General features: G+C 38.1%; 1 protein-coding gene across 2 annotated transcripts; it reads right to left on the reverse strand.

Annotated features, from left to right (window-relative positions):
* Positions 1 to 4,872: 4,872 nt before the first annotated feature.
* nr3c2 (nuclear receptor subfamily 3, group C, member 2) lies at positions 4,873 to 96,702 on the reverse strand. 2 transcript variants are annotated; one of them, XM_067405376.1, is made up of 9 exons: positions 96,376 to 96,702; positions 91,829 to 93,611; positions 38,792 to 38,919; positions 25,574 to 25,690; positions 23,397 to 23,714; positions 19,759 to 19,903; positions 16,464 to 16,594; positions 10,665 to 10,822; positions 4,873 to 8,692 (listed from the first exon to the last, which is right to left on the reverse strand). In XM_067405376.1, exons 2-9 carry the CDS (start codon positions 93,589 to 93,591, stop codon positions 8,537 to 8,539), a joined length of 2,916 nt encoding a protein of 971 aa, XP_067261477.1. In that variant the 5' UTR covers positions 93,592 to 93,611; positions 96,376 to 96,702; the 3' UTR covers positions 4,873 to 8,536. The 2 variants fall into 2 exon arrangements, with proteins under 2 accessions (XP_067261477.1, XP_067261478.1); XM_067405377.1 differs by lacking the exon at positions 96,376 to 96,702 and adding an exon at positions 94,247 to 94,358.
* Positions 96,703 to 144,179: the final 47,477 nt, after the last annotated feature.

A 144,179-nucleotide genomic window follows, 5' to 3' on the forward strand; every position in this document is an offset into this window, starting at 1 on the left:
AAATACAGCACCAAGCCCATTTATATTGGCATCCATGTGCAAGATGTAGAGTTTGTTGGGGTCTGCAAAAGCTGGAGCTTTAGTAAGACACTGAATGACCTGCTGAAGGCCATCTGTGCATGACTGGTTCCATCCTTCTCTGAAGGGCTCAGTCTCTTTCAGGTAGGTCTTGGATTTATCTTTGTCCAACTTTTTACCTCACTGGGTAGGTGCATAACTCTTTCTGAGCTCAGTAAGAGGTCGGACGATTGCAGCATAGTTGGCTATGAACCTATGGTAATACCCGCCAAGCCAAGAAAAATCTCAAGGTCTTAAGGTCTGTAGGCTGTGGCCAGGCATTGACCGCCTTGAACTTGTCAAGGTCTGTTGCAATGCCTTCGGCAGATACTGTTACATACTTCACTTTGGTCTGGCAGAATTGGCGCTTGTCCAATTACACTTTTAGCCCCACTTCCTCTAATCTTTAAAGGACCTTTAGAAGTCATGCTCATGCTCTTCCAATGTTTTTCCAAAGACAATCAGGTCATCCAGGTAGACAAGGACCTGATGCAGGTTCATATCACCAACAGCTATTACCATCAAGCTTCCATCTTTTTCCATCCAATCTTTTCCCCTGTGGCATACGCTCAAACTGATAGAATCCTAAGGGGAATATAGGCATTCGGACATAGCTATTTGGTAATAGCCACTTTTGAGGTCAATTACAGAAAACATTCTACACCCTGACAAACAATCGAATACATTGTCAATGTTGGGCATAGTATGCTGGTCTAGCACTGTTCGAGCATTAAGTGTGCAATAGTCTTTGAACATTCTTACGCTTGCATTTTTCTTTCAGGCTATTACAATAGGGGAAACATAGGGGCTTCATGATTCCTTGATGATGGCGACTTTCATAAGCTCCTGAATGTGTCTTCAAACATCATCATTGGGTATCTGTGGGTGCCAAAGAACTGGAGCACTCACGAAAGGGTCTAGAAGCCCTTGGTTGGAACCAAGCCCACGTCCCACCCGTGTAGTGAGAACACAGAAGCTCTTTCTGACAATACCTGCTTAAGTCTCTGGGCCCTATCTTGCACCCAGCGCAATTGACTTTGTACACCGACGCATGTGTCATTCCTATTTTGCACCTGTGCAAAGCGCGCTTTTCCCTCCACAGAAGCACGTCGCTAAACTAGTGAATGAACTTGCGCTCCCTGGGTGGTTCAGCGCAAAAAAGGAGGCGTGTTCCGGCGCAAACAATCCCTGGTGCTATTTTGCTGTTCCATTAAACAATTGCGCCACTAACCAGGAAAAAATAGTTTAAAGTCAGTGGCGCGTTGCGCATGTTATTCATATGCTATTTTAAGGGCGCATGCTTGGCCATAATCAATGTAGCGTGTGCACAACGCGCATACACTTTGCTCATGTAATCTACACAGATGCAACAGTTATTTTTGCAAATCATAAATTGTTACACTAAAAAAATATTAATACATGAGATGACAGAAATCATTGTGGTGTGCCACGAAGATGTGAAAAAACCTGTTTAACCGACGCTATTTTGGGTGGGTTTCTCCCATCCCCATACAACACAACTTCTCTGTCTTTCACTGCTCTTACAAGAACATCAGTCTCCTCGGCTGTGAACCGCTCCTGGCGTGCGCCTGGTAAATACGCCATAATAGCAATCCATAATGGAACTTGCGCACCTGCTTTTAAAGGGATTGTTGGATGACGCTCTGATTGGTTTATTTCACGTTACGCCCAAACCACACCTATGAATAATGAAGCTACTTCAGACCAACCCATTTTAGATTTGCGCCGGGCGCAAGAGCCATTTATCCCGCCGGGAAAATAGCAACAGCGCCGAGACCCGCCCACAAAGTTACTTGCGCTTCGCGCTTCGCGCTTTGACACTTGCGTTTCAGATCGTTAAAATAGGGGCCCATTGTTTCCTTGTTTCAGGAATGGGAGAGTCTCCAAAGTTAATGAAGTTTGTATCAATCTCTCCTGTCTTTGGGGCTAGGGATACCGGATGTGTTGGATGTAAGTAAACCACCCCTGTTCCTGCCGAAATCACTGTGTTCTTCAGAGGTTTATTATGTATTAGTACCGGGAAATGGTAGACATCCATTTCAGAATGTGGCACTACCATGGGCTATAGTAACACTCCAACCGGAAGCGTGGCATCTAGAGAAGCCTCTAGCAACAGAACCTCTTTCTCAATGGTTTGTTTAACTCTACCTTACAGATTGCCACACAATCCCCTCCTGGGGACAAGAAGCCAGGAACAAACCTCCTTACATTACCCACTCATTCATCTTCACTGGGGACCAGCTAAGCCAAACACTTGAAGAGGTTAGCATCGTTTTTTAAAATAACCTGTGTTTGGTCTGGACTACATGTTCCCAGACAGATCAAGGCTAAGACTGAAAGGATTTCCTGAGCCCCTGTGATTTCAGAAAGGGAACTTAATGTCTACCATCACATAACCCAAGCAGGGATAGCTGGACTCACTTAAGAAAGCTCCAAATGGCCAATCTTGTGATGGGGTTAATGGGAACGTCTGACAGATGCTGTTTATACCAGGCTTCGAAGATGATGGTTACTTGCGAGCCACTGTCTACTAAGGCATCACATGCCTGTCCATTGACTTTCAGCTGGACAACAGACATTGGGCCAACCAACCTTCTGGAAGTTGCCTTTGTTTTTGTATGTCTACTGCACTCCTCTTGACTGGACTGTCAGTTCTGTCTTTGGCTCAGGTAAAAGCAAGTCTCTACCTTTCGCTTTTTTCGGTGACTGGATTAATCTTTGAATGAGTTTGGCTTGATTTTTTTATTAGAATTTTTGCATTTTGCAGCAAAGTGTCCACTTTCTCCACAGCGGTAGCAGTAATATTCATCTGCACCATTGGACGTAGTTAGGCTTACCTGTTATTCTCCACAGGTAAGGAGCCATAAGGGGAAACAGGCTTTTTACTTTTAATTTTCTGTTGTAATATTTTAACCCATTTTTTTTCCCTCTAGGAAACGTATAAAAAGATCCCGGAATGACAAGAAATTGAATGACTTCCCTCCAAGGAAAAAGAGGACACTAATTTCTTCATGAGCAATGGGACTGGATTTGAAAAGTTTGTCCACAAGAGTAAGTTTGAAACTCTGCTGTCTGTTTCAGAAGGGGGAAATCTGGGGTATGTTGTGGTAAAATAAATAAATAAATAAAATACCTCTTCACTCAACACAGAGCAAACATGGAAAAATACCTTAAAGTCTCCAGTAAGAAAAGTGTGTCTCACCTCCTTGCTTTAAATGTCCATCGATTGTGGTGATTTCCTCAGGGCCAAAGGCATTCTGAGCACTCCCATTAACTCAGAAGTCTTTCTGGAATCACCCTCCTCTGAAACTACCACAGATCTTTGCGCTGACGACTCGTCAACAATCTGAGCAAGACAGATATTGCTCAGAGTTATTTCGCTGTATTAGTAAATGGTGGCTGGGATAAACACAACCAGGATTATTTTGTGAAGCAATCATTCTCTGTAGTATAAGTTTCAGTTCTCATTTTGACAACATGCTACAGAAACAATTTTAACACAGCATTTTTAATGCTAAATTTTTGTAAAATTACACCAGATAATCACACATTATTCTCCCTCGTGCTTCCTAGTTAAAGTTTGCTCTTCATTCTTCCCACCCCCTTCACCTTAACCTAGGTCTCTGTTTGGACACCAAACATGGACAAGTGAACACGATTGGTTGAACAATAGCAATGTCAAAACACAAAAATGAAAAATAAATAAATACCCCATTAACTTAATAACAAACATAGTTACTTATTCACCAACATATACATTATAATGTGCACATAAAATAAATGTATGCAAAAAATTAAATCGATCACAGCAATAGCAAAGTCCTGTCCTACAATTTCTATTCTTCAAGAAGCTTTTTGACTCTGATATATGTCACAATAGTGAAGAAAGACTACTGCAATTAATGCATTATCTCATTAACAATCTTCCCTGGTGACGTATGCTAAAAAAATAGGCTGCAAGCTCGCATTCATAAAGTCTCAGTCCAACCAGCAACCGATGGATAGATCCAATTTCAATAATCCGTTGTCACAATATGAAAGAAAAAAATGTCACGTCTGTTTCATTATGACTTTAATGTTGAAAATGTGATTTAAAAAAATCATGTTATTTCAGAATACAATAATATTAATTAATAGAACAGCTAAAAATCTGTCAGCATTTGTAGAAATTAACACTAAATTAATGAATGCTGTAAAAGTATTCTCTGTTCATATTATTAAATTGAATAATAATTCAAATTCAATAAGTTGGTGCCCCACTAGCCAATTCTTTTGGCAGATTTTTAGCCATTTACAAAGTTGTTTGGGAATCAGAGGAAGTTGGTGAGTGGATAGTGGAAAAATACTTTCTGCTGAGTTAATGGTCCTGCAGACTTTATGACAAGATCCACCTTGTCTGAAATTTTCACTTGCAGGTAATAAAAAATCACAAAAGCATGAATTTTGTAAGCTGCCCCAAGTTTATTGCATATTTCTAGGATATTGGCTGTTGCACTACTGCCTTATTCTGTATGATCATATTCTACACCCATCCCTTAATCCTACCCAAGACCTAAACTTAACAACTAACTTACTAACTATTAATAAGCAGTAATTAGACATTTATTTAGGCAAAAGTGGTAGTAAATAGTTAGTTAATAGTGTGAATTGGAGTCTGTATCTAAAGTGTGACCGCAGATGTTCTCCAACTGAAACCAAATACACATACACTGAAATCTACAGCAGAATTAACACCAATTCCTGAAAGAAAGAGGGCACAGTAATTAATTGTTAACTGGTTTATTGGAATCCCTTGATGTTTCTGCAAACACAGTTATGGCAAGATTTGCAACAAGATATACAGTTTAGAGGAACTAGTTGCATCTGTCTTTTGCTCATGTTGAATATTTCTGTACTGAGGAGATTTGCTAACAAGTATTGTACAAAGCACTGATTTAAAAAAGGGAAAAATCAAAATATGAACAGGAAATGCTCTTTTGTCACAAAAGAGATATGGCTTTGTCACTTCAAACAATGTATAACACACAGATTCAGGTTTATCCCCAAAAAAGAAATATCAATATCCATTAACACATATGTGTTAATGTTCACACAAGATGTGATCTGTGGGTTTTCACTAGTAAGCTGCATTTTATTCTGTTTCAACATATTGGTTTACCTTGACCATGCTTTGCCCTTATTTTGCACAAAGGTGCTGCTTGGTGGTAATGTGATTTGTACAAATGCATAGTTTTACATGTTAGACTCCCCAAAAACACATCTAAAAAGTCTTATGTAGACTGTCAAAGCTGAAGTTACAAGCAACCCAAAAGCATCCCGTGGATCCACACCAACTTTTAGTATTTCAAGCTTCATCATTTGGTGATGGAATAACGCAAATTGCTAACATGCTGCAACAAGCATGGCAATTTATATTCTCTTAAGCTGCTGATAGACATCTGAATTCATATCAGGTTGTTCAGGTTCATTTGTGATCCCTGTCCTATAGTTCTGTCTTTAGATTTTTCTTACATAAATGTTGATTTATACTCTTTTAAAAAATTCCATATATTTTTCATATACTCTATAAATAATAATATAGAGCCTTGCTAGTTCTCAAGACATCAATTACTTGTGAAACACTGATTAAAAAAAAAAAAAAAAAATTAAAAATCTTTTCTAACAGTGCAAAATGAAAGAGTTCAGTTTCAATGTTTTTTTTTGTTTTTTTTTTTTTTTTTTTTGTTTTTTTTTTTTGCTTGGTTTGATTTGTTATGTATATATTTACTTTAAAAAATCTGGGATAAAAAAATGTTGGCAACCAAGTATTTTTCATTTCAGCATAATATAGCTAACCTCTGAAGTGAGCACTGTGTTGTGTTTTTTGTTAGGCGAAGCAATGGGGAAAAACACAAACATACAATTAGTTCACATTACTACAGACCAAAATGACAAGTTTAAAGTTAGTGACATTCAGGGAGTAAACAAGTCTCTCTTGCTGTGAAAAGTAAATATAAAATAAACGTATATTCATCATGCTCTCTGGGCCTTACTCTGGATTCTGACCGACTGTGGGCAGTCAGTAACTGTTAAGGGGAAAATGTGTGAACTTCATCCCAAATTCCGACAAATATTTAATATAGAAATGTTCCATACAACTCAACATAATAATTCACTGATTTATTTACAATAGATACTGTTAAATGGTAACTTTTGTGAGAAAAAAAGGCACAAGTTTCCCTTCTTAAATACACTGTAAACATCTTTTCAAAAAGCATGCATAAACAGTTCACTTTACAAAAGATCTCATATACTCTTTTTAGACAAATTACTAATATATTGTGTCCAGCAAAATAGAATCTCTCAAAAATACTTCACATCCTATGAACCTTTTAACATGTATTCTTTTATATGTATATATCTGTGTATTTAAAAAAGGGAAAGGTTGGGAAAAAGAGACTACTGTAAATACCTTTGCAACATCTAGTTTTAGGTCCATCAAAAACTTTCAACATACAGTGTATTGACAGGTCGGTGAAATGGGATTTGCCTGGGTACCACAGATTGATTGATTTGTTCTTTTTGAACTATTATAATTATGATTTTTGACCTCCAACAGTCATTTACCACCAACCAGCTACATCACAAAGGCAAACATCAAAAGTTCTTGGACCTTTCCAGTTCACAAACATCCCAAACTGACCCCCACCCACCCCCAAAAGCACATTACGTAACCAACACAATAGCAGAACATCTAATATCCCAATTGTCACATTATCGTGTCTGTGCAAATCAAAATCAGCCAATAGGATCATACTAATCCTATCACAGAGAAAACCAACAATGCCCTCTCAAAACTGAAGCTTTTTTTGTGCCTTTAAGAAATTTGAGAGAAACCGAAAAACAAATACACGCACACAAACGCACAAAACGCACACAAACCTTCATTGTCCTCAGACTCACAGCATTTTAGAACAAGCAGTACCTCTTTTGATTCCATCAGTAGCACAGTGGGGTTATGAAACAGTGGTCCAAATTCCTTTTTTAGATACAATTCACTCAAGTACTCTCAAGTCGACTGGTATTTTCCCAAAATAGCTATGTTTTAATTGCAAGGTGGTTTAAATCAAAAACTTTCTATGTACAATGTTTGAAAAATATGCCTACAAGCAACAATTATAATCATAAGATACACATATATTGTGTGTTTTTATGAGCAGGTTACTGTTATTGTTGTTTACTAATATGAAAGCTGTATGCTTCAAAAAAGCTGATTAATCCCATACTGTATCTAACTGTACATGTGCTGCTACTGAAAATGTTCTACTTTTTACGTTAAGAAAACAGAAGCACCTTGTTAGAAAATGGCTTCTAGCTGGATTGATTCTTGGAAACAAAACAAAATCTTTACAATCGTATAAAATGCTTTTCTCCTCTGGAACTGTAAATTAGTACTGTATTTTCCTTATCGTCAAAAGGGAGCTGGTTTAGTGACAGCTTAGGTACAATTTCCTAAATTTGCTACAGTTCTAGCTTGCACACAAAATGTGGCATGTGTGTTTGCGTGAGCTTCATTTTTTACAAGACGAGCCATAATATTTGCTGTATTGCAAATGTAAAAAAAAGAAAAAAAAAAAAATATATATATATATATATATTTCTTCATCAAATAGCATTTTTGTCGAGCTGCCATTTTCAGCTTATCGATCATCGGGACACCATAACACTCCATCAGTGTGGCCAGTACTCTCTATGTAAACACTTCAAGTCATCAAAATATACATTGATGCCATTTTTGCAGATAAATTTAGATTTGATTCTTTCTTCAATAACTTTCACGCACAAATTAGTCACAATTCGTCTTAATTTAATGTATTGTAGCCCTTGGAATATGTCCTGTCCCATTTCTTCTTTGTAAACACCCCAATTTAATCTTCTTTACATGCAACTGATACGGTCGTGGACATATTTTTTAATCAGTTATAAAGAGCAGTTTTCATTACTGAATCTCTAATTTTACGAGCGCCAAATTTTGGGCAAGTTACATAAGAATGCAATGGTATTTACTGGCAGACTGACAGGTCTCGGAGTCAAGGATATGTCTAGTACGTGGGCCCATTTTACTGCGTGTTTGTGTGTGTGTGTGTGTGTGTGTGATGTATTCACATGTGACTGTGCACTATAGCTTTACCAAAGAATATGGCTTCATATCCATATAGAACATTGTCAGCATTGTCTTTGGGGGTAAGAAACGCACTGTCACATGAAATATGAGTTCTTCTTCTCTGTTGGCCGGGTACAGAGATCACTCTTTGCCTTCCCTCACTACGCAAGCCTTATATGGCTTTAAACCAAGCCTCTTGTTACGCCTTGCTTTGTGCATAGCGGGCTTGCTCTTGTTTGCTCTCTGAGGGCTGGCTGTCCTCTGTTTTTCCTCTCATTTGAACCTTCATTTTTCCCTCCTTTTGCAAGCTTTCAGTCATTTCTTATGAAAGTAGAGGGTGTTTGTTAGGCCTGATTCCACCTTTGGTATCTGGTCACTGATAATTTCCACAAGCATCTCGGGGAATTCGACCTTCAGAGCCTGGGATTCACGGAAAGTGTAGAAACAAAAGTCCAACAGGCTCCCCACAAGCTGTAAAGAGAGAGAGAGAGAACACTTCTGTCAAAGGATCTGTCATATTTAATTCAAAATGACAGTGCTTTTCATTAATGTTCTAGTGAAACATGAGTCTGGGTAAACATGTATTGATGTATTAGAAAAGAAAAGACAGTAGAGCAGCTGAGCTCATTAATGGATGCTCAGTCTAACTGACCAAAGCGCTTTTAGGCAGAACTTGTTTCTCTTCATCTTACAAATTAATAAATCAACACTGCTGTCAAGTGTTCTTTGCCCTCAAGTGCAATTCAAAATGTCTTTTCCAGTACTTTTGTGTGCTATTACAAAATATTGAGCTGGCAGCAATGCAAAAAGTGATTAGAAATGAACAGCTCTCAGAAGTGAACTGCGGCTCTCATCTCTCAGTGGCAACATGAAGGACGGCAGTTTTTCATTTGAATGCACACTTGACATAACTCTTTAATAATCTACAGCTACCTTTTAAACATTAATGTTTTTCAGCTTCTAATCACATAAACATTTGTGAGTCACTTCTTGTGGATACATCAAATGCTGGGTTAAAAACAACCCAAGTTGGGTTGAAAATGGACAAATCCAGCAATTGGGTTGTTTTAACCCAGCGTTAGGGTTAAATGTTTGCCCAACCAGCTGGGTAGTTTTATTTAACTCAACTATTTTTTAAAAATTACTGTATTGCTTAATTAAAATTAACCCAAAGTATGTTGGAAATGAACATTTTATTAATGTTCAATGAATAATCATTAAACAATAAACATTTATTAAATTGCTTATTGATACATTTATATTAATAAACTATTAAATTTATATTAATAAAATATTAAAGCTTATTAATAAACATTCACCTTTTGTCTATTATTGTTGTCTGTGCATCTGGTTTTTAATTTCCCAACAATTTTGGGTTCATTTTAAGCTAGCCATATAGCATTTTTTAAATAATAGTTGGTTTAAATAAAACTACCCAGCGGGTTGGGCAAACATTTAACCCAACCGCTGGGTTAAAACAACCCAATTGCTGGGTTTGTCCATTTTCAACCCAACTTGGGTTGTTTTTAACCCAGCATTTTTTAGAGTGATAAATATCAGCTCATTCAGAATATTAAGCTGATATTTTTGAGCTGTTTGATTTAGGTATGTATTTATGTATATATATATATATATATATATATATATATATATATATATATATATATATATATATATATATATATATATTTGTCAGAATGGGGTCTCCGCTTACTACAGATACTATCAATAAAGCTGATGATTTCTGCTTCTTGAAAGAAACCCTATAAACTCTGTCCCATTTATTTACATCAGGGTTTTTGGGGTCCAGGAACCCCCATGGATGTTTACAAGATATTAAATATGTTTAGCGCAAAAATGTATCCTGTCATAAATCATGAGATTAATCACAACCTATTAATAATTTTTAACAATAAGAAAAAACAAAGCTTAATTATCTTGCATTAATAGTGGGTAAAGAAACAGTGAACATAATAGAAAATGTTTTCAGGATAATGATTTAATAATTTCTTGTGGCTTTAATGCAAAAGCCAATTATTTAATTTTGTCAACAACATGTTTTGTATATATATATATATATATTGTATATGTATTTCTCACACAGTATAAATAGATCTTCATTCAAGAACATAAACTAACTATGCTTTAGAAAGTTGGAAAATCCCCATTTCAAAATCCCTATTTAAATCAGTAATCTTAAAACTGCTTTGCTTGAACGTTATTTAAAATTAAATTTAGCATATTATGACATCTTATGGAAATCATATGAGGTATTTCTTACATGACAGGGATTAGTTTGGGGAGGTACAGTTAGGATTTCTAGATATGTATGAGTGCCTTCTTGACAAAGCAATAAGCTTAATAGACTTACTCTGGATAATTTGATCAGATTTGCATCTGACTTTGATCTATTAGCCGATAACAGGGGAGTGTTTCGACTTACTTCATGCATGGCGTCCAATAGCTTGGTGAGCTGGAAGAAGCGCTGCCATGTCTGGCCGGAATTGTTAGTGGCTTTTCCAACTGAGCGGCGGAGCTCCTTGATGTAATTCACCCGCATCTCCTCAAATGCCCCTTGGTTCTTCAGACCATCTTTGGGCACTGTCAGTAAAAAGGGATGTCATTTTGAAAACAGTGGCCAGTAGTAGTGAGTAAAACAACACTTATAAGTTGCATCTGTCTGTCTGTCTCTTTATTCATCCTTCCATCTAACCTGTCTGTGTCGCAGTCTACCTTCTCAGGTGATTAATGTTCCCTTGTGTGAAGTTTTTCAGGATTAACTTGATCAAAGTACTGAAAAGTACTTTCACTTTTGGCAGATGAGATATAGAATCTCATTCAGGCTGAAGGGAGTAATTCTCTCCTATCCTGTAGAGAGCAAGTGCACTTATGGCCTACAGCCAACCATGTGAAATGACATTCAGCTTCTGGACAGCTGAAAAAGAAACAGTTCATCCTCACCCTCGTTCTACCCATTTTATAACAACATGCAAATGATGTCTGTTCTGATGAAATTAGTAATTTTGTTGTGTCTTACTGACTGGCTAATTGAATTGCTTAATTTCTGTTTGTCTCAATGTGATTTTGATAATAACAATCAACTTTTGCAGACAAAGCATTATGTTTTAAAAATCAATTACCTAGTGGCACCTTAAGGTTGTAGTGATAATTATGGAAAACTTTTAATTAAAAAAAAGTTTTTATTAAGATGCAAGAACCAACATCATTTTATAATACTCTGCATTGCCTTAAGACGCAAGCATGTTCCCAATTCTTAGCACGGAACTAACTAAAATGATTACACAATTTGTTAACATTAGCAAAATTACAACAAGAAGTCCTTCATGATGCTCTCAACTCTATGTGTTGAATGAAGAGCACCTCTGTTCATTGGGGTGTGTTAACCCGCAGTCACCTCCCCCTGTTTTCTTCTCTCCCACTGACCCACATCCAGCCTCATTAGCCACAGGCTGCCATTTAGAGCACCAGTGAATAAAAGTGGGATGATTACCCCATGCTAATTGGTGTCTTGTCAAAAGAAATAAATTATTCTGCCAGTAGGATCTGTCATTTTGTTGACATAGGAAGAGTCAGTCAAAGAGCTTTGCCGTATGCACGGCTACGATGAGTCAGATACACTGGTTAATGCAGTATTCTGTAGATTAACATAAAACTGATGCTATTGATAGTTGCAACTTGAGATGTGGAGATACAGAGAGTTCAATAAAATTAAAGGCATAGTTCACCCAAAAATGAAAATTTGATGTTTATCTGCTTACCCCCAGGGCATCCAAGATGTAGATGACTTTTTTTCTTCAGTCGAACGCAAATTATGATTTTTAACTGCAACCGCTGCCGTCTGTCAGTCAAATAATAGCAGTGATTGGGAACTTGAACAATAAGAGTCGAAAAAACTTCCATAGACAAATCCAAATGAAACCCTGTGGCTCGTGACGGCACATTAATGTCCTAAGACACGAAACGATCGGTTTGTGCGAGAAACCCAACAGTATTTATATAATTTTTTACCTCTAATACACCACTATGTCCAACTTCGTTCAGCTTCCGGCTAGTGAGGTCTGATCGCGCTCTGACGACGGAAGTGATGTCTCGCGCTCATTGAAGTATATGGGCGAGACATCACTTCCGTCACCAGAACGCGTTTTTTGACCTCACTAACAGGAAGCTGAACGAAGTTGGACATAGTGGTGTATTAGAGGTAAAAATTATATAAATAATGTTCGGTTTCTCGCACAAACCGATCGTTTCGTGTCTTAGGACATTAATGTGTCGTCACGAGCCGCAGGTTTTAATTTTGATTTGTCTAAGCAAGTTTTATTTACTGTTATAGTTGAAGTTCCCATCCACTGCTATTATTTGACTGACAGATGGCAGCGGTTGCAGTTAAAAATCATAATTTGCGTTCGACTGAAGAAACAAAGTCACCTACATCTTGGATGCACTGGGGGTAAGCAGATAAACATCAAATTTTCATTTTTGGGTGAACTATCCCTTTAAGGTCAATCAACAACTTGTGACAGTGTTACCACACACACAAAAAAATCAAGGTAACGGTGATGCACATAAAATGGAAATAAATGGGGCAATTTTGGGGAGGTTTTAAAAACAAATGTAAAGCTTACAATATTATAAATGTACTAATTCTCCAGTTAAAACATTGTCATGGCAACACCTTAAAATTGCATATATGTCTTTACACAAAGATTACTAAGCTTTTTTTTTTCATACTAAAACTGCACATATTGACTTGCATATTGTTTACATCTTGATATACTATTAAAATGTGTATTTTAATGTTTACTGATTGGCCACATTAACTGTAAAAGGGTTTTTTTTTTTTTTTGAGAAAGGGACAAAGTCTAAATTTATTTTTCTTGGTAATTACATTAAGTGCTGTTGATTAAGCTTAATTTAGATTATTCATTAGGGCTTTTCACAGTGCACTTAACCCCGGGTAAATGAACTTTTCACACTTGTAATTCAGAAGTAGGGTTAGCACCACAAAATATAAAACTAAGTAGCATTATTTTTAAAGAAATAGGAAAGGCAAACTGTTGAAGCTTTTAAATGATAAAAATACCATTTTTAAGAAAGCTTAAATAGAACTTTCCACACTGAGCTTAATTTTCTTTCGAATCACCGTTTTTAACCCTGGGTAAAGGAATGTTTCACACTTGTAATTTAGAAGCGGGATTAGCACTGCTTTTTACCCAGGATTATAAAACCCTGCTCCGGAGCAGGGTTAGCACCGCCTTTGTGGTGTTAATCTCGTATTGAAGTGCCAAACTTGTACAGTGTGAAACGATGCAGTGTTTGAATGTTACAGCTAGACGCTTAGCAACAAACAACCAATCACGTGCCTCATATTTGCCTGCTTTGGACAGTCACGGAAACACTGCGCATTTTATATAAACAGTAAATAGAGTGTTTAAGAGGAAAATTGTCAAATGCTGACAGAAAACACGACAATTTGAGTGAAGAAGAGACTGTTTCATTATTACCTTTATAGTCTGAAATGTCCATTCAGTATAAACTCGACAGTACAGCTGGCAATACAAGGATGCGCAATGCAAACAGTAAATGTAAAAACAGCTATGTAAACCAGTCACGTACTGCGTTTATCCAGTCAATGACATTGACACGGCAAATATGCAAATATGAACGTTAACCCAGGTTTTAGGAATGTACAATGTGAAACGTCAGCTTAGGAATACACAGGATTAATTGTTAACCCTGGGTAAATTCTGAGCAGTGTGAAAAGTGAAGCAAGATAACTCAGGATTCCTTTTACCCAGGGTTTAGAGTGACACACGTGTGAAAAGCTCTTTTAAATAGTTCACCCTGGTTATTCTAAACTCCTGGTAAACGGAATCCTGAGTTATCTTGCTTCACATTTCACACTGCTCAGAATTTATCTATGGTTAACAATTCATCTAAGGGAATCGTAAAATGTCATTTCACACTCTACATTCCAACAATTCTTATTTGCATATTTGCGCTGCCAGTGTCATTGATTGGATGAACGCAGCACGTGACCTGTTACATCCGACTGTACTATTGAGTTTATACTGAATGTACATTTCAGACTATAAAAGGTAAGAATGAAACGGTATCTTCTTACTTAAATTGTGGTGTTTTCTCTCATCACTTGACATTTTTCCTCTCAAATGCTGAATTTACTGTTTATATACAATGCAAGTTATTTCTGTGACTGTCCAAAGCGCGTGAATATGAGGCATGCGATTGGTTGTTTGTTGCTAAGCGTCTAGCTGTAACATTCAAACACTGCATCATTTCACACTGTACAAGTTTGGCACTTCAATACGAGATTAACACCACAAAGGCGGTGCTAACCCTGCTCCGGAGCAGGGTTTTATAATTCTGGGTAAAAAGCGGTGCTAATCCCGCTTCTAAATTACAAGTGTGAAACATTCCTTTACCCAGGGTTAAAAGCGGTGATTCGAAAGAAAATTAAGCTCAGTGTGGAAAGCTCTATTTAAGCCTTCTTAAAAATTGTATTTTTATCATTTAAAAGCTTGAACAGTTTACCTTTCCTATCTCTTTGAAATTAATGCTAGTTAGTTTTATATTTTGTTATATAATGCAAAGGCATTACATAAAAAAAAAAAAAAAAAATCGATATACGTTGATGAAAATGGATGTAAGATTCACTCAACAAAAGACATATAAGACTTATAGACACCTTATATTTTATAGACATACTGCTTTTTGCACAATAGCAGCATCTGTGAGAATATTTATTTCCTAGTGTCTGGGTCTACCACAAACCAAAAAAAAGGTTAAATAATGGACTTTATTAAAAAAAATAAAATAAATGGGGGGCAAAAAACAAGAGGGGATTTAGTTTAGTGACTCACTCTTTAGCAGGTCAACGCTACCATTGCAAATAAGGTCATGTGAGAGCCTGCAGGGCTTCTGAAACCTTAGCCAAGGTCAAAGAGGAATAACAGCCTCTCTGTCTCTCTCTCTCTCTCTCTCTCTCTCTCTCTCTCTCTCCACACTACAGCTGCCCTGGAGCCTCACAGTAGAAGGCATGACACAACAACTTTATAGCAAAGCAAAAAACACTGATAACACATCAAAATGAACCAAAATAAAACATCTCTGAAAATGTTGCATTATTAAAATTAAAACATTAAGCTGTAATCATACCATAAGATAACATGCCAACAAAACAGCATTAATAGAAACAAAGCATTTGCATATAAAGTAGATCATAACGAAGCGCTCTAATCCACAATTATTTGTATAATGGGTTGATTTTCCAGTGAAATACAGAAACCAGTTTATTTATAAAACAAAGCAGCTCTTCCCAGCGTATCTCATATATTGAACAGTATGGCAATTTTTTTTGCCCCTAAAACGGCAATGACATACATAAGCTCCATCCATCATCAAATTTTATGTTTAAGTTGATTTTATATCAGGAAAGGGTTTTTTTTTTTTTTTTTTTTTAGAATCGCTCCATCAAAATCTTCAGCTCTTCAATTATGTACCATTCCTGACTACACTTCTCCGGTTCTCCCTCCTTCCATGAAGCTCTCTTTTTGGAGAGAAAAACACCAGCTCCTGGAGCAGTGCCCATCTCCTGACTGAATTTTATTAAGTACAGCAGGGCTCTCTGGAAAGGCTCCAGAGGATCAGCAAGTGGTTGTGCATCCCAAAATCTATCCTGTATGAGAATTCAGAACTCAAACTTTACCTCGGTCTCATATGCTGTAAGCCCGGGGGTGCATTGGCTGTTGTGCCTGTCTACCTGATCTGAGTGTGTGTGCTGATCTGAGTATCTTGTACTGTATATGAGAGATGAACTGATCTAGCATCCAAAAGGCTTATTATATTATATTATATTATATTATATTATATTATATTATATTATATTATATTATATTATATTATATTATATTATATTATATTATATTATATTATATTAAAATTATGACTATACCTAAATATGATTTCAACCACCCACGTTGTAAGGAAAGGAAAGTGTTTACAATTTGTTGTCTCAATTAATGTGATCCATTAAAGCTCATGATAATCTCACACACCCACATACTCAATTCAGGTACTAAAGGTAAATGTGGTGATAGAAGACATTCTTTCTTTCATACATTTGCTTATTTTCCTCTGTTGGCTGACTCTTGTTATGTTGTGGCTCTGTTTGAAACACGTGTAAAAGATGTGCACACAATCTCACCTGTGCTGAGCAGCAACAGGACCTTCATGGCAAGGAATTCCTCGTAAGTTAGCTGTAGACGGACAAACTCCTGGCTCACCTGCCGCATGCCCACACACAGATCATACATGGCTGATTGCCGCATACGTTCCCTGGTAAAGAAATTGAGAGGATTTGTAGTAAACAACGTGATTGTCGCATTGTTAAAAATTGCTATGGAAATATAGTTAAAAGAATACTTAAACAATTAAAAGGTACTTGAGGCACAATTTGGGGTTTATTAGATTACCACACTGGCAGAGCCCTTTGGAGAACCTCTACAGTCCCAAATTAACCACCATCTACTGCCAAATGCAAGTAAAAATAGGCTAGGGCAAATAAAAAAATAAAAAAAATACAACTGGCTGGTGACTTTATTAGGAATTGGAACATTATTTGTAACTGCAACATAAGCGATCCAACCATCTACTAATTAAAACAGAAATAACCAAAAGGATACATACCAAATATATAAAATTTATTATTTTCAACATAGACAATAATAAAAAATGTTTCTTGAACACCAAATCAGCATATTAGAATGATTTCTGAAGTGAGGAGCAAAGAGCAAGTAATGCCAAGGTCATGGGTTTGATTCCCAGGCAACACATGACAAAGTGTATACTTTAAAGGGTTAGTTCACCCAAAAATGATAATTCTGTCATTTATCTCACCCTCATGTCGTTCCACACCTGCAAGACCTTCGATCATCTTCAGAACACAAGTTAAGATATTTTTGATGAAATCTGAGAGTTATATGACTCGTCTGTAGACAGCAATATAATATAACACTTTCAAGTTCCAGAAAGGAACTAAAGACATCTTTAAAACAGTTGACGTGACTGCAGTGGTTCAACCTTAATTTTATGAAGCGACATTTTTGTGTGCAAAAACAAAACTAAAATAATTACTTTACTCAACAATATCTTCTCATCTGTGTCATTCTCTTACGCTGTTTATGTCCAGCGCCTCCAGGTTCTGTCAAAACAGAACACGCATTTGTCGTGCTGCTCACGTGAACCGCTTTGGCCAATACTGAACCGGCATTCGGACTTAAACACAAAAGCCTTCACTGTGCTTACTGCGTCAACTGTGTAAGGATAATGACAGGGAAGAGAAGAGATTGTTGAATAAAGTCGTTATTTTTGTTTTGTTTTTGCGCACAAAAAGAATTCTCGTCGCTTCATAAAATTAAGGTTGAACCACTGCAGTGACAGTTGACTGTTTTAACGATGCCTTTAGTACCTTTCTGGACCTTGAAAGTGTTGATTATATTGCTGTCTACGGACGAGTCATATACCTCTCAGATTTCATCAAAAATATCTTAATTTGTGTTCCGAAGATGAATGAAGGTCTTACGGGTGTGGAACAACATGAGGGTGAGAGAAATGACAGAATTTTCATTTTTGGGTGATTTAACCCTTTAAATACAGTGTAAGTCACTTTGGATTAAAGCCTCCTCCAAATGCACTAATGTAAATCTAATGAATTCTACCTTTATGGCCTAAAATAAAGAAAGCAATGTTCACAAAAGCTCCAAAAGATCACAGAATGGCTCAATTACAATGTCTTTTTATTCACAACTTTTGGTTTCATCTTGACACTTTCTTGGCTGGTTACTAATTTACAAGATAGCTTTGCTGATCTTCCAGTTTGTTTGTCTCTACATACGTGTCTGTCTTTCTGCATACCTGACTAGGTGAATACATGTACAGTATCTGTCTTCCAAAGCCGTCTAACCTGCTGTCATTCTGAGCACAGGTGTGTCTGCCAGAACTGATTCTGTCTTCCCATTCTTCCAGTCTGACAGATCTTTATTTAATATCCTAACCTTCCATCTGTTTTCAGATTAAATGAGAAGAGAGATCAATTCCTTGTTTCATTAGCTGTAAGAATGCCAGTTCATGGTGTCGTTACAGCAGCTTTTCTTATTATCCTTTTGATTTACACCATTCACAATCTCGCATAAATGATAGCTTTTGTTGAGAAAGACAGAAGGAAATGGCATTTATTGTGTCTCTTCTTTCAGTTGCTATGGAGAGCATTCCTTTAAGTGATTTTAATGAATATTATGAGAGGTGTGAAAGTTGGGAGAACTATACATACACTGTGGCCTGTCAGAGATCACCATACACATGTGTATTTCTGGCTCCTTTTGACATACTCTTAGAGGACACTGAAAAGTGTCTCACTCAAAACCTGGAAACTTTTGTTTCAAGGTAGACTGAAATGTTTTCGATCAATATCTTTTAAGGGCACTGTTGCACTAGTCCTGCAGTGCTTCTCAACTGGTTTTGCTATAGGACCTAGATTTTACCTTGCACATTCACAAACCAAAATGTCCTTAAAACCAAACATTAATATGTAATAATATAACAATGAACTGCCTCGATCCCAGTATATATAAAATTATTAATGCCTTAGGATGAATGGGAAATAGTAGTTTCTATATGTCTGCTTAATTGTTAATAATAATAATTAGGTCAGTACAAACCATTATTTAATGTAGTCTGGAAACCATTATTTAATGTAGTATTTGACCTTGTGTAGTTCATGGCTTTCAATAAGTCTTTGGGACTGTGCTAAAGGACTGCTAATTGTTCAGGCAACAAAGAAACGGAGCTCGTTCAGAACTGTCAGCATGCCAGAAAATATGCATGACCGTTTGTCATCAGGATGTGTGGAATTCGTGCATAAGGTGCTAAGCATATATTAATATGTAATCATACCTGTTAATTCAGTAAAGACAACTTTTGCCCAAGTTCTTTGGCACATACAATGAAGTACTCCAGTTTTCCTGCAGGGGTCACTATGCTCTATTTTTACGCTTCTCCCACTACACTCAATAAATGGACATTTAGCTTTAAAAAGAACACAATCACTCTCTTTCCACTCAACACTTCTCGTCGATTGTGCTGATTATGTGCCCCATTGACCCAACTCTCTGCCCTGATCAAACATTATCAAGAAGCGTTTATAGGGAAAGTGTATTTCCTAGCGGAGTAATTGAAGGGACAGGTTTGAGGTCACATTCGTACACCTGCTGGGAACATGTTTTGTGAGATTATCATTTTGTATGATTATCTTAACTTCTGTAACTTGAAGCACCAAATTCCTTTTCACCAGTTAGGGTTAACCTCAGGCTAATGCTTGTTGTGGTTTACTGAAAAGTTTTTTTTTTTTTTAATTACTTAAAATGTTTGGATGGATTTTGAATATTATGGAAATCAACATCTCTAAATGAAGTAAGCATGCAGTGTTGTGTGAGTTAGCTTACTCGTTGAAGACGAGGTCAGGGGCGAAGTAGAGCATTTGGGCGTTGGTGTGTTTGTAGGATCTCCAGCTGAGGGAGAAGGAGGAGAGACACATCCAGGAATACTGGATCAGCGTGATTTGGTCCTCAATGGGTAGACTGCGGAAACCTGGGGGGAAAAAAATAAAGGGCAAGTTAACACAGAGCGAAGAGACATATGGGATACTCGGGGGCATGACTTGCCCTAAAGCAGAGCTAATATTAAGCCATAACTGTGGGCTGTAAGAAACAAAACACAATCTACTATTCTCTGCTTTTGTTCACCCCCCAAAAAATTACTATGGTGCTTTTTTTTTTCTCCTTTTTTTTATTATTGGAGATTGACAGCCCTTTGTCACTATGAACATTTGTTATATGACAAAAAAATTCTAATTTTGTGTTCTACCGAACACATTGCAGCGTAAGGGTTCAGAATGATATGAAGGTGAATAAATGATGTTAGAATCTCCATACTATTCTTTTAAAAGAGACACTGTTTTCGAGTAAGACACATACAAGAAATGGATGTGGATAGTAACATATTGTTAGGAAAGAGAAAGTAAAGTCTTATTTACTTCTTTAGTTTAAGTAATGCGTATGGCTGTTGCCAACCTAACAGTGTAAGGTCGCTTCCTAGAGCTGCTGAAATTTGCTCACAAATGAAAAAGTCTTGCAATGCAGTTGCCACAATCAGGTTTACATGAATCGCTGAAGGTTTCCACTCATTGTCCTGTTGTCAAAGAGAATTATCAATACAGCCGACTGGTTTCTTGCCAAAACTCAGATTGAGAGCTGAGAAGTCACCCACAAGCTATAATTTCAGCCACATGAAGACACACTACAGTATAATCTTATCGGTGAAGCATAGACTATTTTTGGCTTGTCTGCAATAAGCAAATTCAGTATTAACTATAATGTCATGCTTATGAATGTTAACATAATATTTCTTTTGAGCAGTAACTTTCCAGGCAATCTCTGAGCATCCCTTGTGTTCTCTTTTCTTATAAATAATAATTTTCTCACATTATCCTTTTTTTTAAACTGAAATTATTGACAATGAAACTTGCACAAACTTACAAAACATCCTATTTTTCCCATCAAATTCTCATCCTTATAAGCTCTTTTTGATGCCTAAAGTGGCATAAAATCACATGTGAATCGCAGAACAATGCGGACATAGAACAAAATAACTAATAATGAACATCTGCAAGTCATCACTTGTAGAATGGCTGAGCGTGTAATGCATTGACTGCCCAAAGCCAGCCTGGAAAGTCTTTGAAAGTCGGTGAGCCAGTTTGCCCTGGTGTGTTTTCAGCCTTCTATTTATATATCCGGATATAGCAAGCAGACACCCTGGTATCAAATAATTGCAATACAGCAAATGACCGTCTTGTAGCAAGGTACCTTGAAAACTTAATTTGGAAAGGCAAAAACAGATTTTTATAAAATCACAATTAGATATTTAATATGAATCGTATGGGATGCTTTATTGTATAATACAGTATAGTGTGATTTATTCAACATATGCTAGTGATTCTCAATTAATCAATAAACTGTTACTACAGAAAAAAAATAACCTTTGATTCTTCTATATGATAAGCCAAACTACTTTTGACATGCTTTTGAAACTCACTTGGAGGCTTGTGGACACACATTACCATTCAAAAGTTTGGAATCGGTAAGATTTTTTTTTTTTTTTTTAAGAAATTAATACGTAATATTATTCAGAAATGATGCATTTAATTGATCAAGTTAGGAAAAGATTTCAAATAAATGTGGTTCTTTCTAACTTTCTGTTCATCAGAGAATCCTGAAATAAATGTTTTCAACATTGATAATAATAAGAAATGTTTCTTGAGCACCATATAAGCATTTTTGTAGACATGGCTGCTGAGAATTTAGCTTTGCCAACACTGAAACAGATTACATTTTAAAATATATTCAAATATAAAAGATATGTTAAATGAGCAATATCACACAAGTAGACGTGCGATATGGCTGTATATCAGCACGGCTGTGATTCGGCCATATGGTAGGTAATCACAGCGTGCTGATATACAGCCATATCGCACGGCTACGAGTGTGATTATTGCATTTATACAACAGTTCGACGGCACAAGTGTGTAAATAAATAAGAAATAACAACAGAGTGTCTTTAAAACCCTCTTTTGTGCAGAACTACTTTCTTCTGCCACGGATTCAAATCTCAAGTTTGACCAAGGCTCCGTTTCTAATTCTAAAACTAGTAATGAAGGAATGTTGAGTCCCTCCAATGAAACTCATTGTATTTTGTGCTGTATTATTGAGAGAGAGAGAGATTGCCTGAGCGAGCATTACCACAATATTATATCCATTATAAAATTCAGTTTGAATGTCCTCTGAGGAAAGCGATCTTTGTATTTGTCCTTTTTACAGTTAATGGAATTTTGCTAACAGTGCTAAAACAACGTCCATTGTTTACAAAAGTCCCTTTCAATTTAAGTCTCTTGCGACTGAGTTTGTCGCCATCTAATAGCGTATTAACTTTCCCTCAAGCCATATTACGCATTAAAGGATTTTTTCTCAATACCAAATACAACATATTATTTATATAAAATAATATTTATTGAACAACAATATTAAAATTAACAATCATAGCCATTATAATTGGCAATAGGAAATAAACACAATTGTACAATTCAGTCAAACATACAAAAGCAGTGCTCTACAGGATGTAAATTAAATATAGCCTAAATTCGATTTGCTCAAGAACAAGTAATAGATTAATAAGACCAAAGATTGCCCATGTAACGTACCCAAAATAAATGATATTTTATGCTTAAGCACTATAAGAGCCAGTGACAAAGCCCCGAAGCACTGGCCGAGATGAAGCTGTTCTCAGCTGGAGCACGAGCACTGAACGGCCGCTGACAGCCTGGAGCTACAGTAGCAACTCTAAATATGTCGAAACAAATTGTAAAATAGTTGCTATGATTAAATATGAGTCACATATTTCAGGTCTAAACAGCTACATTCTTGCCTAAAGAACTCTTAAAACTACAACAAGTGTAGTATTTGTAAAAAAATAAATAAATAAAAATATACAGTGGATTTGCTCATCCGCCATGACAGTCGCTTCAAGTGGAGTGATACAAACGGTGAAAAGGGAGGAGTGCTGTTATCACTAGAATATCGCACGGCTCTCAGCCAATCAGATTCGAGATCCAGAAAGAACTGTTGTATAAATGGTAATATTATTTCAGAATATCATTTTTACTGTATTCTATTCAAATAATTGTAACAGCTTTGGTGAGCAGAAGACACTTTCAAAAGCATGAGGTCAAGGTCAAGTGACAGTGCTTGTTAAAAGCATGAAGAATTAAGTGTGGGCTCAAGACATAGACCTTCTGAACTTGATTTATGTAAATTGTGTTTTGAAGATGATGACCCTACTATACCAAAACACCTGACAGGTCAAGGATTGTATGAATGACTGCATGGTCTCTAAGCACATTTCAGAGACCAACAGCTCAACTAATACTTCACATTGAACTACAGATGTTCAAATAAAGAGAAAAAAAAACAGAAGTGCAGAAGACCAAGATACAATCTGAGAAACAACCAAATTTGCCTTGGAATCATACCTGGAAGTACTTTGGCCCACTTGACCACTCGGATCATCTGTTTGCCGGCGAGCTGGTTGAGGCTGGTGAGCAGGTGGTCGGTTGTGTCGGGCTGTGTGTTATCATATCCAGCGAACACAACTTCAGGCTCTATGAGCTCCAGAACGCTACACACGGACGGTGACAGAAACGGTGCTACCGTGGGGACGTGGGGGACGAGAGCGGTGGACGAGCTCAACTCTTTCTCAGAAGTCAGAAACGGAGGTCCATCCTTTGAGTTCTGCAGGGAAGAATCCTCGCTAACGCTCTTCATCTTTCCCAACTTTTTGGACTTTCGTGCTGAGAAATAACAAACATGTATTATTAAAGCTGTTCGCTTCAGCAGCCTGATCCATTTTATGAATAATTACAAATTTATGTAAAACATTGAAGGTTCTTAAAATGATTTATAAGAAAGATAAATAATTTGGAATGAACAAGATACTAATGAAAAGACCCACAGTGTAGTCTTTAAGCAGTGTTCTGAGACTGTTTCCATATCTGCAAGGAACTGGATATGATAGAAGTAATTATTGAAGTAAAGATGGATCTTATAGCAGGGATCACAGTTTAAATCCCTGCTGTATAGATGTGACCTCTTATGTAGTTCAGCAGGATGCTGTTAATTGACTGTGTGTGTGTTCCAATTTGATATTAATTGCAAGATTCCTGTGCCAACAGATTTCATATCACATCAGTAAGTGAGACTGAAGGTGGCATATGTGCTAGTCCCAATAAATGCTCAGATTTTGTTCTCTTGAAAACTTTGTGAAATATTCAGAGACTTTCTGATCTTTCAGATGCATAGTCATTTATTATTTTTAATCAAATACATCTATATCTTTCTTGATGAAAAACTGCAAAAAAAAAGTATATAATGATAAAAAATGTCTATCATCAGAACCTAAAATACACCTTCCTTTCCTTTACAGATCCAGGGATCCACAATATTAATTAACTCTATTACAATTAACAATATTAACTAACATTATCAGATCATATGCTATTCCCATTAAACTCCATAGGTTATATTTATTTATATATATATATATATATATATATATATATATATATATATATATATATATATATATATATATATATATATATATATATATATATATCCCAGCTTATGTTCTACAGTACCTTCATCGACTCCCGTTTGAATACCCTGGATTTAAAGTTCATGTCCATGTTATTTTATCAACTATCCAAATAGAAAAAAAGCAGAATGATAGATCCGTCTCAAGTGATGACGTCAAAGAAGCACCATATTTTTCATTCTATATTGGAACTTAATCAAAATGCAATTTAAGGTGAATATTAGGTTGTATTGCTTTCAAGATGCTCTCAAAGGACAAAATAGACAGAACATAGACATTACCGTGGGAAATCTTGTTTACTGAACTAAAGCTATATCCTGTAATTCAGTGATAGTAGAGGCTTTGAGATATATGACACAAAAATGTGTTAAACTTTATTTTTATTAACAAACTTTTTCCATAACAAACTGAAATTTAGCAAACCCACCATGTAAAAATGAGGCTTTGATCAGAGTTGGCCACATAAATCATGTGTTGTGATTCTACCAACATTACAGATGAACATAATGAAACTCCTCTTGTATTTGTGCTTGTGTTTTTGTCTGTTTCTAAATTTGGAATTACTAGTTACTAATCTTTGCCTAATGTGTCGTTTACATGGATGTTTGTTGAGGCTATACTGATTTCTAAATCAATATTTTTTTGTATTTTCAATATAATAATAAGGTTGTCCCAATCGGTTTGACCCTTGGCTAGCATTTGTTACACCAACAACCAAAATCTTTTTGAAATCAACCACTCTCTCAAAGTTTTAAACAGCTTGGTCATTTTTCCAGCTCACCGAGCACTGATCGTATTGTGTTGCAATTATATTGAAAACACAGATGTAGGTGAAGTACTTTTCAACATGTTCTTTTAAGTCACTTACCTTTCATTAAAAAATAATAATTTCTGTGGAACATTGTAAAGCTTCACTAAAAAGGCAGTCCCTCACATTCACAACAACACTTTTTTTTCTTTCTTATATTTTAAGATTAATGATCTCAGGTGTGCCGTATAATTGTTTCATAACATTTCACAACAGATTTTAGTCCCATAGTAAGTAAATTCAGTTACCTCCAAGATTCATCCCAGCTTGTAGGCACTTCCGTACTCTGCAGGCTGGGCAGTTTTTCCGCCGAATCTTGTCAATGATACAGTCATTCCTCCCAGCACAAAGGTAGTTGTGCTGACCTGCATAAAGAAAGACAAAGTGTTCAAAATCTCTATGTCTGTATCCATTTTTTCTGTTGCAATTGTAACAGAAATCAGGAATTAGTTCTCTCATGGTTCACATGGATAATGGGCTGTCAATTTAACATATTTTGTACATCTAATTATTAAAATAACATTATATATGCTTTTCTCTAGGGGCTTTTCTAAGAAATATTGATATTTAGGTTAATTTGAATAATTCATCGATATAATATTTATTCAACTAAATTTATTACGTAATACAAAAAAGACAGTCAGTCAATTACATGCATTAGTCAAATTGTGACCTTCGCAAGGACACTGATGCATTCTGGTCCTGGTGCACAGTCATCTCTTTGTGAGCATCTGACGAAAAGGAGACAGCTGTCTTACACTTTACGCCCCTGCACCATTATCATAGAGGACAAATGAGCCATCCCAAATAGTGTTTTTGAGTGTGTCATAGGTTGGCTGATGTCTTGGCGCGGGGCGCTATGACAGAGACCGTAACAGCCTGAGAATCCCTCATGCGCTGCCTTCCTTGGCTAAGGCCAGAGCTCGTGGAACGAGCTCTCGTTTCAGAGCACCATTCCGCTCCACTGACTCGCCGCACGCCCACGCGCTCCACAGGCCAGAGCACCGCGCCGCAGGGCCGCATCCAGGCACTGTGGCCATGTACATCTCTCTCTTTCATTCTCTTACCCATATTCCACCCCCTCTTTCACTCATGCATCATGGGAAGGACTTCTCTGCTAAACTGCACGGCACTGGACGTGCTACCTACATGAGGGCACTTTCCTTTAGCGCTTATGGACCGTGTGGCTGCAGATAGGCACAATGAGTGTTTTCGGTAGAGGGGAAAATGCGCAGCAAGTCTGTCTAAAAGCTGCCAAAAAAGCCCAGGATCTGCAAACGGAGCAACAGCAGCTGTAGCCTTGCCACTATTTCTGGCTAAATCACATGACCCCTTACATAAGCCCATTTTTCTTGCTCTAAAAAACAGTAAACTGCGACACAGGAAACACAACGAAGCCCTCCTCCGCCTCACCACCCAAACACAGACGCAAATCAGACCTGAAATCTGTTCGGCTGACTCTCGGGCCCCTTCTGACCACTCTCAGCAGCTGCCCCACAAATCCTGTTAATCATTATTCCAACAGAAGCATGTACACTGACTGCATCGTGTTTTGCATGTCTGTATCAGCACACGTGTGTGCATAAAGGTGTTTATGGACAAAAGTAGCAGAGAGACTGTTTGTGTGCATAAGGTCAAAGGGGAACATCAAGTATTGTAGTGTTTCAGCAGACTGTAGTTTGTGGATCTATATCTGTGTGATGTTTATGTGCATTGGCAAGTGCATATTATGGACTATCATAGTAGTATGTTTCCTCATTGTTTAGCTATTGTTTTCTCAATGTTTAGTTTAGAATATGAATGTTTTTGTGTCTTTAGTGTTAACAATTTTGAGTTCCGATTTCTGGGTGAGAAATTATGTTTAAAGGAATAGTTAACTCAAAAATATCATTTCTGGCATCATTTACTCAGTCTCATATAATTCCAAACCCAACTTTTTTTTTTCTTCTGCAGAACATATAAAGAAATATTTTAATTGTATCTCTTTGGGTGAATTTAAAGTATTAGCTCTCTTTAAAATGAAAATTTAAAGCCCCGGGTATACTTCAAACGAAATCGAGCGAATTGATGTGACGTCATTTCGAACAAAATCAGGCCGAAACTATTTTCGTTTTGGAAGTTTGAAACAGCTTGCCAAAGCGAACTTTCTGGAAAAGTTTGCTTCAGCTGGTAAACACCTTCGTTCTACCATTGGTCCATGGCCATTACTTAAGGTAGGTGTGCACTGAGGCTCCACCTTCTTTCACTCTGAAAATCTTTTCCAGTTCATGTCTCCTCTCGAGTTTGTAGAAATCAGACGTCCACGAGTGAAAACATGAACACTGGAGAGCTGCTTTATAGTATAAAACGAAGTTGTACTCCTGATGAAATGATAGACTGGTACTGTTTTTTGTGTTTAATACAATAAAGCTGCTTGATTTTAAGCAATCTGTTTTATAAAGTGTTATAATATAAACGCAACGTTACTTTACTGGAGTGCCGAATTACAGCTTGTACAAACAAACATATCCAAGTTGCCATGATCAGATGCTTTTCTTATGATATATTAAAAAATCCTTGCCAGTTTCTCAATTTTGTTGTGTTTATTTTGTTACTGAGAGGAAAGCACGCAACATTTTTACATATTCATCTAACCGTCACTCTCAGCAGTGTGGGCGGCGTCAGATGTTTGATTACAGTATATCGCTGCTCACATATTTCCAACTTTGTTTTACCCCTGAACAAAGAATGAAAAAGAACTTTGTTTAAAGTATATCGGGGCCTTTACACTTTCTTTGTAAGATGAATACGGAATATGGTCTGGCGGAAGCTAGATATTTTACTTCATAACTTGTTAAATATGGATTTTTTCTTACACAAACGTTTCACACTTCAGTCCAGTAAGTGGCGGAAATATTCACCTGCTTCTTCTGGTGTTTCTGTGCACCAGCATAAAAGATGCTTTTTACCACCATTTTTTACTGTTAAAATTTCTTACATATTGGGCTGTTTTTCACCAAAACCAATCGGAGCAATTGGAAAATGTTCAGCAAGCCACACAGACTTTTTCTGAAATTCTTGGGTGGTTTATTAAGGGTTAAAGTGAGTCACAATGTACTATATTTGTACTGAATTCACCCAAACGGATATTCATTTTGTGTGTGTGTTCCCTAGAAGTCATGCAGGTTTGAAATGACAAGAGGTTGAGTAAAGTTTTTCTGCTGATCTCTTTAGCCCCTTTTAGCCTGAAATTTTGTGGATCCTTTAATCCAACAAATTCATCTCCTCATACAAATTTTACCAAATGCCATTAGTTCCCACAAAAGTGTGTTTAATACTAAGGCTGAATTTGAGATACTATTTCAACCATCATATCAGCCTAAGTGTGTGCATAGTGAAATGCTAACATGGGGGTTCCTGTACAAGCTTGTCTACTTTTAGCCAACTACGTCATTTATGATAGAGGGATGCACGGAAAACCGAGCCTGTCAGCTTATGCCAAGTTTATACTACAGGACTTTAAACGTCGGCAGATCGCTGTGCTATTCAGACTACAAGACTTGCTGTGGAGTCTTGAAGTCATTGTGGTGTTCACACTACGTAAATGATCCGCAACAGGGGGTTACGCGCTACTCAAGCTGACAACATCTCTGTCACCCAACGACTGTATTTGAAAATGGACATTGGGAAGAAATTAGATTAAATTTTGAATTAAATTTAATTAAAATTAAATGAACCCTTTCACACATAAGTTTAAAATATTCTGGCTGACCTCCCACACTGTAAACTCGAATAAATTGGGCTAATTAACATGTTAACAATAGCATAGTATAGCACTTACTGAATGAGTACAGCAACTTAAAACATGAAACTTTCCTGCTCTCTAACCAAGCCGCATGTGCCACTTGTCACCATGATGGTAACTCTCAAAAAACCCACATTAACAGAAACGATTCTAAATTAGCATAACAAAACATGAATTACTACTAAATCTCCCTTACCATTAATTTTGCACAAAAAAACATTATCTAACACTTAATTTGAACATTTACTCTCCCTTTCAAGTGCCATGGAGAAAGCATGCTGGAAAATAGAAATCCCAGCCCAGTTTCAGTTAAACTTTCAATTAGTCTAAATGAAAAGAAATAAGTTCATACAACTCAAAACAATTAAATAGTTCAGTTTACTTGAACTATGTCAGTGCTGTGAACTCAAAAGTAAAAGAAAGTTCTAAATACTCATAACAGTTAATTTAACTGAACTAATTTGTTCAATATAAGATTGTCCTACTCAAACCAATTACGTTTCCTTTACGGTTTCCATGATTGTCACGTGACACACCGCGGCCACACTGTATGACAGATGTATCGTTTTTCTCACCATGTTATCAACTATCTGATATTCCGATACTCATATATTTGCAAGTGAGTGTTTTGTCATTTAAAAACCTACATCATGAACTTAATCTTAATCTATAACACGAGATGGGCGCCGCCTTGTTTGGGCTTTAGTTCAGAGTCCTGTCAGTCGGATTTATAGGCTACAGTATGTGAATTCATCTATTTGTATCAAAATACATGTGGCCAGTGAACTGGGAGAAGAATAGAGGGACCTTTATAGTTACTTACACAATGTGTATCTGATATAAATAAACGTCAGCAAATTATTGGCTATTTGAATGGAATGTTATTGCTGCTTCCATAGTCCATTGGCTGTTGCGTCACGACAAGTGACACCACAGGATATCGAGTCGGCCGACAGCTCCAGATATTTAGCATGCTATTTGTCTGGCGTCGGCGACGCGTCAGAGAACCTCTTTGATGCGTTGTTGAGTAGTTCACACATAAAGATTGGCGAGTGCCGATCACCCGCTGACTTTGCCCCGATCACAGCCTGACCTGTCGGCAAGCTTGTTAACTTGCAAATTGGGCTTAAATTGGGCTTAAAATCCTGTAGTGTAAACTTGGCTCTAGAAATGAAGCATACGTTTAAAAAGGAAAACCCATGTGAGACATACATAGTACAGTATTCACAACTTTTTTCCTGAAGTTTTGTGTCCTTTCTGGTTTTAACTTGAGCTTCTCCTTTAAAGCAGTTCTCTTTCAGATCTGTTTTCATGATAACACAGTGTCATATATCTTACCTACATTTAGACCGAGATGAATAAGCCACCCCTTTTCACATTAGCAGTTAGCTACAACATGTAGCATAAACAACAACATAGAAAAACACAGGCCAGCATCCATCTAGTTCTTTCACAACGTACTTCAAATCTCTTCCACACACGTGACTTACTGCATCATTTGATGTTGTAGCAGGCACTTTCTGCAACTTTAGGGTATTAATGGGTGTTCAGACTGTGGTAACAAAGTGAGTGCCATTTTCAGTGAGAGTCAGTGACCTCTGACCTCTAACAAGCACTGGTGATGCAACAAAGTTGGGCTGAGCTTGGCTACCAATGGAAGTTCAGAAAATGATCTGCCACCGAATGCAGCACTTGATATAGTAGCATATAGCAACCAACCGCTCCATGACCTCCAGTGATTAAATAACAGTGCGAATGCCCCTTCAGTCAATGACATTATCAATTTCAATTTCTAAAGTTAGATATTGTTTTATTTCTGCTAAGCTATTTACTCTTATTTTCTGTGTTCATCCAACTCAACCAGATTCAGTCTTCAGAGGGATTATTGTATGAACAGACACATGAGAGTTAAATTACAAACCAAAATGCAGCTGTAATCATTTATGAAAATAATTTTTTTTTCCAGTTTCCTCTCATCATTTGTTATTTCCACACATGCACTTCCTGCACTTTGCAGTACTCTGCCTTCCTGTTAGAAATTGTGTCTGGTCCAAGGTTGAAAAGCTACTCCTTTATCTGTATAGAATGTCAAACAGTGCTTTAATTTCCAGTGGAAAAACACGTTATATATTTGCACTGTACATGGAAATGAATCTTTGAAGGGTTTGTTGTACATTAGGCTTAGAGCTGCCTTGAGGGCCACATTCAGATTGATAAACTAAGAAAGCCAGTTGTTGTGGTTACAATGCTAAATTGATACATTAAGAAACATCTGTCATCAACTGACCAGAAAAAAAGCCTTTCATAACCTCAGGCACATCAGAAATACACGGTCATGACCTATGTCCCAAAATATATTGATGTTGGAAACACAGATGCCAAAATGTGATAGCCGTCATCCGATTTGCTTAAACACAAAGGCTGTCTCATTTTGCATTGATGTCAAAGAACAAAGGTATCACCCAGAAGGCGGAAGAGATGGCAGATACTGAAAGCAGCGGTGCCGTAGGCAAACACAGCGGGTTATTTGAGGTGAGGAAAAAATGACACGTATGACCCGTTTAGTGGACTGTAGAGGTGTTCGACTCATTAACACTACTGTGCGTGTCACTGACCAATAAAAGCACTCTGAATTCTGTCATATTTCAGTATGGGTGTCTGTCAAACTCAAGCATGACAAAGTTTGTGGAGTTTCACTTTTTGTCATTAAAAGCTTATTTCAAATTCATCCTTAGGGCTATACATTACCAAAGTCATTTCTGCTTCAAAAAAACAAAACTTTGTGACTATTTCTTAGAATTGTGACTTTATATGTGACAACAATACATGTAATGTATATACACTAATGTTTTACTTTTATACTTTTATTTAGTACAAATGCATTAAATTGATCAAAAGTGACAGTAAAGAGTTACACAAGATTTATATTTCAAATAAATGCAGTTCTTTTGGACTTTCTATTCATCAAAGAAATCTGTATCACATTTTCTCCAAAAATATCAAGCAGCATAACTTTTTTTAAATATTGATGATAATAATAAAAAAAAAAAAGTTATTTGAGCACCAAATCAGCTTATTAGGATGATTTCTGAAGAATCATGTGAGACAGAACACTGGATGACTGATGAAAATTTGGCTTTGCCATTACAGGAGTAAATTACATTTTTAAAAATATTAAAATAGAAAACAGTCATTTTAAATTGTAATAATATTTCACAATATTTCTGTTTTTACAGTTTTATTTTAGTTTATTTTTTTTATTATTCAAAATAAATGCAGTCTTGGTGATATATATATATATTTTTTTTTTTTTTTTTTTTACTCTAAGATGGAAATGATTAATGTTTTTCCCTCTCAATGAAATCATTAAGTGTTCTGGGCAGTTGTACGTATTGGCATCATGTGCGGAAATTACAAAAAAAAAAAAAATCTGAAATGCATTACTTGGACACAGTCACCTCTGATAACCACTTTGAACTGCAATGTAGAGACATGCATTTTCTGTAAAGCTGCTTTGAAATAATATGTATGGTAAAAATGCTATACAATTAAATGTGAATTGAATTGATTTTTTTATTTTTTTTATTCACATGTTTGTATTTCCATGAGTTTCTCTCTCACATACTGATGCTTGTTTCTGTTACAAATACACAATACACAAATAACTGTCATATAGACGCATACGTCATGTGAAAACCTCTGCATTAGATCAGTGCAGTTTCCATCACTATTATGATTACCATGTCACAGAAAAGTTATAAGAACAACTAATTGTTTCATTATGGTGTAGCACAGTGTTTCTCAGACCTGTCCACCCAACACTAAAGGGACCCCCCTTTAATAGTCTAGTACGTTCAATATAAGCCTGTAAATGATGAGTTGTCCAGGACTGACACTGAGTATCATTAAACATGATGACATGCCAAGACACTGATGGCTTTTGAATAATAAGCATCTGCTGAGCTGTCTGAAAAAGAATCACAGCACAAACCATATGGAAATCACAGCCAAGCTACAGACTGTGGTTTGCATGGGAGTTTGAAAATGTGATGAGGAAATGTGTTGATGGGAAAACCGTAGATAGACAAGCTATCTTAAACATCTCACATATTTTACTGAGCTCTTGTAGGTTTGCTGAGAAAGGAAATCTCAAACATTAAAAAACTCTTGATGGTGTGTACCTACTGTATGTTTACAATATATGCATGCCAATAATATGATTTTTGGCAATAATCAGAAGAATAAGAAATTACTCGCATTAAGATTTTACATGACGTGAGCAAACCTAAATCCTGTTTACATGCCATTATTTTGATTATTCACTAAGAAATGTGATTTTTTTTATTGACATTTTACTGCTACTGTAATACATTTCACTAAATCCCACAACACAAAATGTTAAACTGAAAAGCAACAGACCTATTAGTTACTGTTGCCCTTCTTTCACTGTTTCAAATGCAAACTGTTTGACAAAATTAGGGAGGCCCGATATCCTAGAACTGGAACTTAAAAATGCTTAAAAAGGTCTCCATTCAAGAGTTTTTGATCGTCAATATGATGTCCATGGCCAGTAAAACTGTAAGTATAAACTCTATTTCCTGAGCTCCCCAGCTTTTAAAGCTGTGCATGAATGTAACTCATTTTCTCTCTGCAGCACTAGCATGTGCACTTCAGGCAATGGAAGAGTGGAGGAAATGTAGTTAAGGTGTATATATGCCTACATACTACAATTATGGTTACTATTATGAGTATAATCACATTAACATAATTTCAGGACTGCCTTAATCACATTATAAGTGTGAATGTAAACAAAGCCAATGTCGAAATGAACCCTTTTCCACCAAAACTGTGCTGTGCCAGAACTCAGCAGGGGGTTCTGCAAACATTTACACTGAGAACATTTTTAACATCCAAAATTAATGAAATGGTGTAACAGTAAAAAGCTATTAAAATATATAACAAATTTTTATATATATATATATATATATATATATATATATATATATATATATATATATATATATATATATATATATATATACACTACTGTTCAAAAGTTTGGGGTCAGTAAGATTTTTTAATGTTTTAAAAGAAGTATCTTCTGCTCACCAAGCCTGCATTTATTTGATTAAAAATACAAACAAAAACAGTAATATTGTGAAATATTATTCCAATTTAAAACATCTGTTTTCTATGTCAATCTACAGTAAAGTGTAATTTATTCCTGTGATCAAAACTGAATTTTCAGCATTTATTTAAAATATAATATTTTCTAACATTATAATTGTCTTTACTGTAACTTTTGATCAGTTTAACTCATCCTTGATGAATAAAATTATTGATTAATTTTATTTCTATCCCCCAAAAATAAAATTAAAATTCTTACTGACCCCAAACTTTTGAACGGTGTTTAATGTTACAAAAGATTTAGATTTCAGACAAATACTGTTCTTCTGAACTTTCTATTCATCATAGCATCATGAAATAAAAATGTAAATAACTGTTTTCAACATTGATAATAATCATACATGTTTCTTGAGCATCAAATCATCATATTAGATTGATTTCTGAAGGATCATGTGACACTGAAGACTGAAGTAATGATGCTGAAAATTCAGCTTTGATCACAGGAATAAATTACACTTTACTGTATATTGACATTGAAAACAGCTGTTTTAAATTGGAATAATATTTCACAATTTTACTGTTTTTGTTTGTATTTTTAATCAAATAAATGCAGGCTTGGTGAGCAGAAGATACTTCTTTTAAAACATTAAAAAATCTTACTGACCCCAAACTTTGAATGGTAGTGTGTGTGTGTGTGTGTGTGTGTGTGTGTGTGTGTGTGTGTGTGTGTGTGTGTGTGTGTGTGTGTGTGTGCTTTTGTTTATATTACATTGTGGGGACCAAATGTCCCCATGATGTAATATAAACCTGAGTTCACCTACATCGTGGGGACCAGCCAGCGGTCCCCACAATGTAAATGGGTTTATAAATCATATAGAATGAGTTTTTGTGAAAAAGTAAAAGTTTGCACAGTTTCCTGTGAGGGTTAGGTTTAGGGGTAGGGGCAGGGTAGGGGGATAGAATGTACAGTTTGTTCAGTGTAAAATGCATTGAAGTCTATGGAAAGTCCCCACAATTCACAAAAACAAACATGTGTGTGTGTGTGTGTGTGTGTGTGTGTGTGTCTGTCTGTCTGTCTGTCTGTCTGTCTGTCTGTCTGAGGTCCCAAACCCTACAACTAAAACAACACAGTGAAACCGGTCTATCCCAGGTGCCAAATGTAATTACAAATTCTCATAATGAAGGAACAAATATTTTAGTGCTCAGACTGAACAGCTGTAGAGCTCCTAATAAAAGTCTGTTGAGTATTAGCTAGTACCATATGGCCACTTCACACTATTCCCACAGAAACAAGTGTTTATGCCGCTATTAGTTATTATTTGAAGTTGAACATCCCAGGAACTACACAACAGAGCTTGTTGACTGCAATATTTTACCTTTTGCAAAATGTACCGTTTTCTTTTGTACCAGAGAGAGTGCTCCAGAACTTTCCACAATTTAAAAAAGTGGGAAGGGAGGGGGGAAAAAAAGGCTCTCTACTTCCACTTTCACTCGTTCATATTTAAGTATCTGTCTGCTGGCTGTCTTTTGCTCTCTTTCAAAACCATCTGAAATGCCTACAGAGGCTGAATTTTAAGTCATCATAAAAAAGCACACCAAACAGGATGGCTATTCCAAAAGGAAGTTAACTTAATTATGCTGCCTCCTAAAATACCTTGTTTTGGCCAACTTCTAAAGGTGTGGTCACATTTACCGTTGTTCTGTGAATTTTCACAGGTGAAATCCAGTCAGTTCAACAGAAATCCATGTGATCTGGAATTTCATGTGAAGATGAAAGATTTCCCCACGCAGATTTCGGAATAGGCTGACATCTCCGTGTCGATCAACAGAAAACTGCTTGGTTTGAAAGTGACCTTATACATCACTACCACTACTGATGACAATCAGTATGACAATGAACTTTTTTCAGTCACAAAATTTCAGAGACTTTTTTTTTGTTGTTGTTTTTTACAGAATTTTGGCTAATGTAATCAGACTTTTAGCAAGCATCACATTTATACTTTGTGCAGAACATGAATAGTGAATGAGGCAAAAAAAAAAAATGTGTTCAATACTAAAATGAATTGTTAAAATACTTCAGTGTAAGAGTATTTGGATGCTTATTAGAGTAGTGTTCCCCAACCCTGTCTGTGGAGGCACATCAATAGTACACATTTGCAAACACTTCCTAAAAAAAAAAAAAAAAATAAACAGATTGAACTCATCAGCTCAGTAGTAGAGACTCCCAAGACGTGAGGGTCAGATAGCTGAGACATCCATAATGTGTAGCGTTCATCTGCCTCCAGGAACAGGGCTAGGAAAACTCGTGCTGTTAGCTTAGCAACATGCTAACGACAAATTACACTGAAATCAACTGCCTGTCGAGTCTCCCTTGTGTGAAGTGCTGTTTGTGTTAAAGTACTGCATATGTAAAGCGGCCAAAATCAATCTCTTATGAGCTTCCATAACAGTTAGGATACTGCCTTAGAAGGCAGCTGCCTATTTAGGCAGTAGACAACGAGGCTAGGTTTTAAAACAGACCTGTCTCTGTCTATTCCCTCACTGCGTCTATCGTTTTATCTGTTTCCAATCTTACTGCTCACCCTCCTTCTTCCCCTAGCTCACTCTTCACAATCTCTCTCTGTCTCCTCCCTCCTCCCCCCTCTCTCTCTCTCTCTCTCAGTCTCAGATGGTAACTAGGCTGAGGTCAGGTAAGGTAATGGAGCGCACACTCTTACACAGCACTACCTCTGCTGTGGTGTTGGGAAAGCGGCTGCACTTCTGAATGCCCTTGAGGTGTGACCTCATTCAGGGCTCTAAAAAACAATCATGACATGAGAAAATGCTTGATATAAACACACACACGTTTTTCAAATGCTTAATAACATCTATTGTTATTATTAACTAATAAATTACTAAATTAGTTTAATAGTGAATGTTACAGCCTAACGTACATTCAGCCTGTCATTATCTCCGAATAAACCCTGACAGGGTGATCAAGACACAACATGAAGAGTAGGGCTCTTGTATCACCCTGAAAGGTTTATTTTGCAGTAATGACTGTACATGTTCATGCTGATTAACAAATAATAAATAAATGGACAAGAAATGTGTCTTACAAGAAACATTATACAAAACTACTCTCATTTATTCATCCTCATGTCTTTCCAAAACCATAAATCAAGATATTTTTAATGAAACGTGAGAGATTTCTGGCCCTCCATTAAAAGTCCAAGATTTGACACGTAGTTCAGAAAGAAAGTAGAAAGTAATCCATATGAATCATGAGGGTTAATCTAAGTCTTCTGAAGAGACATGACTGCTTTATGTGATGAACAGATTGAATTTTTAGTCAAATATAAATATTAGTCAACACACATACATAGAGCACATCAAATATGGTAAACGGATGAAAAACTGTATTTGCTTGATGTGCGAGAACAAACCTCACTGGTTACAGTTTAATTTAACCGATTGATTCATATGGATTACTTTTGCAATGTCTTTATGAACTTTTTGAAGCGTCTCAGTTTTGGTTTGCATAACCATTCAGTGGATGGACTGAAATCACTCAGGTTTTTTTTTATTCTTTTTTTGTTTTGAAGATGAACGTGGGTTTGGAACAACATGATGGTGAGTAACTCACAGAATTTTCCACTAGATAAAGCATACTGTCTAGTATATGAGAAACATGGAATATCCTGAATATTCCATGTTTCTCATATACTAGACAGTATGCTTTATACTGTCTTTATGCTTTATGCTCTAAGTTGTTGTCAGTGTAATCGGAAGCATTCCACAAATGCTGTCCACAGACATTTAGTTGGCAAAAAATTTAAAATCTTCAGAAGTTTTGAGAAGGCTTTGACAAGTTTTCTTCAGCAGCAATATCTAGAGTACATATAGGTGTTTATTTGAATATACTCTAAAGATCTTCCCCCCCATCTCTCGCGTTTTCTGTTTGACTGTTATAATAGATGATCTGTGGAGTTTGGAGGTGTCTGTTGGCTTAATCAGCAATTTGCACCTTTCTGAAGAGGCTGTGATAGCGACGTGTTTGCTTTGGAGCTAATACACTGAAAACTCCACTGAAAGTCACTGAAAGTTTCTTGAAAGCATTAGCAATACTTCACTCCTCTAATCAGATGTGAATTATCCCATAGGTCACTGTTACCCAAATTTAGAGGGGTAAAAATGCAGGCCTGGGTCTACTTTACCAAGTATATGTAGCAGTGCATGGTTAATATTAGTTTATCTCTATATGGGATTTTTTTACATTTATTTTTTATTCTCAGATATCCTTATTTTCATTTAATGACCTAAAGAATTGTATAGTACACTTGTACAGTATGAGCTGTAATTACACGCATCTCTCGTAGATCTTATACGTTTGAATCAAAACACATATCTCACCACCCAGAATGATTGCGATCTCTAGAGCTCTGTGAAATATTATGCATAAACCAGTCAGGAATTCATACTGCTTTAAACCGGCCTTTTCAACAAGGATTCATCCTGTTAATATGACATAAAGACATTTCTCAACAGCAAGTGAGAAAACAGATGCGAGTCTTACCTTCTACTGCTCTTTTGAAGAAAACTTTGCAGCTTCCACATGTAACAACCCCATAGTGACATCCTGACGCCTCGTCTCCGCACACCAGACACACTTTGGCTGTCGAAGACGTGTGTCTCAAAGACGCACTGAAACAAGAGCAAATAAAATTGTACCTGTAAATTGTACTTGAGACATCAAGTGACAAACCACACTAATGATAAAAATACAGTAGTTCTGTTGGATGTGTTGCAATGGCAGTTCATAACTAACTGTAGAAATTACCAAAAAAACTTAAAGCATTTGAAATTAGCTGGAAAATCCGATACAAGGTAAATGGAAGTAAATCAACACACCTTTAATCAATGAACTGCCTATTTTATTTTAGGCAAAGTGTCCTAATATTTTTGAAAACTTTTATACCATTTTCAAGTAAAGTTTCAATTTAATAACTCTAAAAAAGTATTGTGATAAATATGTGATAAACTTTTTTCTTTGACATTGAATACATGTGAGGGAACACATCTTAATAATTATTTATAATATTTAAAAATATTGCATGTTTCAAAGGTATTTTTTCTGCATTTTTGTTGCACATGTTCTGATTTGGAAGACAGAAGTTGTTCAATTATTATTATTATTATTATTATTAGCAGCAGTAGTAGTAGAAATAGTAATAAACAATTATTGCATAATTATAATTAAAACATTAAATTAATAAATTAATAGATCCAGGAAAAAATTATTACCGGCATATCATGGACCTGCCTACAATTTCAACAAAATAACCCATAAATAACATTCTAGGTCTGAGCTAAGTTTGTCCTGCTCTGCAGGGCCGTTTGAGCCCAACAATTTTAGCACTGCAGAAATCACGTAATTCCCACATTGTTACTGGGCACCCAAAGGGCACGGCATATGTCACTGACTCATAACGTATGCCTCACAATTTAGCTCCAGATCATAAGAATGGTCTGACTGACTGTAAAACGGCTACACAAATACGCCCATATATAATATGCCACTTTCAAAGTAATCAAATTACACCTATTATCTATTGGAGACTTAAAGGGTTAGTTCACCCAAAAATGAAGCTTTGAAGCCTTACGATTTTTGTTGTTTCGAATCAGTGGTTCGGAGCATGTATCAACTGCCAAAGTCACGTGATTTCAGTAAACAAGGCTTCGTTATGTCATAAACGTTTTGAAATTTCAATGGTTCACTGTAGTCACGTGAACTGTTTTAAATATGTTTGAAAGTTAATTATCTTGCTGTCAATGCAGGCCTCACTGAGCCATTGAATTTTATGAAAAATGTCTTGAATTGTGTTCCGAAGATGAACGAAGGTCTTAGGGGTTTGGAACAACAGGTACTTAATGACAGAAATTTCATTTTTGGGTGAACTAACCCTTTAAAATACACAGCGCACACAGAAATAAATACTGAACAACATTAAGTGGCAAAAAATGTTGGAAACTAAAAAAGAGAGAGAGATTTTTATATCCTGTGCCCTCCAAAATGAAATTGAAACATTGAAAATGAAGCACATACTCCAAATAGTCTGGCTGACTTGGCAGAAATCTGATTAAATTGCCCAGTGAAACCTGACATAACCTGAGTGGGCAGAGCCTCTTATAAGGATGCCCTGCGGACCGGGTGAAAGTCACCCTTTGACAGACGCCAATGGCGTGCATGAAAAGCTCCACATAGCAGAGCTCATTTAAATGAACAGTGAGACTCTAACAATACTTTAAGAACAAGATAGGCTTAGCACGTACCTCCCCCGCCCTAACTTTGATAATGAGCGTGCTCTCGTTTTAATCAGTAGTGCACGGTAATTGTCTGGTTAGCATTCTGACAACATCCTTGAGTCTTAACAAGCCTCTGGGTCTCAGAGGCACGTTCCCTCTCAAGGCCTGGTGCGGGTAGTAACTTCACAGCATCTTTCTGACACAGCCGAGAGAGCTGATCTAATTCTCCCTCGTCCGTCTAAACACACATTCAATTTGTTAGCCGGTTAGCAGGGGTCTCTTGCGAGGGAGTCGATTGGCAGGCCCTGGTGAGCTAATCGCCCCGACAGCGCCGCAACGCTCGCTGTGCATGATGTGGAGAGGTCTGGCTGTATTAAACTGTTCAGCGAGCCCCTCTGTTTCTCTTGTTCTGCACCAAGCGTTCCTTGCCATGGAGTAAAAAAGAAAAAGACAAAGCAAAGGACTGACAAGGTGACTGCTTTCGCTGGAAGTAGGTCAGTGTTCATTGTTATGAAACAGATCACCCTTATGACCGGCACACTGCGAGAGTGCTGCTGTTGTGTTTTGTGCATAAAAGAAAACACCAATTAACGATGACAAGTACTTTAGCTGGTGGATATTCCATTGGTATAAATAATGAAGTGAATGCCTAACCTGCCTCACCTCTCTTAGAAGAAGTTGGAACTTCGAAGTTCGATTTCAAACTTCACTTCCGTTTTCGCCATCTACTCAAGTGTGACTGTGTGTTATTGAAGTAACACTTGTCTATGTGGTCAGTAAGTGAGTTTACATGAACAACAAACACTGATAACTATCAAAAACCAGCGTATTATAAAAACCTGACAGCGCAAGAAATACGTGTTTATGCTAATTGAATTCTTTGACGTTTTCTGTTCTATTGACATCAAAACATAAACATATTGTCCTTTCCTTGATAAAAGAATACAATGTCTTATATGTTGTGGAAAATGGTACATGTAAACATGCTCAGCAATGCTTGATGTGAAACAGACAGGTCATGAGGAAGGTAATAAGAAAAAGGTGTGGGGTGAAGTGAGGACAGTTGTAACTACCTACAGGTGTTCACATTTCTCATCTATTTTGCAGACTCACCATGTATTGAGATCAAATGGCAATTTTTTCTAGGTTAAGGTTTGGTGTTTTTTGTTTGTTTGTAAGAAAAAACAAGCTCAAAGCAGTGGATATGCCTTTTCATCTTCAGATTTCATAAAAAAAACATTCAAAGATACGGCTGTAGCAAGTGGTTTACTCAAAATACTCCAGAATGCAGAAGCCCTGTCTTGATCATTAATATGACAATTGGGTCATTCCTGTTATGCGTTGCCTTTTTAACACCATAACTTGAATATACACTATATTGCCAAAAGTTTTGGGACGCCTGCCTTTACGTGCACATTAACTTTAATGACATCCCATTCTTAATCCGTAGGGTTTAATATGGAGTTGGCCCACCCTTTGCAGCTATTACAGCTTCAACTCTTCTGGGAAGGCTTTCCACGAGGTTTAGGAGTGTGTTTATGGGAATTTTTGACCATTCTTCTAGAAGCGCATTTGTGATGTCAGGCACTGATGTCTCCGCTCTAATTCATCCCAAAGGTGTTCTATTGGGTTGAAGTCAGGACTCTGTGCAGGCCAGTCAAGTTCCTCCACACCAAACTCACTCATCCATGTCTTTATGGACCTTGCTTTGTGCACTGGTGCACAGGAACAGGAAGGGGCCATCCCCAAACTGTTCCCACAAAGTTGGGAGCATGAAATTGTCCAAAATGTCTTGGTATGCTGACACATTAAGAGTTCCTTTCACTGGATCTAAGGGGCCAAGCCCAACCCCTGAAAAACAACCCCACACCATAATCTTCCCTCCACCAAACTGTACACTTGGCACAATGCAGTCAGGCAAGTACCGTTCTCCTGGCAATCACCAAACCCAAACTCATCCATCGGATTGCTAGACAGAGAAGTGTGATTCAGAGAACACGTCTCCACTGCTCTAGAGTCCAGTGGCGGCATGCTTTACACCACTGCATACGACGCTTTGCATTGCACTTAGTAATGTCAGGCTTGGATACAGCTGCTCGGCCATGGAAACCCATTCCATGAAGCTCTCTACACACTGTTCTTGAGCTAATCTGAAGGCCACATGAAGTTTGGAGGTCTGTAGCTACTGACTCTGAAGAAAGTTGGTGACTTCTGTGCACTGTGCGCCTCAGCATGCGCTGACCTCGCTCTGTGATTTTACGAGGCCTACCACTTTGCGGCTGAGTTGCTGTTGTTCCCAACTGCTTTCACTTTGTTTTGATACCACTAACAGTTGACCGTGGAATATTTAGTAGTGAGGAAATTTCATGAATGGACTTCACGGTACCTCGCTTGAATTCACTGAGCTCCTGAGTGCAACCCATTCTCTCACAAATCAGTCTGCATGCCTAGGTGCTTGATTTTATACACCTGTGGCCATGGAAGTGATTGGAATACCTGAATTCAATGATTTGGAGGGGTGTCCCAATACTTTTACCAATATAGTATATATAATATATATATTTTTATATATATTATATATATATATATATATATATATATATATATATATATATATATATATATATATATATATATATATAATAAAAAAAAAATAATAATATGCCCATGTTTTGTAATTTAGGAAAGAATTTATATAAAAGGACATATTAGACTTTGCTTTGATCAAGATGAGGCACTTTATTAAATACCATTATTTACACAAATGGGAAATTAACAGGACAAAACAGCTAAAGTTAGGCATTGCACAATTAGGCCTTTTTACACTGCGCTTAACCCCGGGTTATCGTCGTTCTAAACACCGCTTTTAACCCCTGGGTAAATATGCGTTTCACACTTGTAATTTAGAAGCGGGGTTAGCACCGCTTTTTACCCGGGTTAGCAACCAACCACCAATCGCGTGCCTTATATTCACGCACTTTGGTCAGTCATGGAAATAACGCGCAATGTATATAAACAGTCTGTGTATGATAGGACAAATGTCAAACAGTGATGGTTACCTTTAGTTTGAAAAGTTCATTCAGAAAAAAAAATACATTTAGCAATGAGGACGCGCCATGCTAGAGCCTTTATGTAAACAGGTCACGTGCTGCTTTTGTCCAGTCAGTAACACTGACACCACAAATATGCAAATACGGACTTTAACCCAGGGTTTAGGAATGTGCCAGTTTATGAATACCCAAGATTAACTTTTAACCCCGGGTATGTGAGCAGTGTGAAATGAAAATAAAGATAATCCAGGATTCCATTTACCCGGGGTATAGAATGACCCAGGGTTAACTATTTCAAGTGTGAAAAGCCCTTAAAGAGCATTTGGAATGAGACAGAAACCAAAAAAACAAACTAATACCACAAAACATCACAGACTTGATCAAATTCCTTGCTAATAATGTATTTACTGATGTTTGTGTTCCTATCAAAAATATCAAGGTTGATAGTATCATTCAGTGAGTGAGTGTACAACAAACACTGATGACTATCAAAAACCAGCTCATTATGAAAACCTGACAATGCAAGAAAAACATGTTTACGTTAGATGTTGAATTCTTTGACGTTTTCTCTGGCTTCGACATCAAAACATGAACATATTGGCCTTTCCTTGATAAAAGAATACAATGTCTTATATGATGTTATGTAAGATGGTGCATGTAAACATGCTCGGCAATGTTTGATGTGATTCTCTAGAAACAGACAGGTCATGAGGAAGGTAATAATAAAAAGGTGTGGGGTGAAGTGAGGACAGTTTTAACAATCTACAGGTGAAGTGAGGGCAGTTTTAACAATCTACAGGTGTTTGTGTTTTTCTAATCCATTTTATGTACAATTTCAGTCTAATTAGAATGGACTCACCATGCATTGAGATCAAATTGCAATTTCTCTATCTTGAGGTTTGATGTTTGTTTTTTCGATAAAATGAGCACAAAGCAGTAGAAATGCCATTTCATCTTCAGATTTCATAAAAATCACTCAAAGATACCTCTAAGCAAGTGGTTTTCTCAAAATACTCAAGGATCAAGAAGCCATGTTTTGAACACTGATATGACAATTAGGTAATTCCTGTTATGCAATACCTTTTGAATATTAAGAAAAAAATTGAATATGACTATGTTTTGTAATATAAGAAATAATTTATATATAAGCTCATATTTGTCACAGCTGGGTATCAAAAATGAGGAGAAATGGATCTAAATGCAGCAGTTTTATTTAACAGAGCAAACCTGGAAATGAACAACCAAGCACAACATAACAATAACGGACAACACAACACAACACACAGAGCTTACCCTAGTGAAAAATAAATATACTAAAATGTATTTGAAATACATTTATTGCATGCTAAGTATACTACTAATATATTTACATATATATGTAAAATCCTGCAATTGTACTTTAGGTATACTAAACTGATGTACTTAAATTGGAACAACAATTTTGTACTTTAATTGTGCGGAAGTGGTGCTGAGGTCCAACTAAATATACTTCTAGTATATTTGATTATGCTAAAGTGGAAATATATTGCATTAAAGTTCATACAATCCTTATCAATATTGACATTAAAACACTTTTTAGGCTTAAAAAGTAATACTCCAAAAGTTTCATTATATTTTTTTATATCAGTAAGTCTCAAGTGATATGTCAGTAAATATGTTAATATATTTGAACTACTGTATACTTAGTATGAAATAAATTTATTTTAAATATTTTATTTTTCATAGGGTAAATAGACCAAACTAATCAAATAATGAAATTAACATCAGGTGTGACACATAATGAAGCAATGAAAAATCTTGGAAACACAGAAAACTAAAATAAATGCGTCCCAAACCCGCCCACAAACAGAAACAAAACCAGAAAATCCCTAACAATATGAGACTTTGCTTTGGTCAAGATGAGGCACTTTAAATACCATTATTTACATAAATGGGAAATGAACAGGACAGAAGAGCTCAAGTTAGCCATTGCTCAAAGAGGGTTTGAGAGTTAGCCTATACATGAGGATTTAACCATATTTTTAAATTATTAACTTGAAGAAATATACTTGGAATACTTCTTCAAGTTAATGCGAAGCCCCAGGGGACATGACAAAAACAGCAAAATTCACTCAAAACAAAGTTTTATGTTATGTTCATTTAATTGTGATATAATGATAAGAGATTAATCTAACACTTTCTATCTTTTAAATTTGTAAAAAGTCATATTCAATCCAATACATGAGATATATGGTGGATAAAAATTAAACTGCACAGTAGGAATGACCCAACTGCATTTGTTCAGCAGAAACTGTAATCTATGTAAATGTCAGTGCAAGAGACATACTGCAGTATGCTTAATAATCAAGTTTCATGGACATAAACAGGAAGCAATTTTTTTTACTACGTTACACCCTTTATAGGTAATTACCTATTGTTCCCTGTGCAATTATACAATCTAAATTATTTCAAAGGAAGTAATTTTCAATTTAAACGGTACTGATGACTTACCAGTGTACGGAAATAAGCATATAATAATTGAACGTGTTCAGGCCCAACGTGAAAACTACAGGAGTGAAATGGAGTGCAGACAGAGTTTGGGCATTCGCTATATTATTTGGATTCGGAATATTTATTGCTGCTTACGTGCTGCTGCAACAGCTGAGATCTGCAGAAAGATACTGGCAGGGTTGAGAAAGAAGACTGACAGATGGATCAGGAATGCAAAAATAACAAACCATATAACTGCTCGAATGCACTGCGCTGGAACTGTCACATATCAATCTCAACAGAGCGCTAAAGCAGCAGTCTTTCTCCTGGCTCTATGCAGAGCAACGGGCAGAAATAGAACATGCAGCGATAGTTACGCCGAATTTAAACCATTAGAGATGTTCTCTATCAGTTAAGGTGGGTGTAAAGTTATCAGACTTCACAGCACACAGATATACAGATGCTAACCAAAGCCAGGAAGTGAAAGCCTCTTTGCAAGCCAGAGAGCTCAGCTTCAAGAGGATCACCATTCATTGTGCAAACAGTGACCGCTCTTACAGACAGCCACCTCCTCTCCGGTCTAGAGTATTTATGTAACAAAACTTGGAATGCGGCAAAAGCTAAAGGTAGATTAGGTAAAACAAACAGGAGAAAGGACAAATGGCTTGCATAACCAAAGTGAGACAGTCTAAACATTATCACTGCACCCACTTCACGCACCACGCAGAGCAGCCCGCAGAGAATTATGGGTCCCCAGAGTGCTATTAAGACCTGGATCTACCGAAGGGTCAACTGCAACGTCAGTGAGTGCATGTAAAATGCATTTATGTTCTCTTAATATACCAGAACCTGAATTAATATCCTCTTGATCTGAAGTGAGTTGCCCAATATGGCTGCCTCACTAATGCTGTTGAATCTGTGAAACAATTACGAAATAGATTTCAAAGCTATTTTGCTAGGGGGGAAAAAAATCCAAAAGAGCAAATTTTTTATTTTAGGATTTTTTAAATGCAAATTAATAGAATTGTGAAAATACTAAAATAAATAAAATACATTGTGATATATAGTATACTTTACTAGTTTGTGCACATAAAATTATGAATTACCATATATAATATGAATTACGCAAATCATTATTTACAGCAGGCAAATAACATTGTTTCGTGAATCATAACCTTCATCCTTTAGAATAAAATCCTTCGTAATTGCTATTTTTCTTCTTCTCTTCTCCCTTAAGAATAAAGTTAAGAATATTTTATATTCCCAAAAAAATAAAATAAAATAATAAAATAAATAAATTATCGGTAACACTTTAGAATACTGATCCATCATTAATGAATAACTGCAGGAACAAATGAGTAACGCATTACTAACACTCCAGTAACTACTATTAACTAACAAGAAACTCTGATTAGTGAATTAATAAGTAATATTGCTCAGTTGAAGGTAGCAGTTCACTATTAGATCATCAGTAACTACTGTTTTTCATACCTCCCAGAGAACTACTAAGAACTACTATATACAGGTTCATAATTAACATGAATAATGCATAATGTATAATTAATTCTAAAATAAAGGTCATGGTAACCCACTAGTAATGACTGAAGTATTACCAAATACTTCAGAAGGAATTACTAATTATTTGGATCAGTATTCTAAAGTGAAAAGTATGATAATGCTCTAGTAACTACTGAAGTCATTTTAAATTTTTAAGGTTTTTATAAGGTTTTGGATAGTAATTACACTTCATCCTTTTAAAAGAACTACTAATTATTTGGATCAGTATTCTAAAGTGAAGATCATGGTAACCCACTAGTAATTACCAAATCCATTTGGCACTTAAGTCATTACACTCAAAAAAAAAAAAAAAAGATTCTCGCTGCTTGCTCAATTTATTTAAATAAAATAAGCTAAACCAACACAAATCTTTAGTTTTTTACTTAATTGGTATTTGCAATCAATTGTATTATGTTAAATTAAATTAAATTTGCAAAATGTTAGGTGAACCTAAACCATTTGTGTTGGGACTACACAAATCATTTAAGTTGCATTGATTGAAACTGGGCAGTGGATTTCTATTTCCCAGCATGCTTTGCGTAGGGATAGATCGGGACAGTAAATGTTGAAATTAAGTGCTGTTTAATGTGTTTTTTAGGAAAGGGAAATACCTCTTAAAGTTTGATGTTCAGTTATATTTGACATTTAAAAGAGTTTAAGAGGTTACCATTATGCTGAAGTGTAGATCTTGTGGTTAGGCTATGGGTGGCTACATGAAATTAATCTATGTTGTTCTCAACAAGCTTTAACTGTGTTAAAGCCAGTGATGAGAAGTTCTTTACCTGATCATTATTTGCATGCTACAAATGTTTTCCCAGAAAACTTAAGCAACTCTGCACAAGGGTACCACTGGTTGGATCAACAAGAGTGAATTATGTTCAGGAAACATTCACAGAATATGTCAAATGAAACTGCTGTAATCACATTCAATTAGGATGAATTTTACTCATCAGTACAATTAACCTAGCTTAAGTTCAAATAAATAATTTCGACTGTGTGGAAATAGGTGTCATAATTGAATTAAGTTAGACCAACAAGTTATTTTTTTGAGTGTACTAGTATGTTACCATGTCCTTCACTTTAGAATTAATTATACATTATGCATCATTCATGTTAATTATGAACCTGTATATAGTAGTTCTCAGTAGTTCTCTGGGGGGGTATGAAAAAACAGTGATCTAATAGTGAACTACTACCTTCAACTGAGCACTATTACTTACTAATTCACTAATCAGAGTTTCTTGATAGTTAAAAGTAGTTACTAGAGTGTTAATAATGTGTTACTCATTTGTTCACTTATTAATGATGGAACAGAATTTTAATTGATAAAGTTTTTTTTATTTATTTATTTTTTTAAAAGGTGAAAAAGGTGATATTTACCTTTTAGGTTTTGAAAAGAAAAAAGAAAAAACTTTTTAAAGTTAGGCTTAAATCCCCAAGGGCCAGATTTACCAAATGGGGCAAATTAGCACGAGAGCGCAATTTCGTAATTGTGCCGATGGGAGTGGCAAGCTTTGCGTGTGATCTACTGACGATGCGCAAATTAAAGAACAAATCTACCAAGATTCTCTGCGGTGTCTCCTCCTAGCAGCAACAATTGCAGCCATGTCACAAAATGAGTTAACACCTGCTTTTTTGGGCATTAAATAATGGCGCAAATACCAGTAAATTGACTAGCGAAAACATTTAAATACTCTCCTCCCACAAATTTTGCATCTGAAAGGGAAACCAAATGCATATTCAATAAGGTCAGCTGCAAAAACAACTCAGTCCACGCCTTTTCAGCGCTAATTTTGCACTGCGTGTCTTTAGTAAATCCCGACAGTAGTTTTTCAATGCCAAAAGAGGGTTAAACTGACGCACGCTGTTAGTAAATCTGGCCCCAAATGTTAAGATATTTTTTTAATTGATTGGGTTATTTCATATATTAAGCATTAACTACACACAATACATAACTATTACTAGAGATATGCACGCAAGACGCATTCACTCTAGAGGGAGCACAAATGAATGCAACAGACCATTTCATCTTCAGACAGGCTCTTAAAAAATAACTATGTAAAATACATGGCACAATAAAAAAAAAACACAATAAAGAGTGCTGATCTCCTGTCAAGCCAGTTGCGACGAAAATAGTGTGCACGCTCATTATGATTATTACGTAATCTGCAGGCACCACAGAAAAAAAAAAAAGGACTTTGACATGTTTTTCTTTGGGTTGATCAGCAGGACTTCAGCAAGAACCACCAGATAACATCAAAAACAGTCATTTTCTTCTTAAGGAAAACAAAAAGATGTTTCTAAGAAAATATTTGAGAATGAACTGCACTTAGAATTCCTCTCATGTACTACAATACGCCTCATTAGAATAGAAAAGGGTGTAGAAGCTGGTACCCAAACAGGCCTATAGACTAAAACAGTGTTATTTTAGTTATTATTTTTGCAAACATAGCATCTTTCATGAGGTGTTAAATGCACAGTGCAAGTGATTTTTGAGGCATTAATATATTCACTGCAGTTTGTATATAATTAAGCACACTGGATCTGACATTGGGTGGAGAAACATTTGGAAACATGCCGATTCCTTGTTGTATTACAGTGTTGAACATGTAAACAGTGAGTGAAGACAGATACTTCAGTATATCAACCCTGTAGGTATGGCAAGACTAACAAATAAGTAAACCAGAAATCTGACATCCTCATTTTTAACTCAGTTGCACTTGGATGACAATTATTCAAGCACTCATGTACTTTTTACTCATGTGAAAAAAAACCTTGAAAAAAATATAGAAGTACTGGATAGACAAGGATTGTTGACTGTTGACAGTGCCACAGGTTATATCTTCCCTTTGGCAGACAGCCTCAGTTTTATAACTTTGCTGATATTCAGTCTTCTTTTTATTCCCTTCAGGCACAATAGTGTCATGGATTTGTTTTGCAACCTTAAGTGAGTGGTCTATATAATTAAACTATATAAGGGATTTTTTGAATAGAAAAAAGGGATTGCTTTAAGCTAATCTTGTACTTGTGATGCAGATGCTGTACACTTAGATTGCTGGTTAAATGCTCTTTATAGCAAGAAAGGTTTGAGAAGTCCTAAACAAGGACTTAGGGCGAGCTCATCTCGTGTTACTCACCTAACTAGTTCTTCTAAATCAATTGATGTTCATTAGCATGAATATTATTTCCCTGGTTGTGACCAAGCCTGACAGAGAATGAACAGCCATCTATTAGCAGAGCCACGGAGAGAGAATCTCATATAATACCCCAGTGGTCAACACCAGATGTGACAGTCTGAAAACATCAACAATGATGCAATGATGTTTCCTGCTGCCAGCTTTGTCTGTCATTATATCTATTATCACTATGGGCAAAGTTTGTATCAGTACATTAAATAAGACATCCACACAAATCTTATAATCTTATCTCAACCTTTTTGACCCCCCAGCCCACTGCTCTAAAGTGTTGACAAAAATAATCTTTAGCAGATTAATACAATAAAAATGTATACACATTATAAATCTTTTTCTCTTTCTGATTTTGATGACTCATCTTGTAATACACAGAGTTTTATCCAATCAGATGCTCTCTAGAATCACAATGCTCCTCCTACTAAGGCTACCTGTAGCCAACAGCACAAAGTAAATCATTTTCATTTTATTTCTTTTTTTTTTTTTTAAATGGACTAGCTTTTCCATATGTATCTCCCAAACTTCCTGTTTCAAAAGTACATCAACACCAAACAGATGGGATCTTTATGGGATCTTCACCTTTGGATGCCCATTTCCCCACATAAGGGAGAAAAAAAAATCATGCTTGGGAATAAAAAGTAGAAATTATGAGATGTAAAAAAAAAAAAAAGTTAAAATGATAACATACCAAGTCATAATTTTGAGCTAGAAAGTTAAAGGTGCCCAAGAACGTTCTTTCACAAGATGTAATATAAGTCTAAGGTGTCTCCTGAATGTGTCTGTGAAGTTTCAGCTCAAAATACCCCATAGATTTGTTTTTAATTAATTTTTTTAACTGCCTATTTTGGGGCATTATTAACTATGCACTGATTTACACTCGGCGCCGCCCCCTTAAATCGCATTCTCCCTGCCACACCAGCTGTCGAGTATATTACAGCGCATTTACAAAGTTCACACAGCTAATATAACCCTCAAATGGATCTTTACAAGATGTTCGTCATGCATGCTGCATGCATGCTTCGAATTATGTGAGTAAAGTATTTATTTGGATGTTTAATGTTGGATGTTTTATTCTGAGTGAATTTGAGGCTGTGCTCCGTGGCTAACAGCTATTGCTACACTGTTGGAGAGATTTATAAAGAATGAAGTTGTGTTTATGAATTATACAGACTGCAAGTGTTTAAAAAAAATGAAAATAGCGACCGCTCTTTGTACTTTTGTGAGTGCAGTAAGAAACGATGGTAACTTTAACCTCATTTAACAGTACTCACTGTATGTCTTTTCCATGTACTCTTGTTATTTAACTATGCCAAGGTAAATTAAATTTTTGAATCAAGGGCACCTTTAAGAGATAAAGTCATACTGACATAAAACTAAAAAATGTCATAATTATTACTTTTTATCTCACCGTGTCAACTTTGTCAATTTTGACTTTTTACCTTTTTAATTGTGACTTAGTATCTCATAAGTATCTTTTGTCATGATTATGATTTAACTAAGAATGTTTTTTTATGAGGCAGAAATGGGCTTTCATACTTCACTAGAAAGATTAAAAAACATAATCAGTGTTATAAAACTAGCGTTACACAAAGCAATGATTGCGTTTAAATTAATCTGATTTCTGTGTGATCCAGATTTACAAAAATGTGAGGGTCTTTCTCAGCAATTGGCAACAACCACCTGTAGCACCTAATTCAAACATTAAAACCCATATGAGGTTCTGTTTTCAGCACCTTTGGAATGATATGCCACACAATTTACACTAATCTGGCTTATGACAAGTCTGGAGAAATAAACAGACCTTCGTGAAAGCCTGTACACATACAACTGTGCAAAAATGCCACAAATCCCTTGTCACCAACACATGGGTGAACTTGTGAACTCACCCTGAGCTGCTTCCACTAAACCCAGTGTGACCATCTTCTTTGCCTTTGGTGGCCTAGTTTATGCACAGACTCAGAAACATGGCCCTGATTCACTTATGACCTCCAGACTGGGTTTATGTCGACTAGGACAAACAGGAAGCTAAATCCCTGAAGTGTGCTAGCTTACCTGAAGAAGACAATACTGATGGTCCTCTCTAGTCAACCACAACTCACAATAAAAAAAATGGTCTCTGTTTAATTAAATCCAGACAGATACAGATTTCATTCTATTGTATGCCATCAAATTGCCCTATATAAACTGTAATAGATATAATAAACTTTGCTACAAATAAGCAGAATTACTTGAACATTGTAAATTTTAGGTTACACTCTCCATAGGTTTAATTTAATTCAATTTCAATGTCAACTTGACATTTTAAATTAACTTAATGTACACTCCTAGGCAAATAAATAAATAAATAAATAAAAATAGGGGGGCAGGCCAAAAATGGCAAAATATTGGTCTTAACTATCATAAGTCACTGGTCAGGAAAATAGCAAGAATTTTACAAATACTGTAGATAAAGCCTTCCCCTTTGTTTTCATTAAATGTTTAAGTCCTGTGGGTGAACTTGCAGACAGATTTTTACAGGAAAAAGTGTCAGTATAGTTTAAAACAGTTTCATGGAGTAGTCGAAAAATGTCTACCAGTTAGATTGAGTTTAATGTGAAACCAAATATTCACTATAGGGGTCAAATCTAGACTCAGGCCAAAACATGAGCCTGGTGGATTATTGCATGTCTTTGCAGTTTGGGCAAGAGCATTGTCTTGTTGAAAAATAACATCTTATCATTCAACTTTTCAATTGTGTGAAGCAAGCCATTCTGCGATATTCTCCTGTACTCCGAAGCATTAAATGATGTTTCACAGTGAAATTGCTCACTAATACCAGAAGCTTCACTGTGGTAGAGATGAATTTATTATTATATTTATGAGCAAATTTTCAAAGACACTGCTTTGGAGCATCACCATGCAACTCGTGTTTCATTGTGATTCATCGTGGAATGATTCACAACTTCCCATACCCTGCCAAAAACTTCATTCTGTCTTTGATGTTTTTCTGAGACAGCAATGGCTTTTGAAGTACTGCTTTTGCTTAAATTTAGCTAATTTCCTGACCAATACTTTGTGGTTAAGAAAATTAAAAGCTTAGGCCCGGTTTCACAAACAAGGCTTTGATTAAACTAGGAGTAAGCTTTAGTTCAATTAAGACATTTAAGTGTAGCATTTTATACATATTTGGGGGCCTGTGATGGCAAAGCTGAATTATTGGCATCATTACTTCAGTCTTCAGTGTCACATGATCCTTCAGAAATCATTCTAATATGCTGATTTGATGCTTAAGAAACATTTCTTATTATTATCAACGTTAAAAAAAAAAAAAAAGTTGTGCTGTACAATATGATATAAAATAGAAAGTTTGCAATTTATTTTTGGAAATATAACTTTGAATTAAAAATCTTTTGTAACATTATAAATATATCTCCTTTGATCAATTTTATAGCACCCATCTCAATGTCCAGACCCCCACCCTCTTTAAAGACTGCATTCTGGCTGCGTGTTTACGTTATGAAACAATAAACAATGGAGTTCAGGCGGGGCCGTGCCTCTGCTGGAGTCGTCTGACAGCCGACCTGGCGATTCAGAGCTACATTTGGACAGCGTGGCGTGCAACATTCTGTGCATGCTCACCGTAAACCGTCCGGCCTGAGGCCAAAGTCACACAGCTGTAATGACACACTCATTGAACAAGGCTTGCTCAAGGGCAGCAAGTGGACATTTCGACTGAGTTATGAAGTTGAGTTTGCAGTCCTGCTAAGAAGAAGAATCAAAATATCATACCAGCTCTTATCAGCAACAGATGTGCCTTAGAATGCTTGAGTTATGAGTCATCTGACATGCTGTATATTTCTTTGCAGACATGACAGGTCAAGCTGTTCAATGAGATACTAATTAACACCTGCTTTTGGTGTTCACTCCTCAAAGAGTTTAATTTTGCCTGTACAAAAGAATGAATAGTTACCTGATATTGCTATATGAATCCGAGGTTCAGTACAAACTAAGCTCAATCTACAGCATTTGCTAAAATGTTGATTTTAAAAATAAAATCTGGGTTACAGTGAGGCACTTCTCAAAATATGAAAAATGAAAAAAAGGAAGTCATAAAGGTTTGAAACGCTTAGGGTGTGAGTAAATGAGTGAACAATTCCTTTAAAGAGCCCCTATTATGGATTTTTGAAAGTTACCTTTCATGTAGTGTGTAACATTTCATAGTGAATGAAAACAACTTGCAAAGTTTTAAATCTGAAAGTGCACCGTATATAAAGTTGTCGTCTCTCAAAAGTAAGAGTCGACTCTGAGTCAATCAAACGAGTCGTTTGTAAAACGAATCCCAAGCCGTTTCATTGTGACGTCACAACGAAACATTAGCATATTGCCCGTCCACTCATTACACGTGCAGACGCCAGGGAAAATTAATTTTTTCAACAATACCTCAGCAATGGAATCTTTTGTCGTGTTCCCGTCATTTTACTGACGACTGTGTAACACAGTTCGTATATACGGGAAGAAGGAGGCGGAAACCGGCGTACATTCAACAAAACTTTAATATAAAATAAACAAAGAAGAAAACAAAAGTAATGCCGGCAGACGTCCGCGAGGGTCCACACAAACATAATAAAACATAAAATAAAGTCCAGGCCTGGTCCTCTCTCGTCCTCCACTATCGTCGCTCCTCCTTTTATGCTCCCGGAGCTCCTCCGTGAGAGACTCAAGGCCGGTGCGCCGTTCCCTCACGGCTCTCGCCCGCCCTGGTCGCCACAGACTGCTTCTCAAACCTCGGGGAGTTTATGCAGGATTCACAAAATGCTTGGTCTTAAAATATGGATACATGCCCAGTTTATTTGGACCAGCTTGCTCCTCTGAATCTCAGCCTGTAAGTATGATTAATAATTGATGTTTATATTTTCTAGCGATAGTTCAAAATTCAAAGTTTTTTATGTCATGCTGAGTAATGTACACCCTAGTCTGTATTTCTCCTGCTAACCGGCTAACTCAGGTTTCTGTAGTTCTGCTATGCAGATGTGGGTCCAACATTGTCTAAAAACGCAGCTTGTCTGTCTTATTACTTGGAGTAGTGATCAAGGATGGAAGTGTAATGCATTATCAGCTATTCAAGTTTGTGCTCGGCTAACGTGGGAGTTTACGCCATAACTGTGCGCTCGGTTCCCTTACATGACTGTACAAAAATTTTTTTTTTCCTCTGCATTTTTATTATTATAATAGAGTGGAGCTCTGTCTGTATTGTAATAGGATGTTAAAGGTGCCCTACAACTTTTTTTAAAAAGATGTAATATAAGTCTAAGGTGTCCCCTGATTGTGTCTGTGAAGTTTCAGCTCAAAATACCCCATAGATTTTTTTTTTTAATTCATTTTTTTAACTGCCTATTTTGGGGCATCATTAGAAATGAGCCGATTCAGGGTGTGTGGCCCTTTAATTCTCATGCTCCATGCCCCAAGAGCTCGTGCTGGTCTTGAACAAGATTAAAAAAAAGTTCACACAGCTAATATAACCCTCAAAATGGATCTTTACGAAGTGTTCGTCATGCAGCATGTCTAATCGCATAAATACAGTGTTTATTTGGATGTTTACATTGATTCTGAATGAGTTTGGTAGTGCTCCGTGGCTAAAGCTAATGCTACACTGTTGGAGAGATTTATAGAGAATGAAGTTGTGTTTATGAATTATACAGACTGCAAGTGTTTAAAAATGAAAATAGCGATGGTTCTTGTCTCTGTGAATACAGTAATAAATGATGGTAACTTTAACCACATTTAACAGTACATTAGCAACATGCTAACGAAACATTTAGAAAGACAGTTAACAAACGCCACTAAAAATATCATGATATCATGGATCATGTCAGTTATTATTGCTCCATCTGCCATTTTTCGCTGTTGTTCTTGCTTGCTTACCTAGACTGATGATTCAGCTGTGCACATCCAGACGTTCTGCCCTTGTCTAATGCGTTTTATAATGTTGGGAACATGTGCTGGCATATGCAAATATTGGGGCGTACACCCTGACTGTTACGTAACAGTCGGTGTTATGTTGAGATTCGCCTGTTCTTCGGAGGTCTTATAAACAAATGAGATTTATACAAGGAGGAGGAAACAATGGAGTTTGAGACTCACTGTATGTCATTTCCATGTACTGAACTCTTGTTATTCAACTATGCCGAGGTAAATTCAATTTTTGAATCTAGGGCACCTTTAAGATGTTAGTCCGTGCTAACTAGTTGAAGTATTCTCTCTGTAACCAGCAAACACCCATTGTAATGTCAAACAATGATATAGCTATTTTTTACTTTGTTAATAGTTATGACGAAAAAGTCTTTGTACACATCTGGCCTAAATGTTTATCTTATGTTATAGGTTTTCAGCTTCGCTTGGCATTCTGATAAAGCTCCCACAGGTGCACCTACATAAAGTATAACAGTGACGCTGCTATCACATCTTATACATAACACAAGCCAAAGCGACACTTAGCATATAGAAACATCCTACTCCAGTCGTAATTGCGAATCAGTTTCTGGTTGATCGACTACTTCAGACGCTTTATCGTCGGACTCGGGCTTGAATTGATATGGTAAATTCGATGCTATCTTTTCTGTCCATACATTGTATACAATGTCTTGCAAATTGATAGCTGTCATTCAGTTATGGCAATGGGAGTGCGGTGCCCACAGAAGACAAATCACAAAAGATTTGGCCATCTGACCAATCAGAGCAGTGTAGGCTCACGGAAAGGGGAGGTTTAGAGAGACTGAATCTTCAAACTGCTTATAACGAATCGTTTATGAACTGAGGTGAAAATAAATATATATTATGAGGAAACTAAAGTGTTTTTTGACCTTGCATGCATGTAAACCTGTTGTAGGAGACTCCCAAAACAATATTAGGAACCTTAAAAAGGGCATAATAGGGGCACTTTAAATCCTCAAGCAACAGATTTTTGCTTCTTTCTTTTTTTTAAAGCGAAAGGATGAGACAAAATAATAGTTTGTATTTTTGAAATGCATTATGCCACAATTGCTGTCAATTAAGTTTGTATTATTAAACCCAGAAATGAGCTCTATCTATATCTCATCCCTCTGCCAAGCGTGTTTAAAGGCATACATCATTGATGACCAGTGCCTTGCGAAGAGTTACTGCATATGAAACCATGACCACAAGAATCCCCCCTCCCCCTCCACACATACACAAACATAGCCTTGAGAAGGAGCACAACTGGACTTAAGCCATCTAATTCACAGCATGTGAGCCAACTGGCTGTGTACGGTCTCAAGTTCAACTGTACTTGACTTAGGAATATTGCCACTGGGTCAAAACAGAAATAAAAATGTCCCTGATAACTAGGTTTATTTTTAAAAATTGGAAATAGGATTTTAGCCTCACTAGTTAATAAAGGCGTTTGTGAATATCAGTCTTGCAGAGATGAATATCAGCTCTACAGATGTAAAACTATAATTTATTTCGCCCTTTGTGTATATACTGGTCGCATGAGTTGTGATTTTTCTCATTGCCGTCTATATTTAACACAATTTTAGTCTGTAGCAAGATGCATAAATTCTAATGGGGTATTGTTTGAGTTGTAGCACAAAGGGTTCTGAGATTACGGTACAAAACGTAAAAGAACATTATCAGAACATCACACACACATGTCACTTCAGACTACCAGTTTCCTTGTTTCATGACCTTTTTCAGATGTAGTATGTGCATGATGGAGGATTACTGCACCATATGGAGGTTTAATGAACAATGCTACACCTGTCCAAGAAATCTCATGAAGCTTGTCGTACAGACCTCTAGAAAAGCTCAAAATAGCTCTTGTTGCTTACTAACAACAATAAATCATTTTTTGATTTCATAAAAATCATTATTTTGAGGACAACATAATTTGAAAACGTGTCTGCTGATGTTAAGGAAATCTTAGGATGAAAATCAACTCTCATTTGAACACTTTTTACAAAACAATCAATAGATAACATCTAAGACAGGTGGTCTGGGGTCAGTGAAAAATTTGATAAGGGATGTAGAATATGATCATACAGAATAAGGCATTAATATGTACCTTATAAGTACTAATAAACAGCCAGTTCTTGTAATATTTATGCTAATAAGCAACTAGTTAATAGTGAGAATTGGAGCCTAAACTAAAGTATTACCAAAAATGTTTACAACAAAAAGATTTTTTAGGGCTGCCATAGTTAATGTATGCACTAAAAATATTAATTATATATGTTTACCAATGATTTTATTCACCAAACTGAAAAAAAAAAAAAAATCATCTGAATATAGTTTTGTAAAAATAAGTCTCAGATATGCTCACTTAAAAAGTAAACATTTTCCAGGTTTTAACAGTTTGCTTTAGTACAATATCAAAGCTAATTATTTTATTTATTTAGTTGTCTTTACCCTACCCTGCATAAAAATATAGATACCTATTTATAAAGAGTCCCTTACAATGACATTTGACCAGTGCTAGCAAAAATGAGTCACAATGAGCAAATTTTCAACATTCTCTATTTACAAAACCTGCAAAATGATGTATGATTTGTTGGAATTCAACAAAAAATGACTGAGCTACACCTATTTGAAGTCGATAGAGTCAGCAAAGCTAATTTTGAGAAAAATCAAGTTACTAGGTGCATCCCAATTCGACGTTTTTAAGTATAAATAGTGCAAGTAGTGCATTCACACTGAAAAAAGAAAAAGTACACTTTAAATACCCGGATGATGCACTAAATTAAGTGTGGAATGTTGGACACTTTATGCACTCAACCGTCGCAGCTTTAATTACATAGTGGAGGGGGAGGTGGTATCAAACTCCGATGTTAAATGACAAAATAACCTTATACAATTCACGCACTACATGGATGAGTGCATAGTGCACAAGTACATAGTGTATAAGTGCATAGTGTATAGTGCGTCATTTGGGACGCAACTCAAGTTTTCTGAAGTTTCCAAAACAAAATCACCTAGCAACCATACCTTAAAATCTGTGGTAATAACACCAAATTTGCTATCTATAAGAAAATATATCTATTCAATTTTTTTTTTTCCTATGATACCACAATTGTTTGATTAACATGAATGAAACAGACAGCCTGATATATTAAGACCTACTGTACCGCTCAGATCTAATAATAATGTTACACATCAGATGTTTTTCCCCAACAGTTAACCAAACGTTCACTTAAGACATAACAAATAATGTTCGTGTGAATACTCGCCAAGAAATATATCCTAAAAATACTGTAATTCTGTGTATATCAGGATCGCAGTATCTTTGTGCGCAGGCATCGGATATGTCAGTCAGTGTGAGTAAAATCGTTTTGTTTACATCAGCAAGAGTTTGAAAGCTACATTTCATTGGTTCAGACTCATGCCTTTAAGAATACGCTATGAATATTCACAAAGTTGGAAAGTTGCGCTTCAAATGTTACCAAACTTGTGCTGTGGGGAAGTACAGTCACAGAGAAGCGAGTGGAAATTTTTTTTTCATGGACAAAAGGAAAGGCCTACTACTCTCAGAAAACGTTCAAATAAATGTTTAATTGCTATTTGGAGCATCAGGATCACTAGACAAGGGTTTAATGAACATTTTTGTTGACCAAAACTTTTTTTTTTTTTTTTTTTTTACTTGTAGCTAGACTTGTGCCAATATTCGGTAATGTGATAAATCGCGATAATGAACATGCACGATATTGTAATCGTCGGCACTTCAGAATACCGTAAATAATAATTTATTACCAATTATTATTTTTTATAAGGTAAATAAGAATACTTTACCCATCAATCGTATAAAATGCACAACACCGCTGTATTCTGCGTCAAAAGGACACGTGCTCAGATGTAAACAATCCCAACGTGCACGAGAAGCACATGGCGGAACCAGTGAAGGAGATGAGCTGAATGAAAGTGCGCGTTCACTCTCTGACAGCAGAGGGCGCTGATGGAACAGCAGCGTGCAGCGGTTACCACGGAAACCGTGCAAACAAAGTAACTGCGTTAGTGAAGTTTTTAAAATGCTTCAAACAGCCATTCATTTTTTTCAAATCTCAGATTAGAAATAAATACTGAAACCAAATACTGAATACTTAAAAAGATAGGAGGATATTTATTTTCAAACCTAAACATTTTTATATTTTAATCTGGACTACAACATGCCCTAATGATTAGAAATGTTCTGATTATTTGTTATTGTTCAGTAAAACTTTGAAAACATACAGCTTCATTAGTTAACATGTTAATTCATTATCACTAAACTGACAATAAAAATACTTATAAAGTATTAATTATTATTAATTAATGTTAATTTCTTAGTTACTATTTAATAAGATTACTAAAATCAAAATAACTTATTTAATGGACCTGAGATAAAACAATGATCAGTTGTGTTTCTAAACTAACATTAACAAAAAGTAACACTTTCTGTATCAAATGTAGCTATTGCTCAATCTTAGTTAATGCATTAAATAGAGTAAAGTGTTATCTGTTGTTCTTTATAGCCTAATTCTTTTGCATTTTAATCTGTTTGAAAATTTCAGTCAGAGTTGTTTTGTTTTATTACAAAAAGAGTTCTTAAACCTGTTTAACTATGACAAAAATGGTTTTGCAACTTATTTTAATATCGTGATAATACCGCATACCGTGATAAAAAATTTTTGATACCGTCACATGCCTACCTGTAGCTCAGAATTAGCCAGTGCGTATTCCGACTCATTTTTGCCAGCACAGGTCACATATGGGATCCTTGGTATCTAAAAGTGTTTTTTTGTATTCAGAAAATTCTAAAGTCTACTTGCTGCCTTCATTTTTTATTTAAAAAATGAGTTGAAGCCAGTGTGCAAATTATACCATGACTTTTAAGAGGGTGAACTAAATTAAAAGAATTTTGGAATTTTTAATGCCATTTTAAATGACTTGTAATCTATTTTTAACCATTATTGAACAGCTGTTAAAATCTATATATACACTACTTCTTTGAAAAAAGAGAAAGAAAAGTTTTTTACCAAAGACCTATTGTTTATATATTACCACATACATTTTAAGGTTTACATTTTTTCAGTGAGGAGAAAATAAATTATTGTGGCAAGTTTAACATTAGTATAACAATGATAAAACATATTTACAGTGTATAAATGTCACAGAAAAAAACTATGGCAGTGGGAGATCTGTCCTCTTGCAGCAATGCCACCCAGTCTGACAGGCACTAGGGTCAATGCCACATCCAGTGCCCGCAGCAAACCGACTCCACCTGATGTGTCACGCTCTGCGTCACACACTAAGACACGTGTAAGCCATGTGCCTAAGACAGATTCTGGACGCTTTCTAGGAACATACTTGCTGCTCTTTCTCATTTCCCCTCTGATTTTATGAATCTGTTTTCTTTTTCTGCACATGATTTTCTCTCCTTCTCTATCTGTTTTTCTCTCTCTGTTTGAAGTATAACTCTCATTCAATCTAGAAATGTTGAAAATCAAAATCTGCCAGCGCAACCTTGAACCACCTTAAAAACTCGAGCCTATCAATGTATATTTAATAAGGTGAAATATTTGCGGCGATGCACTATCTGCCCTTTGCTGGGTAGACATGTCACCTTGGATAAGCAATTTCTAGGTGATGTCAGCACCAGAGCGCCACTAAATCTGAGCATGCTCACTGAGCCCCACTCCATATAATGCCTCTGTAGCTCAGACTGCATCCAAACCTACATGGACACATTTACATTGATTTTGCTGTGAATGCATGGTTAGTCTAAAGAACTTTCCAGAACATTTCTATAAATTATTTATATATGCATGCACCCATATAGCCAGAAGTATCTGTGAGCTGTAATGAGAAGTTACATATTTAAATGCTTATTACAGACATCAGCATCTGTTAGTTTAGGTAGTTGCGACTTTTTCTTTCACAATTCTGACTGCGTTTCTTGCAATTCCAAGTTTATATCTCACAATTTTGACTCTTTTCTCAGAATTGTGAGATATAAACTTGCAATTGTGAGTTACAAAGTCTAAATTGTGAGAGAAAGTCGCAATTACCTTTTTTATTCTGTGGTTCCACCAGCTGTTACACACAACATTCTTTGTTAACACTTAACAAGGGCAGGATACATTACACAGGATATGTTCTTGCATTTAAAAGCAGACAGAGCAAAAATAAAAAAAGGGGCTTGAGATGCAAGTTAAACTACTTTTGCAAATGTGTTCATGGTGCAACATGAACAGAGCCCCACATATTGCAATGTGGTGTGATATTGTGGCCTCAATTTAACAAAATTAAAAAGAAGGAACAAATGAGTACAATATGGCCATAATTTAAATAAAATGAGGGAACAATTTAAAAAAAAAAAAACGTTACCACAAATTAACATAAGTTGTGTGAACAAATTCTTAATTCATGGCCACGGTATCTATTTTTTCTTCAGCATTTCATGTGCGAGGCTCTGTAATCATGCACTCTCAGTAGCCTTTCAAAAGGTACGGACTATTTAGATACTAAAAGGCACCCTTTAGGGGTAAATAAGGTGCAAAGGTGTGTATATGAAAGGGTACCGCCCCAGTGACAGCTTTTGTATCTTTTTTTAATGCAGATGGAATGTAAACACACATTCTGTTTGAACGTCCCCTAAGTCTGCTTCAGAAAGACTGACAACTAAATTGCCAAGTTTAGATTAGTGTGGATTGTAGACCAGTGCTAGGCTTGTATTCCATTTTAGAAATAAAATAATAAATTACTTTTGTGACTTCTATCATACATCTGGCGCAATGCAACAGCAGGTGCGACGCAAGTGTTTTTTGCTAGCTTCAGCCCGATGCAGATGTAATTTTCATGTCCAGCGCTATGTTGTTTACGATTTCTTTTTTCACATTTATTTGTATAGCGCTTTTCACAATACATATAATTTCAAAGCAGCTTTACAGAGAATGCATGTCAACATTACAAATTGCATCACGATTGTCAATAGCACATGCACTCGCACCCATCTGTTCGCCCATAGGCATGCTTGTCTTAAAATGAGGTGTGTTCAGGTGCATTGTTGGCGTATAGCTATTTTGAAGCAACTGAAAAGGACTGCGCCATTGACCAACAAAAACCTGGTCTAAAGTCAATGACGCGATATTTTTATTTCATCAACGGCAGGTGTGACGCAATTGTTTTTTGCTAGCTTCAGCCCGATGCAGTTGTAAGTTTCACGTCCAGCGCCATGGTGTTTACGATTTCTTTTTTCACATTTATTTGTATAGCTCTTTTCACAATACATATCATTTCAAAGCAGCTTTACAGAGAATGCATGTCAACATTACAAATTGCATTACGATTGTCAATAGCACACTCGCACCCATCTGTTCGCCCATGGGCATGCTAGTCTGAAAACGAGGTGTGTTCAGGTGCATTGTTGGCGTATAGCTATTTTGAAGCAACTGAAAAGGACTGCGCCATTGACCAACAAAAACCTGGTCTAAAGTCAATGACGCGGTATATTTATTTGATTTTTTTTGTTATTTAGTAATATGTAAATAGCGAATCGCCATGGTGCAAGGGCAACTGGCTTTTAAAGGAAATGGGAGATGAGACTGTGATTGGTTTATTGCACATTACTCCCAAAACACACCCATGACTCATTAAGAGATTAGGTACAACCCTTTTGGACTGACCATTTTTTGTGTTGTTAAAGAGGATTCAGACACGCCCTAAGTGCACCTGCTCCATGTGCTTCAGACCGTGCACTTAGATCGTTAAAATAGGGTCCATCATGTTTATTTATTAATATTAAGCTCATTTTGATGAGCAATTCTTTGTTTTTTTTACTATTCGATTTTTTTTTTCATCAAATACAGATATATGCAATTAATTCACTTAATTAACTTTGATAGCCTTTATAATAATTTAGCATGCAGGAGTCTCAGAAAGAACGGTATAGTGGTTTTTTAGAAATATGAACTACAACTGAAATGCCCACTGAAATGAATCCCGTGTTTATACTAAAGAGAGGCACTTAGCTCATATATATTGTGGACTGTGATAAGTTAATGCAGTGATGTTACGCAATGTTAGTGTCCTTTGCTCTACACAGATAGGACAGGTAAATGATAAGCTAAATATACTCCAATTGGTTGGTTTACAAGGCAACTATCATTTTGAAACAGGCTAATAGTCTCTCAGTACCTGGACCTAATAACATTGAGCAAAACTCACATGTGCCATATGTCAACATGATAGAAAGGGAAAGGATAGATGAAGCTCTGAATGCAATAGCACTCTTATCTGACTCTAGACACCACAAATAGACTGAGTCAGAGAGACCACAGGAGGGCCAGTTACATAACAAAGATGGGAGAGATGGGATAGCTGCAGATTGCCTCTCTACCCCTCTCTTCAAGGATGATTCCATCGCCACATATTCATTCTGAATCACGCTGAACTTTTAATGAATCCTAACATGGGAGCATGCAGCTCAAACAAAGAAGAGCCCAACCAAATACACTCCAGGCTTTTAAATATTTCCCCATATTTTCCATCCTGGAGGATTGTGGGATGATCTCCAGCCCAGTTTTACTATCCTGCGCTAACACTGTGCCTCCTTGTTTGAGGTATACTCAGGCAAGACTGCCAATGAAGGTAAATACACAGCATCATCCGCTCCTCTCGTAAATATTTAGGCACCGGGACAGGCCTTTGGTACGTCTCGCTTTGTTTTAAAAGAGTGGAGGAAAATAAAGCATGGGCTTTGCTGTAGACACTCAGCACCAGGCTTTTAAATTCCAACCTTGTGGAAAAGAAAGAAAAAAAAAAGGAGGAAGAAAGACATAAAATGGACAGTTTAGCAAGTTCTGATCGGAAGTTCCCCTAAAAAATGATTCAATCTTGTTGTATAGCAGTTTATGTTTCTTTTTTTTTTTTATTGTAATTACCTTTCAAAGGTTTGGAGCTTGTCAAGTTGCTAACATGAACAAAAAATAAAGGGTTTCTTTATTTGATGGTGTATATTTTCCTATAGATTTTCCCTCGAGTGAAAATTCCCAGTGCGAAATGAGGTTTGAAAACAAAAACACCACACATTTCTTGTTATCTCCTTGCATGTTGCTTCTTGTACACTGTGAAATCCCCTGCTTAATTAGTAGTTGTACAACAAGGTGTAAAGTATTAGAACAATGCTGTAAACTCAAAACACGTATCTTTATACATCTTTTCCCTAACCTTATTTCACAGGCTTTTTACTAGATTTTATTCATTTTTTCTAAACAGTGACACTGTGGACTCATCTTTGGTGTATTTAGCCTCATGGGAGCTGCCCTCACCCACAGACTTTTATAGAAAAACCTATCATAACATATTTCTAGAGAAAAAAAATGGCCAATTTCTCTGTGAGGTTCCCTGCCAAAGAACACAGTAGTATGACCAGCCCCAATGAGGTGAGGCTGCCCCTTGGAGCACATTTCCCACTGCCAGTCTCCAGGGATCCGATGGGAATACTTTCCATTTAGCACCTCCAGACAAGCTTTTACATTAAAACCCAAGTCTGTCTCATGCATACAGAACTGGCCATAAGATCTTAATCTCTGACTTTGGCTAACTACGGGAATCTCCTGGGATATGTCTAGCATATGTGACAGCCATTCAAAGGCAGATGACCTGGTACTAGATCTTTGGGTACTCTCTAAAACTGGGCTGTGCACAGACAGCCTTAAAGCCAGCCGGCAGGATCTACTGCAGTACCTATTGTATATAAATAAATAACCAACTGGCTAGACAGAGTGAGAAAAAAAAAAAAAAACAGCCTTAACTTTCTAATTTCAGTCTCAGAATGATATAAAATTGAGCTGCTAAGTGAAATGCAGCATTATGTAGTTCTTTAAAATTGACATGAAGTTGCTATAGTCATCTTCCCTATGGTGACGTACTATTATCTGAGTGAAACAGCTTCTCAAACAAGAAAAACTATAGGGCAGGACCTGATTTTTTCCATCGGGAATTGATTGGATGGTTGTGGTTTTCATGTGAGTGACGTCCTCCAACCAATATGCCCATATAGATCGTTTGTCACTTCCCTGAAATACGAGGAGCGTTTACTAAAGTTGCACCCCTATCAACAACAGAAAATTTTCATTTTATCTGTGTCATATTTTGGGTTTCGCATATCTCAATTGGTAGAGCGTTGCAATATACAACAATATGCAATCATGCGATCGTGGGTTCGATCCCAGGGAATGCATGTGCTCATAAAGTGTATATGCACTATAAATTACTAAGGGTAGGTTTAGGGTTGGGGTAGGTGTAGTCGTTAATAAAAAATTTTTTTTGCAGAAATAGGACAAATGGTGGGTAAGGGACCATGTAAAAAGTCCACACATTGCATTTAAATGAACACACATTTTGATTGGTAACGACGGTCATACGTCATTTCATGACGACAGACATAACACGGCACTGTCATTATTTTTACGCCACACACACATATATATATATATATATATATATATATATATATATATATATATATATATATATATATATATATATATATATAATAAATACTGACCTATAATACCATGTACACAGTTTCTCATGCGCCTCCATTTTATTTCATCTAAATGAGGGTCAGCTGAATCTAAAGCTGTATCTGTGCTTGATAAGTCATGGCTGAACTATTTTAAAACCTAGATTCTATTGATTCTTCCACTTTTTCCATTTCCATTAAAGTGCCAATAAAGTTTTTGTTGAGCAACTACAGCGTTTCTTCCAAAACGTGTTCCACTTATTCGCTCCACTTTATACCCTCTCCAGCTTTGCTGTTTTGTGTATGCTGCATCTGCTTTGACTCTGCCATGCCTTTCAACCCAAAGCCCTTAGATATACAGTAACACGGCTAGCGTACACAGCTCCTTAAAGCTTGCTTGATCAGAACGGTTTTCATTTCTGCATGTATCTCTTTTCTTATACTAAACTCACTGAAGTGCTCTGAATACTTCATTAATCATTCAAACTGCTCACCTTCGGCAAAGTTTGGCAAAACTGGTCACTTACGTGATTCAGATCAAAACTTTTTTTGTTTGGGTGGGGTGTGTGGGGGAGATCGGTCTATACAAATGGCCAATCATGTGACTGCCAAACTTCAGTGGCAGCTAATCGTGATTGACTAAATCAGGGCATGCATTACAACATTTAAAGTACATCTGAGTTATTTTATAGTGTTAATGTTTTAATAGAGATTGTACTACAATATTGAACAGACCCATCTGATTTAAAGCATCAATAGCATCATACATACATATTAAAGCAAATGAATCAAATCAACTAAAACTATGAGATTGCAATAGATAATGGTGGTGAAAATTCCACCGAACAAGTGAAAATCAATGGCATGAATAACTGCCTTGAGTTATTTTGATATAAATAAACTCACTGATAAAACATCTACTCCAATATATGAAATATTTGCTTACAAAAAAAAAATTATTTCATCAAAAAAGTTACATGGCCATCACTGGAGTAACAAGCAGTATGATGCTCTAGTTAGGGTATTTACCAGTAGGGCTAAACTATAGAAACTAACCAAGCAAACTCTGTTTCCATGTGTCAGTTTCTCTCTCTCTACTTCTAGGCCCTTCCCTTCTGTCTCTTTGCATGCTAGAGGAGTGCAGCTCTCACAAGAGCCGACTAAAGAAGGTATCAACTCTGTAATTGGTTTACATGTTAATCTGCAAACAAACTGAATAAGATGAAAGACACGGGATCAGTGTGGAATGCTTGTGTATTTAACCTGTGTGTGAAATTAAAAAATGCTAAAGACAGTTAATCTACAGATAAAAAAAAATAAAAAAAACATGCATCTTGATAAGATATGTAGTGCTATCAACGTTAGAATAAATCCTCCTATCCCGGTTTAGGCAAGGCAAGGCAAGGCAAGGCAATTTTATTTGTATAGCACATTTCATACACAATGGTAATTCAATTGTTTAATATGCAGAGACTATAAGCAATTTTGGTATAACACTTTATTTTACAGTGCCGTGTAGTTACACGTTACTACATGTATTACTATAGTAATGACAATAAATTATGCATAATAACAAGTAACTAACCCTAAACCAAACCCTAACTCTCTATGGTAAGTACATGTAATTAATTAATATTACTCAGTACTTATTTGAGTAATTACAATGTAACTACGGCACTCTAAAATAAAGCATAACCACAATTTGTAGGTTGATTTTCATTTTTATTTTTCATTCTGAAATTCTGTTTTAATTTTCTAGTGAAAATGTTTTACATTCACATTCTATCAGCCAACAGAAATGAAAATGGGCTCAAATTTGCATAGAAGTATCACTGTCCTGAGTTGTAGAGGTATGCATAAATACGGTGTGGATGAGAGAAGCGGCGAAGTGCAAATGCTTCTGGTTCATGGTGTACTTTTACTTTTTTAATGAGACTAGACATGGAAATTTCATGGTGGGATGCATTGGTTGTTCAGAAAAAAGGTGTGTGTGTGTGTGTGTGTGTGTGTGTGTGTGTGTGTGTGTGTGTGTGTGGTCCTGGTAAACCCTACGCTATGGGGACAAAAAGTCCCCACAAATATGGCAATATGCAAAATCCTTGACCTTGTGGGCACCTTTTTTTTTTGAGTGTCTAAAAAGGCTTCCAGGTTCGAGGTTTAATTCTACTTTGTTGCGTTCCTCCTTGCTGGCTAATTAGTTTGCTCATACCCTTGATAACAGATTATAATCTCATTTCATAGTCATTTCAGTGCTGCACCTAATCTATTCCTAATCTCCTCAAACACAGTAATCTAGACAAACACAGCAAGCCCTTTCATGTGATAGGTATCAAATACTCTCAGCAGCCAGTCTTCATACAGCCAATTTTTACTGTGATTCGTGCTTAGAGTGAGAGGAAATTAAATATGTCTTATTGAAGGCCGAAGGAGTGCAGTTTCTTTCGAAACTCCAGTAAGTTTTTTTTTAGGTCAAGTGAATAAATATTGTCTCTGCCTAGCATACCTTCAGAGGAAATAGAGAGTGAGACTGGAGAAAGTTTCCTTCCAAAAGTTGTTGAAGAACCAGTTTAAAAAAATGCGCAAGCGTGGAAAGAGAAAGTCACAGCGCTTAACAGATGGAGATAAAAACACAACTGACACGTCAACAAACACTCTGACAAAGTACTGCAGCATCATTCTGTGGTTGGAGCCCACCCTCCATCTTTTCCCAAAGCCCTTCACAACAGCCCAATGGATTTGAGAGCTTAAATGTCACTCATCAGATCAGTGTCATTTGCGTTAAGCGTCCTGAGCACAATATGTATGTAGGCCAACGAGTGGGCCTCACTCAATCCAATTAAGTGCAATGAATGGATTCTCAAGATATTTGAGATTTGTATTTTCATCATACATTAAATAACAATCGGCCCCACTGGAGATTTGTGGCGTTATTTGTGTGGGCTTGGCACATCTGGGGCCTGGTAGCATTTTTATTGATAATGTTGTGCATGGTGCTTTTCTTTCAAGGCATGGAAGTGATTGCAGGTTGACCAAAGCAATAAGACCATCCTTGTCTGTTTCTTATTATGTATTGAAGTGATATGGCCATCGCAATCACTTTATAGGCCTGTCATATGCAGTACATTCAGAAAGTTTTTTTGTACCTTTTTCACTGCCAAAGGTGCTTCAGCAAAGTACAGTGTTAATGTTTACTTGATGAATACTTAAAGGGTTAGTTCACCCAAAAATGAAAATAATGTCATTTATTACTCAACCTCATGCCGTTCCACACCTGTAAGATCTTCGTTTTTATCTTCGTAAAAAATAAATTAAGATATTTCTGTTGAAATCCGATGGCTTAGTGAGGCCTCCATAGCAAGCAATGACATTTCCTCTGTCAAGATTTATTAATGTACAAAAAAAATATTTAAATCAGTTCATGTGAGTACAGTGGTTCTACCTTAATATTATAAACGAAGAGAAAACGAGTCGCACATCTGTCTTTGAACCACGTTAGTTCAACAATATAGGACTGTTGTTAAAGATGTCACATGCAGGTGATGGAGTAATAACTTCTGCTAATTAATCAATTCAAGATTGCAATTAATGTATTGGTAACACTTTAAATAAGGTTCATTTGTTAACATTAATGTATTAACTAACATGAACTAACCATGAACACTACATTTGTTACTGTTCATTCAGTCAGCAGCTTTCGCCACGTAATGAACTGAGGACTACTTCCCCGTTTTTGTACCCTTTTTGATGTTTGATTCATTGTGGGTTCCCTCATACGTCATACTCCGGGGTTCCCTAACGCATTTATGCACATGCACACTCCTCAAAATGGCACCGATTGTTGATACACTAAAACATATAGATTAAAATGGGATAAAAGATATTGTGCCCTTGGTTATTGTTCCAAAAGCATGATCTATTTAAGTCCACATGTAATTTTGACAAGAAACTATGCTTCTAACCACAGCTTTAGAGCTGTAATTCCAACCACGTAAGTTTGCGACCATAGTTGGCTAATGATGCTTTTGGGAAACGCACCACTGTATGACTGTTTGTTTATTTATTTTTGTCCATACAATGGAAGTCAATGGTGACCAAAATGGTTTGGTTACCAACATTCTTCAAAATATCTTATTTTATGTTTTGCAGAAGAAATTAAGGTTTGATATTACAGTAAGTTGAGTACATGATGTCAAAAGTTTCATTTTTGGTTGATTTGTTCATTTAAGGGTAAACCAATCCTTTTTGTGACTGACCTTGATCAATGTGAAACTATATGATTGTGAGTGTAAGGATACCTGTTGTTTAGCACCTGTTAAAAAGGACTAATTAAAGTGGATTATCCATTGATTTTGACCTTTATCAATGCATGACTCAGCAGTTGTAATTTTATACTTTATAATGCCATTTTTATTCATGTCAAACTGTTGTTGTAATGCTGCTGATACACACACACACACACAAATGTTCCTTCCAATTATTTACAAAAAATAGCCATAGACATAATCTATGGATGAACAGCAGCAGTATAGGCACATTTCATCTCTAGCGTTCCGTCTGTTGAGCATTTGCACTAGATCTAATCTTGTTAGAGCAGATTTAATGAACTGAAATGCCCAGATGGTTGCTAAAGAGAAATGCGAATGGTCTGATTTGCTCGCATAAGGCAAGGATAGCTGGCCGTACTCTTTATTTCTTGGCTAAACGTCTTGTTGATTCTATAAATAGATTTAAAGTCTGTATACCACACAGGTTAGTTAGAGATGACTTACATGTAATCTATTTCAGGTTGTTTATGAATGATTATGTATATTTTGACCCTTGTTTATGTCTGAAAAGAGACCATGGCTTGTGCTCTCAATTTCATTTCCTTCCCTTCACCACATCCACACATTTTAAGCAATCCTTTCTTTCTTTTATAATAATTATAGGCATAGATTTTGGAAATAGAGGTTCAAAAGAAAACCTTGCCACTGCCTTGCCTTGCTCTGTTCCACAACCATAGCAGAACTTTAGTTAACTCGTACGTGCACCAGGCTGACTGAATTATTATTATATGTTAAATGTTTAGAATATTTCCAGCGGCTATTTACACTAGGTGAAAATAGCGATAGATTCTATTTACACCATGTAAAAGTATTCTTTGCAATAAGAATAAATAGTAATTAGATGTTATCTATACTTTATATTGGCAGATATTATTTGCACCTCATTATTTTTGTAAATTAAAAGGATGCAATAATATCATGGGGTGTAAATGATTATATTTATTAAAATTATTAAATGGATGGTACCTTATTGGGAGAATAAAAACCCTCCCTACACCTTTCCCTAACATTTTTAATATTATTAAACACTTGTTCACAGTAAATAAATAATAAATGCGAGCTTGGCACTGAAGACGTTGAACTCCGTATGACTTTTTTAAAACATGAGTGTCCAGACATTGGTGGGCGGAGCTAGTGTAAATAGCGTTTGCCAACAAGGGACGCTATTCGCACTTAGTGTAAATAGACACTCCGTTATAATATTGCAGTTCAAATGTATTTTTATTCTCTATGCAAATGCCCTCCTTACAAAATCACCCCAATTGTTCTAGATTAATTGATTTTTGATTATTTTTTTCTCCAAATAGAACTATTCAAGTCATCTGTTGAAAATTGCAATCGCAATATACTGTATAATGCAGAAAAACTAATTATTGCAATGTCATTTTTTTTTTTTTTTTTCAAACCATGCAACAAATAATGCTGTTAAATACCTGGCAAACATGTAATTCATTTTGCATCTTTGCTTTTATTTTCTTGTAATTTGTTTAGTTGTTTTTCTTGCTATTTTTTTTTTTTATTACTTGAAAATTACTATTATTGAAAAAAAGCTATACCTGTCATTGTTGATATTTATGTATTTATTTTTTTATTTATATCTATATTTACCTTTTCAGTCAATTTATTTTAAGCTGAAATAGTTACATTGTACTTACTTAAATAAGAAATATTAATTAACTACATGTACTACAGTTAGGGTTTAATTTAGGGTTAGTTACTTGTAATTATGCATAATTTACTGTTATTACTATAGTAAGTACATGTGCTGGTAACATATAACTACGTCACCTTAAAATAAAGTGTTACTACCTTTTCAAAAAAAAAAAAAAAAATGAGAGTGTTTAATATTAGTTTTTTGCTGTGAAATAAAAACTGGTATTGAGAATCATGTATTTTATTGAGACTACTGAAATGTGTGACAACCCTGTCAGGACTACCCAAAGTAAATATTAAATTTAAGCTATATACACTATAAAATGTCATGGAATTTTATGACATGATTGAAAACAGATTATGCTGAATTTGTTGGTCTAAAAGAGCTACCATAAATCTTACTTATCCATTGACCGAGGCTAAACTAAACTGCTCCCTCAGCTCTTTGTTTCTGCTTTCTACACTCAGTTGCGAAAGGTTACTTTCACAGAGCCTTATAAATCAACAATCTTTCAGTGGTGTGAGTTTATTTTTTAGGGTTTCAAGGGTGTTATTCATCTCTTTGGTGCAATAAGGAAATTTCCCTCTGGCTATCGATGACAGTGTAAATCAGATCATCGATTTTATATTGCCATCCTAATAAAAAAAAGGATAACACACAATGTCATATAACCATCACAATCATATGCAGCAAATAAAACACACACTATAGAGCTCATAAGTGCCTGTGTATATGTTCCATCCATTGTTCCCATTCGTAGGCCTACATGGTTGACCAGTGCAGGAGACCGGTAGTAATGAAAAGACTGCAGAGTGAAAACCCCTAATAAATGCTTCTCCTCTTTTCTCAAGTACAGACCAATTACCTTAATGTGCTGCAATAATATCACTTCACAAGCATCATGCAGCAACCATCCCAGTGAGGAGATGATTAAATGTTGCCACCAAAAATGCCATGTCATTCATAGGAATTGACCAAAAATGCCAAAGTGATAAGAAAAATAAACTTTAATTATTAAAAAAAATATTATTATTTAAAGTATATTGATATAATTCAATTGATTTATTTAAAATTATTTTCTTTATTCTCTGAAAGCAAGGCTTACTGGTTTGATAGTCAAGTCAATTTATCTTGCTTAAAGTAAGATTAAAATACTGATTAACAAAATTGTTGTGCAATGTTCAAAAGAGAATTTTGAAATGCAGTTTAAAAACACTTTGTGTCCTGAAAAAGTCTGAAGGGAAAAAAAAAAAAAGAGCTTACCAAGCATTTTTGGCACCGCTAAATCGTTCTGACATCCATGGCTTGACAACAATTGTGTTGAAAGAGTTAACATCGCAAGAGAAGAGATCATGCCTAAACAGCACACCAACTATTATGTCTCAAGTTCAGCGTTAAGTGCTAAGGAGAATTTTTAAGGGCTCCCAAGGGACCGTAGCCCCTCCTGCCTGATTCCAACATGCCCTTGTTTCCACTGCTCATGATTCTCAGGGGGGATCGAGACTGAGGGATCCAAACTCCTCAGCGTACAACCCTTGGGCGAAATCTGACTCCCCGATATCTAGTGACTCAGCATTCAGGCAGGGCATGGTAAAAATTCCAAGACATTTTTGTCACTACAACCACTAATAGCAGGTGGACTGAGCCTGATTATCTACGAAGCCCCTTCTCAGGCCCGTGTGTCATTGCCGATGGTCTGTTTTCCTGGCTCATTACAAAGGAAGTTAGTTAAAGTCATTAAAAACAGCCTCAGGTGCAAAGATAGAGGCGCTTGATTAGACCCAGCATGTCTGCTCTTAGCTCCCATGCTAGTAAGGTGACTTTCATTATCTTTTTTACCTTTAGTCTTAATACTGCATCACATTTTATGGTGCCATTCTCAAGGAAGATAAAGAGTCTCTGTTTTTCTTCTTTACTGTAACACACAGGGTCCTAGATCCTCAGACCTCAGCTGCTCCAACTCAAAGGGATAAAAAGTGTAATTCACATAGTGCTTTGCTTCTCTTTTTATGCTCTTTCCCAGTTTAAAAAAATGTTTTGTGTCCCACTGAGGATGCACAAATTTGATTTGTGCATGTCTAATACAACCACAAAGTGAAATCTAATAAACATTATAGCACTGCAGAGAAAACAAGAAGATACTGGATGTGATCGTGTTTGTCTAGCTGAGGTTTGCAGAGACAAATGGGATATTATCTGAGGATCTAACATGAAATAGTGCAAAGCTGTTTGAGAATTAACCTGCAACTGTGAATCCCAGTGGTTTTGAAATATTGAAATGTGCCAAAAGACTGAATGAGATGCAGTATCACTCTGTTTCAATAACCCTGTTCTGTCATCTATATGAAATATAGTTTATGAGAAAAAAAGAGCATGTTCATTTTTTCTGATTGATGAAACTTTTCTAGGAAAAGGTCCATGAAGTACTTTTGTCTTCAAAAATCCATCCATAAAAAAAAGTAATCCATACGACCCCAGGGGGTTAATAAAGGCCTCCTGAAGCGAAGCGATGTGTTTTTGTGAGAAAAATATTCATTTATAAATTCAAATATCTAGCTTCCGGCGGACAACCGTACGCAGAATGCGCAAGTCGGTTTGTGGCGGAAGAGTATCCGTTGACCTGATGCATAACGTAATGACGTAATGAACGCCGAAGCTCAGAGGATAGAGCAAAATAAATCACCGGCAAGGATTAGAAGCCCAAAAACGATATGTTTTAAAGAAAAATTTCTGAGGATTTCGATATAAGAGAAGAGGAGTTTAAATTTGTTGCACAGCCCTATTTGTGTGAACCGCGAAAGACGTCTAAGCTTACGATACTCCTAGATCTTGCGTCATACATTGCGTCAGAGGATTACTCATTTGGCGAAAGTCGACTTGAGGATTCTGCGTACGGTCGTCCGCCAGAAGCTATTTATTTGAATTTATAAATTTTTAAATATGAATATTTTTCTTACAAAAACACATCGCTTCACTTCAAAAGGCCTTTATTAACCCACTGGAGTCATATGGATAACTTGATGAAAATAATCTGTCATTATTTACTTGCACTGCCCATATTGCTTTCTTCTGTGTAACACACAAGGGGAATTTTTGAAAAGAATATATCTTGGCAGCTCTTTTCAATATAATGAAAATGGGTCAACACTGGGCTTATCAAGCTCAAAAAAGCACCTAATAAAAGTATCATACAAATAGTCCATATCAATCATGAACTACTTTATACAAAGTCTTCTAAAGCCGTATAATAGCTTCAAGTGACAAACAAACCAGAATTTAAATTATTTACAGAAAATCTTGACATTTGCCCTCAGTCCAGCTATTTTTGGTACGTTAATTAAAGAAGTAACAATATCTGATTAATTAACACCATCAAATCAGTGATCTGGTTGCAATAGTTAACAGACTTCAATTTCAATCTCTTCCTCACACAAAGCTATTGTACTGTATGTCTTCAGAAGATTTTAAATATAGCCAGGGTTCCTACACATTTTCCATTTCAAAATTCCATACCTCCTTCCAAATGATTTCTGCCATTGATAAGCCTTGGTCTCCTATTCTATGTTTTTTTCTGCTTCATGTTTGTAGTCCGGGTCTTACATTCATACATACAGTGTTTCCTCTGTTGTCAGTATTGGTTGTTGTTATCGAAGCATTTCTATAGAGTAGCCTATAAGTACGAGTAGCCTACACAAGCGCAGTATGACAGTTTCCCTAATATTTTAGAAATGTATAATTTATAAACATATCTGCAAAGCCAAGAGAGGTGAAAAAGGTTGTAGAGGGGTCTGGGGGCATCCTCCCCCAGGAGAAGATTTTTGTGATTTTAACATGTAAACGAAGCATTCTGGTGCACTCTGACAAGAACATAAATGGAAAAAACAACATTTACTTCAAGTAAAAAAAAATTCAAATAAAAAAATATTGGCACTAGGGCTGAGCATTGACAAATTTCACAACTGAAAGTCATTTTGATTCAGAAGCTTGTGACTTAATTTTGATTTGCATTCAGTGTTCCAAACCTAAAGGGGTATGACTTTTTCTTCTGTGGATAAAAGAATATCTTCTTTTCAATATAATGAAAGTGAATTAATGATGAAAACAGCATAAAGGTATCATAAAAGTAGGCCATATGAAACGTGTGCTATACAGGGTTCCTACGCAGTTTGGTACTGAGTGACACACTTTTCTTTGATTCAGTATTGATTAATTTGGGGCCTATCAGGTATAGTACATGGTAAATTTCCTCAAAGAAAAAAATTCTCTCTCAACTAATATAGGGAACCACAGCTGGTACTGTACATCTTTATATTAGGTTAAAATTGATTTGTAAGCTACTTACAAATAAGCTAAATTACACATAAGGACGTTTTTATAATAACGTTATGATAAATTTTTAATGACAATTAGTTTCTACTCTTTTTTTTATGTAGGCCTAAACATTTAAATGGTGACTGTCATAAAACAGATTTATACATTTAATATTGAAGCACATTTTAAGTACAAATACAATGAATATGCAATAGCCTATAGTGCATATATTTAGCAAAATGCTCCTCTCAAAGTTAATTTTTGTAGTTGAATAATGAGTTTTTGGACACTGAACAGCTTTTCTGAGGTAGGCTAAATGTGACATTTTTACATGCTGTTTTATTGGCGCCTTTCTGCGGTTGAAACACTGATTGATCGATTGCATGTGACATGATACAGATTTCGGTAAGTTGTACTATATCAACATACCTTCGAATGTTCAATCATGTTTATTTTGTGTTGTAACTAGTAAAGCGGAAGAGATGGTTGGTTCACAAGCGCTACAGCGATCTTTCATGCCACAGAGCACCAAGAAAGGTCGTGACTCACTCCAGTCTATGGGAAAGTAGCCTATTTTCGATTCTTATGAGAATCTTGTGACACACACACTCACCCCGAAAAAAAAAAAAACTCTTCGGATCTAAACAATTCACATAAATGACGTATTTTGATTCAAAACGGCTAATTTCGCCAAAAAGTCACTAGTTTGCAGGTATGATAAATTAGAAAACTGAATATAGAGCCAATAGTCTGGAAACACAAATATTTTTCCATACCCTGATTTATTTTTTCCATACTTTTCCAGATCTGGAAATTACTCAAATCAAATTCCGTACTTTTCCAAACTGCGTAGGAACCCTGTATAGCACAAGTTTCATATGGCCTACTTTTATGATACCTTTCATCATTAATTCACTTTCATTATATTGAAAAGAATGCCCAGGATATTTTTTTGTGCTCCACAGAAGAAAAAGTCATACACCTGTAGGTTTGGAACGACATGATAATTTTTTTTTTTTTTTTCTTTGGCAAATTGTTTCCAGCATATGTGTGTTCTTGTATATCTATGGACATCTGATACATTAATCTACTATCTATTTCTACTGTACATTAATGATGGATCCAGCCCAACCATTCCTCCATGTGTGCTGGCAAACAGACATGAAGAATGGTGTCAGTGCTCATAAACCACCCTGACACACATTCCCAAAACCTGGCACATGCTTTTTAGGTATCGGAATGGAGGAAGCACTTGAGGCATGTGAAACATGTCAATAACAACTTGGACAGAGTTCCTTGTACTTCTCAAAAGACTTTAGCTTTGCCAAACACAGCTTTGCAACGAAGTTCAGGAGAGTAGAACGCGCTGGCTGTGGGAATACAAAAAGCATTATTCAGATGACTTGTGACATCAGTAAAGTGGGTTAATGGGGAGGCTGGACACTGTGAATTGCCGTAAAAGCAGCACTTTTTGTCCTCATCCACCCAATCGTTTATCGTTCGGCTGATGAACATTGGAGGGGATTTGACCCAACAATTACCCCATTGGCCATGCTCTATAGAACAAAGTAGGAAATCTAGGTCATTACTGCAGTCTGGGTGGTAAAAACTTCCCCATTACAAGCATTCATAATTGTATGACACAGACATTTCTGATGCAGGGATTTTCTTTTTTAAATAGTAGATTGTATGTGGTGTATATTAGATCCTCACATGCATTTTATTTCCACATAGTTTTTGTGTCTGAAGTAACTGCATGATACATTAAAACATATCATGGTACTGGATCTGAGCATCACATCATCAGATTGCGCTTCAGTGACGCATCAAGCATGCATTAAAGATGCAGTGAGGGATTTCTGAGTAACACTTGATATTTGAAATTAACCCAAACAAACACACCCCAACCTTCATTGCTCCGCCCCCAAAATGCACAAACAAGCAAGCAAATTTTATTCATATAGCACTTTTCTAAACAAATGAATGCAATTTGAAGTGCTTTACAGGCAAGAAGGAACCAAATAGATACAGCAATGAACAAAATTAAAACAAAAATAAAATAAAACATGCAATGCAAGAGTTTCTTTATCATAGCTAAAGCAAAGCAAAATAACGCTTCGTGAAATATAAAGCGAATGACAAGGAACTAGAAGAAAAAAATGAACTTACAGGACACAAGAGTATAAGCAAGAGTTTTCTCTTAGTCACCAGCAGCACACCAGCTCCATACACACAATGACACTCAAAACTGTTCTGTTACAATAGCTAAACGTACAACAACAGCATATCTTGGTTCTGTGAAACATGGCAAAACCAGTGTTAACTACGTATGGAGAAGAAACAACTCAGACTTGGCATCCATTTTCAGGCCTTCCCACTTAGCGCTCTGCAGCGCTGGAAAGCTTTTCTAATATTAATGCGGATCCTAAAGCTCTTGCCTGATCATATCCCTTCTTTTTCCACTGATATTCCTCTGAGCTTTTCTCTTTTGTAATGTCTCTCTTTCTACAGTATTTCTTCAATTCTCCCACTTGCTCACTCTCTCTCCTCCCCCATCATGAGTGTGTATTCTACTGCTGATTGGCTACAAGTGGGTTGTGATGTTCGGTTCAATCCACTTTTAACAGCGTTTCTCAGAAATTACTTACTGCACCTTTAAAATATCTCTGAAATATATTCCCATTCATATTTATATTTTGTTAGCACTCCAGGGTGATCAGGAACATAAAATTGTCCAGCCATGACTTCCTGTTCCACAGGAATATAAACATGAGGAAACACAAGGGCCAAATTCCCATAATCATTCATCACAAAGAATATAGTTCTGATATGCAGAAAAAGATTGTTAAGTGGCTGTAAGAAAATAGCTAAAGCATTGAAAATCCCCATTTCCACCATCAGGGAAATAATTAAGAAGTTAAAATCAACTAAGATGTTACAAATCTGCCTGGAAGAGGACGTGTGTCTAAATCGTCCTAATGTGTGGTGAGGAGGACAGTTTGAGTGGCCAAAAACTCTCCAAGGATCACAGCTGGAGAATTGCAGAGATTAGTTGAGTCTTGAGTCTCCGAAAGCTTAAAAAAAATTATCAAACAGCACATACATCCCCACAAGTTGTTCGGAAGGATTTCAAGAAAAATCCTCTGCTCTCATTCAGAAACAATCTCCAGCATATTCAGTTGTCAAACACGACTGGAACTTCAAACGGGACTGGCTTCTACGGTCAGATGAAACTAAAAAAAGAGTTTTTTGGCAGCAAACTCACCAGATGGGTTTGGTGCACACATGGATAAAAAGTGCCCCATGTCCACAATTAAATATGCTGCTGGGTCTTTAATGTTGTGGGACTATTTTTCTGCTGGAGGTCCTGGACATCTTGTTCAGATACATGGTATCATGGATTCTACCAAATACCAACAGATAAAAAATCAAAACCTGACCGCTTCTGCTAGACATCCATTCTGCTAGAGATCCATGGTTGGATCTTCCATCAGGACAATAATCCAAAACAAAGATCAAAACCAACACAAAAATGGGTCACTGAGCACAAAATGAAGCTTCTGCCATGGCCATCCAATTCCCCTGACCTGAACCCTAAAGGAAATGAGTGAAGTGAACTGAAGAGAAGAAGCACCAACATGGAGCTGGAATCTGAAGGTTCTAGAGAGATTCTGCATGAAGGAATGGTCTCTGATCTCTTGACTGACTCAGAGCTGTTATCTTGGGAAAAGGAGGTTGCAAAACGTATTGAACAAAAGGGTGCCAATAATTGTGGCCAACGTGTTTTGGAGAAAAATATTTATTTCATAATGTGATTCCCCCCCTCCCCCACTTTCAATTCTTTTCCTTCAATGAAAGTTTAGATTTTTGCTAATTTTATGAATTAAAGATCAAAAGGATAAACAATGCACATTTATTTTTTATAGTCAACTTTGATCATATTTACCAAGGGTGTCAATAATTCTGACCACCGCTGTATATACTGTATATATATATATATATATATATATATATTATATATATATATATATATATATATATATATATGTGTGTGTGTGTGTGTGTATGTCAGTATGTATGTATATATATATATATATATATATATATATATATATATATGTGTGTGTGTGTGTGTGTATGTATGTATGTATGTATATATATATATATATATTATTTGTCAATACAAAAAAGGGTTAGTTCACCCAAAAAATGAAATTTCTGTCATTACTCACCCTCATGTTGTTCCACACCCGTAAGACCTTTGTTCACCTTCAGAACCCAAATAAGATATTTTTGGATAAAATCTGAGTTTTTTTTTATTTTTTTTTTATCTCCTATAGAAAGCAATGAAATTATCAAATTCACAGTCCAGGAAAGTAGTAAAGACATTGTTAAAATAGTCGACGTGACTGCAGTGGTTTAAGCACTGTGTCAACTGCATAGGAGACTGACAGGGTAGAGACGAATAAAGTCATTATTTTTGTTTTGTTTTTGCACACAAAAAGTATTCTCGTCACTTCATAACATTAAGGTTAAACCACTGTAGTCACGTCGACTATTTTTACGGTGTCTTAACTACTTCTCTGGATCTTGAATGTGCTAATTTCATTGCTTTCTATGGGAGATAAAAAAAAACCTCTCGGATTTCATCAAAAATATCTTAATTTGTGTTCTGAAGATGAACAAAGGACTTACAGGTTTGGAACAACATGAGGGTGAGTAATTAATGACAGAAATTTCTTTTTTGGGTGAACTAACCCTTTAATAGGTCTCAATGTTGTTTTGAACCCCAAAGACTTGGACAAAAACATTCTTCAAAATACCTTCTTTCATGTTCCGCAGAAGAAAGTTGTACATATCTGAAACAACATGGCAGTGAGTAAATTATGACAGGATATTAATTTTTGAGTGAACTTCCTCTTTAAATGCTTATTGGAATGCTTATTAAATAACACAATAATGAAATACTCCATTTCATAATGAAGATGAAGTCCTAAGCAAGGGTATTACCATCAAAGACAATCTTTCCCTCCCTGACAGGTCAGGTGTTTTGAACTGCAGTGTAATGACCAATCCTCTTACTTTTCTTTCTTCAAACAAGGAATTTACATCTAGAACATTCCAGTTTGCAATGGCACAAGAGACTGGCTGTTTAATTTCCTTAAGACAAAACAAACCGCCACACGTCTCTCTCTCTGATTAGGAAAATACAAATCTCACATAAAAGAGAGAGTGCTTGTCCCTAAATTACTGATGACAGTAGAAACAAAGGCAGGCGGTAAACAGAATTTGAACTTGGCCGAGTACAGTGGTGAAATATGGGGGGTTTGACATACTCAGCCCCGGGCAGCCTCAAAGCTGTATCAGGTGTTCAGAAACAACACTACATAGCCACAGGCTCTAAATACACTCATGAGTATGAGGTTCAAAATACAGGTGCTTATGTTCAAAATAATTGCCATAGAAAGAAGTCCCTATTGAGATGAAGCATACTTCATACCCTGTACAATCATGTGATTCATCTTAGTTCACTCGCCATATAGATTTGTTTCAACTATTACCTGACTTCTTTAGCATGATATTCTAAAATGCATGGAAGTAGTTTTCTGCCTCAGACTAAAAAAGAAAAAAAAAAAGTTGTTTTAAAGGTGCCTTTGAATGAAAAATTGAATTTATCTTGGCATAGTCAAATAACAAGAGTTCATTACATGGAAATGACATACACTGAGTTTCAAACTCCATTGTTTCCTCCTTCTTATATAAATCTCATTTGTTTAAAAGACCTCCGAAGAATAGGCGAATCTCAACATAACACCGACTGTTACGTAACAGTCGGGGTGTACGCCCCAATATTTGCATATGCCAGCCCATGTTCCCAACATTATGAAAGGCATTAGACAAGGGCAGAACGTCTGGATCTGCACAGCTGAATCATCAGACTAGGTAAGCAAGCAAGGACAACAGCAAAAAATGGCAGATGGAGCAATAATAACTGATATTGATATTTTTTGTGATATTTGTAAATTGTCTTTCTAAATGTTTCGTTAGCATGTTGCTAATGTACTGTTAAATGTGGTTAAAGTTACCATCGTTTCTTACTGTATTCACGGAGACAAGAGCCGTCGCTATTTTAATTTTTAAACACTTGCAGTCTATATAATGCATAAACGCAACTTCATTCTTTATAAATCTCTCCAACAGTGTAGCATTAGCCGTTAGCCACAGAGCACAGCCTCAGATTCATTCAGAATCAAATGTAAACAATATAACAGTATACAATGCAGCATGCATGACGAACACTTTGTAAAGATCCATTTGAGGGTTATATTAGCTGTGTGAACTTTGTTTATGCACTGTTCAAGGCAAGCGCGAGCTCCATGGGCATGGAGCACGAGAATTAAAGGGCTACACACCCTGAATCGGCTCATTTATAATGATGCCCCAAAATAGGCAGTTAAAAACATGAATTAAAAAAAAATCTATGGGGTATTTTGAGCTGAAACTTCACAGACACATTCAGGGGACACCTTAGACTTATATTATATCTTTTTAAAAAAAGTTCTAGGGCACCTTTAAATAAGAAAAAGTCACACTGTTCAATAGTGAGATATACAGTGATATAAAGTTGCAATAGTGAGATGTACAATGAGATGCAATTGTGTGAAATCAAGTCATAATCATGATAAATAAATTTGCAGTTGCGAAAGAGTTACATTGCAGGAAATTACCACAACTGTTTAAAATGAGCAATGAAGTCACACTGTGAAATAAAAAGTTGCAATAGTGAGATGTACAGCGAGTTGCAATTATGTGAAATAAAGTCTTAATGAAAAATAAATTTGCAATTGCGAGATATAATTATACTATGAAAGATAATGTCACAATTATGTGAAAATTATGTGAAAGTCGTAATCATCAGAAATAAATTTGTATGTGTTGTCATAATTATGAGAAATAATTTCGCAAATGTGAGAAAGTTGCAAGAGTGTGTGAGATATTAATTCACATTGTGAGATAAAGTCACAATTGGCAGATAAAGTTGCAGCTACAGTATGAGAAATTAAAGGGTTAGTTCACCCAAAAATTCTGTCATTAATGACTCACCCTCATGTCGTTCCAAACCCGTAAAACCTTCATTCATCTTTGGAACACAAATTAAGATATTTTTGCTAAAATCCGATGGCTCAGTGAGCCCTCCATTGACATTAAGTTAATGTACACTTTCATTGCCCAGAAAGCTACTAAAGACATATTTAAAACAGTTCATGTGACTAAGGAACCACTGAAACACAAGATTTGTAAAGCTTCGAAGCTTCATGAAGCAGTGTTTTGAAATCACCCATCACTAGATATTGTTGAAAAAAAAAAGTATTCTTGTGGCTTCATAACATTAAGGTTGAACCACTGTAGTCACATGAATTGTTTTAAATATGTTTTTAGTACCTTTCTGGGCATCTGAAAGTGTAAATTATCTTGCTGTCAATGGAGGCCTCACTGAGCCAACTAATTTTATCAAAAATATCTTAATTTGTGTTCCGAAGATGAACGAAGATCTGACAGATTTGGAACAACATGAGGGTGGCCCGTCAGCACTGTATTTTTATTATAATTTGCGTTCAAAATTACCGTGAATATTGCTTTGGTTCTTACACATAAACCTGGGTAGGCGTTCACTACGCACGCAGCACAGTTTTTCTAAAAGCAACGAACAATGTATGGCACTTTGCACATGTTCCTGTTGAGGTTTACTCTTGTATTTGAGACTGCACTGTGGATGTGTACACTTGATATAGCGTCTTTTCTATAAAGTGCCATCTGACACTTTCCCGTGTCTTTTTACCTGCTGGTTCAGTGTGTCACTAGCTGTCTCCAGGGCATGCAACGTTTATTTGTGGACCCAATGCCTTATAGCCCAGTCACGTCAAAAAGGCTTTTCTTTTCTTTTTCCTCTTTTTTTGGGCGCAACTCAAGACCCAACAAAGCTCAACGGTCTTGTGTTTGTTTCCCACAAATGAGTTCAGAGGGAGGTCTGGAAATCTGAGTTTGCTTTCTAGGTCACGTCTGATGCCACAGTGTTGACCGTTTTGAAAGATTTATCAAGCATACTAAAGGTGTGGTCGGTCTGTGCGAGTGTAGAGAGGTAGAATGCATTTGGACAGTATTCTTGCTCTCCCCTTTTTAATTGAGCTTGACCTATTTTGTCAACAGCTCAAGCTGAAAAATTAACAAGTCAGAGTGCTTTTTGATCAATGGCTGCTGAATTTAACAATCAGTCCAGTCTACATACATGCCTGATTCACCTGGTTTCATCCACAAACTTTTGACTGTGCTGAAGCTTAAAACACTTAAGCAACCTACAATTTGATGTGAATGATCAAATTACTCCTTTGTTTGTGCAGTCATGCACAGCTAACAGCAGAATACAGCAGCGTTGTGACTCTCCGTGAGAAGTATTAGAGGTCACATGACCTGCCTATGCAGCACTATTGATTCAAATGAATCAAAGAATGCATTCAAATAACACTTTGGATTGTTTGTAATGACTAGGTCTCTGCTTTCAACTCACTGCTTGAAAACTTTTGTTTGTACTCTCTACTGAATTCTCATGAAGAACAATCATGTGTATGAATTCGTAAAAAAAAGTTCACAGTATATGACATATTAAATTCATTCTGAATATAATGGTCCATCTGACTATGTAACCCTAACCCCACATAATGATTTATAGAGACTATATATATACAGCTATGGAAAAAATTAAGAGACCACTCCAAGTTCAGAAATCAATGTTAAGTGGTCTCTTAATTTTTTCCATAGCTGTATATAGTTTTTGTTATTTTGTTGTATTATTTATTGTGTTACTTTGCCACATGCTTGTAAATAATAGAGATTTTAATCAGCATGAAAGATTGGTACTGTTGTATTGTGGGTAGGTGTGCCATGGCTACCTTGAAGAAACCTGGCCCAGCGTCAACAAATGCGTTTGAGGAAGAAGTTCAAATGAGGACAGCCATTACAGACCCAGAATCCCAAGCATACTGTAGCTGCACTTTTAATAGAGTGCAAAGAAACCTTGTGTCTTCAAGAGAATTTAACATCCTTTTCAACATCCCAACTATAAGTTTGCCATTGTCTACATTATAAGGGAAATCAATTCAAGTAATTAGACAAAAAACTTTTAATTTTCTACATGAAAATCATCCATTATTTAGAAAAACAGAAGAAACAAGGCAAAATATTTATTTATTTATAACTTGTTTGTATTAAATATTTGAAACTACATCCAATTTTGCAATTAATATTTAATTTGAAATATAGTTGACCCCAACTACCCCAAATTCCGGACACTTTCTGTATTGGTGGACTGCTTTCCTTTTTTGCCATTGCTGGATTACTAATTTGATTTATTTACCCACTCATGAGATTAGGCTAAAATTAACACTATAGTGTGCTTAAAGGGATAGTCCCTATTTACTCATCAAAAAAATCTTTTACTCATGTCAATCAAAACCTGATTCAATTTCTTTCTTCTGCGGAGCACAAAAACAATATATTTGAAGAATGTTAGTAACCAAACAGTTTTGGTTACCATTGATTTCAGATGTATGGACATTTCTCAAAATATCTTGCTGTTCCTCAGAAGAAAGAAAGTCAACCCGTTTGAAACGTCATAAGGTTGAGTTAATGTTCACAGAGTTTTCATTTTTGGGTGAACTATCCAAAATTCACTATAAATTTACCTTTTTAAAAGTTGAAAGTCTTTAATAAGGAGTAAACAGGAGGCTGAAGTGATATTTCTTGGGAGTCAGTGGAACACATAGTGACTTCTTATACAATACTTTTTTAAGGTTTGGGATTAAATCTACAGGTAGAACTGCAAAGTAGTATTCATTGCCACAGGCATTTGTTACTCCCAAATAAGCAGCGCATAGTTTTCAACACTGTCCATACTCTCCAAACTTCCCACTTTCTTTTCCCACCTCCTTCTATTCCTGCTTCCCGTCACAAATGAACAGAGGTGTTGCTTTTGTGAGGATGGGATTTAATTGGTATATTAGTATCCAGCCACGTCCAAATTTATCAAATCTATGGTGGCCAGTAATTTTGTAGAAGAACATACAATTAAGAGCTCATTAGTGCTCTCACAGGGATATGCCCTTTCATCTGCTGGAGGAACATTAAGTGTTGGCCCAACTCCAGAGCAAAGATCCTCCTTTACTGCTGTTTCTTTAACATGCTTCATCTGCCATACTCAGTCCGGCCATATAGAATTCTGCTGTATAAATGTTTTTTTTTTATTATTATTATTTCTTACATTAATAATATTTAAACATACATTATTAATATTTAAAACTACACACGTTATAAGGTTTTACAGTTTTACCATGCTCTTTTAATAGAAGCCTATATTTCTGGACAATGTAATGGACAGTCAGTGTGCTATTTAATAAGTGTAAATTATGTTTTCTTTATTTGAATGACTATGCAATATTGTATAGATTCTGTGCTTCAGTCTAATTTCACCTTAACTGCAGATGTAAATAAAACTTCATACAAAATTGCATGCATACATTTCTGCACTCAGCATCTAATAAATCAGGAAAAAAATGCCCTAAATAAGCTAGAGCATGTTTTGTAGAGTAAAAATAAATGTAATAAATAATAATAATTGTACACAGTGGTGAACCTATTTTTGTTTATTATTAATATATTTTATATTTATATTATTTATATAAATATTCATTTATTATACACATATATTATGTGTGTGTGTGTGTGTGTGTGTGTGTGTGTGTGTGTGTGTGTGTGTGTGTGTGTGTGTGTGTGTGCGTGCGTGCGTGTGTGCGTGTGTGTGTGTGTGAACAGCTTTTTCTCATTCTGTTCTGCTACTCTGTAGCTTGAAATTCACTGAAAATGTCATTGCTAGTGGTGTGACCTGCTGCCCTATGCTATGCTGCATCACTCAATTGCATAATTTTGGTTAAAGGGGATTTCCATTCCTCTCTATTAATACTCACTGTCAATCTTCCTTATTGTATTCAAACAACAAACAGCTTATTCTTTCACTTGACATATAATAAAATGCATTCTACTGGTTAACAGACGTAGCTACATTGTAGTAGTCTTCATCATTATAATATTTAAAATCTCAATAATTGTTATTTCTACTTGATTTGATGAGCTGTCAGTTTCAGCTAGATTGTCAATATCAATAATTCAATTCAGAGTGGTTCAAAAAGTTTTAACAAACATATAACTGCAGGTTGTCATTTTGGCAGCACTTTTTTACAGTGTAGGAATAAGAAAAACAAAGACATGAAGAGATTTCCCTTACACTACCATGCACAGCTTGAAGGAACCAAACGTTTCTCTCTCTCCCCACCCCCACTTTTCTTCCTATGTCATATTCTCACTTGCTTTTCAGCCTTGCTTTTTTAAAAAAAAAAAATCTTTTAACATGTGATTGATTCAATAATGGATTATAGTTAATGTGGATATCAAAGATCTGTGTGAGCTCCATCGGGCTCCTATGATGAACCTAATGGCTTATGAAGGAGGCAAAAAAAAAACAAAAAAAAAAAACAGATACACAGAAAGACACATTAGGGAAAGGCAGAAAATATAAAAGTAAAACAGAAAGAGAGAGTGGAAAAAAACACACAGACATATTGACTGACCAGGCGTAATGTATGATGTTGAGGGCCAGCTGGGGCCGACGTGGCAGTGAGCCATCCCACCTCTGACTGTCATCTACTCTGACATTCTGGCTAAGCTGGATCTCATTAGGATGAGGGTGACTTTGATCCTGTCAGCACAGTGATGTGACTCCCACTATATAGGTTGCCTTCAAAGTAAACTGCTCTATCATTGTAACTTTCATACCTAGTTATCTATATTTGTAGTACATTCTTTCTCTTATCTGACTGACATCCCCCTAGATACTGAATATTAACCTTTCAGTTACAAATGGAAAAAGACGTTTTCAGATCAGCGACTTTCCCCCGCCTTTCACCTCTGTCACTTAACCATGGTTTGCTCAGTATGTTAGTTATTGATTTAAACTTGGTGACAGAATGGAAATCAAAATTTTGCTATACTCAAAGGCAAATTAAGTCAAGATGTTGGGTAAAAATAAAAATGGGTGTCTCTTGATCAGTGGCATGCAGTAGTGTTCTGAAATGAGGAGGCAAAGTCCTCACTGTTTTTTGTTTTATATGTAAATTTATGTTCCAGTTACACTTAATGTTGACACATTTTTCAACATTACTTATTCTACCAAGAAAATATTTTTTTTTTAAATAAACTGTTCAAATATGCAATTATTTAAATTAGTTATTTAAAACTGTAAAAAAATATTTCACAATATTACTGTTTTTACTGTATTTGTATTAAATAAGCAGCTTTAGCGAGCGTAAGAGTGTTCTTTCAACAAGATTGAAAATTCTAACCAACTTCTGAACAGCTGGAAAACAACAATGGAGAATACATAGTATACAGCATTCATTAATCTTTGTTTATGTTCATATTTACATTTTAAGTTACTAATTAAAATTATTAAATTAAAATTAATGTATTAGACATTTAACAGAAATTTAAATAAATTAACAAATTTATAAATTAACATTAACCTAGATTAATAAATGCTATAAAAATGTTTTTCTTTTTAGTTCATCATACCTAATATACTAATTGAACCTTCTTATAGTGTTACCAAAAAATAAAATAAAATAAAAAATCCATTTGCTTAACCACACCTCCCATAACCTCCTATCTAAAGTGTACACATGCATTAACAATTAAATAGCACTAAGACTGTATGCTATGTAAATCATAAACTTAAATAATTCACTGCAGCCTAGTAGCCAGTCAGAAGGGACTGCTCCATAATAGATGCTGCTACAGTGGTGAGCTCAGCTTGAATCTGCACTCTTAAGTAAACAGACTTTTTAAAAATGACCTGTTTAAATGAATTATACAAGTTAGACTTACAACTCTGCTCTTTAGCTAAAAATTACATGACAGGAATCTACCAATCAATAGACAACTGACATATTTACGTTCTCTCGTTAGCCAACTTAGCATTATATATTTCCAGATATCATTAGCATGGTAAAAAAAGAAAAAAAAAAAAAATTGGAAAAGAGAGATTATTTTGAATGAGTGCTTGGCTGACTGTTTCAAAGGACATCTGGGATGGGGTGAAAATCATTAGCTATACTGCTAGAGCTTGGCTAGCTGTAATTGCCTTGTCTCAGAATAGCATCAAATGAACACATTTGGAAAAGGGGGTTTAATGCATCACTCAGTTAACTCAGCAAACATCTGACTCTTATAAAAGTTTTGCCTGTCAAATGGGATATACTTTATAAAATTGTTTAGGGCTTCCTGCAATTTGCAAGCTTGTTAAAGAAATTATGCAACCAGATAACTTAAAGTCTGGTAAGCTAACATTTAGGACTTTAGTAACTGGCGAGTATTTCCTAAGGCCTGTTGTGGTTGATTCAGCATTAATTTTGCCATGGCTACAAGGTCACAATCTCAATTTCAAAGTTTCGCCCTCATGTTCATTGTAGACTCCATGGACTAGTCGATCGGTTTCTTGTCTCAAGTCATTAATTAAGCAACTTTCTGTCTTCAATCTCTCCCATTGTTTGTTTAAAAGCCTTTCATAGAAACTGCTTGTTTATCATTGTTTCTCAGTGAAAGGTACTTGACCTACCATTAATTATGTATGATGCTGCTGCTGCATAATGACTGGACTCAATAACAAGATATATTTCATTGTACAATATCTTCCAAGGCCTTCTGATAACAACACAATAAGTTATGTTTATGTTCACAGTTAAAAAAAAAAAAAAAGAAAAAAAAAAAAGCCTGATAAGAAGGAAACTTTGCTTCCCTCCTATAGTGGAGCTTAGTAGGACACTTGCCTTGTAATGTTGGGTTGAGACCACATGTTGGTTAGCTTCAATTTAAGTGTACCACAAAAATGGCAAGTCTTCCCCATTAGGAAAGAGAGGAAGTTTCAAATGCAATCCATTTGTCTGTCAGTTGATTATATTGACTGGGAGCTCCCAGACAAATGCAATTGATTTAGCCTAATTTTAGCAAATTGTCACATATTCTCAAATGGTTTCATGTTTTTTTCTTTTTGGGGGATAGAATTAATTTAATGTTCAAGAACAAGACAACAATACAACAGTACGAAAGATTACCCTCAAAACACTAATAAAAACTCCCTGCTTGTATCTTACCTTTCCATGTTTTCAGTAAGGCAGACTGGGCCTGGATAGCCATCCCCCCTGGCAGAGAGAGGCCCCTGTGACAGCCCTGGGCGAGTTTTCCACGTCTCCATTAATCCAGTAACTGGAGAAATTAGATTCAACAAGGGGTTCGTCTGGTCTCGCAAATTGTGGCGTGAAAACGACATTGTTCCTTGCGCTCCAATCTGGTAATGAAATGAATGTCCACCTGAATTAACACCAACAATAGCCGACGTGGGCACATTATTATTCTCTTGGTAATAGCTGCCATCATTGGTTTCCTGTTTAATCCCCTTGGGCAGGCCATTGTTAGGAAACACACCAGGTTCATAGTTGCCATTCAGAGAAGAAACAGGAGGTCCCAAGATCCCAGAAAGACTATATTCGTCAATATTATCCCTCAAAGACAAGTATGTGGTCTCTGCAGAAGGAAAGCAGCCCAGAGAGTGCTGCTGCTCAACAAACTGAAGGTTCGAACAAGTCACCTCTCTGTTTGGCTCTGTTTTAATGTGAGTTATGAATGGAGAATGTGGCATAGCGCTCTTGCTGCTGCCTAGGCACATACTCCTGTAATCAGTGCCAGGTTCATTTTTGATATATTTGGCCTGTCCCATAGCATCCAAGCCGATGTTAAACATTTCCCCATCCACATTCTCTACCTTTGGGAATTCAAATCCCTTGAAGTCATGCTCTCGGCTCTCAGGGCTGTTGACATCATTTTGAACTAAGCCCAATCCACTGGGAGGACTAGAGACAGAGAAGCCCCTGGATGAGTTCCTGGGACTGGACATGGCCATGCTGCCAACAGTGGGCGGACTGGAGATGGATGGTCTAATATTAGAGGAATTGCCTCCATTTGTTGTTGGGCTTGAAACAGATGATCTCATGTTGGTGTTACAGGAAAGCGGTGACCTCACGCTACCTATACTATGAGGGCTGGAAACTGGAGACTTCATAACACTGAGTGGACTAGCCAGTGGAGGTGACCCCACCATGCTGGATTTTACAGGACTAGAGGTGTTGGGGCTGGTGTGGTGACCTTGGGTCAGGTTGGTGCTAGCAGAAGCCAGCGATGGACAATCAGAGTCGAAGTAGGTAGGGCTGGTAGTGGATGACACCATGTTGTGTCCAGTAGGGCTAGACATGGGACCAGACCCATCAGTGCTGCAAGAAAGAACGGAGGCCAGTGCAGAGGGAACTGAGGCAGAGACCACAGCACACTCCTGAGGGCCACCATTGGCTTGTTGGGCCCCAGGTGGGAATGAAGCTGGGGGAGCTTTCATCTTTGGGCTCCCAGTTGTTCTGGGCTGGCTGTCGTCAATTGCTTTCCCACAAAGAGGATACAGTTTCCCTGGGCTACCCTGCCCTCCTGCAGTACCATGTTGGGAAAAGCCAAAGTCTGCCTCCCTGGCAGCATTCATGTACAAGCCCATAGACTCAGCAACCGTTTTGGAGAGCTCCTTTGAATCTGTTTCTGACTTGCGGTTGTGGAAGGAGTTGTTGAAGGAGGGAAAAGGTAATGGTTGATTCTGGTTAACTCTAAGCATTGTTGTCTCTGTAGTCTTAAAGTTGTTGTCCTTGCAGACAGACGGCACACTAGAGGCATTGCTCGAGTTAACAATATCCATGAGCACATCACTGTTTGTCAAATTCTCTTCTGAAGAACAGCAATACTCCATGGTGTTCGGCATCTGTGCCCATTTGTTTTCTGCAGTTGCCCCTTCGCAGTAACTTTGGTATCTTTTAGTCTCCATACCTGGATCATTTGATAAACCTAATGGGCCAATAAATTAGAGACATTTAGACCTTGCAGTCAAAATGGCAATGTTTTGATTAGTACAAATAAATCTCATTAGTTTGACTGTCAAACCAAATTAAACCAGAATCATTACTGATACGGATATTTTTTGGAAAATGTATTATAGACATACTACTTTAATAAAGAAATATTTTCATTTTGTGATTACAAAGAAATGTATCCTTTATAGGATTTGTTCTGCTTTAAAAAAGGCTTCTTTATTTATATTATTTTTCGCAACTAATATAGTCATTATTTTATTTTAAATGACCAGTTTCTATCCTCAGATTTAAATGGGCCACCTTTTGTTGTTTTATGTAAGTGCCTTCTTCTTCCTGAATACGGGGACCATGCCCTCTTTGTCAGTCCATGGTTGACCCCAACCACAATCCTCCAAAAACCTGAAACGTTTTTATTTGACCAAATTATTTTAGATTTCCCATGTGTTTTACTAAGTTTTCCCCACCATGCTGTGTGAATCCACAATAAATTCGTAAATCTCTAAATTAACTGTGAAACACTTTTCTTTGAGCAGTTGCATATCGGCACTGCCTCTGCAAATATCAGATGCAACGCTCCACATTCGAAGTAGTTTCATGGGATGCACTCACCCCTCTCATTGAATATGAATTGTGACCTAGCAGGTAACTTTTTCTGAGCAACTCCCTGTGCTTTACTTTGCCGCCCCCTCTACCTTCAACTGCTGCCTGTCTGCACCATAAAAAGGTCCTTTACCTGCTAAAAGACAAAAATGTAGGAGGTATGATAATATATTACCATACAGATCAGGTCATGTTAATAAAAATGTGCCTCCGCCCCTCATATACATCCACTGACATAGTGCTATATTTATGCTTACTCTGGATTTGAACCTAAGACCTCTTCCACTTATTCACTGTGTTCACTGCACTGTGTACAGTCAGGCAGTCTCATTACTGTGATAGCCTAATCTTTTGTATTATAGTTTCAAATGGAATTTCTATGTTTCTTGAATTGAAAGTTTCTGTATTTTATTATTATTTGTAATGGGGTTTTTTGTTTGCTTCCTTTTGTATATCTAGAAACATAGAATGGTATAAAAAAATGATTTATCTTTATACATTTGGTACCGAATGTTTTCAAACAAAGTGAATCCTTGTCCTTCAGATGGCAACGATACAACACAAGTAGGCCAACATTTTAGCAGCGTTACATTTAGTTGGTGAAATGACAAATGTGTGCACCTTCTGAAATTCCAAATGCCCCCTTAAGTAATTCATCCACATCCTAAACATGCCTCCAAAAAAGCAATAGTGGACTGAGACTTCGCAGACACGGTCTGAATGTAAAAAGAACTGGTTTGAATCTTAAAACAAACAACAATAGCTGTCAGGGTTCAATGCGTTGTGTATTTATAAATGAGTTGTTTTAGATTTAAAAAAAAAAAAATCAGAATGGCAGATAAATTGAGTTAATTTCTCATCCTGTTGCACCAAGCACTAAGAGTAGAATGCAAAGCCGACCACAAAGTAATGAGCCGCGGTGAGTTTAAACTGTCAATCATGTACAGTACATACTTTTCACCATCCATTCAAAGTCAATTATGAGTGGCTCTTCTCTAGCGAGATACAGTTAGTTCATCAACAAGCTCTTTTAAAAGCAAAGCCATATTGTAACGACAATGTTGCTTTAAACGTTTGACGTAGTTCGTTGTTTATGTTTTGTTTGTTTTTTCCCCCTATCGCCTTTCTTCCCACGATACCGTGCTTAAGCGCGCAACCATTGGACAGAAGCAGACACACTGTCGCCAAGAGTTTATCACGCCACTCACGGATTGGTCCCGTCGCTCTGTCAGTCTCTTTATTTATAAGCTTTGTAGCTACAAAACTGCTGCGACATTCTTTATAACATTAAAATCACGAACTTTGCTCTATGCTAAAGCCTATAAAAACTTTACGTGTTATTTCGGATGCGTGATATTTCACGCTGCACTGCACAGCTAGCGACCTCCAGAATGATGAATGTGACGCAGTTGGTTCTTTTGCAAAAGAACTCCTGACTAAATATCGTTGCGATGCACTTTATTCATCACATGACGTCACGCGAATAAAGTATGCTTTAAAAAAGTATGCAGGAATGTTTGCATGCATTTTCACATCTTCTTCGCCACTGTTCTCAATGTCTAACCAGCCAGAACATCACTGGTAATTACTGTGCCCCATCTGTCTGACTTCAGTTTCGCTCAACTCTGTATTCACTGTACTTTAGCACACGTACAGTAAATAAGATGATGCTAACGTTACGCGAAATAAAAGCTACAAGCTGCTATCCCATGAAGAACTTACCGAAGGAGATCGTGTTAATGAGATCATAATAACTGATAGAGGCTTTGATATTTGATATAAAGCGTTAGCAGTAATGATGTGTTAAAAAGTATTAAATTAAATCCTGTCGGCTGTGGATTTATCTAGTTTAGCCAACGTAAAACATATACAATCTAATGCAACGGATGTTAGTATAAGATAAACTGTTTTATTATTATTATTATTGTTACTGTGTAGCCTACAGTATTGTAATAGGCCTATTGTTTATTTATAATTACATGTTTCTTTTCATCGCTTTAAAATGGAAATGCACTTCATGCACAGCACAGGGGTCCAAGTTTTAGACAAGTTTTTAACGCGTCTGCATTTACAGTAGTTCATACAAACAGGACTGGTTTGTTCTTCAGCGAGATGATAATAATATTAAGACATCTTACCGTAGTTATGACATCCAATTTTGACAGTTATCTTTACTGCTGGCCACTATAATCCGATGGACAAAACGGAGAAAATGACACTAAACAGTGTCGTTAAGTTGTGTTTAGAAGTATTCCCAGTGTTGCGACTGCTTGCATGTACTAGTTTCAGTTGTGACAGCTGAACGCACCGCACACTGCCGCGCGCATGACGCGAGATCCTTAACGACAGCGCGCTGTACGCGTACAACAGTCAACACTCGACAGCGACCTCACCGAAACCTCCTATCGACAGTTTTCTGTTTACGTGCACATTGCTGCTAGATTGTTGAAGGCGCCCAACTGAAGACTAATAAAAACAGCGGAGGACTCAGACAGACTTGCGTAGCGACGTCACTGTGTGCACATGGACCCTCCTACTGCATTGAGAGCTCGAGTGGGAGGGGGCGATGAATGCGCTCAGGTATATACGGCTCTTAGTCCAGAAGTAGGGCAAGGTAGTTTGATTACGCAGGCGCTAACCTGTGCATCTAGGACAAATGGATGTGCAAACGTTTAAGTGCATGACTTTACTTGGTAAATGTTATTCGTTGGGAAGGCCTGTATGAAACTAGATCGATTAATCATCATTTTAATCTAATTAAACCATGCACTGCAATCCTAAACGTATTTTTAGATTTTGCAGAATAAAGTGGGAAAACATTTTGTGTACAGATTTAGAGAAACGCAATTAAAAATGTTGTCTTGTGCAGAAATGGAGCATTGAGTGGTGTGACTCAGGGCTGGGATTGATCAAGCATTAAATGACAAATTGATGGAAGTGTATGCAAGAAATAACAATGTTTTGGTCCCCTACTTTCATGTCATGCTCCATTGGTCTCTTAAAGTTTTGCAATTATCTGAATTTTTTAATTAAAATAAACAGAAAGATAGGTAATTTCGCTGGAGAAAGTCCTTTGTGACTGTCCTTTGGAAGTGGTTTGTGTGAATTTCAGGCTTAAAATGATCACATAGGAATGACCATCTAATCTGCTTCATGTGCAGTCACTAACCTTTAACAGGCCTAGAACAAAATCTGAATGTATCTGTACTAATTATTCTCTACATGAATATTTTTATAGGTCATCTCATTGCTATCAAGCTCCTTTTGAAAAGATCTACCACAAGGTGGTGCAATTTTTGTGATTTTGTTGGAATTTGTTGACATGGGAATGGTCTTTAATAACCCTGTGCTTATGTAATGTTGATGAAGGGGTGATCATTTTACTTATATTTAATAGTAGTATGTTATATACAGTTATATACAGTAAGATTCCTCAGATACAGTTATGTACCATATTATGTGTATAATTATCACATAATTACATGCTACTAGCCTATCTCTCCCTCTCTCTCTTATATTTACATGCATACTGTAGTTTGAAATGTCGATTGCATGGCCTTGTGTTTATCTGATCATGTTGAATAAACTCTGGCAAGTCAGTAGTGGAGACAATTTCTGTCAAGCAGATTTGTGACCTTTGAGGCTATACTATACCAAACTACCAAAAGTGCTTAACTTGTAATCTTACATGGTCAAGAACTTGCTTAAAAAAGCAGAGAATTTGCCTCTATTAAGGATTAAACATAACAGAGTTTTCTAGAATCAGCAGCTCATTAATTTTGCCGGAGAGTGATTATTAGACAACTGTAATTCATATTGTCCATCTGTTATCAAGTCAAACTGTCAGATCTGTCTGGTCAGAGCATGGGGAAAAGACTTCTAAAGCTAGTATCTTCTAATCTGCAGATCTGTAGAGTTACAACAGACAGCAAAGCAATCAATCATGATCAAAATAATAGGGCTGCCACAATGTTCCATTTATACTATTGATTAAACTACAACTTCAACTGATGTACATAATACAATGCATACATAAATTAATACATATACCATAAGTTAGATTACTTACTGTCACAGAAATATACACTGGACAGATTGGTGAGTATTAACAATCAAACTCTTTATTAAACAATAAGGTCAAGATGGCACAGTGAAAGCAACAGGCAGCAATGATGGTGAAGGTAGACAGGGAACAAGTAGGTGAGGATCCACACACACGTTAACAGTCACTGAGGAGCTATGGTAAATTTCCTTTGTCTTGGAGGTATTCCAAGTGGGAACTGGGGAACAAGGAGACAGGAACAAGGAGCAGGAAACAGAGGTGAGTATACTTCAGGTAAGCCGCAATCCAAACAATAGCAGTCCTAGCAATGTGTGTGTGTGTGTGTGTGTGTGTGTGTGTGTGTGTGTGTGTGTGTGTGTGTGTGTGTGTGTGTGTGTGCATTTTTGTGATTTATGAGGACACAAATTTGTATAATGACATGGTTATTACACTGGTATTATGACGTAAACATGAAATATGAGGACATTTCATGAGCTTTAAAAACATACTAAACAATGTTTTATTAAAAATGTAAAAATGCAGAATGTTTTCTGTGAAAGGGTAGGTTTAGGGGTAAGGATAGTGTAGGGGGATAGAATGTACAGTTTGTACAGTATAAAAACCATTATGCCTATGGGATGTCCTCATTTTGATAGCAAAACAAACCTGTGTGTGTGGAGTGTCCTTATATCTGGAGCAGGGTGATGAGGTGATAGATGACAGCTGGTGATGATTGTAGAACACTTGCAGGTGGTGGACCAGGAAGGATTCTGGGTAATGTAGTGCAGAAGGTGATAGGCATGGTGACTGAGACTGTGACACTTACAAATTGTATTTGGTTACCGATTCCAAATTACATTACAAAAATTGTAGTTAGTAACATAATAAATTACATTATATATTTAATGTAATATAATCTGACTACTTTTTGATTACCTTTGACCTAACTCATTTAATCACATTGATTTGAATAGGATAATCTTATACCATGATTTTACCTCCAAAAAAATTCTGGCAAGTGTCAGAAGATTTGACACACAGTCCTGTAGTGTGACCATTTTTTAATGCATCTTGACCAGGAGTGTGAAGTAACGAATTACAACAACTCAAGCAACAGCAATTAAGTAGTTTTTTAATCAGAAATGACACTTTTTAAAGTAGTTTAAAAATTGTGTACTTTTACTTGAGTAAATTTGATCCCTTTCACACATAAGTAGATAATATTCTGGCGTGAGTTTTTCAAGACGACCATTATTCAGAACTTATCATTTTATTGTTTCCATGGTGACGCATCATTGTTACTTGACACACCACAGCCACAATAGCGCTGTATGACTGATGATCTGCTTTTATTTAATTTTTCCTTTTTTATTCAAAATATTCACATATTTGTTAACTATAGCATGAACTGATATTCTGATTGTCAAATATGTGCAAGTGGATGTGTTTTGCTGTTTAAACACAACGATCACGTTAGTTGAGCTATATGCTTGAGGGGTGCCGCCATGTTAGTTTGCGGCGCAGTGGATTTACAACAAGTGAATTCATCCACTTCTCCTGAAATACATGAAAGTAAGTGAGCCGGTGAACTGGGAGAAGAATAGAGTAAGCTTTAAAGTTACTTACACAATGTGCATCTGATATGAATATAACGTGTTGTCTAATTATTCTGGAAAGGTGTATTTTATTATATCAGTGTGTATTTTACAAACTCTAAATTTATTGTTTTTTTAGTACTTATGTACTTATTTACATGTCTGAAACCTAAAATAAACATTATGTGGTTGAACACACTGCATATTTGTGATAGCCTATATGAAAAGCGCTGAGCGCATCCGTCTCTAGTTTAGCACCAGCCAAAGCGTGCAAGCACATTTCAATTTGGCAGTTGATCATACGATGATGCACTGAACGTTCTAATCACACCGGTGTGATCATACGTTCCAGGGACCAGCCAAGACTGATCACACCGGTGTGAAACCCAGGAGGAAGGAGGGACATGCTGTCGGAGAGCCCTCACTGCTGAGGGGGATCACTTTGCTGAGGAGATTGGGCAGCGCGGAAGAGTAAAGACCGTGAGTGGCTGCCCGAGGCGGTGGAGCGATGCTACAACAGGTGGGATGGAGAGCTCACTGCTGAGCTCCTGGGTCGAGGTGGGGTGGCTGCCATCCAAAAGGGAGGGGAGGAGTTGTGGGCCGGAGCCTGCTGCCGTCCTCCATGATGGGGAGGAGCAGGGAACGGGGGACTCGGAGGAGCCATTGCCGGCTGCCAGAGGGCGGAGGAGGATTGAGCTGTCCACTGAGTGTCCATGCAGTACTTTGAGAAGGCAAAACCTATTGTCCTTGTTGGTGCAGATCAAACCCACATAATCACAGAACTTTTCAAGAATGTTGAAAGGCTGCGGCAAGTGGATGTTTTGCCATTTCAGAATGAAAAGGAGTGCACAAGATCCAAGCAGAACCAAAAGGCCATTGAGCTGCTTGAAACCAAGACAGTTCGTGTAGAGGTGGATGAAATATGCTGCTATGCAACACCCTTGCTACGTAAGTCTGACATGCCCTATCTTCATGCCACTATAGAAGCTGTCATGCCGTACCTACGAAGTACAGAGGGGAAACTTGCCAGGTTCTCAATAAATTGATGCTTGCTTGCAGAGCTTGTCATCACCAGAGGAGGCTAAGCAATAGGTTAAGCTGGGGGGACTGTTAGCTAAAGGAGGTCTGAATTGAGACAATGGGCCAGCAATGTGCCAATTGTCATTAACCAGCTTCCATGTGAAGCCAGATTGGGTGGTCTTGAACTCTGGCTAGCCAATGAAAAGACGGACGTCCAGGAGTCCACATTGGGACTTAGCTGGAATTGCCCACCGTGAGGATTATTTACAAAGTTTTAGCAAGTCAGTATGACCCCTTGGGATATATCCTGCTATTTCAAAAGTTTTCATAGGTACCAGAGTGGCTGACCCACGAGCTTACAAACATCACAGCCTGGTGACACGTGGATTCAGTTCAAAATCCAGCAGACGACTTTACACAAGGAAAGACTCTGAAAGACCTTGCTAATCCCAACAGATGCTCCTTCCACCAGAGAGCTGGCCAGCAAACCCTGTAGAATGTCCTGAGATTGACAAATCTGAGATTAAAAAAATCTGCATTCTGTGGAGTAGTAGCTGTAAATCTACCAACTAGCAATGAGCAAAGGGCATGGACAGAATTGGTAATGGCCACAGTACAGGAGCTACATGGGGTGGCTGGAGAATCAGGAGAACCTACAGCGAACACTTATCAAGCAGCAGAGACATGCATACTCCAAAAGGTGCAAAATGAGAGTTTTCCTGAGGAATTACAACAACTGAAATCAGGCAAGGCTCTTCAAAATAATAGCCGCTTACTCACACTAGCTCCAGAATATGACACGGCTTCCATCCGGGTTGGTGGTTACGTGCTGAAACCTTAGATCTTTCACTGAAACATCCCATTGTACTAGATTCTAGACATCCAGCTGTAAAGTTACTCCTCCAAGATTACGATAAAAGACTCTGTCATCCAGGACCTGATCGGGTGTTTGCAGAAATAAGAAGACAGTTCTGGGTTCTAAGAGGAAGTGCAGCCATCTGCAGCTTACATCATGCCTGTACAGATTGCCAACGTCTGAGAGCCAAACCTACCATTCCCAAAATGGCAGACTTTTAGCATGCTTGCATCTCTACAAGCCAGCCTTTTATTCAAATGGGATGGATTACTTCGGTCCCTTCCTTGATTGGGAATCCTCTACAAGTGTCTTACCACCTGGGCTGTACACTTAGATCTTCTGCAGTTTGGACACTGATTCCTTTCTGATGTCCCTTCAGAGGTTTATTGCATGTAGAGGCTCCCCTGTAGAATTACTGTCAGGGAGATAAGATCCATTCAAATGGCACTATCTATGACCATTGGAGCCTAAACAGTATTCGAAAAAGTACTCAGGACTGTGTTGGTCCTTAATTCAAAACCCTTTGGGTATGTCCTTGCAAACATGCCCCTGCGGGGCCCATGCTGGCTTTTTGCGGGTACAGTGGGCTAGGGCCAGCCCACACCAAACCTAAACAGGCCCAGTGCAGGATTGCCAAGGCGAGGCCCACAGCTTTGGGCTCACTGCGGGCTCTCTGTGAGCAGTCCACACTAGCGAACTGTCCACATTAAGCCCATGATGGCCCAGTGTGGGCCAGCCCGTTCGGGTCCAGAGCAACTTTTGTACCTTTGGGCCCATGCAGGTTTTGTGTAGGCAGCCCACTTTCATTTCCCATGCTCTGTTTGGCTGTATTTTTATACAGTATTTTCTGTTTTCTTAAATTACATACAAATGTATGTAAAATTACAAAAATAATCTTTAATTAATACAATAACAACTAGTTTTAGGATATTAAGATATTCTTGTCTCCAGACCCAGAGACCAGCCAGCCATCAGCCATGCCCGCTATGGAAGAGCCAGAGCCCACTGCTGACTCGGAGTCCAAGCCTGCCATGAAAACTGAGTTTATCCCAAGCCCAATGCAGAGTCTGTCCAGGTGTAAGCCGGCATCATCGTCTATCGTTGAGGGCATTTTAGTGGAGTTTGAGGAAATGAATTTGATCCCCGCCCACACTCCCAAGGCTGAGGTGCGTAAACCAAGCTGGAGCTCAACTGATTTAATACTGGATGAGAAAGTATTATGTGATGAGCTGGATGAGGAGGTGTTCGCTTGCTGGTCCTATCCAGTTTCAAGTCACTGCTGGATAAGTCCAGCTCCTCGGCTCCTCCAGAGGTTCTGCTCTGCTGGAGCTTCCCAGTCATCAGCTTGGCTCGTAGATCGCTCAGCTCCACCTCTGGCCCATCGGCTCCATCTTGGCTTAACGCTCCCTCAGCTCCACCATGGACTGTCATCCCTCAGACTTGGCCAAGCTCTCTTGTCTCTCTGGCTCCACCTTGGATTTTCGCTCTGGTTCCACCTCCAAGTCAGCAGCTTTGCCTCGACCCTCCACCCTTCTGGCTCCGCTGGGCTCCTCCTTACTTCCGGTTCCTCCATTGTCCTTACTCCCACAATCTCCGCCCCGGTCTACCAAGACCTCGCCTCCACCATGGTCATGCCCGTCTGCAGCTCTCTAGGCATTCTTTGTCATCCTGGGTCTTCGTCCCTTTGGCTCCACTAAAATCTCCACCTCCACTGGCTCAGTCAGTCGTCTCCCTGGTTCCAGCCTCTCCACCAAGGCTCCACCCTCCATAATCTCCTCTGTGGACCTTTCATGGATCTGAATTATCCTCCTGCTCCTCCTGTCTCTGCCCTGGCTTAGTGTTTTCTTCTGCATGTTCCTTGTCCTCCTCCAGAAAGCCCTCCCTCCCTCTCTCCTCAGCTTGAACTCTGCTTACAGCATGAGGATGTGCTTTTTGGGTGTTCTATTTCACTGTCTTGTTTAATTTCTAGACTTTTTTATTGTCATCATTTGTTGAGTTCTAGTCATTCATTAGTTGTCATGGTTTCTCATTAGTTCCCCTGACAAGTGGCTGGTCTATGTGTGCAATTCCACAACCTTGAAAACTAAAAAGATTTTACTTGAAAAAGTAGTAGGGTGACTCAGTGAATTATAAATAATTAATAAAATAATGAAATATAAATATATATATATATATATACACACATACATATACACACATATTTGTATTTTTGCCTATTATTATAACACATCACCATTTTTTTTTTTTAAATGGATCATGTAGCTTTTTGCACTACAACTGCACACATTGACCCAAAAATCTCAGGTTATAGTTACATGAGTATGAGCGGGAGATAAAACTACCCATACCTTGCTCTATTTTTCCCAGTATTCACACTTTTAAACATCAGTAGGTAACTCATAGACATCAGCAGAAGACATCTGGTCTAGAATGTTAATAAATAAATCTGGCTGCATTAAAAGTAGATAAGCAGATTTGAAGCAGCCTGTTTTACTCTTTTAATAAAGAAGCCTGCCCTGAACCTTTAATCAAATATTCATCATTAATAATTTTTGGTTAAGGTTTATTATTTAGCAGGAGATGTTCGCCTCAAGTGCTTGCATATTTTGGACATGTGATCCTAAAAAGGAGGAACTCTTCTTCTGGTTTTGATCTGCTTTTCTCCTTAAGTTGACTGGCTGTGCTGATATATTGATCTTTAAGTCATCATATATTGGAGGAATTTGAAAGACAGCTCTGAAAATGAAGACTAAACAGCATTCCAAAGAGATAAATTAAAGCAAATGCATAAATTTGAGAAAAGACTACAAAACAATACCTAAGCTTTTGGATGTACAGGGCCCTGCTGGTTCAATTAACAGAAAGTGGAAGCTATAAGTGCCTTGAAAAAGTTTTCTTGCAAAAGCCATTACTCAGTACTCCTTAACCACTGAAGTGGTGATTATGGTTTCATGTAAAGCCTTCTATTAGGCAGTTTGGAAAAATATAAGGAAATGGTTATAACACAAAGAACTCCTGCAAGAAAAGGATGGAGGAACAGGTTAGAATTATGTGAATCTGGTGCATTTTTAACTTTTAGACTTAAAGCTATAGGGTTCTGTCAGGTGCTTCATATATAGAATATTTTAGGGGTTCCTATCATAGAATAATTTTATGGATTTAGTTTTAATTATTATTTTTTTTTTTTAATTAAACAGCTTGTAAACATACTTTATTACTAGAAAAAAAAAAAATGAAATAACCTGTTACATATAAAATTATTATGCAATCATGTAAGACCTAAGTTATCAACCCTGCTCCTGTTGTCCCACTGTCCTGCAAAGGTTATTTCCAACCTGCTTCAGATCACCTGCACTGTGATTTTTCAAGTGATCCTGAAGACCTTGATAAGCTGGTCTAGGTGTGTTTGATTAGGGATGGAGCTAAATGAGCAAGACCTAAGACATCTTTCCTTATTATAGAACCTTTTTGGAACCTTTTTTCTATCAATGGATTGCTACACCTGCACTGAATACATTATGCATCAAGGTGATGCTAGCATTCGGTGAGTAACAAGTACTTTGTCTTTTTTGATTTCATGGCTTCTCACTATATAATTCTGATGTTTAATGGTTATTTTTTGGAAAACTCTGGAAAAAATGACTTTAAACTGTAGTTTTGTAAAAGGGTAAAAAAATGCAAATAGCATTTAAAATAGTTCATCTAAATTTATTTTTGAGCTCTGATTAATCAAAATATTATTTTCATGATCATTTGTTGAAAAGGGAACTTTTTATGGAAATGAGTTATGTTTTAAAATTTGTTGTTGCAATTTTGAAAAAAGTCCCCTTACAGTCAATAATTTTATCCCTTAAAACTCATCTTTGATCACCCAAATTTTTAATGATCACCATATTTAAATGTTTTTTTTTTCCCCTGCTTGAGTGTTATGCTGTGTTCACACCAGACGCGACTTGCGCGAATAAATCGCGCTATTCGCGCGTAGTTGGACGCTTGAACATTTTGAGTTTACTCGCTTCATTCGCGCGTGAAAATCCCTTCACAACAGACGCGAATTCGCGTCATGAGAGGGGCTCTCCCGCTCCTTTATGTGTCCCAGACTCTCCAACTGCTTTCTGCACACTTCCTCTGAATAAACACAACTTGTCAGTGGGGAAATAATTGTAAATTACAGCGAATAAGCTCAATTGGTCGTTTTTAGTTGGCTTGTAGTCTTAATATGTATACATATGTACATATAGCTCAAGTTGAGTAAAGACCGTTTTTTACAACTTATCAGATTGTCCGACCTCCTCACTCACTTTCTTTCAAACACGATCCTTTTTATTTCTGTTTCTATAAATGTATAGATGTACAGCGACGATGATTTTGTCCTCCATTGTTGTTTCGAATTTCTGCCTCAGCTCGTTACGTCACGTCACTACTAGAGCAAGCTCCTGATTGGTTAACGCGGCGCGGAAATTCGCCAAAGTTCAGATTTTTCAACTTGCGCGATTCGCGCGAATCGCGTCATTCGCCGCGATTCGCGCCGCAGGATCTCAATTCGCGTCTTTGCATTGACTTAACATGTAAATCACTCGCGCTTACCGCTTCATTCGCGTCCGGTGTGAACGCACCATAACTCTACACCCTTGCTTCATTTATGCTATCTCCGCCCCACTCACTCGCACAAGCTCAGAGATCAACTCGGTCATCTTACTGAGGTAAACACTGCACAATGGTATAGTGTTTTTTTTTTTTGTTTTTTTTTTACAAATTATTTATTATTAATTAATATATTAGTCTTTTGCTTGACTACATTATCAAATAACAAATGATGTGTTGCTTATGTTACATAAACCATGTTCTCGTTCACAAGTCAGACAGCTGCATTCTCAAAATCAGTATTGTTAGAAAGGCTTTGAAAGGTGCAGTAGAATGAAAAAATGAATTAACATAGTTGACTAACAAGAGTTCAGTACATGGAAATTACATACAGTGAGTCTCAAACACAATATTTGCATATGCCAGCCCATGTTCAAGGCATTACACAAGGGCAGCCAGTATTAACGTCTTAAAAACACCACCTAGACATATAAACATCATTTAAAACTTGATTTTCACCACAGGGGGACTTTAAGTATTGTTTGAAGTATATTTTTAAAGCATTTTTATTGAACTACTTAAGTTGACGCAGTTTCAAAAAGTCAGTTAAAGGTGCTAAAGAGGATCTTTTCGTTGACTGAGAAACCAAAGACTGTTAGTGAGTTTTTGAAATGAGCGCATGTGTAAGAACACCCCCCCCCCCTTTTCGTGGGAACGCCTCCCAAAACTCGTGCATGAGTATTGGAACACAAGTGTTTACCACCGGCATTCACTGTTTCGTGTTAGTGGATTCATTATGTCGGACTCACCGCAGGAAACTCATAATCTGCAGTTGTTATTCCTGTCTCCTGACAAAAACATTGCATGCGGCGCCTGTGGAGTGTGGAAAGTTACTGGAGCGCAGCCGCACACATCTCTCACAAGGAACGTCACGGCAGTGATTGACAAGCCAGAGGGCCAATCATCGCGTAAACGATTGGCTGATGTTTTTAAGGCCCTACCTCGTGCACAGATGATGTATATTAATATTATTCCTTTCAGTGCACCTAATAAATAGTCTTTTATCAGTTAGTAAAGACAGTTTCAAGTAATATTGCAAAAATGTATAAAACAAAACATCCTCTTTAGCACCTTTAAGACTATCATGTCAAACAGTGTATGATTATGTAAATACTGTGATATGAAGTGACAGCTGTCAAATGACCCCCATCTCCAAAAAGTACATTCAGAGCATATTTAAATAGTCTAAGACAAAACAAAATCCAAATATAGTAAATAAAAATATAGAGTAGGAATGATACAAATAGATCTTGCAACCACTCCTTAATTTTTGAAATTGCATCTAGCTATGCTGAGACAGTCCTTTGAGAGGTTCCATGTAACCTTTCTGAGAGCTTGCAATGCTCGCAATGTCCAAGAAAGTGTGCATCCCATAGACTGTAAAAAAAAGGACGTAGTGTCCGTGACGTCACCCATAGATTTCTGAAGAGCACTTTTGAAGCCAAAAAGTGGCCGTTGCCATCTTGACAGCTCGTCATTGCATGTCACTCCCGAGTAACTGAAAATGGGCAAAGAGGCGGGACGTGGTTGGAACTGAGGTGCCTGGTTGCTGAAACAACGCCTGCCTAGCGCGATGTGATCATGTTAGCAGGCTAAGGAGCTATCTGTCTATCTTAGACACTATATAAAATATTAATAAAGATAACAAGCTATATCATTTGAAAGTTGTAAGGGTTTACTACAATCTATGGTCTTTTTACAATATACATGCTCCAGCAACAGTAATATTGTAATTTGTGTCGGGTGAGCAAATGACAACACGCAAAATCAAAACGGGACTTCATACCTTTGTAATGAAATAGCGATCGCGAGATGAATCCAGTCTGTTACGCTTGGTTGAAGTGTCCATGAGCGTCCATTGCAAAGCATTAAATCCATGAAATATTGATATATTGACCATTGTTTGCATCACATTTCTTCTGAATGATCTGCTTTCCATCATCGTTCTTCAAGAAATTATGCAACCTGAGCAGTGTTTATGTTGAACAACTGTATACAATCGTAATCGCCAAGACGACCCAACAATGTGTGTTCTTTTTATCTTTGTACACATGTGTGCCACATGTACACAGGCGCACATCTGTCTCGACCATAAACTGCACAGCAAGTCATATTATTTGATAAATATGAAATAATCCCAAAAAAGCACAAACACGGCAGAGATGCCAAATTCAGCGGCTGGAATTAGCTGAGGTTACATGACAGCTCATAGACAGTAGCAGCAATCCACCTGTCACTCAAGTAGCCACGCCCTTAATTATGCAGAACTTTAAGGCTTAATATAATTTAAATGGATGAGTTATAAAAAAAATTCACCCCCCTCACAATTGTCATAAAGGGTAAAATGAGCTATATAGACCAAAACCACAATTTGTACCAGGCTGTAAACATGTTTTTTTTGCTTTAAAGTTGGCAATTTTAACATGGGGCTCAATGAGATTCTGCTCTCTTTTGGAGCCTGTCCCTAGCGGCCAGTCGATGAATTGCAGTTTAAGTCACTTCCGTATTGGCTTCAAAAGAAACTAGGGGAGGTTTCTGCTTGGTGCATCCAGTGAGTCCATGCTAGAGAATGTGGATGTCTCCAGCTCAGGGCAAGCATTTTCTTAGCAGCAGTAAGTCCAGTAGCGGCTCTTAGCTGTAAATTTAGGTCAGATTCTGGGTCTTATATCATAATCACTGAAAACATCAGACATACTTTTGGCAGAATTAATGTCCTTGCATTTTTTAGCTTGAGGGTGGTGCTCTAATGATGATTGACAGACTATAGTACACATACTTTAGTACTTTAGTACACACTTATTCACAGTGTCATCAAGCTACGCCTTTGTTATTGTTTTGAATAAGCGACTTCTAGTGGTGAAACTTACATGCTGGGCCTTTAAACAATTACCAGTTAAACACAACCAGGCTTTTAGCTTTTATATATATATATATATATATATATATATATATATATATATATATATATATTAAAAAACAACAAATTAAAAGGGATGAAAACCAGGAACAACTACAAGATGACATACCAAGCAAAATGTAAATATCAACTACAGTTTTCTCTGTATCTGTTTTTGTCTCTCTTCTCCCACATATCTGACCTCTACTTGCTTGACACAATCTTTAAACACCAAGATTTACTCTCATTATTTAGAGGCTCAAGGCAAGACCAATGGCAGACTTTTAGTATCACTTTAGCACACTCATGCACACAAAGCATAAATGCAATTTTCTCTCCACCTTATCATCCAAGGTCACAAAAAGGGAGAAAAAAAAGAAAGTGCCCAAACCCATAAACGTGTGAAAAGTATATGTTCATGAACACACAGTTTACATGTCTAAATAAAGAACCCTAGGTACACCATGCAGCCGCTTGTATTGAATAATGTGTTTATCCCATTACGGCTCTGATGCATATTCAGTAGGAACACTAAATATGAGCGATGGCCTGACTCCACATCAGCGCATTACAGCGTCTGCCTTTTATCATAGAATAATGTGATGTTTGACGAAATTGTGTCAAATAGATTACGAATTAATATGCTACGTGTCTCCTAGCACACATTCTGTGCAGCTTCGCCAGTTCCAGATGCCAGGTTAGCATTTTATTCGGATGACAAAAAAACGTGATCCACGCTGTGTGAAAACAAGTGATCATCAAGATTGTGCATATGTTTCTGCATTGACCCATTAGGAAAGCTTATAGCTCTTTGTACAGCCGTTAGTTGCAGTTCTAAAATCTGATATTGGTAGAGCAAAGTTCCAAGAGTGCTAATATAACAGTCCAACACCACTGGACTTTTTTACTGTTTATATGACAAGTCTTAGTATGAAAGTATAAAGTATGAAAGCATAAGTATGAAAGCTTGTTTCTGCAATGGAATTAAAAAAAAAAAAAAATAGATCATTGTGATTTTTTATCTCACAATTCTGAGGGAAAAAAAGAAGTCAGAATTTCAAGTTGCCTCTCAATTGCGAGAAATATAGTCACAATTACGAGTTATAAAGTCTGAATGGCAAGACATACATTTGAATTTTTTTCCTCAGAACTGTAAGATACAAACTTATGATTTTGAGAGGAAAAAAATCCAGAATTGCGAGATATAAACTTGCGTTATTATGAGCAAAAAAGTCAGAATTATGAGTTAAAAAGACGCAATTACCTTTTTTTTTTATTATTGCGAGTTTACATCTCGCAGAAAAAAAGTCTGAATAGTGAGATATAAAATTGCGAGAAAAAAGTCAGAATTGCAAGTTTATGTGATTTTGTTGGGTAAATATCACATTCACACATGTAAAAGGAAGAAATGTAAACCCTACTTTATTTCTGCATGATTTTTTGAAATTATTTAAAAGTTTCAAATACTAATAGATACCAAAATATTTAATTTTTAGTGCTGTCCTGATTTGCCTTTTTACATGAGTGTGTTTCATTTCTTTTCAAAACTTGCTCATTTTTGTTTTATTAGTAAATGTGCCTTGCGATGTTGGTATGCTTCCTGTCTTGTGATGTAAAGACTAAAAAAGTCTAAATAACTAATTTAGCTGATTCATTCAAAAACACTGTTCAGGAAGAAAACAAGTGACTGCTGTCTGAGTCACTGGCAATTTCAGCTACATTTTGCGGGTAAAAATGGTCAATTGTCTATTGTCAATATTGTAGCGACATATGAAACACAAATCTCAAGTTGCTTTCAAACCAAGCAGTTCCCTTTCATGGGAACATCGACGCTGCGTAAGCGCTTTGGGAACGCCTCTGTGTGTTACGTCTTGAAGCACTCGTGAAATCGAACCAATAGTGTGACGGGACGTCAGAGCGGGTGACGTCACGGACCAGGAAACTATAAAGCACCCTTGAGAACAAAGAACGCCAGCTTCTGAAGTCTTCAGCAGCGCTCTGTGTTATCGTGTGTCTTATTTGGTGTTGTCTGTCCCTTTATATCTACACAGCAAACAAAATATCTCTTCGTCCGAGGACAAGAGTATTTTAGTTCACATATAATATATACATATATATATTGTGAGACACAAATGGCGAGTTCAAGCAAGCAACAGTTTGTTAAGTGCGTTCATTCCTGCCCTCGCTTCATCACGGGCGGGGATACACACGAGATGTGCGTTGCTTGTTTGGGAGTGGAGCATGCACAGGCAGCTCTCGAGGGAGCTGTCTGTGTACATTGTGAAAAACTGACGCTCCGTACACTCCGCTCACGCCGCGCGTTCTTTGACAAGAATAAAGAGGGCGCCGCGGCGAGTGTTCCCCAGGGTTCGGGTCCCGCTGCTGCCGAGGCACAGCGGCGGCTTCAGACCTGGGGTTCACAGATGGATCTGGCGGAGGGGCTAGAGACGGGTCCTGCCCTATCTCAGCCTTCACCCGCCAGACCCAGTGTCTCTCCCCTGGCTGCGGAAGCACGCGCTGCGGTTTCTTCCCCCAGGGTAGAGGCACCTGCACCGGCGCTTCACTTATCCAGCTCCGAGGAGATGGATGTAGCGAGCGTCGGGGCTGGAGAGGAGGACCCGCCATCCTCATCTCCAGCTCATGAGGAGCTTTTAGATGTTGTGACTCGGGCGGTGGCAAAGTTAAAAATAGAATGGCCAGAAGAAAGATCAGAAGCGCAAACAAAAAGCAAATTGGATGAGCGCTTTCTCCCCGCCCGATCACAGCCTCAGCCCCGGGGATTGCCGTTTTTCCCCGATCTCCACACCGAGGTGTCGAGATCGTGGCACAAGCTTCAAGCACAATTTCGTGTTTACAACCCACAAACCACTCTATATAGTAATATAGTAGGAGGTAAACAGCACGGTTATGGGGCGATGCCTCAGGTTGAGGAGACGCTCGCGAGCTATCTCTCGCCTGAGACAGCATCGTCCCTAAAATCCCCGACTTTGCCCACCAGACCCCTGCGTACAACATCAGCGCTGGTGGGCAGGGCTTATGCCTCAGCAGGTCAGGCGGCCGCATGTCTCCACACTATGGCCATCCTCCAGGCATATCAAGCCGACCTGCTGGGGGAGATAGACGAGAGTGGCGAGGCGACTTTTGACGCTATCCAAGAGCTCAGGAAGGCTACCGACTTATCTCTCCGGGCCACCAAGGAGACGGCAAAATCAATAGGCCGCTCTATGGCAGCCCTGGTGGCCACGGAGAGTCATTTATGGCTCAACTTATCAGATATAAAAGAGCGAGATAAGTCTGTGCTTCTAGATGCACCTGTGTCTCCCCTGGGCCTCTTCGGCGACTCGGTTACATCTGTCGTTGAGAGGTTCCAGGAGGCAAAAAGACAGTCGGCGGCCTTCCAAAAGTTCCTCCCTCGCCGCTCTGCCGAGGTTGCTGAGCGGGAGCAGCCTCGGCCATCTACAAGCTCCTCGGCTGCGCATAGAGCGCAACAGAAACAAAGTGTTGCCACCCGTGCTCCCCCGCAAAGATCTTGGGGACCGGGGAGGGCAACGCAAGCGAAGCCTTCCAAGGGTAAGACAGATCTGCGGACTGTCATTATCGCGAGGAAGGCTTCGAAGAAGTCCTGACGTCAGGGGTTCAGGACTTCTGAGGGCAGCCCCCTCCGAAGAGGGTCTTGTAAAATTAAAATCTATAATACTAACCCCTCTTCGGCGCCCTCAGGGGGCCGTTCTGCCAACCCCGCCGTCTCGTGCGTTACGGGGCGCAGCGGCCCCCACCGACCCTCTGAGGAGGGCCGGTCAGCGCTTGATTCGACTTCTTCCTGCCGGTGCGCCGCTCCAGGGCGTCGAGCCAAGTGCTCAAAAAACACCAGAGACCAGCCTCGAGAGGTTGGTTCCCTTAGTAGAATTTTTGGAAGAATGGAAACGTCTTCCCAATATTTCTCAGTGGGTACTGCAGATGATAGAAAAGGGTTACAAAATACAATTCGGGTCTCGCCCGCCCCAGTTCAACGGGGTCCTCCCTACAGTGGTGGGCCCCCAGCAGTCTCTGGTCATGGAACAAGAAGTTATGACACTTTTGCAAAAAGGAGCTATCGAGAGGGTTCCTCCTCCCGGCAAACAGTCAGGGTTTTACAGCCGCTACTTCATAGTTCCGAAGAAGGATGGAGGGTTGCGTCCTATTCTAGATTTACGCATGTTAAATCGCTCAGTACAAAAGCTCAAGTTCAAGATGCTTACACTCAGACAGATCACCACACAGATCAGGTCCGAGGACTGGTTCGTGACAATAGATCTGAAAGACGCGTACTTTCATGTGTCAATCCATCCTTCACACTGGAAGTTCCTCAGGTTCGCTTTCGGGGGCGAAGCTTACCAATACAAGGTTCTTCCGTTCGGCCTATCATTTTCACCCCGCACCTTCACAAAGTGCGTGGATGCGGCTCTGGCTCCGCTGAGACTCCAGGGCATCCGCGTGCTGAATTATATCGACGACTGGTTGATTCTGGCTCAATCAGAGCAACAGGCAGTTCAACATCGAGATGTAGTTCTGTCACACATGAGAAGGTTAGGGTTGAGACTCAATACCAAGAAGAGTGTGCTTCTTCCAGCTCAAACTACCAGCTATCTAGGGGTAGTTTGGAATTCCACGACGATGCAGGCACATCTGTCTCCTGCCCGGGTGAATTCTTTTCTCTCAACCATGAAAGGGGTGAAATTAGGCCAGTCACTCACTGTAAAACAGTTTCAGAAACTGTTAGGTCTGATGGCAGCCGCTTCCAACGTGATACCTTTTGGTCTGCTGCACATGAGACCGTTACAGTGGTGGCTCAGAACCAGGGGTTTTCTCCGAGGGGAAATCCTTTTCGCACAATCAAGGTCACGCGGCGATGCCTTCGTGCCTTGGCAGTGTGGAAGAAACCCTGGTTTCTGTCCCAAGGTCCTGTGTTGGGGGCTCCTTGTCGTCGCAAAATGCCTAACGACGGATGCGTCTCTCACAGGCTGGGGGGCGATCATGAGTGGTCGCTCAGCTCAGGGTCTTTGGGGGGACCATCATCGTTCCTGGCACATAAATCAGCTGGAGATGATGGCGGTATTTCGAGCACTCAAATACTTCCTCCCAGACCTAAGGGGCCATCACGTGTTAGTTCGTACAGACAACATGTCGGTGGTCTCCTATATCAACCATCAGGGGGGTCTGAGGTCTCGCCAGCTGTGCAAATTATCACATCAGATCCTCCTATGGTCCCAGGGGAAATTTCTCTCTCTGAGAGCAGCTTATATCCCTGGACATCAAAATGTGGGGGCAGACATCCTGTCGAGGCAGGGGCCGAGGCCCTCTGGGGCTGGATGCTATGGTACAGACGTGGCCGAGGCTGCGTCTGTACACATTTCCCCCGATCGCTCTGCTCCCCGGAGTTCTGGAGAGGGTTCGACGGGACGGGGTCCGTCTAATATTGGTAGCCCCGTTCTGGCCGACCCGGATATGGTTCACGGATCTAGTATCCCTCTTAGAAGGCTCCCCCATGGAGATTCCAATCAGGCAGGACCTTCTGTCTCAAGCGGGTGGCTCAATAGTTCACCCCCGCCCGGAGATATGGAAACTGTGGGCCTGGCCCCTGAGGGGGCCGAGCTCATAGAATCCGGTCTCTCAACCGAGGTTGTAGAGACCATTCTCCACTCCAGAGCTCCATCCACGAGAAAACTTTATGCGTATAAGTGGAAGCTGTTTGCTACTTGGTGTAGCCGACTACAGGTGGATCCGTTCCACTCCTCCATCAGTCATGTACTGCAATTTCTCCAAGAAAAATTCTCGGACGGTTTAACCCCTTCTACATTGAAGGTATATATTGCAGCGATTTCTGCTTATCACGCTAAAATAGAAGGCGTTTCTGTGGGTAGAAACCCTTTAGTCATACGTTTTCTCCTTGGTACTCAGAGGCTGAGGCCTGTGGTACGCACAAAAACTCCGTCCTGGGACCTAGCCATTGTGTTGGAAGGGTTAGCTGCGGCTCCCTTTGAACCTTTGGAAGAAGTGTCTGAGAAGTTTCTCACTTTGAAAACCATATTTCTTCTGGCCATAACATCTCTCAAAAGAATTGGAGATTTACAAGCACTATCCGTTGCTCCTTCATGTCTAGACTTTGCACCTGGAATGGTCAAAGCTTTTCTGCATCCGAGACCTGGGTATATTCCCAAGGTCCCTACAAGTGTCCCGGGGCCGATTGTGCTGCAGGCCTTTTGTCCTCCACCTTTTGCAAATGCGGATCAGGAAAAACTAAATCTGCTCTGCCCAGTGAGGGCTTTAGATGCTTACGTCCACAGAGCTGCCCTGTGGCGAAAATCTGAACAATTATTTGTATGTTACGGATCTCCTAACAAAGGAGGTCCGGCGTCCAAGCAGAGAATGAGTAAGTGGGTGGTCGAGGCCATCTCGCTTGCCTATGAGTCTTCCGGGCAGCCTTCTCCATTGGCTGTCCGGGCTCATTCCACCAGGGGTATGGCTGCCTCAAAGGCTTTGATGTCAGGGGTTCCCCTCAATGACATATGTGAGGCTGCTGGGTGGTCGTCTCAGCATACCTTTATTAGGTTCTATAACCTTGATTTGGGCTCCACTCCAGGGTCCTCAGTACTGTCGTCCTGAAGAGATAACAGACATGCATTTGGTCCTATGGCCTAGTTGGGATAGCGTTCCCAAAGCGCTTACGCAGCGTCGATGTTCCCATGAAAGGGAACGTCTCGGGTTACATCTGTAACCCTGGTTCCCTGAATAAGGGAACGAGACGCTGCGTAGCTTAGCCATACTCCCAGCACGCCTGTGAGCGTCTGCTTCATCCCTATTTCAGAAGCTGGCGTTCTTTGTTCTCAAGGGTGCTTTATAGTTTCCTGGTCCGTGACGTCACCCGCTCTGACGTCCCGTCACACTATTGGTTCGATTTCACGAGTGCTTCAAGACGTAACACACAGAGGCGTTCCCAAAGCGCTTACGCAGCGTCTCGTTTCCTTATTCAGGGAACCAGGGTTACAGATGTAACCCGAGACGTTTTCTGTTGGTCAACATGGAAAATTGGAAAAACCAACAATTTCATCCTTCCTCAAAATTCCTATGGATTCCTCTTGGAATGACTGGATATTGCTCATGAACATTTGTTGAACAATGGTAAATATGACCACACCAAGATCTCAGAAATGGATCAAGGTGTCTAGTTGCTAGTTCCTATTTGATATTTTCAAATAAATTGCGGCGACTGGGACATCTTTTAAACTACTGGCAGATCCTATGAATGTGATATTTCTTTAATTAGTCAAATTAGCTTGTTGTCTTACATTTTCATTTATGCATCTATTCATAACCGACTTACATTGCATGAAGTCACAGTACACATTTTATCCATTCATGCATAGCGTTGCAAGCGCCATGCTTTACTGTTTGAACTACAGGAAAGCTTCTAGCAGTGTCATGAGGATTTTTTTGCAAGCTAAATATGTATTTACAGCTTTGTAGCTTGTTGTTTTCGCCACCAGGTGAAATATATTCACAAGGATGGTAGCAAAGTGAGGACTCCTGCTAATTTAACACTTAAATTGAGATTAGTATTAGTATTATTAAGATTTTTTCCTGCACATTTGAGAATGCAGATGCCATGGTGGATCAGGACTGCCAGATGTACCCACACAAACATCCATGTGTGTAACTTTCCCTTCTTGATTCTCTCATTCATCCAGCACAACACCACAGACACTAACCAATGTCCACCCACACAGCGACAAGCTCATCCAAACACACCTTTAAAACTAACGCGATTAGTGTGGGCGGCTTTAGTGGGCTATTGACCCCAGCTGAACCAGGCAGAGCCCGCCAGTGGTGAGCAGACTGGGAGACAAAGTGGGTCAGTGAGAGGGTGATGTAATGTTAAAGCAGAAGAGAGGGAGAGAGGATTGAGGGGATTAAAGCAGTCTCTTGTTCTATCATTCTCTTTCTGACTGTCTGTGTGGTGTTTGCCTATACCTTTGATTCTTTTTTTTTTTTTTGTATCTTCTACTTTCTGTCTCTCTCACTCAGTTTTATTGATAATCATCCATTAAATAAGAAGTGCAATAAATGGAGCAGTATCAAGTTGAGTGCTGACAGTACAGAGTTGTGAGGAAAATATTGTAATGTTGCAGTTACACGTTACAGTACTCAGATTTAAACTAATTGTTAATGTTCGTTTTTAAGGCATTAACTGTTACATTTTAAGAGCTTTGTTTTGGGTCTCTGTTAAATAAATAAATAAATAAATAAGACATATGCTTAAAGGGTCAGTTCACCCAAAACCAACATAAAATATATTTTGAGAAATGTATTTTTTCCTCTTTTTTTCTACTCTCCATACAATGGAAGTCAATGGTAACCAAAATTATTTTGTAACCAAATTTCTTCAAAATATTTTATGTTTCACAGAAACAAAGAAAAAACTCATACAGGTTTGAAACAACATGAGGGAATGTTAATTAGGACAGAATTAAATTTTTTTGGTGAACTATTGCTTTAAATGACTGCTTTAACACCCAGCAGAAGCCTCCCCTAACGCAAAGAAAATATATTTCTTATTCTGAATGATCAATATATTAAATTATTTAATAGTATATTTAAATGTGCAATGTGTAAATTTTAGGATGATCTGTTGACAGAAATGCAACATAATATAAATAACTGTTTTCAGTGGTACATAATGAACCGAAAAATGTTTTTATTACCTTAGAAAGAGCCATTTCTATCTACATACACCACAGTTCCCCTTACATGTTAAGTCGCCATTTTGCGGCAGCATATTTCTACAGTAGCTGCTCTACAGAGTGTGTTTGCTTGACTTCTCTCTGCTGTCTCAGATGACATTTTTGTCCTGTGCTGGCTACCATAGCTTCTCTATTGCAATTTGCAACATCACCGCTAAATGCCGTTAAATTTACACACTGCACCTGATGCACAAGCTATGAAAACCCCTTCTATTGCACAATATAGGTCAAAAATGACCTGTATTAATTTCCTATGTTATTTCTATATGTTTTGCTCACATCTGACACAGATCGGAATTAGTTGCACGTGTAAACACAAAAATCCACACGAGATCCGATTTTTTTGCATCCGATCTGAACCACTTCCAAATGTGGTTTTAAATCCGATACATATCCGATTTCTGGACATACGACCTATGTCGCATATCCGATTCCCATTTGAATTCCAAGCAACCACAAGGCGAGGGAGGCACGTTTGCTCACTAAAAGGTAGCTTTTATGTTGTATTATGAAGCAGACGTGCTTGTATGCACTCGCACTAAAAATTCAAAGCTTCAGGTGGGAACTTTACCTAGTTATCTATTTTTCTAGAAAGAAATTGTGCACTCACACATACATTCAGCAGCTGAATGTCAACCTTTGCCCGGTTAATTTAAAAGAGACCGCCGTTTGTTTTCCATATAATTCAAAAGCTTCACTGTAGCTACTCTCTCTCTAGCGCACTCTCTCTCCTTTGCTCCCTCGAATTCATTAAAAAAAAAAAAATTCTAAAACTAATAACTGTATTTATCAAACGCAAATTACCTTTATTTTCCGGTCTATATCCGTTCTGTCAGAATTCGCACTGCAATACAGGTGCTGGTCATATAATTAGAATATCATCAAAAAGTTGATTTATTTCACTAATTCCATTCAAAAAGTGAAACTTGTATATTATATTCATTCATTACACACAGACTGATATATTTCAAATGTTTATTTCTTCTAATTTTGATGATTATAAGTGACAACTAAGGAAAATCCCAAATTCAGTATCTCAGAAAATTTGAATATTACTTAAGACCAATAAAAAGAAAGGATTTTTTAGAAATCTTGGCCAACTGAAAAGTATGAACATGAAAAGTATGAGCATGTACAGCACTCAATACTTAGTTGGGGCTCCTTTTGCCTGAATTACTGCAGCAATGTGGCAAGGCATGGAGTCGATCAGTCTGTGGCACTGCTCAGGTGTTATGAGAGCCCAGGTTTTTCTGATAGTGGCCTTCAGCTCTTCTGCATTGTTGGGTCTGGCATATCGCATCTTCCTCTTCACAATACCCCATAGATTTTCTATGGGGTTAAGGTCAGGCGAGTTTGCTGGCCAATTAAGAACAGGGATACCATGGTCCTTAAACAAGGTACTGGTAGCTTTGGCACTGTGTGCAGGTGCCAAGTCCTGTTGGAAAATGAAATCTGCATCTCTATAAAGTTGGTCAGCAGCAGGAAGCATGAAGTGCTCTAAAACTTGCTGGTATACGGCTGCGTTGACCTTGGACCTCAGAAAACACAGTGGACCAACACCAGCAGATGACATGGCACCCCAAACCTTCACTGACTGTGGAAACTTTACACTGGACCTCAAGCAACGTGGATTGTGTGCCTCTCCTCTCTTCCTCCAGACTCTGGGACCCTGATTTCCAAAGGAAATGCAAAATTTACTTTCATCAGAGAACATAACTTTGGACCACTCAACAGCAATCCAGTCCTTTTTGTCTTTAGCCCAGGCAAGACGCTTCTGATGCTGTCTGTTGTTCAAGAGTGGCTTGACACAAGGAATGCGACAGCTGAAACCCATGTCTTGCATACGTCTGTGCGTAGTGGTTCTTGAAGCACTGACTCCAGCTGCAGTCCACTCTTTGTGAATCTCCTCCACATTTTTGAATGGGTTTTGTTTCACAATCCTCTCCAGGGTGCGGTTATCCCTATTGCTTGTACCTATTTTTTCTACCACATCTTTTGCTTCCCTTCGCCTCTCTATTAATGTGCTTGGACACAGAGCTCTGTGAACAGCCAGCCTCTTTTGCAATGACCTTTTGTATCTTGTACTCCTTGTGCAAGGTGTCAATGGTCGTCTTTTGGACAACTGTCAAGTCCTTCCCATGATTGTGTAACCTACAGAACTACCGAGAGACCATTTAAAGGCCTTTGTAGGTGTTTTGAGTTAATTAGCTGATTAGAGTGTGGCACCAGGTGTCTTCAATATTGAACCTTTTCACAATATTCACATTTTCTGAGATACTGAATTTGGGATTTTCCTTAGTTGTCAGTTATAATCATCAAAATTAAAAGAAATAAACATTTGAAATATATCAGTCTGTGTGTAATGAATAAATATAATATACAAGTTTCACTTTATGAATGGAATTAGTGAAATAAATCAACTTTTTGATGTTATTCTAATTATATGACCAGCACCTGTACATCCATGACACTGACAGCTGTTAACTTTTTCATTCTGACAGGTAGCTAATCATGGCCACCCGATGAAATATATAAATAATTTTAATAGCACGGCCATTCAAAACCTGACTATCTATTATGTGCATGTAAAACTATCAATGCCAATCATTTTGGGGCAGGAAGTAATGTAAACACAGATATCGGATACCAGTCGCGTCTAAAGTCACTGTAAACACACTGACCAAAAAATGGGATATGGTCAAAAGATCGGATCTGTGCATTAAGACTTGCAGTGAAAATGCAGCCTCATACCATGAATGTGTGCATATATGTGTGTACATACATTCACATTTACAGTGCTCAGCGTAAATGAGTACACCCCCTTTGAAAAGTAACATTTTAAACAATATCTCAGTGAACACAAAAACAATTTCCAAAATAGATAAGACTAAGTTTCATATAACATCTGTTTAACTTATAACATGAAAGTAAGTTTAATAATATAACTTAGATTACACATTTTTCAGTTTTACTCAAATTAGGATGATGCAAAAATGAGTACACCCCACTTAAAGTCTCTGGAGCAAATGTTAGACTACAAATGTCTAATTTAACAAGAATTCAACCACAGGTGAGTCTAATTATTCTTTACAAAGGTGTCCAGCAGACAGTTGACTATAAAAGGGTGTTAAAATCCCTTCCCATTTCATGCTGTCAGCAATGGCACCACATGGAAGAGAAATGTCACAAGACCTGAGAAAGAAATTAATTTCTTTACACCAGAAAGGTGAAGGCTACATGAAGATCAGCAAAGCATTACTTATCAGTCAGAATACTCCAGCAAAAGTGGTACAAAAATTTGTTCCATCTCACAGAGACTTCCAGGTCGTCCACAGAAGTTAACACCTCAACAGGAGCATCTTCTGATGAGATGGGTTAAAGAAAATCAGCATGCAAGTTCACTGCAGTTATCTAAAGAAGTAGAAAGCCAATCTGGGGTGACTATTTCCCGTGACACAATACGGCGTACACTGCAGAGGAATGGCATGCATGGGTGCCGTCCACGAAAGAAGCCTCTCCTAAAGCCCAGCCACAAAAAAAGTATGGGGCTTATGTGGGGCTGCATGAGTGCTGCTGGTGTCAGGGAGCTGCATTTCATTGATGGCATCATGAATTCACAGATGTACTGTGTGACGAGCAGGGCGGGCAAGAGCCGTGAGGGAACGGCACAAGGCCGGTGGTGTGTGTGTTAACGTGCGTCAGCTTATGCTGAGCACTTTAATGGGAACATGTATGTGCAATATATGTACACAATAAAGAATAAAACTTTATGAATATTACATGTAATGCTATTTTTGTCTTCATTTGTAAATATGCTATATGTATCAATAGCCATACATGGTCAATGCGTATATTGCAGTATATTGAAAAATATAAGCACTAGTTTCCCATATATGGAAATGTATTATGAAATATATTGTAATGAAGTTCGTAAATATGGGAAGAAGGAGGTGGGAACCGGCGAACGTTCAAACAAAGTTTAATTCCAAAATAAACAAAGAACAAAATGAAAGTAATGCCGGCAGACCCTCGCGGACGTCTGCCGGCCACACAAACATAACAAAACATAAAATAAAGTCCAGGCCTGGTCCTCTCTCGTCCTTCACGGTAGTCGCTCCTCCTTTTATGCCTCCGGAGCTCCTCCGTGAGAGACTCGAGGCCGGCACGCCTCGCAGGTGACGCTCATTATCACTCGCGTCACCGGCCTCGCGCCGTTCCCTCACGGCTCTTGCCCGCCCTGCTCGTCACATATCGAATTATATTTTGCAGTATATTTAGGGCCCGAGCACCGATGGTGTGAGGACCCTATTGGAATTGCTCAGCCAATTATTCTTCTTCTCCAAAATGAATCGCATTTTTGAGGGCCTAAACGTTCTCAAAAACTCATGAAACTTTGCACATGCGTCAGAAGTGGTGAACATTTACATATGATATGGGTTTCAGAATTAGGTGTGGCAAAATGGCTCGATAGCGCCACCTACAAAATTTCAATTAAGCACCCTTGGTGCTACGTTTCACGTACAGTTATGAAATTCGGTAGACAGATGTAACAGCCCAATACCTACAAAAAAGCCCCTGGGTGCAAAGTTTGTAAACCCAACAGGAAGTGAAATATTTTGAATTTTCTCTACAAAATTTTGCCAGTTTTTGCCCTTTCCACATGTTGTACTTTAACGAACTCCTCCTAGAGCTTAAATCAGATCAACATCATATTTGGTCAGTCTAATCTAAAGGCCTTTGAGGCCTTCGTTAAATTGCGAAGATCTTGAGTTTTCGCTGAAAGGCGTTTTCGTGGCGGCCTGGCAAAGTTTGATGTTTCGCCATGAAACAGGAAGTTGTTGTAACTCGGGCATGCAATCTCTGATCTGCCCCAAACTTCACATGTTTTATTAGAGTCCTGACCTGAAGACATCTATATGACAATATTCAGTTACAGTCATAGCGCCACCTGGGGGCAACAGGAAATGACATGTTTTACACTGTGATTAACTCCTCATAGAGATTAAACCAGAAGCACATCATATATGGCCAGTCTAATCTTAAGGCCTTTGAGATGTTAAATCGCAAAGATCTTGAGTTTTCATTGAAGGGCATGTCCGTGGTGACCAACGAAGTCTGATGTTTCGCCATGTAAGGTGAATCACTTTTTTGAGGGCCGAAACATACTCGAAAACTCATGAAACTTTGCAGATGCGTCAGAAGTGGTGAAGATTTACGTCTGATATGGTTTTCAGAATTAAGTGTGGCAAAATGGCTCGATAGCGCCACCTAAAAAATTACAACGAACCCTGACACTACGTTTCACGTACAGGTATGAAATTTGGTACACACATCTAACAGCCCAATACCTACAAAAAAGTCTCTTAGAGTGAAATCTGAAAACCAACAGGAAGTCAGATATTTTGAATTTTCGTTGCAAAATGTGTGCAGTTTTTGCCATTTCCAGACGTTGTACTTTAATGAACTCCTCCTAGAGCTTTAATCAGATCAATATCATATTTGGTCAGTCTAATCTAAAGGCCTTTGTGACATTAAATTGCGAAGATCTAGAGTTTTCGCTGAAGGGCGTGTCCATGGTGGCATGACAAAGTCTGATGTTTCACCATGAAAAAGGAAGTTGTTGTAACTCAGACAAACAATGTCGGATCTGCCCCAAACTTCACATGCTTTATTAGAGTCCTGACCTGAAGACATCTTCATAACAATATTCAGTTACAATCATAGCGCCACCCGCGGTCAACAGGAAATTACATGTTTTACACTGTGATTAACTCCTCATGGAGATTTAACCAGATCAACAGCAAATGTTATCAGTCTAATCTTAAGACCTTAGCGATGATAAATGTCAAAGATCTTGAGTTTTCGCTGAAGGGCGCGTCTGTGGCGGCCTGACAAATTCTGATGTTTCGCCATGAACGATGAAGCTGTTGTAGCTGAGGCATACTATGTCTGATCTGCCCCAAACTTCACATGAGTGATAAGAGTCCTGGCCTAAAGACATCTATATGACAATATTCAGTTAGCCATAGCGCCACCTGCTGGCAACAGGAAATGGCATGCTTTACACTGTAATTCACTACCAGATTCAAATTGCATTATGCCACGAAGTACCAAACATGCTAGAAACACGTTAAATCATGCAACACTTGGCTGAGTGCTAATTTATGTGATTAACGCCACTAAAGAAACAGGAAGTTGTTGTAACTCAGGCATACAATGTCCAATCTGCTCCAAACTTCACATGTTCGATAAAAGTCCTGGCCTGAAGACATCAACATAGCAATATTCAGTTACGGTCAAAGCGCCATCTGTTGACAGCAGGAAGTGTGGCATTTCGAAATGACTTTGGCATAATTCTCCTGTATTCACTCGCTTACATGCATGATGCCCACTGTTCACTGTTTTCCTAAGGCCAAAAGGTGGCGGTGAGCCCGGGTGCGAGGGCCCTTTCATCGCTGCTTGCAGCTTTAATCCCATTTATTTTTATTCCGTAAGGGTCTGTCAACTGGTTGCATGTCGATCGGTAAGAGCTAATCCTAATGTGCCAGGCACCCACTCACCTGCTTTTCAGCAAATCAGTTACAAATACATGGCAAAGTTACATAACGTAATAATATTCATGAGCAGTGCTAATAAGGTTTGTAATGCATCCCATCACTTTTCAAACTGAAACTGTTAAAGTATGAGCAAAGACTTTGCAATCAGCTAAAATGATTTTTTTTTGCATGTGCTTTGCACTCCTTACCTGACATAATGTTTTCTGAAGTACACAGAGTGAATCAGACATCAAACCTAATTGTTTTTGACAATGTTTGATTGTCTAACTGGCTTGTCATCTAACAAGACATGCAGGGGTTATTTTTTTATTATTATTTATTTATTTACTCATTTCAAGATGTCATTTAGATGAAGCATTCGTGCAGATCAGTGTTTAGTTGGAGCGGCAGAAACCTGAAATTTTCCAAAAAGTTGTTTGGGTCTTTGTGCCAACTGAGACATAATGTTCCTTAGGCACTGATGAGTAGCTTTAATTAATCAGTGCTTTATTTGGTTGGCAGCACCGTCTGTTTTCAATGTCAGAGTTACCTGGCTTATCTGTCAACTCGCAGCACGAACGCAACGAGTGTTACGTGGTATTTATTGTTTATGTTATGTCTCTGTTATACTTCTCCTTTTCCATATAAAGCCAAGCTAGGTATTCTGGGCTAAGGATTCTGTTGCTTTTTTAAAAATGGTACCACCCCCTTCCATCTTTGAGCCTCTATTCCCACTTTATCACAGTTTCTGGACAAAATCTAATAAACATTTGTAAAAATTCACCCATTCTAATTTACACCAATGCATAACAACAAACTGTTTATTTCATATAAAAATAGAAAGATCTCTATGGGAAAGAAATTTCTTTTCATCTTTATTCTGCTGCATGTAATAAGAGCAACTGACTCTCTGATGCCTTTCCAGGAGATAAACTGCTTATTTTAGACATTAAAAAAAGATCTCCCCCTTCTCGACACGTAAACATGATTGCCCCTGGATTTAGTTCTCATTAAACAAAGACTACATGTCAAAGCAATTAGGAAAGCAATGGTCACAGCGCAGGATTTAGAGCCATTTAAGACCTTGTCAGCCAGATCTCTTGGCACAAATATGTGAACGCAGGCTCCTGTATTCACTGGTTATGCTGCCTTTGATGACACACCATCTTGGATCTTTTTTTTTTTTTTTGTTTGTTTGTTTTTTTTACCATGATACTGACAAATTTGTTAATCTGTGAAGAAGGATAAATGTCCTAATGCTCCAAACATCTGATCTCCGAACATCATATCTTACACTCTAAACCCCAACTATTGTTTGAAAATGACTATATGGCTGGCTTAAAATGAATCTAAAATGAAATTAAAAATGTTCATTTATTAAACATATTAATAAATGTTAATTTTCAAGATATTTTGGGTTCATTTTAAATAAGCAATACTGTAATTTTTAAAGAATAGTTGAGTTAAGTAAAACTACCCAGCAGGTTGGGCAAACATTTAACCCAACTGCTGGGTTAAAACAACCCAATCGCTGGGTTTGTCCATTTTCAACCCAACTTGGGTTGTTTTTAACCCAGCATTTTTTAGAGTGTACCTATTGAGATACAGGTATATCAAAATTCAATCAAGCATTTCCAGGATGAAGTAGTACATGATTTTAGACAGACAAAAGACAAAGATACATTTCTATTAATCCAGACAGCAACTGTGCATAACAGTTAGAAAGACTTTTCATTTTTTCGCTCAGTATGGATTACAAAGACAGTCTGCCAAACATTTAAAGCTGATGAGTGAATCATTTCACGAGAAACATTTTCCAAAGTGTCACTTGCAATTAGCAGCCAGCGTTGCATAACATGCCATTCAATGTGTCAAAGTGGGTGACACCAGACTCATCAGAATCTTATCCAGCCCACAAGGCCATTTCAGATTTGATAAAAGAGTTTGTGATGATTTATTAGCACCTTTCTCACCTGTTTTTATCAGCGAGAATGTCCTGTTGGAAATTCTTGTGCAGAACTCACAAGATGGAAGTGTGTTTACTCGCTGGTTAAGTGGACCTGTTTTAACTGATTATGACATATTGTGAAAATGACTAAATAATGTAACAAATGTTGTACTTGTAATGGCTAAATAATGTACTTTAATTTAGTACTTTAACTCAATATATACTTATGAGTTGGGAGAGTTTAAAATAAACATGCAAATCTTTGCTTTGTTTTTAAGATTCAAAGTAATGCTGCTCCCCCTCCCTTTAACAAATTCATAATGCAAAGAAGTAATACTCAGAGCACAAGAGGAATAACTAGAGGGGACTTGTTCCAAATCATAAAAGTACTTTTAGTCAGTCCACTTTCTCTGTAATGGCTTCGGAAGAATGAAACTCTTTGTCGGCGTATATTAGAGAAATGAATACTTACCATATTTTTGCTGTGAAACTGAAGCTGTGGCTTTGTCAATAATCAGTTCTTTGAGTAGTATATGATTTGTCTGTCATCTTTATTTTTATTTTTATCCTTGTTTAGTTTATCTTTATCCATTTTAAAGTTTAGGCTGCCTTTTAAGAACTGGCCAGGGATATCAGATGACACTATGAAGAGTCAAAGTGGTTGCTGTGTAGACTGTCAATGGAGAGACCAAAATCTCTCAGATTTTAGTAAAAATATCTTCATTTGTGTTTCGAAGATGAATGAAAGTCTAAAAGGTGCTAAACAGGATGTTTTGTTTTATACATTTTGCAATATTACTTGAAACTGTCTTTACTAACTGATAAAAGATATTTATTAGGTGCACTGAAAGGAATAATATTAATATACATCATCTGTGCACGAGGTAGGGCCTTAAAAACATCAGCCAATCATTTATGCGATCATCGCGTAAACGATTGGCCCTCTGGCTTGTCAATCACTGCCATGACATTCCGTGTGAGAGATGAGCGTGGCTGCGCGCTCCAGTAACTTTCCACACTCCACAGGCGCCGCATGCAATGTTTTTGTCAGAGACAGGAGTAACAACTGCAGATTATGAGTTATGCGGTGAGTCCGACATAATGAATCCACTAACATGATACAGCGAATGCCGGTGGTAAACACTCGTGTTCCAATACTCATGCACGAGTTTTGGGAGGCATTCCCACGAAACGAGGGGGGTTGTTCTTAAGCATGCGCTCATTTCAAAAACTCACTAACAGTCTTTGGTTTCTCAGTCGATGAAAAGATCCTCTTTAGGACCTTTAAGGGTTTGGGATGATATTAGGGAGAGTAAATGATGACAGAAATTAGATTTTTGGTTGAACTAACCCTTTGGGTTAAGTTTATGTTTAAGTGAGGAAACAAAATCACTCGCTTCTTTTCCAAGGAAAAAGCTTATCTAAGGATACTGTAGAGAGTTGAAAATAAACAATGGAATATTACACTTAAATTAACACAGATTCAGATTTGATCTGCATGACGGCTAGACAAACAACAATCTGCACAGAAAGCATGCACCAGGAGCAGACGAGGACACCCATTCTAGGTCAGATTTGGTAAATCTAGGACAACCCAGACTCTCCCAGAGCCTCGCCGCTGGTGCTGTCATGTTTTAAAACACTTTCATTTTCATCAGGAAATGCATGTGGCTCTGGCACAAAGCTAGACACTGTCCTTGCTTTTCCATTTTTCCTTTTGTTCTCCCTTTCTATGTTTTTGTAAACTCTACTAAATGTCTGACTGTTTCCACAGTCCAATCTTCCCATGATCTTGTTGTAAATAACATCATTCAGGGGTTTGCTAAGTTTGCAATTTACTTATTCATGTTTGACCTAGTACTGTAAATATATATATAATGTGCTACCATAATTTCCATTTAAACTTTCTATGCTCTTTGCTTTGACATCCTATGAATGCACAAAGTTTCTATCGGTTCCAAATCCGTAATTCAGGTATAACTATACCCTGTATATTACATTAGATATGAGCTGTGTGAATCAGTGACTTACTTAAAGTTTGAAAATGGAAATCTGAAGCCCATCTTTCCTTTACTCATTATTCATAACAGTAGTCTCCATCTGGGATAGTGGCAGTCTTGGCTGCAGTCCTTGTCTGTCTATGGAGTAGGATCTGGGACTCTGTTTGATTGAAGATATTGTGATATGTGGCCAAGGTGTAAATTTGTCTGGCAACCATGTACATCTCCTTCCGCCCCCCAATTTTTTTGGACTTTAATTATTTATTGCATTCATTTAATCAAGTTGGCATGACCCTTTAATCAGGAAAAATGTGGAAATATCCATGCTAGCCAGGACACAAATGGTGTCCTGTTTTTTTTTTTTTTAAACCATTTGACAAGGTTCTTGTATGAATTATACTTCATTATAAAAATGTCAGAAACAAGGATAAACAGAGCTGTTATAACTATTTATTAAAGTTAAAGTTACGAGGATGGTAATTATATGTAGTTTTATGCAATTGTCTAAGTTGTTTTCTCCTTCAAATATGTAAATGAGGTTTATCACCACAGCAGTCTCTCCAGACGCACCCTGAACCTTACCTTGTGGCCCAGCAGCCACATTAGATTACTTACAGAGGGGGAGAGCTGTTAATATTTCACTCCTCACTGTAAAGAGCGTGTGTGAATGGCCCGGAGTGTGAGACGGCACCTTCTGTTCGATGTGAGGCCTACAGTAAGCAGGCTTCTATCACACAGTTCCCACACGACTCCACTGCCTACAAGTTATATAAAGACCAAACTGAACTTTTTGCTAAACTTTTTATGAGTTTTACATTTTCTTGCACATCATCCTGTAAGTTGGAGCGCCTGTAGATTTTCCTTTGTTATTAGGAATGTTAGCTGAATTAAGGGTGCCAAGGAAAGCTTCTGACATATTATATGAAACCATATGGAGAGATGAATCTCTTGACTATTTAAATATGAAAACATATAAAAGTAGGTTAGGCTTAATTAGTAAAACTATTATATTTTGCACAACTATTCCTCTGTTACTGCATGCTTTTTTCTCCCTTCAATTTTGAATTAAATCCCTTGCAACCTGAATGCATTACAAACTGTGTAATTATTTATTTGTTTATTTAATATTTTTAATGTAAATAAATAATATCCAAATATAGTTTCCAATATTGTCTTGTTAATTAAATCTCTTGACATTTATACTATATAAATGGGCGTGTAAAGCTCTGGAAAAGTGGGAGTGTAGAGGGGGGAAGAGGGGAGAGAACAACCAATGAAGCACAGACATACAACACACTCATTATACAGAATAATGAATATTAATATATGAGCACGGAGAAAATGACAACAAACTCCCAAGCACAAGGGAGAAATGCGAAAGAAAATTTAATAGGGCTAATAATAGGCTACTTTGATTACGTTTATGAACACTGCACTCAAAATCAAAGTCTTTTGTCTATTAGAATAATCATGTCGTCGCGTTCAGATAGGCTACACCACTGTATCAGTGTCCAGTTTGCACATATAATTCATTTGAAGAAGACTTGATGAAATATGTGTGCATAACTACACCGTGCTGGTTAATGTTTGGTGCAGGAGAATGTGTGAAATAAAAACTTCATTCACGGATACTTTATTCTGTATGAGCTATGTGCCACGTGGCTAGTGTTATTAAACTTATCGCGGAGCTCCGTGCTGAAACCGATCATATGCGTGTATATCATAATAACAGTCATATTTTTCATGTGTTCGTAATCAAACTCCAGCTCTGACCGCATCGCGAGCAAAATACAAACAACACATGTGCTGCTGTGCTGAAGGAAACAGCCTACGGCTCGCGTGTTTGAAAGCAGCTAGAGCAGGCAGAGGTGAATGAGCCGCACTTTTGGGACATTTGAATTCTCCGCTGTAATGCGATCTCACGCGAACATATTTTCCATTTGTGCTGGTAGATTACAGCAAAACAATCCACATGCACACAAACCTCTGCTCTGGTTGCGTCTCAGGAAAACACATTGTGTTGTGGCACTGAAGAAACGAACACCAACGATATGTCTCTGAATGACAACAGACCGAGGTGAGAGAAGCGACACTTCCTCATGCATAATACCGCAATTATAATCTTATGCATACTACAGTCCAGTGATTGGATTAAATGAGCTTTATGTCATGAATATATGTCGAGAATCACTCGAAACGGTCTACATCAGCATGTTTGACCATGCCCATACTTGGGCCGAAAGTACATGATTACATCAGATTTTGTGACGTTGCTCCGACTCAGCTTTTCAAACCGGAAGACAGAAATCGCTCTGAAAAATGCAAAAATAACTATTTTTCACTTATGAATAACGTTAATGAATAACATTAATGTTTTCAATGATGTGCTGCCTGTATACATATCTGTTTACATCTCAAAAAAATGTTTTGGGGTTTCATGACCCTTTAAGTTATGACATTTTGTGGGAAGCTAGCTTGTTTTGTTTAGGTGGCCAATTCTGTGCTAGTAAATTTTGACTGAATTTGAAAATATCATGAGGTGCGACCACTGCTGTGTTTTCCAAATTTTTAAAAAACGCTGCAGAACTCTATTTTACCAGATGCCTCTGCCAAGCAAAGTAAAAACCGCTGGCTATATAGGCAGCTTGTTAATTCTGACCCTGCAGCAAGAATGGAGTTACACCTTAGAAGAAGAGTGAAATTTTATTACAATTTAAAATAAAAAAACCTGCTTTCTATGTGAATATATAGTAAACAGAAATTTATTCCTGTGATTAAAGCTGAATTTTCAGCATCATCAGTCTTCAGTGTCAAATGATCCTTCAGAAATCATTCTAATATGCTTATATGCATATCCCTCTTCTTTTCACTATTTATATGTTACCAATTGGACAAATAATCAAACGCTGTGGGTTTAACTTCCACTGTTATGTTGAAGACCTTCAGATTTATTTTAGCACACCTTCCACCTCAGTTTTTCCTCTGCCTACATTAACACCTTAAACGATTAGTTCACCCAAAAATGAAAATTCTGTCATTTATTACTCACCCTCCTGCCGTTCCAGACCCGTAAGACATTCGTTAATCTTCAGAACACAAATTAAGATATTTTAGTTGAAATCCGATGACTCAGTGAGGCCTTTTATAGCCAGCAATGACATTTCCTCTCTCAAGATCCATTAAATCTGTTCATGTGAATACAGTGGTTCAATATTAATATTATAAAGTGACGAGAATATTTTTGGTGCGCCAAAAAACCTAAATAACGACTTATATAGTGATGGTCGATTTCAAAACACTGCTTCAGGAAGCATCGGAGCATAATGAATCAGTGTATCGAATCATGATTCAGATTGCATGTCAAACTGCCAAACTGCTGAAATCATGTGACTTTGGTGCTCCGAACCGCTGATTCAAAACACTGATTCATTATGCTCTGAAGCTTCTCACTATATAAGTTGTTATGTTTTTTTTTTTGTTTTTTTTTTGGCGCACTAAAAATATTCTCATCGCTTTATAATATTAATATTGAACCACTGTAACGTTACTCACATGAACTGATTTAAATATGTTTTTAGTACCTTTATGGATCTTGAGAGAGGAAATGTTATTGCTCCCTATGCAGGCCTCACGGAGCCATCAGATTTCAACAAAAATATCTTAATTTGTGTTCCAAATATTAACGAAGGTCTTACAGGTGTGGAACGGCATGAGGGTGAATAATTAATGACAGAATTTTCATTTGTGGGTGAACTAACCCTATAACTCACTTCTTTATGGCCTTTCAGCTAAAAATATCAAACAGTTATAATATGTTAAAAACTGTGCAACTCGCTTTATCACTCACACAAGAAAGAATGAGGACATTACTCCAATCCTATCACCTTTGTTGGCTTCCTTGTGTATAAACTTCAAGGTACTAATTTTCACTTACAAAGCTGTCCATAATCTTGGTCCTACATATTTATTTGACTTACTTCAGCCTTATGCTCCTGTTCGCTCCTTATGATCTTCTAGTGCGGGATTGTTAGTCACCCCCCTAAATTTAGTCAGCATATGGTTTTGTTTTGGGGGGTTATCGCTGCTCTCCCTGCTCTTATCCATGCTAGGCTGCATGGAAGGGCAGGGAGTTTTTGCCCAGAACAGAACCATACCACCAATCAAAACTGTATACTAACTGCCAGTCATCTTTGATGATAGTGATCCTGACAAAAATGTTATTCCTCAGCGACCTCTGTACTTTCAGCCCTTGGTATGTGTATTGTGCTTTGATATTGATGTTTTTTGGTCCTGTACCTTAAACCTGTCTTTGTAAAGTGGCCTTGGGTGTTGAAAAGGCACTATATAAATAAAGATTATTATTATTATTATAGACACTGGTAACTTAGGGATGACCTTGTGGTCATGACAGGACAGACTGAGAGTTCATAGGCGAAAGACGGATGGTGAAGCAGAGAGTTCATCAGTGTTATCCTTGACCATAGCAGGAAATATCAAGAGTTCAAGAACAGTAGCTGCTGCTTCAGAAAAAACTAGGTCAGGTGCCACCGCCTTGGGAAAAACTGAAGAAATGTGCTCGGCCCAGACATATAGAATGGTCATTGCAATGACAGGGAGTGCAATCGACAGTGGGAGTACCTCTGAGACCCCCAGACTCGATTACACTGGACTAGCATGCACTGGATTCAGAAGACGAAGTTGAAAGAACTCAGATGCCGGCTGCTCATACCGACATCAGTGGTAGAGCCACCAAACAGGAAGCTTGTCTCAAATGCCTGGGGATCACTAGAAGCTTCAGGTGTGCTTACACTAATGACTAGGGATGTCCAGATCCGATCATGTGGTTTCAGACTTGACCGGAATCGGACGTTACTTCCCGATCAGGACTCGGATATATATGTATATATATTCTCATTATTTTTTAACACATCTATAGTTATGCGGTGGCACAGAGTTAGACCCTTTTGACTCCACACAGAAACAGCAACACGTGCGGCATGACATCACTTTGTTGCAGAGACGCTATTGGTTAAATGCCGGCAAAGTAGAACATGGAAGCAGCTTGAAGCGGAAAGCATGAGTATGTCTGCGGTCTGGAGGTATTATAAAGTTGATGACAATAACATTGCCATAGCAAACTGTGAGATATGTAAACTTAGGATTTCAAGAAAGGAAAAGGCTACATTTAAAACAACAAACCTGATATGGCACCTCAAAATTTAAGGGTGCGTTCACACTTGTTGTTCGGTTCGTTTGGTTCATTTTGTCCGGACCAAAGAAGAAAAAAAAAACATTTAGTCCTGGTCCGATTAACGTTCAGCAATTTAACGATTGGCAATTTTATCAACCAACCAAATGATACCGAACCTTAAGGCATAGGGATACATTCACAACGTGATTGGTCGGATTTTATGACGTATTGCCTATTTTGAGACAGAACTTACCAAACATCCAAAACAATGCTGTTTGCTGAGGTAAATGTCCTCGTTGTGTGTGTGTAGCAGTGTGTAGCCTACATGTGATGGTATTTTGGCCAGCTGGAAACTCGAGCTTATAAAATGTGTTGTCAAAACAATGGCGAGAATCCATCCATCACACACACAAATGATCAGATTGCACGGAGACGCGCGTCTAATGCCTGTGATGGGCAAACTCGCGACTATGACAAGAAAAACCGACATGCGTCCTTTTTAGGGTCTCGTCTTCCTGTTTTTGGTTCGGTTACATGTCTTTGGTCCATGTTGCGTTCAAATATCATTCAAACCGCACCAGAGTTCGTTTGGAAGCGGACCAAGACCCATCTTTTCAGCGGTCTCGGACCGCTTGTTTGGTGCGCACCAGGGATCGGATGGCAGCGTTCACATATGTTCAAATGAACCACACTAACCGAGCAATCACACCAGGGTTCGTTTTAATCGAACCAAACATGACAAGTGTGAACGCACCCTTAATCTATTTTAAGCTGATGTGCTATTTGTTCCCTTTCAGTCGGTCACGTTCGAAGTACGTCAGTAGTCACCGACGAATTGGGATATCGCTTAGAGAGCCCTATCAGCTTCGTGTGAACTAAAACAAGCCAATGGAATTGGCGTGCGATATTTGCATAATGCGCACCGCCCCCGACAGGTGTATATAAATAGGAAGCGGATGCAATCGCACTCTGTCTTTCGCTTCGGAGCCATACATTGGTGTCCTGTTTCAAGAAGACTCCTTTCTTCAAAAACTAAAACTGCCTCAGAAGAGGATTGACAGCGAGCTGTTTGTGTTGGCAGTGAAGGCACGAGGGTTCGAGGGTCGGGCATATCAGTACAAAGTCCTACCCTTCGGGCTGGCCCTGTCACCCCGCGTCTTTACGAAGGTTGCGGAGGCAGCCATTGTTCCCCTCAAGGAACAGGGCGTTCGTATTCTCAACTATCTCGACGACTGGCTGATCCTGGCCAGCTCGCGAGAGCAGTTGTGCGAACACAGGGACATGGTTCTAGCTCACCTCAGCCGGTTGAGTCTTCGGGTCAACTGGGACAAGAGCAAACTCGCCCCCGGGCAGAGGATCTCTTATCTCGGTCTCGAGCTAGACTGGGTCGCACGGACTGCACGTCTCACCGAGGCGCGCGTCCAGTCGGTGTTGAACTGCCTGAGCTCGCTCAAGCGCAGGACAGCGGCCCCACTGAAAGATTTTCAGAGGCTCCTGGGGCATATGGCATCTGCAGCCGCGGTCATGCCGCTCGGATTGCTCCATATGAGGCCGCTTCAACACTGGCTCCGCGGCGGGGTCCCGAGATGGGCGTGGCAGCGCGGCATGCTCCGTGTCCCCGTGACACCGACCTGCCGTCACACCCTTGTCCGGTGGTCGGACCCTTCATTCCTGCGGGCCGGAGTACCCCTCGAACAAGTGTCCAGGCATGCTGTGGTCTCCACAGATGCCTCTGCCACGGGATGGGGGGCCACGTACAACGGGCATGCAGTGGCGGGCCTTTGGACGGGGCCTCAGCTGCATTGGCATATCAATTGCCTCGAGTTGCTAGCGGTACGTCTTGCGCTGGCCCGCTTCAAGGAGCTGCTGTCAGACAAGCACGTTCTGGTCCGTTCTGGTCAGCACTGCGGCCGTTGCGTACATCAACCGTCAAGGTGGTCTACGCTCCCGTCGCATGTCGCAACTCGCCCGCCATCTCTTGTTGTGGAGTCAGAAGCATCTGAGGTCCCTTCGGGCCACTCATGTCCCAGGTGTGCTCAACCATGCAGCCGACGAGCTGTCACGGCAGCCTCCACTTGCGGGCGAGTGGCGGCTCCACCCCCCAGGTTCAGCTGATTTGGCAGCATTTCGGCGAGGCCCAGGTAGACCTGTTTGCCTTCCCAGAAACTGCCCACTGCCAGTGGTTTTATTCCCTGACCGGCGGCACGCTCGGCACAGATGCCTTGGCACACAGCTGGCCCCCGGGTCTGCGCAAATATGCGTTTCCCCCAGTGAGCCTTCTCGCACAACTCTTGTGCAAGGTCAGGGAGGACGGGGAGCAGGTTCTGTTAGTGGCTCCGTACTGGCCCACTCGGACCTGGTTCTCGGACCTCATCCTCCTCGCGACAGCCCCTCCCTGGCCGATTCCTCTGAGGAAGGATCTCCTGACTCAGAGACGGGGCACCCTGTGGCACCCGCATCCCGATCTGTGGAACCTCCACGTGTGGTCCCTGGACGGGATGCGGAGGTTCTGAGTGATCTCCCGCAAGCGGTCGTAGACACCATCACTTCCGCTAGAGCTCCTTCCACTAGGAGCCTCTACGCGCTAAAGTGGAACCTGTTCGTCGAATGGTGTGCCTCTCGCCGAGAGGACCCCCGATCATGCTCGGTCGGATCTGTGCTTTCCTTCCTGCAAGAAGGGTTGGAGCGAAGGCTGTCTCCCTGCACCCTGAAGGTGTATGTTGCCGCTATCGCTGCACATCACCACGCAGTTGAGGGTAAGTCCCTGGGGAAACACGATCTGATCGTCAGGTTCCTGAGGGGGGCTAGGAGACTGAATCCTCCTCGTCCCTTCCTCCGTACCCTCTTGGGATCTGACCCTGGTTCTCTCAGCTCTCCGGGGTCATCCCTTTGAGCCCTTGCGATCAGTCGACCTGAAAGTAATGTCTCTGAAAACTGTCCTTCTGGTCGCATTGGCTTCCCTTAAGAGGGTAGGGGACCTGCATGCGTTTTCGGTCGACGAAGCGTGCCTAGAGTTCGGGCCCGGTGATTCTCACGTCATCCTGAGACCCCGGACATTGCGGAGTGTCTGATGCCAGGCCTACATCCATCGCTGACGCTGTCTGTTGGCTGGGGCCCATATGTCGTGACCCCTCTACGTGAGCGGTCCCATATGTGTAATTTCCACGGTTAAAACTCCCTACGGCAAGTCCGTGTCTTTCCCTTAGCAGAGCCAGCTGTCACCTGTCAGATGAGTCTCCCCCTACTCAGGTGGAGCCATTCCAGGGACTCCATATGCATACTGCCCCCCGGGCCAGTCCATATGTGTATTCTCCACGTAAATTCCTCCCCCGTTGGGTAGGTAGTGGCCTCCGCAGCGTCCCCTACGGGTTCGCTTTCCCAGTGTAGTCTAGTTTACTTAGTGGGTATTAGGTAAAACAGCAGTAAACTCCTCGGCGTAAGCTCGCCCCCTTCTCCGCTCCTCCGGTGCTATGGGCGGATAGAGCTCGCGTTGAGCACTGGAAGGGGTTTTGTAACTGTGGCGCTTTAGTTGGGATCCCAATTCGTCGGTCACTACTGACGTACATCGAACGTGACCGACTGAAAGGGAACGTCTCGGTTACGTATGTAACCCTCGTTCCCTGAAGGAGGGAACGGAGACGTACGTCCCATCTCCACAGTTTCTGTACCCTCGCTGTAGTGCGGACACCAGTTGTCTCCTCAGCGAAAAACAGAGTGCGATTGCATCCGCTTCCTATTTATATACACCTGTCGGGGGCGGTGCGCATTATGCAAATATCGCACGCCAATTCCATTGGCTTGTTTTAGTTCACACGAAGCTGATAGGGCTCTCTAAGCGATATCCCAATTCGTCGGTCACTACTGACGTACGTTTTTTATATTCACTGTTGCACTAAAGTCCAAAAGTGAAGAATTTATGTTATTTATTACTTGATTGTTCAAGCTACCTCACAGAAGTGCTTTGTTTGTTAACAGAGTTGTTGAATTTTAAAATAAGGTGAATAAAAAAAAAAAAAAGGAACATCCTGGATCTGTTTTTTCACTCTTCTTTATTCTTTTTTATGTATTATAGAAGTATTGGATCAGGATTCGGTATTGGTAGATTCTCAAAATCAAATGACTCGGACTCGGCTGCTGGATCTGTAAATGGCGAAGACTTCTGTTATGTGTACTGCTCTGAGAAGCGACTAGGAGATCCAAACGCAAGCTTTATTGAGTGGAATCCATAATTATAATCCATATAAAATGCTTAAAGTCAAAACCACAGGGTTAGTTATTCAATCCCAATAATAATATAAGGTCCAAGGCACAGGCAGTTGCACACCTGGATACATATTGAACTTCATCTCGAAGAGTCTTTAATACTAGACAGCTATGCTTGAACATTCCTATTAAATGTAATGGCAGTTGCTCGGCTGATGTCCTGGAATTGCTTTAAAACTATATTTAAAAAGTATTAATTAAATTATTTATACCTAAATTTGAATTGTTTTTAATTGTGAGAACTGGGTGGTGTAGTTACAGCATCAACCACCAGGGGCTAATGAGGTCATGCTAACCAGTCTCGACCCCTTGGGTCATCTAAACAGAAAGGGTTTTGCTTCAAAATCAGCCAATAACACAGACATTTCACTTGCTCAAGCATCAATGTTTGTCTTTAAAATCCCACAGCACATGCTCAACTACAAAAAAACCTGGTCTCATTTCCTGCAGCAATCTCTTTATAAACTTCTCTGTGTGAGACAAGGGGGACTAAAGCCATTGACTGGAGAGCAGAGAATTGGAAATTAAAAGCATTAAATCACAATTTGTTGTTTGTGGTGACACATCCTTCATGGGCCAGTGGGCCGCCGTGGAGAGGTCATCCACTGGCTCTGAGTGATGTGCTTCATCAAACGGTGCTCTGGTACCGAATATTTAGGCTCACCGTTAACCCCCTCCAGATGACATGATGGGTTTGCCTGCACATTTGTTACTGTTGTGTGCAAAATTGAGACTGACAGGCTATGAAGTTGATTTTAACATAGGCTAATAGTTTAAATGGTACATAAAGGATACATATATAGACTGTGTCCAAAAGCTAAAAGATGCTGCCTCCGCAGGCAAGATACAGAGGTAGGAAGGTGACAAGGCATGTCGAAAATCCAATTTTCACGCACCATCCTGTTTACCTTCATCTGATTGATTTTTGAAGGCGGCATAGATGTATCCTTCACTGCCTATGATATCCCACAATCCTGTGCATTCGCTTCCATGACAGTTGAGCTAAAAAAAAAAATGGTATCTGAAAGTTGAGTTTGGTGGTCAGTTTGTGTGTAAATGTGCATTTTCGACCAACTTTTTTCAGTTTTGATGTAATTTCTAGTGAGAAATTACTATTGTGATAATTAAAGCTGCTGTCTGCAACTTTTTTTGGTTAAAAATGATCCAAAGTCAATTTTTGAACAAGTGCATAACCAGCCAGTGTTCAAAACTATGTAATTATCTTGTCTCGATTCACAACAGTAAGCTTGTAATAATGTTTTATAATAAGAGCGACATGGCGGATTTCCACAGGAAATTTGAGCATGCAGCAGTTCCTTTTTGCATCATTACATCACGTCCGTAAACAAAGGAAGGAGTCCCGTTGAGAGGCTAGTCAGTGATATCATGTGAGGATGCTGCTGGTGGCAGCACATTTATAGCCTTTTCTCACAGCAGCTGAAATAATTAAACGAATAATTTTGATGGCGGATTGTAATCCAGAAAGATCCAAATGACAATCATCAATGACAATTGGAGATTCACCCGTAGCCAAAAAACAAAAGACTTGGATTGTGGAGTGACTACAGAAATTGAAATCTACAGGTAACACTAATACACACTAAATACATAGTCACGCAATGCTGATGTTGTTAACAATAACAATTTGAGAACAATATAACAGTAATAATAATTTGCACGGTTTGGCATGATCCGAGCTAAGCGATCGTTAGATTTACTCATCATTGGCAGCGCGATTTATTGTAGGCCTAATGCTTTTTTCCTCAGTTGGTCAGAACAAAAGTGGCAAACATGTTACTTACTTATTCAGATGATATGTTCCAGTGAAAATTCTTATATTGGTCATACTTTCAGGACATAGAATCTGTGATTCTGAAGTTCAGTACTATCCACACCGGTGCGGTGACTGACAGCAAGCATTAGATTCATCCGCGCTGACGAGCTGTGTCAAAGCACAACGCAAGAACAGATAACTGTTCCGCATATGACTGCAATTGCATGTTTCAAACAGAGGTGGCGACAAAGAGGAAAGATTGCGGACAGCAGCTTTAAATATTTGCTCAGTTATCACCAAAGTATATCTCTCTATTTAGTTGTAGATCATTAAACCATTATGTTGCCTCAGAAGCCTGTTTGAAATCAGTTTGGTGAGGTACCTGTGCAAATGCTGTCTGCAAAGATGACTATAAGTTTTTGGACACAGCCTGTATGCTTTCCAGCAATCCCAGAATGCATTGCGATAAGTTCAGTTCACAAATCAATCCAGTATGGTGGTTGAGATGAGAAAAATATCAATTTAGTATTGATTAAAAAAAAAAAGTACTTCAGGTTAAATAGTGGTGATTTTTAATGTTTACTAGTGCTGTTAGCATAGAAGCATGCTAAGGTCAAACTCTGTTGCAAGTCAAATCTTTGCGTGCCACATAAGTTACTGCCTATTTATACTACTGTTCAAAATGTTGAGGACAGTAAGTGTATTTTTAAAGGAATAAATACTTTTGTTCATTAAATTAATCAAAATGAACAGTTAAGACATTTAGCTTATAATGTTACAAAAATTGTATCTTTAATGTAAATGCTGTCCTTTTAATCATTCTATTTATCAAACAATCCAGCACAAAAGCAGCACAACTGTTTTTAACATTGATAATAATATAAATGTTTCTTGAGCACAAAATCAGCATATTTGAATGATTTCTGAAGGATCATGTGACACTGAGGACAGGGGTAATGATGCTTAAAATTCAGCTTTGCCATCACAGGAATAAATTAAATTACAGTTACCTTAAATTGTAATAATATTTCAAAATATTACTCTTTTCACTTTATTTTTGATGGGCTTGACAAGCACAAAAGGCCTCTTTCAAAAATATAAATAAACCAAATGCAAATGGTAGTGTAGGTTCCTGTGAACAGGCTGTGAAAAGAGACATTTTCTCTTGCTAGTTCTTGTATAAATGCTATACAGAAAAAAAAAAATCCAGCCATATTTATGGGTTATGTTATGCTGCATAAAGCTCTATCATGACAACTCTCAGAAGAGTTTAGCATGGTAATGGATATAATGATGTTAATGTATTTGGTCTTCTTGGTTGAACAGATCTGCTGCTGATATTGCTGCTGCTGAAAAGCAAGTACAGAAACTTGCTACTGCCAAATTGCCAATGCATACACTCTGCTGTGAGCATGATATGCTGCTGCTGCACAAATAGCATATGTGAAATTGCATGTAGCCGATCTATACATATAGAGTTATAGAGCTATAGAGTTTCTCTGAAGGGAGAACTCTGAAAGTTCACTGCAAACTGCTACAGCAAATACTTAAAACAAAGGTGCAGTAGGTGATCTGGGAAATGCTAACATTAGCCTGCACCCTCCCTGCAAATCACGGTCCAAAGCCACGCCTCCTCCAAAACACATGAACACATGCAGCTGCTCTTGGCAAAGCATCACAAGGGACACCATTAAACTACCTCATGTCTTAAAAGAACATAACATTGCAATAATAATTGCGTAAACAACTTAGAGCAGGGGTCTCAAACTCAAATTGGCGGGGGGCCGTTTCTGTGATTGACACCTCAAAGGAGGGCCATATTAACATTCAAGAGCAAGAAAGCACAACATTTCAGAAAATTTACTTTCCTTTGCATTATTTCTCATTTACTTCAAATTTCATTAGGCCTACTAAAATACGTTTATACGTATACTATAAATATTTTATTTACCATACTAAATGTAAACAGCAGTGTCTCTCTCATTGTTAAAAAGTGTAATATAATTATATAATACCATTACTAATATAATACTACAAATTTACTAATATAATACTAATATAATACTATTAATTACAATAGTCTGGTGAAACTTCTCACATCCAACAAGGTGCATGGAATAAAAAATCAGTTATTTAGAAACAAAACCAGCAACACTTGTGGCGTGGAGGGGTCAGAAATAAACAGAAAACTGGAGCTATATATCAACTTTATTTTGCCAAAAAATAAAAATCTCTCATTGTTACATACATTATTAGTTTTTAACATTTAGTGGAAGTATTTTCCCTTATTTTATGTTAGCTTAAATAACATTGAAAACTTGCACTGAACAACACTGTACTGAACAAATGCAATCCCTGAATGCATTTGTACACTCCTCTGTTTCTTGACAGACACCTGCAGTGCTTGTGCTCAAACAGCTGAGACACATTTGTCCAAGATGCCGTTTGAACATCTGTAACTTTTAATGGTTGCATTGGACGCGTTTCGGTGGTTTAAATCGACGCTCGTGACTTAAAGTCGAGTGCTTTTGCTGTAATTTAGGCAAGCGCGCTCATAATAGAAGCGACGAGGTTGAGAGCGCGGCTCATGGTTGCATAGCAACGACAGACGCCACTGGAGCCAAAGCGCTTTGGAAAGAAGGAGAATGCGGCACTGGCGCTTATGTGACGCGATATGTGAATGCCCCTTAGAAGGGCGACTTTTTCTTTGCATATCAGTCAGGTAGCAACTAGAGAATAATAATAATTTAGCGGGCCGGATTATGTTTTATTTTTGAGATCAGTTGCGGGCCGGCCGTAAATGGCCCGCGGGCCGGCAGTTTGAAACCACTGACTGAGAGAACTTGTACCTGACTGCTGCAGATTAATTTCGGTGTTGGTACTATTGACATGGATATGCATAATTTGGAGTCTGACTGAACAGCTCCGGTTAGAACGTCACAGGTTGCCATCTCTTAATTACAGTAGTTATAGTGTGAATGCAGCATAAGCTCATTGTTTTGCTTCGGCAGCAACTGTAAAAGGTGGCTGCTGTTTGTTTTTGGTGCTCCGTGACTGACCTCTGTCTACATGAACTCTGCATAGCATGAAACAAACTGATGATGTATGATGTCTGCGCAAACAGGATGCAAAAAAATGCAGGCAGGTAGGACATCGTATTATTTCATTCGGACCAAATATAATAATTGGATTTTTGGGCCCTATTTTGACGATCTAAGTGCATGGTCTAAATCGCAAGTGCACTTAGGGCGTGTCCAAATCCACTTTTGTTAGTTTAACAAACTGGTCGCCGCACCCACCACATGGTCTAAAAGGGTTGTTCCTATTCTCTGGTGTGTTTTGGGCGTAACGTGCAATAAACCAATCAGAGTCTCATCTCCCATTCCCTTTAAAAGCCAGTTGCACTCGCGCCATGGTGGATTCACTATTTACATCGCAGAATTTGCAAGTGGAAAAACTGAATGCTTCTCTAGCGAGGAAACGGAAACAGAAGCAGACCATCTACAGGACAAGCCGGATTCCACCAAAGCATTTTTATCCTTATGCACACAATAAAAATCTTTTATTTGTAATATTTGCCATGTTTGCATGTTGCTGCGTGTCTCTGTGTGTGTAATAAGCAGAGTGTATATGCGTATATTATAGGCGCATATTACTCACACGCTCTTTAAATAAGTGGCCCTTAAAAAAAAAAAATTGCGCCATTGACTTAAAGCAGGTTTCATTTGGTCAGTGGCGCACTCTCTTTCAATTGCCTTAAAATAGCAACGTGCCAACAATGCGTCTGAACACACCTCGTTTTCAGGCCAGCACGCCCATGGGCGCACAAATGGGTGCAAATGCATTTGGTTTTTAAACAGGACATGAAAATGATAACTGCGTCGGGCTGAAACTAGCAAAAAACACTTGTGCACATTGCACCGGGTGTATGATGTTCCTACTCCTTCCACATTCAAACAATATATACATAAACAAAAGCACATTTAGACCTTTTAACATAGTGATTGCTATCAGGATATGAGGAGACTTTCAACCAGTATAACAAAAAATGTTTCTGTAGAGAATCACCTATTTAACAAGTATTTAAATGTTGAGCAGCAATCTCATTAGCTTGTGCCGTGCAGTTAACGATCTAATTATCAGCAGGTTGCGTTAAGGACCCATCAACCTGCGCCATCTAGACTGACAGAAATTAAATCACAATAAGCAAGTGAAATCACTCTTTGTGTCTATTATATCATAATTCACAATTCAATGCAGTGACTAATTCATGGCTCATTTTACCCCTCAATCCCTTTAGTCTCCTCCTGCACCAGTCCTGCTCCTGTCAAAAGACAATTCAAAGACAATCCACTCACTTTAAAGCAAGCACAAGTACAAAACCAACCTTTCACCATCAC

This window comes from Chanodichthys erythropterus, chromosome 12, assembly GCF_024489055.1.
Source record: "Chanodichthys erythropterus isolate Z2021 chromosome 12, ASM2448905v1, whole genome shotgun sequence".
NCBI classification, from domain to species: Eukaryota; Metazoa; Chordata; class Actinopteri; order Cypriniformes; family Xenocyprididae; genus Chanodichthys; species Chanodichthys erythropterus.

Coding starts and splice junctions, on each gene's coding strand:
- nr3c2 (XM_067405376.1), bottom strand. CDS start 93,591: ATGGAGACTAAAAGATACCAAAGTTACTGCGAAGGGGCAACTGCAGAA. Junction 23,715..25,573: donor AGCTGGGATGAATCTTGGAG/GTAACTGAATTT, acceptor GTTATTTCTCAG/CACGAAAGTCCAAAAAGTTG. Junction 16,595..19,758: donor CCTGACCTCGTCTTCAACGA/GTAAGCTAACTC, acceptor TTTCTTTACCAG/GGAACGTATGCGGCAATCAG.